General features: G+C 46.9%; 4 protein-coding genes and 1 non-coding gene across 5 annotated transcripts; 3 read left to right on the top strand and 2 right to left on the bottom strand.

Annotated features, from left to right (window-relative positions):
* Nucleotides 1–7,651: 7,651 nt before the first annotated feature.
* On the top strand, nucleotides 7,652–24,224 carry KPNA7 (karyopherin subunit alpha 7). The gene is made up of 10 exons (XM_033167900.1): nucleotides 7,652–7,764; nucleotides 8,272–8,397; nucleotides 10,337–10,422; nucleotides 12,420–12,688; nucleotides 14,492–14,574; nucleotides 17,403–17,666; nucleotides 19,110–19,343; nucleotides 20,472–20,654; nucleotides 21,492–21,641; nucleotides 23,928–24,224. Exons 1-10 carry the CDS (start codon nucleotides 7,699–7,701, stop codon nucleotides 24,012–24,014), a joined length of 1,548 nt encoding a protein of 515 aa, XP_033023791.1. The 5' UTR covers nucleotides 7,652–7,698; the 3' UTR covers nucleotides 24,015–24,224.
* A 7,633-nt stretch (nucleotides 24,225–31,857) lies between these two features.
* On the top strand, nucleotides 31,858–46,188 carry DNASE1L2 (deoxyribonuclease 1 like 2). Its single transcript, XM_033167938.1, has 9 exons — nucleotides 31,858–31,936; nucleotides 38,992–39,140; nucleotides 40,009–40,097; nucleotides 41,584–41,667; nucleotides 42,511–42,611; nucleotides 44,001–44,113; nucleotides 45,120–45,274; nucleotides 45,549–45,645; nucleotides 45,780–46,188. The coding sequence occupies exons 2-9, from the start codon at nucleotides 39,003–39,005 to the stop codon at nucleotides 45,831–45,833; spliced, it is 831 nt and encodes a 276-aa protein (XP_033023829.1). The 5' UTR covers nucleotides 31,858–31,936; nucleotides 38,992–39,002; the 3' UTR covers nucleotides 45,834–46,188.
* A 1,746-nt stretch (nucleotides 46,189–47,934) lies between these two features.
* On the bottom strand, nucleotides 47,935–60,744 carry ECI1 (enoyl-CoA delta isomerase 1). The gene is made up of 7 exons (XM_033167369.1): nucleotides 60,628–60,744; nucleotides 57,801–57,917; nucleotides 54,663–54,790; nucleotides 53,680–53,826; nucleotides 51,822–51,943; nucleotides 49,566–49,744; nucleotides 47,935–48,365 (listed from the first exon to the last, which is right to left on the bottom strand). Exons 1-7 carry the CDS (start codon nucleotides 60,677–60,679, stop codon nucleotides 48,199–48,201), a joined length of 912 nt encoding a protein of 303 aa, XP_033023260.1. The 5' UTR covers nucleotides 60,680–60,744; the 3' UTR covers nucleotides 47,935–48,198.
* A 1,159-nt stretch (nucleotides 60,745–61,903) lies between these two features.
* PARN (poly(A)-specific ribonuclease) lies at nucleotides 61,904–112,026 on the top strand. Its single transcript, XM_033166891.1, has 24 exons — nucleotides 61,904–62,055; nucleotides 70,602–70,679; nucleotides 71,568–71,647; nucleotides 72,571–72,638; nucleotides 72,736–72,817; nucleotides 73,028–73,088; nucleotides 74,611–74,776; nucleotides 75,965–76,030; nucleotides 76,299–76,337; nucleotides 76,940–76,982; nucleotides 78,403–78,483; nucleotides 78,954–79,010; nucleotides 80,480–80,557; nucleotides 81,482–81,525; nucleotides 82,805–82,847; nucleotides 83,840–83,915; nucleotides 84,516–84,626; nucleotides 84,727–84,796; nucleotides 86,213–86,268; nucleotides 86,696–86,782; nucleotides 89,512–89,586; nucleotides 106,506–106,698; nucleotides 108,905–109,089; nucleotides 111,808–112,026. Exons 1-24 carry the CDS (start codon nucleotides 62,037–62,039, stop codon nucleotides 111,858–111,860), a joined length of 1,911 nt encoding a protein of 636 aa, XP_033022782.1. The 5' UTR covers nucleotides 61,904–62,036; the 3' UTR covers nucleotides 111,861–112,026.
* Nucleotides 112,027–139,548: 27,522 nt separating this feature from the next.
* Nucleotides 139,549–139,620, bottom strand: TRNAT-CGU. Its single transcript has one exon. It is a non-coding gene; the product is annotated as a tRNA-Thr (tRNA).
* Between the last annotated feature and the right edge of the window lie 2,467 nt (nucleotides 139,621–142,087).

Genomic DNA, 142,087 nt, shown 5'->3' on the forward strand with positions numbered 1-142,087 from the left:
CTGGCTCTCAACACTTAAGTGACGGTGTGGTTTATTTATATACCGCTTTGGGGCACAAAGGTCACGGAAGCGGTAAAAGGCATATTGCCAAACAAGAAATAAGACAGTCGAAGTAGGACAAACGCAATCGGTTAATCAAAACAGGAGGCATAAAATAAAATAGCAAAAACCACCAAACACCCCCCCCCCCAGCGTTACTGGATAAGCATAAATAATACTACTTAATACCAGTGTTAAGAATACCAGTTAACCCTAAGGAGAGAGAAATAGAATAAGGCTTCATGTTTTAGTTTCTTGCCTGTACCGCAATCTGGACTGTACCACAATTCCCTCCCGCCTCCTCCCAGGAATGGCCTGGGAGTACCTACCAGAGAGACAAGACACAGAGACGCCCCTGGTTCGCAAGAGACTGGCTGGTCTCTTTTATACCCAAACAGCGAGAGTCTTGAAGATATCACTTTCTCCCTATGAGCACCGGCGGTTTTGCTTAAGGGAAGCTGATTGGCCCATGATCAGATCCCCCAGGAGAGATCAAGTGATGCCTCAGTTTCTTGGGGATTTCTTCTTCCTTCTCTTATTCCTTATAAGGTGTCTTATAAACACAGCCTTGTGGCTCGAGGGACCCGAGGAGAGGCCAAAATAGAAGCCCTGCCTTGCAGATTTCTCTCATTAAAGGCACCGTTTCAGCCAAGGCTCCGTTGCACCAGGTAAAAGGAGAGACTTGGGTCAGCTAGCGGTGAAAAGGAAGCCAGAGTGAAAGCAGATTTGGACAATGGGTGGCTCATGTCAAGTGCCGCGAGGAGAGACCGAAAAGAGAGATCAATGCATAATATGCATATATATTCCAGTGCTTGAAGTCATTTGGTTTATCTTTTTATTTCCTAAAATTTATACACCGCTTGATTGGTTTTCTTATAATTTTTTTTCAAAACAACAGTTAAAGTAAACAACACGAAATAAAGATTAAAAAAAATGAAAATGTAAAAAAAGTTAGAAAGTTATGCTATATCGTTATAAGAATTGTATGTACACATGTATTTATTTCTAACCTAATATATTTTGTATAAATAAATTTGAAGCCCACTTATACAAAATACAGTAGGTTAAATAAATATATATGTGTGTGTATTGAGATGATAATATATTACATCTCTTGATTCTAAAAAAAAACACCAAACACCCTCAAAGCGGTTTACAAAAAGATAAAACACTAAAATCAAGAAAAATGTAAACAATAATTTAATACAAAATAAAATAAAAAATTCCTTCCAGTAGCACCTTAGAGACCAACTAAGTTTGTTCTTGGTATGATCTGAAGAAGTGTACATGCACACGAAAGCTCATACCAAGAACAAACTTAGTTGGTCTCTAAGGCGCTACTGGAAGGAATTTTTTATTTTATTTTGTTTTGACTATGGCAGACCAACACAGCTACCTACCTGTAACTGGAATAATTTAATATGTACAAAAAGCTGAAACACTAGAATAGGTTAAGATTCACATCAACTTTCTAAGCATCTGGATAGACTCATCTAAACAGGAATGATTTTAGCAGGTGCCAAAAGGGGATGATTTTAGTGGTTCAGATATAGCCTGCTACGTTTGAAGTTATTCCATGCATGAAAAGATTCATACAGCAACATTTAATGCCCAGGGAGAGGTTGAGAACTTGTGGCCCTCTGGATGTTGCTGAACTGCATCTCCCAGCATCTCATCAGCACCAGATTTAGGGTGCTGCAGGCAATTCCCCTGAACAGGGTGCCAAGCCACAAAATCGAACAGCTCCATAATTGAGAAGATTCATTTGGGGGCACCAAGTTTTGGCCTCGTCCAAGGCGCCAAATTATGAAAGACTACCAAAGTCCCATCATTGGTCTCATCATTGGTTAAGTGAGCTGGGGCTGATGAGAGTTGCAGTCCAAGAATATCTGGAGGACCACAGGTTCCCCATCCTTGGCCTGGGGGGCTTGTCAGTTATCCTCTGTCTTTGCGTCCATCGCTTAGAAAACACTGGGTAACTTTTATTCCTCCAGCCACGTTTTGAACGGCTAAATGCGCTCTACTGTGTTAGGCTGCAGACGCAGGGTCGCCGAGAAGCTACAACGGTGCTGTTGTATCTGGCTTCTTGCCCTCACTTCCCTGATGTTACTCTGCCAAGTGCCCTGCACCTTGTTGCCGCTATATAAATAATCATTAGGGCTGTCGACAGGCTGAAAGCACCGTCTTCAATCAATCGTGTGAGTTTTAGTTACATGTGCATAAATATGCAAATGAGCAAAAGCAACAATTCTGCACACACACAAGGCAATGGACTGTAACCAGGATGGGGGGAAGCTCCCTTCTGGGCTTATCTACAGCTCCATTTCCCCCAGGAGAAGCTGAAACAGAACAAATGGCAATCGGGTTTTCCATGGATTGTCGTTTGTTCCAATTGAGCACTAAAGAGTGGTTTTTTTCAGGGCAAAGGCAGAACCACTTAGATCTATGCCTAGGAAGCATGGGGCAAACAGAAAACTGCTTCGGATGGGAGAAGCAGAAGGGTGGATTAACTTTCCTTTCATGGAGGCAGCAACTAATTAGTAGCCCAAATTGACAGGAGAAGGCGCTTCTTCCTTTACCAAAAGACCAGGAGGGAAAGTCTGGAAGCGGGTCTCGTGCAGTTCTTTTAAGAGAGAGGGGTGGGGTGTGCCTGTTTAGACTCCGAGATTTTATTAGTCACAACACAAAATGCTGACTCACCCCTTTGGCGGGGCATCTTAATCCCCAGCTGTTGCACGGAACTGGAATACTCCCTTTGGTGCCCTCAGCGTGGCAGCGGCTGGATATTGGTCCAAACAAGGGCAGAACTTTCTCTTGGGCTTCTATTTACAGAAGCAGCCTGGGGTTTCTCCATCAGGGGAAAGGCCTGCAATCCTCCCTCCCTCCCTCTTCAAAGAATCATAGAGAGTTGGTAGAGTTGGAAGGGAACCCGAGGGTCATCTCATCCAACCCCCTGCAATGCAGAAATTCTGCCCACAGTTGTCCCCAGGTGGGCTCGAACCACCAACCTTCTGGTTGACAGCCAGACACACTGACCCATTGCGCCACAGGATGCAGAGTTTCCTGGGGGTCGCCCCTCAAAAGCCCACCCGTTGGCTTAAGACTAAGTCATCAAGCTTCCCCCTGACTGCAGATCCAAAATATTGCCTGCATGCTTGCAGCTTGAGTGTATACCTGGCAATTAGGGATCGGGGGGGGGGGGGATAAATTAGGCTCCATTCAGATTTAAAGGCCACCCTACCAGGTCACAGTATCCAAACAAATTTGAGGACTCTGAAAGTCAACCATCCTTTGAAATCCACACTGCTCCAAATTTTCCAGCATAATGGTCATGTGCCCCGGAATGTATGTCCTGGAGCAAAGTGTGCACAGAAGCACATGTATTGGTGAAAAAAGTGCACAAGATTGCATTATATCAGTGTTTTTCAACCACTGTTCCGTGGCACACTAGTGTGCCGCGAGATGTTGCCTGGTGTGCCGTGGGAAAAATTGAAAAATTCAAGAGAATTACTTTATATATAGTCAATATAGGCACAGAGTTAAATTTTTTAACATTTTCTAATGGTGGTGTGCCTCGTGATTTTTTTCATAAAACAAGTGTGCCTTTGCCCAAATAAGGTTGAAAAACACTGCATTATATTATGGGAAACCGCTTTAGTAAAAATGGGCATGTTAGCTAGAGAAATTCACACTACAATGCAAATGAATTTTCACGAGGATTTTTTTTTTCTTTTAATGCAAGCTGATGTGGAAATATGGAAAAAACAAAACTTAAGGTTGGAAAACTCAGAAACTGAAATTGTCCGATTTGCCCATACCTTTCCCTCTTTTTCACTGCCTGTAGTCTCCCCTTCTCCTAAAATCCAGCTCCTGACCCAACCCTGACTCCATGAAAAATGAATAATTCTAGGGTTGCCAGAGGCTACCTTCAAAGGGCTCCTGCACCTTTAATAGCTGGGTTGAAATGGGGGTCTCAGGAGGTGTAGCAAAAAAAAAGAACAGGGCCGCTGCACCTTTAATAGTAAGGCAGAAGAGGAGATCTCAGCTGGTATAGCCAGCCCACCGAACTGCAGTTGCGGAAGACATGCTACATCTTGCCAAACAAGCTTCCCTGGCCTTCCCTCTGCTGCACAGCTTTATTAAAGGGGCAAAAGCCCCACCTGGGTCAGTGGCGCAGCTGTATGCTCTGGCACCTGGGAGCGGAGAGCAGGCGGGAGCGTGGCTGGCGCATGCCTCTGGGGGCGTAGCGTGCCGCCCGCAGGGGCATGGCATGCGTCCCGGGGGTGTGTGCGCCACCCGCAGGACGTGGCGTTGGTGCAGTGGGGGTGTGTGCGGCACATGTCGGGGGGCCCACGATGGTACCCCCCTCCCCAATGGTGCGTTCCCTCGCCCCTCACCCCCTTTCCTCTGCCAGTGACCTGGGTTTTCCCCCCACCTGGCCACTCAACCAGGGCTGTTTCAAAATAGAAAATTCTTTCCAGTAGCACCTTAGAGACCAACTGAGTTTGTTCTCGGTATGAGCTTTCGTGTGCATGCACACGAAAGCTCATACCAAGAACAAACTCAGTTGGTCTCTAAGGTGCTACTGGAAAGAATTTTCTATTTTGTTTCGACTATGGCAGACCAACACGGCTACCCACCTGTAACAGGGCTGTTTCAAACACTTTTAAAAAACCATTGGTCCGTGGTGGTCTCCCTGGTGCCCCCTTGACTTTGGCCTGCCCTTCCCTTTCAGGTGTCAGCTGGTGACTATTTAAAACCAGGTGGGCCATTAAAGACAGAAGCACCTAACAGACTCCATGGGAACATAGAACGAACGTCTGCTGTGTTCAGAATTGGAGCAAGGTGCAGTCTTGCTAGGAATGGTGCCATCCTCCTTGCCGTTGTGGTTATTACTCTTTCATAGCTGTCAACCCTTCCTGCTGTTTCCCAATGCTATAATAAGGGAATTTCCCGCAAAAAAAGGGGAAAAAGGTTGACAGCTATGCTCTGTATTCATATATACAAGGGGAGAGATTGGCGATTGCTGTCACTGTAAGTCTTCACAGAATGGATGGAAAGGTCTAAGAAATGGGAGTAGGAACCTGATTGACATGGTAAGGTCAGGTGTGCAAGGAAGAGGGTTTGGTAATATATAGGAGGTCCTTCTGCATGAGTTCATAGTACGAATTCCTGACCAGTAGGACTCAGAAGTTTACATTAGTAAGTTTTTTTCTGTATGTGTACAAAGAGAGAGGTGGTTTTCTGTTATATGATTATATATTGTCTTTAACAGATGACAGTCAGTTTTTGTAAGCCTGAGTCAAGTGGAGACACAGGCTTTTGACATTGACACAGGCAAGTGTGATAGTTGGGTATGATTTGAGGGGCAGAGGACCATTTTTGGTTTATGCAACTGGAGAAAATTGGGTGACTTGGCTTTTTTATTCCACTTTCAAAGCAAAATTATTTGTAGTTTAGGCTGAATTAATGCAGAAAGGATGTTGCATAACCAAACAGGCCACTGGAGAAGACACCTAAGCATTTGCCATAATGTTTTGAACATCTTGCGCTGACATTTCAGCATCTAAAACATATGACTGAAGAACTATAGGGACATTTTGCCTGTTGAACACAAGTTTTCTTTTATTCAGATCATTGCACGTCGTGGAGACATTGTTAGGATAGACCATGAGTTTCTGGATTTAACTCTTTCAGTTGTTGTATTGCAGAGACTTCATATTTGGCATTTAGTTTTCTGTATTCTTCTATCTTCCTGTCATTTTTTGTTATAAGGTTCCTTTTTTCCAACCTTTCAGTTCTATTTTTTAAAAAAAAGAGTCCTGAAAATTCACCAGCGTTTTATTTATTATTTATTTCATAAATTGTATTCACCGCTTGATTGGAAAAATGAAAACAAAACCTCAAAGTGGTTTACAAAATCTAAAACAGGAAATTCAAGAAAAAACTTACAATCCTTCTTTAAAACATATGAAAGATAAAATGCTAAAACATATTAAAATTACCTTGACATTCTAAGCATCTGGGTAGGCTTGTGTAAACAGGAATTATTTTAGCAGGCGCCAAAAAGGGTATAGTGAAGACGTCTGCTTGATCTCATGAGGCAGGGAGTTCCAAAGTTTAGGTGCTGCTACATTAAATGATCATGTTCTTACAAATGCCAAATGAGTATTATATAGTGCCTGTAGTAGTGCCCAGTCTGATGATTTTAGCATTATTTTCTCCCAGTGTACACACTTTTGCATGCAATTCTCCCTAATGCAATGCCCAGCGGTCAGGAAAGGAAGGATCTGTCCTCCAGCTAACTTTTGCAGGACCTGAGTTGAGCCACTAAGGCTGTTTGGAAACAAAACAAAAGACATTTTTGGCAAGCGTTCCCAGAGAAATCTAATATTATATTTTTCAAGTTGTTGTAAGGCGTGGAGGGTAGGTAAGGAATATAACGATTGGTAATAATAACAGCACAAAATCTTTTTCATAAGATTTTATGGAAGCGTTTTTCATACTACAGTAAGATAAAAGAAGCTAATCTAAATTAAAAGCAAAAAGAGAGAGAAAGTAGGGTTGCAATATTTCAAAAAAATGAAAACCAGGACACCCCGAAAGTTGTTGTTTTGTCGAGCTTTTTGTAAACAAACCCCAAAATTATTGAGCTTTTATTTTACAAAAAAAAACCCAAACCTGCAATTGTTTAATTGACTTGCTTAAGATCCAGGACAAAGTGCCACCTTCTGGAAATTCTTCCCAGACGCCAATTCCGCCTTTGAAATCCCAGTGATGTAGGACAGCCCGAAAGAAAGAAAATGAATAGTCCTCTCTCAAGGGCAATTCCCTTGTCATGCACAGAAAGTGGTGGAGCTTCCCAGCTCTCACCTGAGAGCTTCCCTTTCTTCTCCCAGTCTCTCCCCCTGGGATGATGATGATGATGATGATGTTATTTATACCCCGTCCACCTGGCTAAGTTTCCCCAGCCACTCTGGGCGGCTCCCAGCAGAATATTAAAAGCACAATAAAACATCAAACATAAAAAACTTCCCTAAACAGGGCTGCCTTCAGATGTCTTCTAAAAGTCAGATAGTTGTTTATTTCCTTGACATCTGACAGGAGGGCGCCACCACCGAAAAGGCCCTCTGCCTGGTTCTCTGTAACCTCGCTTCTTGCAGTGAGGGAACCGCCAGAAGGCCCTCGGTGCTGGACCTCAGTGTCTGGGTTGGAGACGCTCCTTCAGGTATACAGGGCCGAGGCCATTTAGGGCTTTAAAGGTCAGCACCAACACTTTGAATTGTGCTCAGAAACGTACTGGGAGCCAGTGTAGGTCTTTCAAGACCAGTGTTATATGGTCTTGGTGGCCACTCCCAGTCTAGCTGCTGCATTCTGGATTAGTTGTAGTTTCCGGGTCACCTTGAAAGGTAGCTCCACATAGAGCGCATTGCATTAGGTCGTCTGTTCCCTGCCTCTCGCCCTGCCTTCCACCAAAATTTTGTGATGCTAGCACAAAATCAGATTTAATTCTGCCAGCTTGGGTTTGCTGGTGTGTGATTGAACCACACCCCAAAGCAGCAACGGTCTGGAAGCACCCAGAATGAAATCTGCCTCTGGTCCCTTAGGTGCCAGGCAGCCCCGTCGGCCACTGTGTGTCTCCTGAAGACAGTTGTGAAGATGCCACTCACCAGTGAGCAACAGAAGCGGATGGAGAAATTCAAAAACAGAGGCAAAAACCTTCTAGTAAGTATGGGGAATCATACCAGGACTGAGAAGCGAGTCTCTAGCTGGCCGGCTGATGGATTAGGAAGCAGCAGGGCATGTGCAGTAAGCATAGCTGTCAACTTTTCCCTTTTTAAAAAAAGGGAAATTCCCTTATTCCGAATAGGATTCCTCGCAAGAAAAGGGAAAAGTTGACAGCTATGAGTAAGGGGAGCAGAGCAGAAATGCAAACTTGTGCTTTGGACATGGAATTTGCAGACCAGGAATCTCCATATAATTGAGACAGTCGGAACTGCAACAAAATGTTGCAGCATAGTACTCGAGTTGGTGCCAGAATTACTGGCAGGGGCTTGAACCCCCCCCCCCTTCAAAAAAGTTGGAGGCCCCTCCCTAGATTAGACTGCTGAGATGAAGGCCCTACAGTGCCTACACCTGAGACTTGGCCCTGTCATCACAGCCACCCCAAGACTGTAACATTTACTTTTGGTTTGTTTGTTTTTAGCAATACTTGACTGTCTCCCTTTCTAGGAAATGCGAAGGCAAAGAGTGGAAACGGAAGTTGAACTTCGCAAGGCGAGGAAAGACCTGCAGATCTTGAAGCGAAGGAACATCAGTGTCGGCACAGAAGATGACCTCACACCAGAGAAGAATCAGGTATGCACACAGAAAAATGGAATTGTAGAGTTGGAAGGGACCCCAAGGATCATCTAGTCCAACCCCCTGAAATGCAGGGGTCTCAGCTAAAGCGTCCGTGACAGATGGCCATCCAACCTCTGCTTAAAAACCTCCAAGGAAGGAGAGTTTACCATCTCCCGATGGAGTCCGTTCCACTGTCAAACAGCTCTTACTGTCGGAAAGATTTTCTGTATGTTTAGTTGGAATCTTGTTTCTTGTCCCTTGAAGCCACTGGTGCGAGTCCTACCCTCCACAGCAGGAGAAAACAAGCTTGCTCCATCTTCCATGTGACAGCCCTTGAGATATTTGAAGACGGCTATCCTATCTCCTCTTGGCTGAGAGGAAGTATACTTTTGAGAGGAGTGGCTAACTTTCGGCGCTGCAGATATAGTTGGACTCAAACTCCCATCAGCCCCAGCCAGCATGGTCAAGGATGATGGGAGTCGTAGTCCAACACATCTGGACTGGAAGGCCTCTGGTTAGCCTACCTGCTCTATAGCAGCCGCCTTCAGAATTTCCAGGTGTGGCCCCCGACTTCAGTCCAAATAGGTAATTGGAGACCCACTACCATATATTTGTAGGGTGATGGGGCTGCTGCTGCAACCTACATTAATAATAATAATAATAATAATAATAATAATAATAATAATAATAATTTTATTATTTATACCCTGCCCATATGGCTGGTTTTACCCACCCACTTTAGATCAGGATGCAACCCAGTTGTTGTAGTCGTTCCTGGCCAGAGCAACCAAAATGATCAAGGGGGTGGTAAGGTAAAGGTAAAGGACCCCTGGGCAGTTAAGTCCAGTTAAAGGCAACTATGGGGTTGCAGCGCTCATCTTGCTTTCAGGCCATGGGAGCTGGCGTTTGTCCACAGGCAGCTTTCCGGCAAATGTGGCCAGCATGACTAAACCGCTTCTGGTGCAACGGGACACTGTGACAGAAACCAGAGTGCACAGAAACGCCATTTACCTTCCCGCCGGAGTGGTACCTATTTATCTACTTGCACTTTGACGTGCTTTCGAACTGCTAGGGTTGTCAGGAGCTGGGAGCAAACAACAGGAGCTCGCCCCGTTGCGGGGATTCGAACGGCCAACCTTATGATCAGCAAGCCCAAGAGGCTCAGTAGTTTAGACCACAGCACCACCTGCGTCCTGAAAGCAAGATGAGCACCGCAACCCCATAGTCTTTAGAAGTTTATGGAACCCATGCATGGCATGGGGGAAGTTGAATGAGGAGGTTTTTCTCCCCCTCGTAACTTTAGAATTGGTGAGCAATTGGAGGATTAAGAACGGATAAAAGATGGGACTTGTTCATGCAGATCACGGTTGAACTATGGAACTCGCTGCCGTAAAGTAGTGATCCTGTGATCAAGTATTGCTGGGTGGGGACCCCTCAGGCAGGGAGCAACAATTAGACCCCAAAATGGGAGCATGTTAAGGGGGCTGGCTGGTTGCCAGCATTTCCCAGCCCCTATAAATCTCCGAGTTAACAGGCAAGAGAACACGCCGTGTTTTAGACTTGCTGCTCTTCCGGAGGGGGAAGCCCCAGGAGCCGGCGCTCGGTCGCCGGGGAGCAGCAGCGCCGGCTGAGATGAACTACACAGTCCATCCCGCCAGTGCTGCTGTTCCAGCGGCGACCCGCCAAGCGAGTGCCGGCTCCTGGGGCTTCCCCATCCCAATCGCATGGGGCAGCCCCATAGCGGCACCGGCGGGCAGACCCTGGACAGGCCGTGGGGCAGAGCAGCTTTGCTCCGTGGCTTGCTCGGTCCGCCAGCAAGTGTCACCCCCCTCCCCTGGAACCCGGGACGTACCACACCCACTGCCCCCCCCCTCGCGACGCCCGTGGCCATTGGCAGTCTGGTCTTGTGGTCTCTGTCATGCCTGATTCATAATTCCCTTCTTCCCTAACCCAGGCTGCTCAAATTCCTTTGGAGGAAATGGTCGAGGCGCTGAAATCAGACGATCAACATCTTCATCTCAAGGCAACCATGTCCATCAGGTATGTGAAGGCAAAGCTGATTCCTCTAGCGCCGCCTTCCCCATTCCGGTGCCCTTTGGAATATTGTTGGGACTACACCTCCCGGCCAGCAAGGCATGATGGGAGTTGTGGTCCAGCAACATCTGGAGGGCCACAGGTGAGCTGCCTCTGTTTTAAGCTCTTCCCTAGTGCCTCTGCTGGGATGGCTAAGCCTTCTGAAATATCTTGGATGGCAAGGCAGGGCAAAGGTTTCCTTGCCACAGCTGCAGATCACCATCCTTGTACTGGGATCTGTTCTGCTACCCAGCAGAACCAAAGGAAGCTTACAGATGAGCTAAGATGTAATAAGGGAGAAATGGAAGGAAGGAGAAATCGCAAAGGAATGCTTCAAGATGACTTTAGCAGTTTGGAGAACTGGGCCCCAACTAACAAAATGAAAACAAAATAAAATTTTCTTTCCAGTAGCAACTTAGAGACCAACTAAGTTTGTTCTTGGTATGAGCTTTCGTGTGCATGCACACTTCTTCAGATACACTGAAACGGAAGTCACCAGATCCGTAAATATAGTGAGGGAGTGGGGAGGGGTATTACTCAGAAGGGTGGTGGGAATGGGTGATCAGCTGATAGGTGTGGAAAACCTGTTGACGACTCTTAAGGGCTGCAATTAGTCTTGCAGGGAAAGGCAAGGGGTGAGATGGCAAAAGATAATGAGATAAGAATCCAATGTCTTTGTTCAGACCAGGTTTCTCCATGGTTTTAAGTTTGGTGATTAGTTGCAATTCAGCCACTTCTCTTTCCAGTCTATTTCTGAAATTTCTTTGTATTAAGACAGCTACTTTGAGATCTTTTATAGAATGTCCTGGGAGATTGAAGTGTTCTCCTACTAGTTTCTCTGTCTTGTGATTCCTGATATCAGATTTATGCCCATAACAAAATGAATTTTGATAGAGACATCATACTGCTCTATTCTGCCTTGGAGTCCTGTGTCCAGTTCTGGGAGTGACAATTTGGGAAGGATGTTGACAAGCTACAGAGGAGGGTGATCAAGATGATCAAGGGTCTGGAAACCAAGCCTTAGGAGGAACAGCTGAGATAGTTGGGCATGTTTAGCCTAGATAGGAGGAGACTATATTTAAAGGCCCGTCACATGGAAGATGGAGCAAGCTTGTTTTATCCTGCTCTGGTGGGTAGGGCCTGGACCAATAGAATCACTGCATTTGAAGCCACCAATGTATATTGTTTCTGCAACAGCATGTGGCCACAGCTTGAAATCCTGTATATGTAGACTTTGTATTCACTGACCTTTGAATCTGTTGTGGTTCTACTGGCATTGCAAAATCAGGAGCAGTAGAAGTTAACTGGTAGTTCCCTGGTAGCTCTCTGGGCGAGCAACGAAGGTTTCTGACTCTGAGTGGTTTACCAATAGCTACAACTGAAAATAGCTACAACAGTACTTTGGCCACCTCATGAGAAGGGAAGACTCCCTGGAAAAGACTCTGATGTTGGGAAAGATGGAGGGCACAAGGAGAAGGGGACGACAGAGGATGAGATGGTTGGACAGTGTTCTCGAAGCTACTAACATGAGTTTGGCCAAACTGCGAGAGGCAGTGAAGGATAGGCGTGCCTGGCGTGCTCTGGTCCATGGGGTCACGAAGAGTCGGACACGACTGAACGACTGAACAACAACAACAACAACTGAAAAGCTTTCCTGTCTCTCCCTCCCGCCCCCCATTAAATTGCTATAAAAACAATGAAAGGGAAAACCAGAAATGGAATTTAGTGTGGAAGGATTGGTGGACTTCCTTTTGGTGCTGATTACAAATTACTGGGCTGAGCTTGTGTTGGCCTTTCAGAGGCACTCTTTTCAGCCAGCTACTATTTTGCTCACGGTTCTGGTTGCTGGATATTGGGACTTCAGGTTTGTTTGTTTTTTAAAAAAAGTGTGTCCTGCAAGGCTGAAGTCAGCCGACCTGTGCTAAATAGTTGATTAAGGCTGTCATCCATCTCCCCATCCACAGGAAACTACTCTCTCAACAGAAGAACCCTCCCATTGACCAAGTAGTTAAAGCTGGGGTCATTCCTAAACTCGTGGACTTTTTGTATCATCACGATGCTCCAAGTTTGCAACTGGAGGCTGCTTGGGCGCTCACTAACATCGCTTCTGGGACATCCGACCAGACCAAAGCCGTCGTGGAGGCCAATGCCGTGCAAGGCTTGATAGTCATCTTGTCTTCTCCAAAGATGCATATCTGTGAGCAGGCTGTGTGGGCCTTGGGGAACATAGCAGGTAAGTGGCGGTGCTTTTGGATTTCCAAGATGGCAGCCAATGAACCGCTGGGTCTTAGTCAGTGTGAGACAAACCATCAACATTTGGGGGAGCCAACAAGTAGCAGACCATCAACATGCCAGGCTAGTTCATTCATAAAAGCAGGCAATCCCAGTTCAAGGGGCACTTGCCCATGCTGGAACCCAGTTCACTTGTGACCCTCATATAACTGGTTCCCAATGCAGGGTGCCCAGAAGATTCTAGGATCCACACTCAATTTCACGTGGAGAATTCTTGGTCCATCCTGCCTGGTCAGCAGAAAACCTTACGGCTTTCCCAGGTGCACAGTGAAGTGAACTAGGGGAGGGTTGCGATTATTAATATTTATTCGATTTGTATACCGCAGGTTGCAGGGTGGTGGTTCACACCATAAAAATGCAAAATCAGAACACAAAATAAATAACACAATAAAAACAAACTAATAATGCCCCTTCCACAAACACATTTAAAAGGCCATAGAACGTCCCATATGGGAAAAAATTGTGTTGGAGCCTTATTTGCCCCTACGGGTTCCTACGGTTGCGTCTGGTAAGAAAACATGGAAGCAGAAAAGACACCTGAGGCTGCTGGCTTCAGAGAGAGAAAGATTTATTTTATCTGCATGCAGAGGCACTTGCGGAGTTCAGACATCCAAGCAAGTACAAAACTAGTCAATTTTCAGACAGTTCTTATAGACAGTTCTCTGGCTCTCCCCACCCCAGGAATCTTCCTCTTGTCCATATACGGAACATTTCCTGTTGTACATTTCCTGTTGTACATATAAGGCAAAAGGACATTTAGCCCTGAGTTGGTTCATGCGCACTCCAGCAAGGCCATCCTATCTGTGACCTACACAGTCAGTTCCTCTCTGTGCAAGGTCGACCTTCTACTGTTATCTCCAGACTCTTAGTCATAGCTTGCCAGAAAGAAGTGCAATGCAGATCAAAGTTCACAGCTTTACAGAGAGGTTTCATAAAGAAAAGCTTAAAGAGTTCTTTTATACTTCTGGACTAACAATACATTCAGGTAAATATATACAGGTTAGCTAATTAACCCCTTCAGTGTTTATTTAAAAACACTGGTAGCATTATGGTAAATAGGTTTTGATGGATGTAATAAGTTGGTAAAGGTAAAGGACCCCTGGATGGTTAAGTCCAGTCAAAGGGGACTATGGGGTTGCGGCGCTCATCTCACTTTCAGGCCAAGGGAGCCAGTGTTTCTGTCATGGGGATTTGAACCGCCAGCCTTCCGATCAAGCCCAGGAGGTCTCAGTGGTTTGGACCACAGTGCCACCCGCATCCCCCATGTGATAATGGATTGCTGAATGGTATAGTTCATGTGAAAAATGCAGGGATGTATGGTATGCAAATTGAACCACGGAAAGAAAAGAAGGGAAGTCATTGGTTTAAAGTTGTATAAATGAATATTTTGAAATGTCATTTAGAAAATTTAACTTTATATTATATTATATTATATTATATTATATTATATTATATTAATTAGAATGTCAATCCACCAAAGGCCTGGTTATAGAGAAATGTTTTCACCCTAAAGGTTTGCAGTGAAGGTGCCAGGTGAGCCTCCCTGGGGAGAACATTTGATGAAGCGGGGAGCCACCACGGAAAAGATGCATTGACTCTGGCACCACCTGCTGTTCCTCCTCTCTGTCCCATCAGCGCCAATGGAAACCAGCTGCCACGGATGGTTCAGGGAGAGATGACTGTGTTTTGCTGTTTTCACCCATCCGGAGAGTAACTACCATTCCCAATGCTTTATCCTATGTAGGTGATGGCCCCCTGTATAGAGATGTGCTGATCAACTTCAATGCAATCCCTCCGCTCCTGTCCTTGGTGACACCTTGCACTCCGGTATGTTTCTGCTTCCTCTTGGTTAGATAGATAGCTATGGCTCTCTGGAGAAGACCGGTTAATCCTTGGGTAGGCAAACTAAGGCCCGGGGGGCTGGATCCGGCCCAATCGCCTTCTCATTCCGGCCCACGGATGGTCCAGGAACCAGCGTGTTTTTACATGAGTAGAATGCGTGCTTTTATTTAAAATGCATCTCTGGGTTATTTGTGGGGCATAGGAATTCATTCATTTCCCCCCAAAAATATAGTCTGGCCCCCCACAAGGTCTGAGGGACAGTGGACCCGGCCCCCTGCTGAAAGTTTGCTGATCCCTGGTTAACACTTTTTTCCTCCTAAAAAGTAAGGGGAAATATCTGTGCGTCTTATGGAGCGAATGGTGGTCCCTGGAGCCGAATTGCCCAGGGGCCAAAAGAGGATTGTGCTTTTTATTTTACAAAGAGAAAAGGGGGTGTTGAAAGGACCCAGCTCAGCAGCTGATCAGCAAGAGATCGGGAGAGAGATAAGAGTCCCGGCTCCCTTTCAGCCCCGCCCTCTTGCCCAGGCCTCCATTGTTGAATGTGCTGCAGAGGGAGGTTGCTTGTTTCCCCAGTGACATGTGACTGGCTGATTAGATTATCAGTCTGGAAACTGTAGAAAAGGCTCCCTTTCCTTTAGAAGCTGCAGAAATGTGAGTTGAACCCCATAAAAACAGGGCTTTCCCTCTTTGCTTTTCCCCCTTTGCAAAAGGAGCTTTGCTTTTCCCCCTTTGCAAAAAAAAAAAGCTGCAAAACTTTTAGCTGATCCTCAAAAAACAAAAACAAAACCAAACCAGGGCCTTTCCCTTTGCAAAAAAGCTGCAAAACTTTTAGCTGATCCTCAAAAAACCAGGGTTTTTCCCTTTGCAAAAAAGCTGCAAAACTTTTAGTTGATCCTCAAAAAAGGGGCTTTTCCCTTTGCAAAAAAGGTGCAAAACTTTTAGTTGATCCTCAAAAAAGGGGCTTTTCCCTTTGCAAAAAAGGTGCAAAACTTTTAGCTGATCCTCAAAAAAACAGGGCTTTTCCCTTTGCAAAAAAGCTGCAAAACTTTTAGCTGATCCTCAAAAAAACAGGGCTTTTAGAGGAGGAAAACCAGATAAACATTTTTTTTCTTGTTTCCTCCTCTAAAAATGAGGTGCGCCCTATGGTCCGGTGCGCCCTATGGAGTGGGGAAAAATACAATAATCCCTTGACCTATGCAGCTGATGAATAGAAGAGGATAGGCTTGAATTAGTGGGAGAGACCTGATTGAAATCAACACACCGCACCCTTGACTTTGCAAATCATGCTCTCCCTCTTGAACGGAGAGGGGGAAATGCAGAAGAAAGGAGGGTCCTCTGCTAACTCTGTAATTCAAGAACTGGCTGGATACAGCCATTGGTAGCTAATGGGAATACAAGAGCTCAACATCTGGGTGCAAGACATTACAGTTTCTAGAACTATTGCCAGTAGGCCAGGGATGGGAAGCCTGTAATCCTCCAGATCCTGCTGGATTCCCACTTCTAGCAGCCCTAGCTATCTTGGCCAGCAGTCAGGGATGATGTGATCTGTAGTCCAACAACCTCTGGAACACCAGAGTTGAACTAATCCTTGTTCTAAGGCTTGTTCTATTCCTTGAGATCCAACGGGCACTCGCTGCCTGTACTTCTTGAAAAAAAACAAATGAGGACATTGTTTACAATCTCTTTTCCAGAGTGATGAGAAGGTTCTCATCTGTCGTGGATGCTTTCGTTGAGAGCGCTAGATTGCAGGGGGTTGGGCTAGATGACCCTTGGGGTCCCTTCCGACTCTACAATTCTACGATTCTATTATATAATTCTAATTATTCCAGATTTTAGTATTTGAGGTTGTATTGTATTGTTGGGAGCTGCCCAGAGTGGCTGGGGCAACCAAGTCAGATGGACGGCATAGAAATTTATTATTACTACAGTCGTACCTTGGCTCCCAAACGCCTCGGGAATCGACCGTTCCAGCTCCAGAACGATCGAAAACCAGAAGCGAGTGTTCCGGTTTTCGAACTTTTTCTGAAGCAAAAAGTCTGGAGCAGCTTCCGCGACTGTTTCTGGCGCACCTACGAAACCGGAAACCAATCGGAAGCCATGCCTTGGTTTCCGAACGTTTTGGAAGTCGAACTGACTTCTGGAATGGATTCCATTCGACTTCCAAAGTATGACCTTATTATTATTTGTGTGTTTAAATGGATATTTAGTACAAAATAAAATTAAAAATTCCTTCCAGTAGCACCTTAGAGACCAACTAAGTTTGTTCTTGGTATGAGCTTTCGTGTGCATGCACACTTCTTCAGAATATTTAGTAGTGTTTTTTTTTTTAATTAGCCTTTTGAAGCATATTTCTGTAAAGTTGGGCTGATCAAGATGAACAGGTGACAGCAAAGGCTGCCAAGGTTTTTAGCTGGGACAATCAGAATAAGATCCACTATTTGACTATTGATTCAAAACCCTAAAATGTATTTTATATAATTGACTTTTTATTTCTATTCTTTGTATATCGTATTGTTGTTTTATTGCTATGGCCGGTGGATGATGCAAATAAAGATTCATTCATTCATTCATTCATTCATTCATTCATTCATTCATATGTCTGTAAATTGCCTTGGGATGTACATGTGGAAGGCTATCTGTGAATGTAATAATTTTCCCGCCTCTACTCCAAAATTTAGGGGCTGGCTGTTCTCTGGAAGTGATGGATCTCTCAATAAGCATAGCTTAACCATTTCCCTAGAGTCTTTGGAAGTTCTGTTTCCACACTCTGGTTTCAGCCAATGGTTTCCTTGGACATGATTCTGGTTTTCCAGGTTGGGTTCCTGCGCAACATCACATGGACGCTGTCCAACCTCTGCAGAGGCAAGAACCCGTATCCTCCCATGGCAGCTGTGCAGCAGATTCTCCCCATGCTCATGAACCTTCTGCAGTATGACGACGAGGGCATCCTTGCGGACGTCAGCTGGGCTTTCTCTTACCTGACGGATGGCTCCAATGACCGCATCCATGTGGTGGTGGAAGCTGGGGTGCTGCCGCGGCTGGTGCAGCTCCTGGCCTACGCAGACCTGCCAATCCTGGTAAGTAAAGGTTAAAAAAAAAAGGTATGGTAAAGGACCCCTGGTTGGTTAAGTACGGTCAAAGGCGACGACGGGGTTGCGGCGCTCATCTCGCTTTCAGGCCAAAGGAGCCGGCCAGGGCCGGCGCGTCCATTAAGGCGAACTAGGCAATTGTCTAGGGTGCCAAAATGGAGGGGGCACTGGCCAGGCTTGGGGGGGCAGGGGGGCTAGCAGCAGCTTCTCCGCTGTAGCGGAGAGGTGCTGTTTGCCCCCTACACCACCACCCCACCTCCCGCTAAAGCAGGCTTTGGCGGGGGGCAGGCGGCGGGACGGGCGAGCAGCAGCTTCTCCGCTACAGTGGAGAAACTGCTGCTTGCCTCTCCACCACCCCCACCTCCCGCTAAAGCAGGCGGGGGGCGCCAGAAGGTGGTCTCGCCTAGGGCGCAAGAAAGCCTAGCACCGGTTCTGGAGCTGGTGTTTGTCCACAGACAGCTTTTCGGATCATGTGGCCAGCATGACTAAACCACTTCTGGCACAACGAGACACCGTGACGGAAACCAGAGCGCATGGGAACGCCGTTTACCTTCCCGCCACAGTGGTACTTATTTATCTACTTGCACTGGTATGCTTTCGAACTGCTAGGTTGGCAGAAGCTGGGACAGAGAAACAGGAGCTCACTCCGTCACAGGGATTCAAACCGCCGACCTTCCAATCAGCAAGCACAAGATGCTCAGTGGTTTAGACCACAGTGCCACCCGCATAAGAGGTGTTTAGGAAAAGCAGTGCCACATAGTCTTGCATGCTACTGCTAAATATATTTCTCCCTTTCCCTCGATGGCACAGGTCATCTGTTGGGATGGGCCAGAAATTCAGTTCAGTTCACATCCCAACAACACGGGAACAGAAACACAGCCTTGCTTCGGAACCTGCACTTAACAGAATTTTACAGTGCAGGTCTCTGGCCAAATAACGAGTGCAATAATGTAAATATTGGGGTATTAAGATGCAAATATTTCTGACAATAATGCATTGCAGTGTTTCTCAAGCCTGGGTCGCCAGCTGTTGCTGGGCTACAACTCCCATCATCCCTAGCTAGCAGGACCCAGTGGTCAGGGATGATGGGAGTTGTAGTCCAACAACAGCTGGTGACACAAGTTTGAGAAACGCTGCATTGTTTTGTATGCGTAACACACAAGATGTATTACATTGGGGGAAATGGCCTGCCAAAAGTATGTCAATCGGGAGAAATTAGCACTAAGATGTGGGTGAATTCTCTTTAAAAGAATTCACAAACCAGTGTGGAGAACCAGACTTCAAAGATTGGAAAATTGAGAGCCTGAGAGGAACTTGCATGCACAAATCCACCCATCATCCCCATATTTGTTGAGTTACGCTCAGAATACCGGCGGCGTCTCCAGCACCCCTGCTTAGTCTATACTTTTTCTGGATTTTGTTTTTTTAAAGACTCCAGCTCTCCGCACTCTGGGCAACGTAGTCACCGGCACAGACGCGCAGACACAGATGGCCATCGACGCCGGTGTGCTGTCTGTCTTGCCACACCTCCTGCACCACCCTAAGCCTTCCATACAGAAGGAGGCAGCCTGGGCTTTGAGCAACATTGCAGCAGGGCCCAGCAGTCAGATACAGCAGCTCATCACTTGTGGCCTCCTGCCTCCCCTGGTGGAACTGCTGGAGAAGGTAAAGTTTTGTCCTGGGTTCCCTGGCTCAGGCTGGGGAATGCTGCCAGTAATTGCTAAATGTTGGTGGAAGGGTGTGGTAAAGCAAGAGGCAAGACACAGCGATAACAGCAAGAACCTTTATTGAACTACATAACTGGGAAACAGGGGCAAAACAACTGCTTATACAGTGGTGCCCCGCTAGACGAATGCCTCGCTAGACGAAAAACTCGCTAGACGAACAGCATTCGTCTAGCGGAAGCTGCCCCACAAGACGAAAAAGTCAATGGGGCTGCTTCGCAAGACAAAAAAAATTTGTCTTTTTTTTTCGTTTAGCGAAAGCGCGGCTGTCATTGCCGCTTCGCTAGACGAAAAACCCGCTAGACGAAAATTTTCGCAGGACGAATTATTTTCGTCTAGCGGGGCACCACTGTACAGTGGTACCTCGGGTTACAAACACTTCAGGTTACAAACTCTGCTAACCCAGAAGTAGTTCAGGTAGGTAGCCGTGTTGGTCTGCCATAGTCAAAACAAAATAAAAAATTTAAAAAATCCTTCCAGTAGCACCTTAGAGACCAACTAAGTTTGTTCTTGGTATGAGCTTTCGTGTGCATGCACACTTCTTTAGATACCTGAAGATACTTCTGATCTAGAGGGCCAAAGTTTTCCAAATCTGATTAGGCAGTATATAAGTCTTGCTAAAGAAAAATAAATGCAAGTTTCGTATAAAGCAGAGCCAGTGTGGTGTAGTGGTTAAGAGCGGTAGACTCGTAATCTGGTGAACCGGGTTCGCGTCTCCACTCCTCCACATGCAGCTGCTGGGTGACCTTGGGCTAGTCACACTTCTCTGAAGTCTCTCAGCCCCACTCACCTCACAGAGTGTTTGTTGTGGGGGGAGGAAGGGAAAGGAGAATGTTAGCCGCTCTGAGACTCCTTCGGGTAGTGAAAAGCGGGATATCAAATCCAAACTCTTCTTCTTCTTCTATAGTGCCGTAAGTTGTTTTGCTTTCATTGGGGTGGGATAGGTGAGAGACCTGCTATCAGCTGTTGCATGCTGAGCACTGTTCACTGTTAAATTACTAGAACCGGCCGATCTGCAGCCGTCTTGTACTCACTTGCCTGCCCATCCTTCCCCACCTTCAACAAACAGGGAGACATCAAAGCTCAAAGGGAAGCTGTGTGGGCGGTTTCCAACTTCACCACTGGAGGGACGGTGCAGCAAGTGGAGGAGATGGTCCAGGCGGGGGTCCTTAAACCTCTGCTGAACTTGTTGGCTATCAAAGATTCCAAAATTATCCTCGTCGTCTTGGACAGCATCTCCAGTTTCTTCCTGGTAAGTGTGTGTGTTTTCTCGCTGCTTCTCTGGTAGGCTTCCTGGGAGAACTGATACTGGGGGGGCGGGGTGGGGGGGAGACGGACGGATGTCTGGAGCAGGTCAGCAATAACTCACAGGGTGTCCGTGAAGTTAACTCTTTATTCAAAGAAACAAAACAGCTCGGGCCTAGTGAGCACAGCAACTCTTCCCAGTAGTACCTCTCGCCCCAGTGAGGCAAGGTCTCCATGTTCCCACACCTCTCTAAATCTACTTCTCTGGTTTCCCCTCAAGCAATCTGTTGCTTCTTCATCTTGCCTGTCTCTGCTTAGCTTTCATCTTACCTCTTCAGGTTCTAGGAGACCGGGGGGCGGGGGGAGTCCTCAACCTGACTCATCTCTTTCTCTCAGCCTCCCTCCTCTCCTGCTTCTGCCTCTCATTCTGGACTGCTCTCTGCCACAGACTCTCCCTGCTCACCAAGCCCTGTTACCTCTTCAGCTTCCAACACCTCCTCTTCCCAGGCTTCTCCCTCTGACCACACCTCATTGTCCCACCTCGCCTCCTCTGGCTCTGAGCCTCCTTCCCTTGAGGGTTCACCAGTTGGTTCCTCCGCATCCAACCGGTCCAGAACAACTGAGCAGCGTTCTAACCTGGAACCGATGCTGTTGCAGGAAAGACACTTTTCCCTCTTTGGCGCAGGGTTGCAGGCAGCTCAGAAGTAGAGAATCTGCCCTGCCTCCAAGTTCATCCCCTCGCATCTCCTGGCAGGGCTTTCCACCTGGAAAAATAGGGGGTCTGCTGCCAATCGGTGTAGACGATACTGAACTAGATGGACCCTGCATTGTATCCCAAAATTAGGCTGCTGAGAAGCTGGGTGCAACGCAGAAGCTGTGCCTTTTGGTGGAAGAGCTTGGGGGCCTGGAGAAGATCGAAGCCCTCCAGACTCACGAGAACACCTTTGTCTACCGAGCTGCCCTGGGCCTCATAGAGAAATATTTTCCCGACAATGTAAGTAGCTGCTGGCGTTGGTCTCCCTGCACATTTTGGAAGGTCTAGCATCTGAGCAGAGAGAGTTAAGGGCACTGCAACTGGGTAATTCCTACCTCCGCCCTAAATATTTTATTTACATAGCAAAGCCCCCCAAAAACATTACAGTGAACACTCGGGTTGCGAATGTGCGGCTGCATCTGCACACACGTGTGATGCAATTCGGCTCTTCTGCGCATGCGCAAAGCGCAACTTAGCACTTCTGCGCATGCACGAGCGGCGAAACACGGAAGTAACCCGCTCACTTACTTCCGGGTTCGGCGTAGTGTGCAACCCGAGATTGTGCAACCTGAAGCGGCCGTAACCCGTGGTATGACTGTACAGTGGTACCTCTGGATGCGAACGGGATCCGTTCCGGAGCCCCGTTTGCATCATGAGCAGTCCGCATTGCGACGCAATTCGGCGCTTCTGTGCATGCGCGTGACGTCATTTGATGCGTCTGCGCATGCATGAACCACTTAACCCGGAAGTAATCCGTTCCGGTACTTCCGGGTTTGGCGGGTTTGTAACCCATGTCAAACACAACCTGCAGCGTCTGTAACACGAGGTACGACTGTATACAAAAGGAAAGGGAGAAATTAGCGAAAACTAGAGATATCAGAATTCCATAATCTTACTCCCTTCCATCCTAGGCATGTCATAATGGAGTGAATCGGGAACAGTTGGGCAGTTTTTTAATGCTGCTTTTCCCCAATAAAATGCAGTAATAGTAATAGTAATAGTAATAGTAATAGTAATAATAATAATAATAATAATAATAATAATAATAATAATAATAATATTTTATTTGTACCCCGGCTGGAGCCAGGCTCAGGACAACTAACATCATAAAGCCTTGTCTTTACATGCCAATATGGCTGGGGTAGTGCAAGAGGTTGCCAGTGCAGAGGAAAAAGTGAGCCTTGCTTTTCACAATGGAACTGTGACATTTTTCTCTCCCTCCTTTTGTTAGAGCCTGTCACCAAGAACTTGGCACAAAACAGGCTTGCAGCTCCATAGCAGAACTCGGTTACAGAACTTCTTTTTGTTCTAAATGCAAACTTGCATACGTTTTCCTGTAGGCTCTATTAAAAAGTCCCTCAGTTAACGGGACAGCAGGATTTCAAGGAGCCCCCTTGAAGCTGACGTTTCTAAGTTTGAAGAATAGTCCCCACCCACGAGAGAAGGCGTTGGCCTCTTCACAGTCCTGCCTTGACAAAATACAGATATCCGCAAACCAAAGTCCACCTCTTGCTTCAAAACGATTGTTTAAATGCGTGCACTAGAGACAGCCAGCCATTGACAACCGGCACAATTCACTGGCTAAGATTTCTTCAGTTGGGTGACGTCAGGGGAAGGGGTTGCAGGGCAACAGGAGAGCATCTGCTTGGCCTGCAGAAGGTTTTTCTGGGTTCAATCCCAAATGGCATCTCCAGGTAGGACTAGGAAAGATTCCTCGCCGGCAATCTTGGATAAATGCTGCCAGCCAGTGTTGACAGAACTAAAGTACCGGCAGATGGATCAGAGTTTTGACTATCTGGGGCAGCGTAAGACAGCATTCCTGCAAACTACAGAATAGTTCTCTCTAGACTGGTGACTGGGAGTGGCCGTCGGGACCACATAACACCGGTCCTGATAGACCTACATTGGCTCCCAGTACGTTTCCGAGCACAATTCAAAGTGTTGGTGCTGACCTTTAAAGCCCTAAACGGCCTCAGTCCAGTATACCTGAAGGAGCGTCTCCACCCCCATCATTCAGCCCGGACACTGAGATCCAGTGCCGAGGGCCTTCTGTCGGTTCCCTCACCGTGAGAAGCAAAGCTACAGGGAACCAGGCAGAGGGCCTTCTCGGTAGTGGCGCCCGCCCTGTGGAACGCCCTCCCATCAGAAGTCAAGGGAATAAACAACTACCTGACATTCAGAAAATACCTGAAGGCAGCCCTGTTTAGGGAAGTTTTTAAACTGTGATATTTTAAATGTATTTTAATGTTTGGTGGAAGCCGCCCAGAGTGGCTGGGGAGACCCAGCCAGATGGGCGGGGTACAAATAAATTATTATTATTATTATTATTATTATTCCCCCAGATTCCTGGGTAGTGTATTTCTGTGACGACTGCTAGAGAATTACTAGGTAGCATAAGAAACTGGGATTCTTGGAATGGGGGACTTGGCAGTTGCAGAATCTATTGCAGGTTTGAAGAGGCCACGCAGTTCAATGATTGTCCCCTCTTCTCTTTCTCCTCCACCTCCACCTCTTCTTCATCATCAGCAAAGTGAAAACTCGGTTTCGGAAACAGGAGAAGGAACAGCACCTTCACCTTTCTTGACTGATATGCAAGACTGCTTTAAATTCTGACTGGGAGGCCAGCCCACAACGCACTTTCTTGACTTGCTGAAAGGCACCACGTTTCACTCGGCTATTTAAAAGCACTACCAGGGGAAAGGGGTTCATTTGTAATGAATAAATATTGCTTTTGTAATGAATGAATAATGTAAAAATAAATCCTGCATTTGTACAAATCTGCATCTCAGGCCAGCTCTTTCAGGGAGAGTAGTCTCAGATTTGTCTGCTGCATTTTTAATTGCAAAAAATAAAATGAAAATCAATACGGAAACCAGAATTGTTGTACCAGGTCGGCAGAGCACTCTAGTTCACTTTAACTGTGCAAAACTAAATTTCTGGTCTGCACTTGAAACTCTTGTGCAGAATACTGACATTCTCCAGGTTGCATGTCTTTCCCCTGCGCAACAAGCAGAAAACAGATCTCCGCAACCCATCTCTCAACCTCTTCCTCAAAGCTTGTTTGTTTCCTGCAAAACACCTGCTTACGCAAGGGACGAGTGGCCAAACCACTTGTGAAAGATGTGGCACTTGTTCAACAATTCTCATCTCTGCTGTAGCAAGAATCCCAAAACAAGTAGCAGGCTTCTGTCGAATGTTTGCTCCACACGCCCAATATGGTTTAACAATATTCAGTATACAGGAAAAAGGGGGGGGGGGGACAATGCACAGTGAGATCACAACACAGAGCAGCAAAATACAGGACAGTCATTATCTTATCATTGTAGCCTGATATTCTGAGGGAACTGGGTGATTGTTGTGGTTTATCCACAGAAGAAATAGGAACATACCAAATTGCCAAATATATATATATATTTATTGTGTGCTTGCTTTGTCTTCTGGCTCCCTTTATGTGAATGTGTTTCTAACAGGGCTGCTTGCAAAACCTTTGCATACCAGAATTCTGTTATTAATAGCAATAATTGTTAGCTCTTTTATTTTGCAAACAAAATAATAATAATAAGGGTGCTTAAATGAAATGTATTCCAAAATTTCGCAACCTTCTTTTAAAAGTAACTTCAATGAACCGGTTAGCCGACCCACTGAATGAAATGTGTGCTTTAAAAAAAGAGGCAAGCTCAAAGGAGCATCGGCTTGCAGATATAGATTCCCAGCTCACCCTGGTGTTTACTACCATTAGCAACAAACCGGACCTTGAGGGGAATAGCTGAGTTTCGCTTTACAACATCACGGGACAGGCTGCTCTTTGAGGGTGTTTCCCAGGCCTCAGGTTGCTACTGAAGCTACCTGTGGCCGTCTTACCAGTGTCCTGGCCATCCCTCATAGAATCATAGAATCATAGAGTTGGAAGAGACCCCAAGGGCCATCCAGTCCAACCCCCTGCCAAGCAGGAAACACCATCAAAGCATTCCTGACAGATGGCTGTCAAGCCTCTGCTTAAAGACCTCCAAAGAAGGAGACTCCACCACACTCCTTGGTAGCAAATTCCACTGCCGAACAGCTCTCACTGTCAGGAAGTTCTTCCTAATGTTTAGGTGGAATCTTCTTTCTTGTAGTTTGAATCCATTGCCCCGTGCCCGCTTCTCTGGAGCAGCAGAAAACAACCTTTCTCCCTCCTCTATATGACATCCTTTGATATATTTGAACATGACTATCATATCACCCCTTAACCTTCTCTTCTCCAGGCTAAACATACCCAACTCCCTAAGCCGTTCCTCATAAGGCATCATTTCCAGGCCTTTGACCATTTTGGTTGCCCTCCTCTGGACACGTTCCAGCTTGTCAGTATCCTTCTTGAACTGTGGTGCCCAGAACTGGACACAGTATTCGAGGTGAGGTCTGACCAGAGCAGAATATAGTGGTACTGTTACCTCCCTTGATCTAGACGCTATACTCCTATTGATGCAGCCCAGAATTGCATTGGCTTTTTTAGCTGCTGCTAAAGAAGTATTTGTGGCTGGTCTCTGGGGAAGACCAGTGCTGCGATCATGTATTGTTTGTTTGTAGGCTTCCCGTAATGGGAATCTGGCTGATGTCTCTGAGAACAGTATTATAATAGTAGTTGTAGTTCCGTCGTTCAGTCGTGTCCGACTAGTAGTAATAATAATTGTTATTTATATCCCACCCTCCCCGGCCAGAACTGGGCTCAGGGCGGCTAACATCAAAATATATAATAGAGTGGAACCCCGGGTTACGCACGCAATCCGTTCCGGGTCGCCGTGCGTAACGCGGGCATGCGTAACTCGAACGCACGTAAAAAATAAAAAACCCAAAAAACCGGAAGCCGCGCGATTTGAGCGCTTCTGTGCATGCGCGAAGTGCGCAGAAGCGTTCTGCACATCCGGCGGTCCCGGCGCGCTCCGGAAAACACTTCCGGGATGCAGGAGTGCATATCCTGAACGTACGCAACACGGAGCGTACGCAACACGAGGTATGACTGTACATTAAGACATAAAATTCAGCAATCGACTGAAATACAGCTTAAAATCGGATTAAAATCAAAATAAGATCAGATGGCTACCTGCAAATTATAACTATAGGGGTTGGGAACCTTAAGTACTCACCAGGATAGTGGACTAGATAGGTCATTGGCCTGATCTAGCAGGCCTTGTCTTATACAGTGGTATCTCAGGTTACATACGCTTCAGGTTACAGATGCTTCAGGTTGCAGACTCCGCTAACCCAGAAATAACGCTTCAGGTTAAGAACTTTGCTTCAGGATAAGAACAGAAATTGTGCTCTGGCGGCGCAATGGCAGCGGGAGGCCCCATCAGCTAAAGTGGTGCTTCAGGTTAAGAACAGTTTCAGTTTAAGAATGGACCTCCAGAACGAATTAAGTTCTTAACCCGAGGTACTACTGCATTCTTATTGGCCTCTTTCCAAAACAATATATGAACCGAAACGCAACTACCCTTCGAAATCTGGACTTACCCAAAGGTTGCGATGCAATTCCCCGGCCAAACGATGTGTGCACTAGTATGTGTGCGTTAGAGGAAAATGTGCGTGTAAATGCATATATTAGCGAACGTTACATACAAAATTACATTACATTAGGGTTATGCTGTACAAAAGCATGCCTCTTAGACAAAATTGCATACCCAAAAAAATGTGTATACTGTATTAGGGTAAATTCACTCTAAAACGCTGGCAAATGTTCAAGAGCACTTTTTCAAAAATTGCAATCTGGTATGGAAATTTGCAGAACTGAATTTACGATTGAAAAAAATGAGAAACGGAGATTGACAGGCTGGCTCATCCCTTGTCATCCTGACCATATTCCTGGTTCCGGGTTTACTATTCCAACTCATAGCTAACAGCCAAGTAGGGTGAAGGGAGCCAGTGGGGAAAATTAGCTGAGTGTGGCAAGCAGGCTTCTTCCCAGACCAGATGATGTGTAACGCCTCTCCTTTGTGAAATGGGAAGTCTTGCAATTGTGGTCGACACACGGAAACCTGAATTCTCACCTCCTGTGCAAAGAAGAACTTGCAAAGACTCCACTCCTAGTCCTTTTTGCAAGACTGCATCGTGAAATCATTTAGCCACTTTAGGGTCGCAGCCAAATCATGCGTTTTAAGCATTCTCATACCATGGGAACAGTCATGGCTCCCCCCCTCAAAAAAAATCCTGGGAATTATAGGTTGTTCGGGGTGCTGGGAATTGTAGCTCTACGAAGGAGTCTCAGCACCCTACACTAGGATTCGCAGGACTCTTCGGAGGAACTCATTATTGTTGAATGATTTAAGAGGGCTTCACATGTGTGGTGTGGATGTCACTGTGGGGCAGGGGCAGGGGAGAAATTCCATTCAGTTTGCATTTGAAGGCAAACCCACCAAATCTGCACCACCTGAAATGCAAAAATTGAAACACAGCGATCCTTCAAAATTCACCCTAATGTGAATTTTGCAAAGCCGTTTTCCAGCCAATAAGTATGTACAGAAATGCATATGTATAGAAATGCATTTGCTGCCAAGGAGTGTGGTGGAGTCTCCTTCTTTGGAGGTCTTTAAGCAGAGGCTTGACAGCCATCTGTCAGGAATGCTTTGATGGTGTTTCCTGCTTGGCAGGGGGTTGGACTGGATGGCCCTTGTGGTCCTTTCCAACTCTATGATTCTATGTGCTAGAGCATGGGTAGGCAAACTAAGACCTGGGGGGCTGGATCCAGCCCATTTGCCCTCTAAATCCGGCCTGCAGACAGTCTGGGAATCAGCGTGTTTTTACATGAGTAGAATGTGTCCTTTTATTTCAAATGCATCTCTGGGATATTTGTGGGGCATAAGAATTCGTTCATTTCCCCCCAAAAAATATAGTCCTGCCCCCTACAAGGTCTGAGGGACAGTGGACCAGCCCCCTGCTGAAAAAGTTTGCTGACCCCTGTGCTAGAGGAATGCATGGACATAGGTTCATATACAAGTAAAAGTAACATACAAAAGTATGTTGTGTTAGTGGGAATCGATTTGGAAAAATGTGTGTATCAGGCAAAATTCAAGGTGTTGGTGCTGACCATTAAAGCCCTAAATGGCCTCGGTCCAGTATACCTGAAGGAGCGTCTCCACCCCAATCATTCTGCCCAGACGCTGAGATCCAGCGCTGAGGGCTTTCTGGCGGTTCCCTCACTGCGAGAAGCCAAGTTACAGGGAACCAGGCAGAGGGCCTTCTCGGTAGTGGCGCCCGCCCTGTGGAACGCCCTCCCACCAGATGTCAAAGAGAAAACAAACTACCGTATTTTTTGCTCCATAAGACGCACTTTTTTCCTCCTGAAAAGTAAGGGGAAATGTCTGTGCGTCTTATGGAGCGAATGCATGGTCCCTGGAGCCAAATTGCCCAGGGAGGAAAGGCAGATCCTGCTTTTTCTGTTTTAGAAAGAGCTAAAGGCTAACAAGAGGGAAAGAGAGTGTTGAAAAGAACCCGCTCAACAGCTGATTGCAGGAGATCGGGAGGGAGATAAGGGAGATAGCTCCCTTCCTGCCCCACCCAGGCCCCTTGCACAGTAGGATCCTGGGAAATTGAGGATCCTGGGAAATTGAGTTTTTCAGCCATTTGGGGCTGTTACTTTTCCTCTTGCTTTCTATTACTTGCTGATGCTTACTGGTTTGCTTTCTTCTTGCTTCCTATTACCTACTGGTGCTTACTGGTTTGTACTGGTTTGCTTTCCTCTTGCTTTGTATTACTTGCTGGTGCTTACTGGTCTGTACTGGTTTGTACTGGTGCTTACTGGTTTGTACTGGTTTGTGTTCCTCTTGCTTCCTATTGCTTGCTGGTGCGTACTGGTTTGTACTGGTGCTTACTGGTCTGTACTGGTTTGTACTGGTGCTTACTGGTTTATACTGGTTTGTGTTCCTCTTGCTTCCTATTGCTTGCTGGTGCGTACTGGTTTCTACTGGTGCTTACTGGTCTGTACTGGTTTGTACTGGTGCTTACTGGTTTGTACTGGTTTGTGTTCCTCTTGCTTCCTATTGCTTGCTGGTGCGTACTGGTTTCTACTGGTGCTTACTGGTCTGTACTGGTTTGTACTGGTGCTTACTGGTTTATACTGGTTCCTGTTCCTCTTGCTTCCTATTGCTTGCTGGTGCGTACTGGTTTGTACTGGTGCTTACTGGTTTGTACTGGTTTGCTTTCCTCTTGCTTCCTATTACTTGCTGGTGCGTACTGGCTTCTACTGGTGCTTACTGGTCTGTAGTGGTGCTTACTGTTTTGTAAGCAATGCTTTTCCCCCTTTGCAAAAGCTGCACAAATCTGAACTGATCCTTTGCAAAAAAAAAAGCTGTAAAACTTTGAGCTGATTCTCAAAAAAAAAAAACCATGGGTTTTAGAGGAGGAAAACCAGAAAAATATTTTTTCCCTTGTTTCCTCCTCTAAAAATGAGGTGTGCCCAATGGTCCGAAGCGTCCTATGGAGCGAAAAATACGGTACCAGATTTTTAGGAGACATCTGAAAGCAGCCCTTTTTAGGGAAGCTTTTAATGTTTAATAGATTATTGTATTTTAACATTCTGTTGGAAGCTGCCCAGAGTGGCCGGGGAAACCCAGCCAGATGGGCGGGGTATAAATAAATAAATAAATAAATATTAAATTGCGTACAAAGATGTGTCCATTAGCAGAAGTTTGCACTGAAATGCTGGTGAATTTTCACGAGGACCTTAAAAATAAACAAAATTGCAAACTGATGTGGAAATACGGAGAACTAAAGTTAAGACTGGGAAAATGAGAAACTGAGAGAACCTGAGATTGGCGTGTTCTCTTCTCCCATTCATGGCTCCCCATCCATGGTTTATAGGTGGGGCAAAGCACAGTGGCAGTGAGGGGTCATATCCTCTGCCTGCCTAAATTAGCCCAAATGATGCACCGCAGAGCTAAAGCCACCTCTGAACCATCACAACCACCCCTCAAAGCTGCTTTTCAGGTTATGCCGAGATTCCTCCCTGCCTTCCACTCATTTTCTTGTCATCTCACTGGCTAATTATATTTTAATCACCTTGTTCCCCCCAAAAAAACACCTGGAGGGCATTTTACTCCAACGTAGTCACCATGAGGAACTGCACACGAGTTTGCCAGGTCCAAATTTCCCAACTGGGTTGCAGAACGCCATAAATATTGTTGGCGCAATCCTTGGACCAGCCATCCCTGGTGGGATGTTTTGGACTCCGGCTCCCATCAACCCTGTCCATTGGGCATGCTAGCAGAGGCTGATGGGAGTTGGAGTCTACAACATTGGGAAGGCACAAGGCTGGGTAGAGCTGCCTTTATGGATGTGATGGTGCGTGTGTTTGTGGGTGGGGGAGAGGCTGGAGTCCAGGAGTTATGTCTGCTCACAGTGCATTTGTGAGGTAGCTAAAAGCCCCTGTCTGAGCTCTTGTGCAAGCAATAATTAAACAGGTGAAGCTGTCAGCCTTGATCCATCCTCGGAAAGGCTTCAGATGGAACAGTGGGAATGTATGTGGACTAAAGGGTTAAAATTTACATTGTGTTATGACAGAGGTAGGCAACCTAAGGCCCGGGGGCCGGATGTGGCCCAATCGCCTTCTCAATCCGGCCCGTGGACGGTCCGGGAATCATGAGTAGAATGTTTCCTTTTATTTAAAATGCATCTCTGGGTTATTTGTGGGGCAATTCGTTCATTTTTTATTTTATTTTTCAAAATATAGTCTTGCCCACCACATGGTCAGAGGGACGGTGGACCGGCCCACGGCTGAAAAAGGTTGCTGACCCCTGTGTTATGATCTAATTTTCTCCTCTTTTTTGTCCCCCCCCCCTTTCCTCTTTTCTTTCCTCCAGTTTCTTTTTTAGGTTAGATTTTAAAAGCATTTTAAAATGCTGGGAAACCCAGCCTGATGGACGGGGTATAAATAAAAATTGTTGTTGTTGTTGTTGTTGATGATGATGATGATGATAACAATAATATTCTGGTCTATCTATTATAAAAAGAGACTTGGTATTGGGTATAAACTTTTCCATATCTTTTGATAGGTATAAATAAAAAATTAAATGTCTCGTCCTCAGAAAGGCTTCACCTGTTGGATTTCTAACTGCAGTTGTTTGACACGGAGGGCTGGGGGAGGCAGCTATCATAAATGCAATCTCTGTGGTTTTGGCAAGCGGTCGGATCCCACCCTGACAGTTTGGTTTTTTTTGTTTGTTTTTTTGCTGTCCTAGGTTATGCAATAAACCAGCTTCTCCCAAGGTGGAGTCTGTAAGGCTTGCGTTTTTTATAAAATGTAGGCTCAGAAAATGCTTATTAATGTGTCTCCGCCCCGCCCAGCCCAGAGATGGGAACTTGCTGCATTCCATGTAAAGAAACTGCAGCGAGGTGCCGGATATTGCACCAGTGTGATGGGTGGGGACTCTCTTTCATATCCATAAAACTTGGTGAGGAACCAAAAGTTGTGGAAGATTTGGCATCAAGACCGTACGGTGCGTCAGTGACTAGAGAGGCTCTGGAAACACCTCCAAACCATCTCTCCACTGCCTGTGGAACGCACGGTAGGGGCTGGTTCATTTTATTTTTTTAAAAAAACTCTTTGACTTTATTGTGGTTTTTTTTGGGGGGGGGGGCTTGGACCTTTTTTTGGAGGGGCTTTTTCTTCCTCTATCATAATATTAGAACTTGGGATCACCCAGTGAGAAAGATTTCAGGGGCAGATCAGAACAAGTCCTTCTGGGCACAGGGCGTGAAAAACTGATGGAACTCCCTGCCACAAGATAGGTGGTGCTTAGGGATGGAGGAGAAATCCAATTTAGTTAGGGTTTTAACGTGCGCCTACCCAATTTGCTCTTTCCCAAACAATGCAGGAGCCCCAAAACACAGCTCGTACCTCAAAATTTTTATATTTTGATTTTATGTTGTAACCGCCCTGAGATCTGTGGGTGGTATGCAAATTTAACAAAGAAAAACAAAATCCCCAAAATTTTGCAGTGCAGTTCCCCAACCAAAGGATGTTTACAAAATTGCATACATTAGGGAGAAGTGTGCGTAAAAAGGAATATATTAGTGGAACAACAACAACAAAAAGATGGATTATATTTGGAGAACTTGCTTGGGGGGAAAACAACCCATGTAAATTAGTCAAAACTGCAAACAAGAATGTGTTTATTAGGAGAAGTTCTCCCTGAAATGCTGTTGAATTTTCATTTAGGATTTTTTGATAAATAACAATAGTCATAATTTGCTATGGAAATGTGGAGAAGAGGTTTTAAGACTGGGAAAACGAGAAATGGTGAAGGCCAAAATGGACAGATTCTTTCATCCCCTACCTACCCTCACAACCTCACAACCACCCTGCAGGTTAAAACACAGAGCCTAGGGCTTACCAATCAGATGGTCGCCGGTTCGAATCCCTGCGACGGGGTGAGCTCCCGTTGATCGGTCCCAGCTCCTGCCAACCTAGCAGTTCGAAAGCACAAAGTGCAAGTAGATAAATAGGTACTGCTCCGGCGGGAAGGTAAACGGCGTTTCCATGCGCTGCTCTGGTTTGCCAGAAGCGGCTTAGTCATGCTGGCCACAAGACCCAGAAGCTGGATGCCGGCTCCCTCGGCCAATAAAGTGAGAATAGCGCCACAACCCCAGAGTCGTCTGTGACTGGACCTAACAGTCAGGGGTCCCTTTACCTTTACCTTTTTACCTCTAAATACCAGCTGCTGGGGGGGGGAAACAGGTGGAGAGGGCTAGAGCCCTCCTGCCTTGTTTTCAGGCTTCCTCGAGGCATCTGACTGATCCCTGTAAGTAAGCAGGATGTTGGAGTAGATAGGTTTTTTTGGTCTGCTCCAGCAGCAATCTTCTTGGGATCTTTATAATCCCCAAGGTAGTCCAGTGGATTTTTAAAAGTTTGATAGTCTATTGCTCCTTTCTGGGAATGAAGGAGTAAAGTGCCACAGTACCTGGCTGGACCAAAATAAACTTGCAATCTCCACCCACATGGTGTTGTTGTTTTTTCTACTAAACAAACATTTGGCAGGAGAATCTCCTGCCAGCAGAGCGATGCCAGGATGATCTTGCTGAACCACTGCCTGCAATGCACCTGCCAGGTGGGAAGAGGCAACCACCTTCCTCCGACACAGAGAACAGAGCAAGACGGAGCCTGCAAGGCTTCAGAGCAGCAGGGACAGGAGTTGGCAACAGGATTCAGAGTCAAGCATTGGTCCATCTAGCTCAGTATTGTCTACACTGACCGGCAACACATCTCCAGGCTGCCAGGCTGGGATGCACTGTCCATGAGCTGCAGCTCTTCTTAATGGAGTACCCTTTTTGGCGAGGGGCAGCCCTTGGTTTGTGGAAGAGAGAGATGGGAGCGCAGCTCTAATCGTTCCCCCTTTGAAGAAGCGTAATTCCACCTTGCAAGGTGGAAGATTTAGCAGCGCTCGCTGCAAGAGACACCAAGCCACTCCTGGAGGGTGCCAATCATCTCAGCGCACTGAGCGACGGCGATGATGAGAAAGTGAGCAACCGCAGCCCGGGGCCTGGGTGTCGGCCTTGGGAGTCTGGCTGAGAGCTTCTCCCTCCAGAGACCTTGGGGGAAGGAAACTCCTGCCAAGCTCTCAGCCTGGGAAGATACTGCGACTGGGAGAGATTCCAGAGCCCCACAACCTCGAGAAGCGGAGGGAACATCTCTGCTGACGTGGCAACACCTGCCATAGCCAGCGGCCTGGATGTCGAGACCAAGACGCAGCTGCGAGTCACTGGCTCAGAGCTCATCCAAGCCACTGGGGTCCTGCCGAGATCCCCTTCGTGGCTTCTCCCTCCTGCCTGGTGGACTTGATTAGTCTCCAACTCACTCCCCTCAGTGGCCGGCTGGCCAACTTTTTCAGACCCCAAACTGGGACACATGTCTTCCAGGGTGCACTCCCGGAGGAATTGCTAGTGAATGGTGGTCCTCTGAATGCCGTAACTGCAAAGGTTGGGTTCATACACATACCCACTGCAGGCTAGCACATGGGGCAGTGCCCATCCGCTTCACCCACTCCACATCTGCCTGCCTCCTTACTCACAACAACCAGGTCAGGGGGTTACCCTGCCCTGCCAACTTCCAACTCTTCCCTTGGGATTAAAAGGTAAAGGGACCCCGACCATTAGGTCCAGTCGTGGACGACTCTGAGGTTGCGGCACTCATCTCGCGTTACTGGCCGAGGGAGCTGGCGTACAGCTTCAGGGTCATGTGGCCAGCAGGACTAAGCCCCTTCTGGCGAACCAGAGCAGCGCACGGAAACGCCATTTACCTTCCCGCCGGAGTGGTACCTATTTATCTACTTATCTAATCGCCCATGCTTTCAAACTGCTAGGTTGGCAGGAGCAGGGACTGAACAACAGGAGCTCACCCCATCGCGGGGATTCGAACTGCCGACCTTCTGATCGGCAAGCCCTAGGCTCTGTGGTTTAACCCACAGCGCCACCTGCGTCCCTTGGGATTGCAGAACATCAATGATAAAAACGTAATAAGAAGCATAGTGACGGACAGCCTAATAACAACAGAGACGCAGTCGCTCACCAGACAATGAGAACCACCCTTCCCTCCCTTCCTTGAGGGCAAATAGATGACATCCTTATCACTCATGAAGCCTAAGGAGTGAACGAAAGTTGTGCAGACAGGAAGCATGAAAGGGTCATCAAGCCAGGCCACCTTCCTGGAAGGTGGAGCATCCAGGAGGGTGGTGTTGCTCAGGTGTGAAGCTGCACGCTTTCCTGACCCGCTGAATTTCCTCCTGGGCGAGCGAAGACGGATTCAAACACACAGACGCCACTCACCTCTCAGCAGTCAGCGGGCCCTGCAAACTGCGCTCATTGTATCGGCTAAGAGGTGATGCCAGCGCTCTTCCTGAGGTTGTCAGGTTCCTTATGCCTTTGAAGACCAGTTGCCCAGGGCTTCCCTCTGGCACCTGGTCGGCCACTGCGAGAAGAGGATGCAGGACTAGATGGGCCATTGGCCTGATCCAGCACCCTCTTCTTATGCTATCATAGGGTTGGCATATTTCAAGAGGTCAAAATCCGGACACAAAAAGTTGTTGAGTTTTTTTGGGGTGGGGCAATCACCCAATAGCCCCTCTGCCGTGCTAGAGCCAGAGCCCAAATCACCCGAGCTTGAACCAGAACCACGAGCACACTTAAAAAACAAAACAAAACAACCACCAAAAATCCAGGACATTTGCTTTAAAATGTAAAATCCCCCCCCCCCCGCCCTGGGATGGGCATATAGGACTCCCAAGAGAGGACATGTCTGGGAATTCCCAGGCCTATGGCAACCCTATCAGCCATCATTTAGAGCTGGAAGCGGCGGCTGATGTCTATAGAGACTTGTGGGGCAGAATGCAGGGAGCCCAAACCAGAGGTAGAGACAAGAGCCCATGATAGGCAGAGACAACTATTTCTAGTTTCGCCTCCATCCTCCTCCCTGCTGAGCTCAACAAGGACAACATCGAGACTGAAGATATGGAATATCCATATTGTTATGCTGCCGTCTCCCTGCATTTAGGCTTGTTTATATGGAAACATTTGGAATGATTAAAGATGGATTTTTGCAATTTTGCATTAACCTGCTTTTGATTTTTTTTGCTTTGGTTGTTTCCTTCTTGCATTATCAACAAGTTCTTGTGCGCTGGATATTCTTGGCACTTCCAGATGTTCCAGTGTTTCTTTTGCAGTCCCCATTGTTTATCAGCTGCAGATCCGCAGTGAGTATTTCACTCACCCACCCATTTAATCCGGATTTACCTTCCCATGGGAAATCTAATAAGTGTGGTTCCATCTGAGAGCTTTCATTTATTGTAGTTTTCCTGGAAAAGACAAACCTGGGTTAAGTGGATGGCAGATACGGGGCAGCATTCGAAGATGATAATCTGTGGATGGCAGGGAGGGACAAATCTGTCAATTACAGACCCTCATTTTTCCAAACTTAATTCAGTTCTCCCGCTTTCTGCATTAGTTTGCAATTATTATTATTATTATTATTATTATTATTATTATTATTATTATTATTATTATTTCTCATGCAAGTGTCAGGATGCATTTCTCCTTAGAAGTATATGTAATTTTGCCCTACACACACATTTTTGCAAGCAACTTTGCTTCTGAAATAATGTATTTTTGCATGATTTTTCACTGATGATTTTTCATTTTCAATGCACTCATATTTCCACTAATATGCACACATTTGTATATCTCGTCTGGTTGGAGATGTGCATCGCAGCACGTGGAGATGTGTAAATTTCAAAGAATATCTTTCGTTTTGATCCACATATTGCATTGGGAAGTGCAAATTAGGTGGGTTTGTGAGAAGATGCAAAGGGAGCCACAGTTATCCCCTTGTCCCTAGAGGACCCTACAAAAACCCCGCATGGGGAGCGCCCATCCCACAATATAAACACCTGTATGAAAGCACACAACTTTAAACAAAAACTTGTGGCCAACACCCCGTTTGCATTACCTGAACGACCTGTTTGTCATATTAAACCCTTGTATGGATATACTCGGAGTCAAGTGTGAATTTCATGCTCTTTATTCAGCTCATAGTAGTGAGGAATGCAGTTCCCCCAAAACGTCTGCTTTATATACACTATTTACAGAATGGGCCCCACGTGATTGGCTAATTCCGGGATACTCCTGTATGCCAATCGGGTTGCGGATTCACTTCCACCTGGAGCTGGATTGGGTGGCTCCTGCGGACCAATCACACTGCTGCAATCTCAATCCTATTGTTCTAGGACCAATCAGGCTGCTGCAATCTCAATCCTATTGTTCTAGGACCAATCAGGCTGCTGCATTTTTGGATCCTATTCAACTCAGTATCTGCGTTGCAAGTCTAGTGACTGAAATGTTATTTACATGTTGTTGACACTGTGGTCTTTTAACAAGCGGTTTTGAACCAATTTTGTCATGACGAAAGCACATACAAACCTCCAGTCCAGTCAAATCATGGTGCCACTCAGTTGGGGCTAGTCAATCAGGACTTGTGGGCACAGTGCCCCCCAAACACACATTTTTGGTGTCATGAGAGCACAGCCCCAAAAATAGCACCTCTTTTGGGCTCCATGATCTTGCGTGGGTCTTGTGACTCACATGGAAGCACAGACGGGAAGAAGCTTGTCCCAGTTTTGGGACTCAACATGTTGGCGGGTATGCATTTTAAGCAGTATCACCCCACTGTCGACAGCCTTGGCTTCCCCCAAGGAATCCTGGGAACTGTGGCTTGTTAAGGGCGCTGACAGATGTTAGGAGACCCCTATTCCCCCCACGGAGCTACAGTTCCCAGAGTAGTTTAACAACTAGTCCGTCTTCCCAGGAAACTTTGGGAATTGCTGCTCTCGTGAAGGGAACAGGGGTCTCACAAGAACTTTCGGCGCCCTTAACAAATAACACTTCTCAGGATTTCTTGTGGGAAGCCAGGGGTATTTTAACTGGTGCGATGCTGCTTTAAATACATAGTGCAGACGAGTCCTTTGTGTTGCCCTTGTAGAACTCAGCAGGAAGGAGACGGCTAACAGATTGAGGTTGAATCCTGACAAGACAGAAGTACTGTTTTTGGGGGACAGGAGGAGGGCAGGTGTGGAGGATTCCCTGGTCCTGAATGGGGTAACTGTGCCCCTGAAGGACCAGGTGCGCAGCCTGGGAGTCATTTTGGACTCACAGCTGTCCATGGAGGCACAGGTTAATTCTGTGTCCAGGGCAGCTGTCTACCAGCTCCATCTGGTACGCAGGCTGAGACCCTACCTGCCCGCGGACTGTCTCACCAGAGTGGTGCATGCTCTGGTTATCTCCCGCTTGGACTACTGCAATGCACTCTACGTGGGGCTACCTTTGAAGGTGACCCGGAAACTGCAATTAATCCAGAATGCGGCAGCTAGACTGGTGACTGGGAGTGGCCGCCGGGACCACATAACACCGGTCCTGAGAGATCTACATTGGCTCCCAGTGCGTTTCTGAGCACAATTCAAAGTGTTGGTGCTGACCTTTAAAGCCCTAAACGGCCTCGGTCCTGTATACCTGAAGGAGCATCTCCACCCCCATCATTCAGCCCGGACACTGAGATCTAGCGCCGAGGGCCTTCTGGCGGTTCCCTCACTGCGAGAAGCAAAGCTACAGGGAACCAGGCAGAGGGCCTTCTCGGTAGTGGCGCCCGCCCTGTGGAACACCCTCCCATCACAGGTCAAGGAAATAAACAACTACCTGACATTCAGAAAATACCTGAAGGCAGCCCTTTTTAGGGAAGTTTTTAATGTGTGATATTTTTGTATTTGATTTCTGTTGGAAGCCGCCCAGAGTGGCTGGGGAAATCCAGCCAGATGGGCGGGGTACAAATAATAATAATAATAATAATAATAATAATAATAATAATAATAATAATAATAATTATGGAGACAAAGCTAGAAAGGGTTGCCCTGCCTGCCATGCACTCTAGCGCCATCTGCTGGTGGGCTCCTTGCAATCTGCCCTACCAGTCTCAGTGGGCATTAGCTACAACTGGTGCCACCCCAATGGGCCCTCTCTTGACCCAGTAGCTGATGCTTATAGCCCACAACTAAAATATTCTCCTCGCGTCTCTCCCATTTAGGGGAAAGTACCATGAAGCTGCTGGTGGGCATTTCTGCCCTGGCTTTCCTGATGCAGGCAGCCACCCCTCTGAAGATCTGCGCCTTCAACATCCAGAGCTTTGGAGACAGCAAACTGTCTAATGAGGGGATCTCGGAAATTATTGTGAAGGTGAGAACGGGGCTTTGCAAGGACGGAATCCCCAGCATGAGAGACCCAACACCAGCCCGACTGCATGCAGCAGACAGGTTTGGGAAGAAGGGAAATCTGGATCTTCTGGTAGAGCTCTGAGTGATGGGTAGTTAAGATTGGCAGGGATTCCTGACTCTCACTTGTGCAAGAATAGCAGCAGCAAGATGGCTTCTTCCCCATCCTCCAAAAACAGACTGCTGAAATGAAGGATTTTCCTGCAGAAGGACCCTGAGCTCAGCTCAGTTACTCAAAAGATTGTATCAAATTGTAGAATCATAGAGTTGGAAGGGACCCCAAGGGTCATCCAGTCTAACCCCCTGCAATGCAGGAATCTCCATGATGGATGGCCATCCAACTTCTGCTTAAAAACCTCCACAACCTCCCTAGGGAGTCCGTTCCACTGTCCAGCAGCTCTAATGTTTGCCATACTCAGAGTAGAATCACTGAAATCAATGAACACAAGCTGAGGACACCCCTGGCCAACATATTTATTGCTCGTTCCCCTGATCCAGCAGAGCTTTTCTAATGAAATTCTTCTTTACACAACTGATCTGGGGAACTTGCTGCCACAAGAAGTGGTGGGGATTGCTGTCTCATGTGGCTTTAAAAGGAGTCCCAGAAGAGAAAGATGAGAAGAGGCCAGTCACTGGGTATTAGTCGTGACATCAGCGGGGCTTCCATGTTCAGAGGCAGTCTACCTCCGAACAGCAGTTGGTGGGGAGCAGCAGCGGCAGAAGGGATGGGTTGTGTTGACCACCGAGGGAAGCCAGAAGTTGGACAAGATGGACCTTCCGTCAGATCCAATGGGGGCCCTTCTGGTCTTCTTACACATTCATGCTTCTTCCAGATCCTGTCACGGTACGACATTGCCTTGGTGCAAGAGGTGCGGGATGCCGACCTGAGCGCTGTTAGTGAATTGCTGGAGCGGCTCAACAGGTAACGCCTCAGTCTTTGCAGGCAAGTCGGCAGAGCATGGAGGCTCTTAATCTCAGGGTCGTGGGTTCGAGTCCCACCTTGGGCAAAAGATTCCCGCATTGCAGGGGGTTGGAGTAGTACCTTCCAGCTTTATGATTCCATGAAGTCTTTGGTTTTTTTTTAAATAATATTTATTAAGAGTTTTTCCAATTAGATTCAAATTACAATACATGATTAAATTTTTCCAAACTCCCCTTTCTCTCACTAAGGGGAGCATACAAAACAACCCCCCCCCCTCTCACTGGGGTGATCAACAATTATTTCCCAATTTAACCACTTACTTTGCACATATCATCTTTACCTTTTCCGACTTCCCCGATTCCCCCCCCCCCGTTGATTTCCAGATTAACCCTAATTCACAGTTATTGCCAATTAACCCCCATATTACTTTTCCTCCTTCTCACATTTTTCTTATTTAATTCTTTTACTAAATAGTTATTCATCTTACACATCTTATTTATCATTATAACCTATCCTCTGCATTCACTATATTCCTGAACCTCCATTGCCTAATTCCAAATTTCTTTACATCCATTTTGTAATTATTTTCCTTTTAATTCTCCCCCCCTTCCTCCTATACTCCCTACAATTATATTTCTTATTCATTAACCATTATCCATTACCAAACCATATGTCAATACCATAACATAAAGAGAATTTCCATTAAAACATTCCATGAAGTCTTTGGGCAGGGTGGGATAGAGAGAAGGCGGCGATGGATTGTTTCTCAACGGGAGAAGACAAAGCGAATTAGGGAGAGTGAGCTCGGGGACCAGTTTCCTTTCTCGGAAAATATAGGCAGAACAGCCAAGCCGTGCAATGTCGGTGCCATTAGGCTTCACAAAAATAAGCAGCAGGCTCTAGGGTCAGATGTAGAGTGCCACTGAAAGTCAGTGTCTGGAGAACAGCAGGAGAGCGCTGCAGCCTCCTTGCCTTCTGATGGGCTTCCTGGAGGTGCTTGGTTGGCCACTGCGGGAGTCATCTAGTCCAGCCCCCTTTGATGCAGGAATCTCAATTAAAGCATCCATGACTGGTGGCCACTCAAGCTCTGCGTAAGAAGGAAGGAGAGTCCACCACCTCCCTAGGGAGCCCGTTCCACTGTCAAACAGCTCTTACACAAAGTTCTTCCGGGTGTTTAGTCGGGAACAGGAGGTTGGGTGAGGTGGGCCCGATCCAGGAGGTGCTTTTGCTATGAGATCCATGCAGTGTGCAGGTCTAGCTATTCTTCAAGAGGCCTACAGGTGTTCCCACCTGGGCTTCCATTGCTTAGGATGCGACAGCTGGATGGGAAAGGGTTTGGCAGGTGATGTGGGGGTTGGGGTGGGGGGGTCTGCCTTGTTTTAGAAGCCAACTCTGCTTAACTAATTCAGAGTACTTAAACTGCTGCTCTGCACACGTCCTTCTCTGGCTTGCCTTGATTTCTCCTCTCCCTCTTCTTGCTCCGCAGTGCCTCTAAGCACAACTACGCCTACGAAATCAGCGAGTCGCTGGGACGGGAGAACTACCGGGAAATGTACCTCTTCCTCTACAGGTGCTGGATCAAATCAAATCAGTGCTTTGTGAACAAGTACATTCCTAGGTTCCAAATTGTACTCTCCCACTCACATTTTCTCATGCGGGTACACCCATCTTCAGAACTGCAAAAAGCACTATTATTATTATTATTATTATTATTATTATTATTATTATTATTATTATTATACTGCCCTATACCCAGAGGTCTCAGGGCAGTTCACAGAATGAAATCAAAATATAAAACCACAAAATGCATACAGTAATGAAAACAATAACCCAATAGCCTTCCCGCCCCCCCAAAAAAAACACATTTTAAAAGGGCATAGGATGTAAATCAGATCAACCAAAGGCCCAGTTAAAAAAGAACGTTTTTGCCTGTAGCGTAAAGGTGCATAATGAAGGCGCCAGGTGAACTTCCCTGGGGAGAGCATTCCACAGACAGGGAGCCACTGCAGAGAAGGCCCCGTTCTCGTGTTGCCACCCTCCGGACCTCTCGAGGAGGAGGCACACAAAGGAGGGCTTCAGAAGGAGATCTCAGGGTCTGGGTAGGTTTATATGGGACGAGACAGTCCTTGAGGTATGGAGGTCCTGAGCCGTTTAAGCACTCAGAGCATAAAGAAACAGCAGTTACAAACACAAGCATTGGGTAGACAATCCCTGGATAATCTCCTCCTCCATACACCAGGGATACAGAGGACCACAGTTCCACTTGCAGATTGTGTTCGCTGGATAGGGTTCACAATAGGGGGCTTAATCAACAATGGGATGCAGTTCCTTTCCCAGTTTACCTGGTAATTCGGACCGGGGTGTGCCTGCCTCGTTCCTTTGCTGACTGTGTCTCCCTCTGCTTTCTATAAAGGACGAAGAGCGTCTCTGTTGTGGACAAGTACCAGTACTCAGACAAAAGCAATGCCTTCAGCAGACCGCCTTTCATTGTCAAGTTCTCACCTCTCAACTCCAGTGAGTAAAACAGAAGGGATCCCCCCCCCCCACACACACACATACACACACCCATTTACTTCATAGCCCCATAGCCCAAACTCCATGTGAGGCCAAGGCTGGGCATTTGTTGCTTGGGAGCTCAAGGGGCTAGAGCAAGGGTCAGCAAACTTTTTCAGCAGGGGGCCGGTCCACTGTCCCTCAGACCTTGTAGGGGGCCGGACTATATATTTTTTGGGGGGGGAATGAACAAATTCCTATGCCCCACAAATACCCCCGAGATGAGTTTTAAATAAAAGCACACATTCTACTCATTCCCACCACCCTCCTGAGTAATACCCCTCCCCACTCCCTCACTATATTTAAGGATCTGGTGACTTCTGTTTCACTGTATCTGAAGAAGTGTGCATGCACACGAAAGCTCATACCAAGAACAAACTCAGTTGGTCTCTAAGGTGCTACTGGAAAGAATTTTTTATTTTGATTCTACTCATGTAAAAACAAGCTGACTCCCGGACCGTCTGCAGGCCGGATTTAGAAGGTTATTGGGCCACATCCGGCCCCCGGGCCTCAGTTTGGGGACTCCTGGGCTAGAGGTTGGCTTACAACTCAGGTGGGCAAACGGGATCGAGAACAGGAGGTCCGAATGGATGCGCCGGGCAGGCAGAATGGGAAAGAAGCAAAGTGAGGTTCATCACCAGAAGTACAAAAAAAGAGTACCATCTCCACCCCGATCGTTCAGACCAGACCCTGAGGTCCAGCTCCGAGGGTCTTCTGGTGGTTCCCTCACTGTGAGGTTACAGGAAGCCAGGCAAAGGGCCTTCTCGGTGGTGGCGCCCGCCCTGTGGAATGCCCTCCCACCAGATGTCAAGGAAATAAACATCTGCCTGACTTTTAGAAAACACCTGAAGTCAGCCCTGTGCAGGGAGCTTTTTAAGGTTTGCGGTTTTATTGTTTTTTTAAATTATTTTGTTGGAAGCTGCCCAGAGCAGCTGCGGCAACTCAGTCAGACGAGAAGCATGCAAATAATAAATGACGATGATGGGATGGCAAAGTGTTCCAGATTGGCAAATCCCGCCCCTCTAGAAAAGCCTTGAAGTCAGTAGTCTTGCCTATGTGCCTTTGGAGCAGTGGCATACAGTGATTTCCCCCCCAGGGGAACAGTGTGAGGGCGATGGGGGGGGCTACACCCCACACATGACATCACGAGTCGCACATGCGAGCATCACGCCTCTCTCCCTAAGCTGGGCAGAAGCTTCCTGGGCTTTGGGAAGAGGGCGCCAAGGAAAGATTTAGGGGACCAGCCTAGTTCCCCATATCCACTGACTACTGTTCTGGAGAACATTCCTGGCACCTGAGTCCTGCAAGGGAATGAAAGGGCTCCCTGTGCTAACCCTGGTTCTTTTGCAGAAGACGACGAGCTGGTACTGATTCCCCTCCACACAGCTCCAAATGACGCTGTGGCAGAGATCGATGCCCTCTACGACGTCTACTTGAAGATCATTGACAAGTGGGGGACGGATGTATGTGCTTTTGTTAACAGTTAATATTCTTTTCGTTGAATGTTGTCCAAAAAAAAGGAGTTGCATGCGGCCCTCAGGCCACAGGTTGAACCACCCTGGACTGGGGTTTCCAATGGGATACATTCCCAGCCCTGTTTTGGAGATGCCAGGGATATAATAATAATAATAATAATAATAATAATAATAATAATAATAATTTATACATACATACATACATACATACATACCCTGCCCATCTGGCTGGGTCTCCCCGGCCACTCTGGGCAGCCTCCAACAAATACTAAAATACAATACAAAGTCACAAATTAAAAACTTCTCTAAACAGGGCTGCCTTCAGGTATTTTCTAAATGACAGGTAGTTGTTTATCTCTCTGACCCCTGATGGGAGGGCGTTCCACAGGGCGGGCGCCACTACCGAGAAGGCCCTCTGTCTGGTTCCCTGTAGCTTTGCTTCTCGCAGTGAGGGAACCGACAGAAGGCCCTCGGCGCTGGATCTCAGTGTCCGGGCTGAATGATGGGGGTGGAGACGCTCCTTCAGGTATACAGGACCGAGGCCGTTTAGGGCTTTAAAGGTCAACACCAACACTTTGAATTGTGCTCGGAAACGTACTGGGAGCCAATGCAGATCTCTCAGGACCAGTGTTATGTGGTCTCGGCGGCCACTCCCAGTCACCAGTCTAGCTGCCGCATTCTGGATTATTTGCAGTTTCCGGGTCAAGGACCTCTGCAAAGCAGATGCTCTACCCCTGAGCCAAGCCCCTTGAACAGGATGTTCTGTTCCACCCATCCCACACCTTGCTGACCACTGTTGGAGACAGGACATTAGACCCACCTTCAGGATATAAGAAGACCCCTGCTGGATCAGGCCAATGGCCCACCTAGCCAGAGCTCTGTTCCCACAGCGGCCCACCAGAAGCTTGTGGGGAAGCCTACAGTCAGGATCCGGGCGCAGCTGTGCTCTCTCCCCGCCTACGATTCCCAGCAGTGAATCTTCTTCCCTTTGTAGAACATGATGTTCCTGGGAGACTTCAACGCTGACTGCAGTTACGTGGGAATGAACGCCTGGTCTTCCATCCGCCTGCGCACCAGCGAGGTTTTCAAGTGGCTCATCCCAGACTCTGTAGACACCACAGTGGGCAACTCCAATTGCGCCTATGACAGGTGAGGTTGGCCGAGCCCCCAAGTGGTGATAGATCTTTAGACCCCAGTAGGGCTCTTGACCAAGAGCCACAACTGGCCCACTGAGGCTTCCCAGCTGCCACAACAAGCCACATCTCCTCTTTCTGCTTCTTCTCCTCCTCCTCCTCTTCCCACTCTTGGAAGGACACTCAGCATCAAAAGGCGGCAGATGATCCCAGAGCAAGGGATCCTGGGCAGCCTCAGCTGCCCCCAAAATGGGAGAGGACCACTCCATTTCTTTCCTTTTATGTCCTAGGATTGTCGTGAGCGGTTCAAAGCTGAGAAAGTGGATTGATCCCAATTCGGCCCAAGTGTTTGACTTCCAGAGGACCTTCAAGCTGAGCCAAGAGGAGGTAAGTCACATTCACAGTTTAAGCCATTGGTCCAAACAGAGTTTCCTGGGGCTCGCAGTGCATGGTGGGAAAACACTGTGTTTTGGTGACAAGAGATGCTCTGAGCTTCCCTGTTGTTCTCTCCTCCCATGTAGGCTCTGGCCATCAGCGACCATTTCCCGGTGGAGGTGACGCTGAAATCTCGCTGAAGCTCCGTGCGACCTCGCAGCCCGGCTTTGACACCCCCACGTGCCGGAAAAGGGGTGTGTGGAGCCACCCCTGGGTCTTCTCACCCCACAGCTACATGTTCACTTGCTGACGTACAAATCTGCCTTGATGGACCTGTGGTCTATCCAGACCAGTATTGTCTCTTCCGTTGGGTAGTGTCAGGCAGCAGGGGAAACAACCCCCACAACAGGTTGCCAGGAACGGGTCAGACAAGGAAAAGTGCTTACCATCTGCTTTCATTCAATTTTTACAGAACGCAGCCTCTCGGAATAATGGCGTCGTCCTGAGTGACTCTCCACCCCCTTTTTCTCCCACTTCCTCATTCATCATCTCTTCTACAGGTGGTGCTGAGGGCCCTTTGCTTCTGAGACCTTTGCTCTCCTACTTTCAAGGCTTGCTGGGTTCTGGAATGCTTTCTTAAGACACTGTGTCCGTCAGCTATTGCCCTCCTAGTGGTTTCTCTTCCTCCTCTCCCATTATTTCCCAGCTTTCCCCCTCATCTGCCTCTGAGCTGTGACCTTCCTCAAACCCCTGTAGTAATTGTGAATGGTCTTCTTCTTCTCTGGAAGGGTCAGGCTGGGGAGGCAGACTCCACCATTCCTCCTCTGTCCAGTCCCTGACAGGTAGCTGCTTCCGGAGCTTTTAGGCAAAGGAGAGCCTCTTCCCTTGAGATCTTTGTGGCTTACAGATGGGAGAAGCTGTGGCTCTCCTGATGTTGCACCAGCTCTTAGCCAGCAGAGGCAGTGGAGGAGGAGGATGATAACTGGAGTCCAACATTTTCTGAAGGTCCTCCAGATCCTGTTTTTGCTAGAGATGTTGCTGCCAGGGATTGAACCTAGAACCTTCTGTTCTTCTGCTGACCTACTGACTTACATGACATTGTCCACCCATGTTGTATTCCACCTGGGCTGAGTTGGAGGGCACCAAAAGGCCTTTGAGAGATTCACTGGGGCACGCGGTGCAAGAGAGAGGAAACCTGTGGGTCTCCAGAAGTTGCTTAGGGAGATAGGGCTGTAGCTCGGTGTCAGAGCATCTGCTTTGCATACAGAAGGTCTCAGGTTCGATCTCTGGCATCTCCAGGTTGGGCTGCGAGAACCTTCTTAGCTAAAATCACAGAGAACTCCTACCAGTTGATGCAGACCATTCTGAGACCTAGAGAAGTACCTGCCTTAGTAGAAGCCAAACTATCGGTCTATGTCCCTTGCTGGACTACAGCTCCCCGTCACTTCTGACCACTGGCTAAGCAACAGGCTACTCCCACTTAGCACACTGGATTGGTGAGGCCATTAAGCTCTGGATGACTTCGGCACTAACCTACCTCATGTGCTGGTTGTGATTAAAAGGGAGGTGGGATCCATAAATACACAAGGAGAGTCTGCTGGATCAAGCCAATGGCCCTTCTCATCCAGCATCTTCTTCTCACCTTGGCTAACCAGATGCCCCAATGGGAAGCCCACAAGCACGACCTGAGCACAAGAGCCCTCTACCTTCCTGTGGTTTCCAGCAACTGGTATTCAGAAGTACTGCTGCCTCCAGTTGTGAAGGCAGAGAATATTCATCATGGCTACTAGCCACTGATCATCTCCTCCTCCATTAATTTGTCCAATCCTCTTTTAAAGCTGCCCAAGTTGGTGTCCATCACTGCCTACTGTGGGAGAGAGTTCCATAGTTTAACTATGTGCTATGTGAAGAAGTACTTTCTTTTAACTGCCCTGACCATGGACGTATGATAATAAATAAATGATGCCCAGTCTCCTGTTTTTAAGGCATAATCACCACTTTGACTCCACAGACCCTGTTAAGTAAGTTTAAAATAGTTTACTTACTAAATCCAAAGGTCTGGTACATGTGTTGTTCCATGCAGTGGCAAGGGTGTTGCACAAGCGTGTTGCACAAACCAGGGCTGGGGGAACCTTTTAGCCTTCCAGCTGCTTCTGGACTACAACTCCCATCATCCCCATCCAGAATGGCCAACGGGATGGTTTGATGGAATTTGTAGTTCAGCGGCACCTGCAGGGCCAAAGGTCACTCAGCAACTGGCCCTAAGCCTATGGCTGCAGTTAGGAAGAGACCAACCACAGCCTCTCTTTTAGCTGATTTATTGACCGTTCACATTTTGCAAAGTTGGTTCTTCCCAAGTGCCCGAAAAGCAAGCCTGTGGCTAACGTGCCCCCTGCAGAACGGGCCTCAGCCCCACTTGCCCGCAAGCTGAGATCCAGCATCCAAAGGAATATAAACCTCAAGAGCAAAACTCTGTGCAAAAGGCACAAGCTGGGAAACAAAGGCGCTTGAGATAAACAGTGATGAGGTCAAGGGACCAGGAATCAAGGCTGCCCCGCTCTCAGGTCAGGCTTTCCTCTGCTTCAGCATCTGCATGTACATCTGGAGGGATTTCTGGATAGAGTCCCTGGAGATGAAGCGCACGAAGTACTGGATGTCGGCTTCACGGTGCGCCAGGAGGTGGTCCACTGTGGGCTTCCGCATCGAAGATTTGGAGAGTTGGCGGGCATGGTCTGTGCAGTAAGAAGAGAAAGAGAGAGAGCGCATGTCGAATTGCGGCCCAGTGTCATGCATGCATAGGAGCAGCGGGAGCAGGGACGTCTTCACCCAAGGGTGCAAGGGGTATGGGGCACCCAGGCGCCAAATTCTGGGGGGGGGGGGTTGCCCGGTGCCCGCCGCTGAAACCGCCTAAGCTCTTAACTATCTACCTATTATGAAATAATAAATAATTTTGATCAAGCTAGAAAAACAAAACACATATAGTTATTACCGAAATGTATACCTACTGTTTCACTAAAGGACTTCCAACTTTGTGCGCTCATTTACCAAACACGCACACGCCAAGCCAGCGCTTGTCATTCACAACGGCGGCGCTGTTCAGACTTGGGGGCGCTGGGCGGATCTTTGCACCCTGACGGCGCATATGCTAAAGTGGGGGTGGGGCAACAGCTGGGGAACCCCCAAAAGGAACCCATAAGGGAAGAAGACTTAGAGCCTGGGCAGTGCTGGTGGGATGACGGTGAGGGGGGGGGGGAAGACTGGAAGGAGGAAGTGTCAGAAGCTGAAGAGGTAACAGGGTTTAGTGAGCAGGAAGAGGCTGCGGCAGAGAGAAGCCCAGAAGCAGAGGTGGAAGCAGAGGCCAGAGAGCAGCGGGGCCAAGAGGCAGAGATCAGGCTGGCTGTTGAAGATGCCAGCGGGGTCTTCCCCTCCTGCTGCGACTAGTTCCCCTCCCCCTGGTCTCCCAGAACCTGAAGAGGTATGAAGAGAGAGGAGCAGAGACAGACAAGGTGTTTGAGCCTCAGATTGCTTGGGAAGGAAGAGACATGGAGTGCGGGGGACTTTCAGTTCCCACAACTGCCCGCTTGGGGAAAGCCCTACTGGAAAGAGGTGTTGTGCTCACTAGGCCTGTTTTCTTCATTTGAATAAAGAACTTAGCTTACGGATATCTTGCAAGTTACTGCTGACCTCCTGACCCATGTGATCAGAAGCCTTTTTTCCTGGAGCCAACCCCCCCCCCACCTTGCTGCCAATTCCCTCAATTATTGCCAACACACCTTTCTTTCACCACTAGGGTATGAAGCAGTGTGGTGTAGTAGTTAAAGCAGGGTTGGCCTGGTACCAAGGAAACCTTCCCAGCTATAGGACGTTATTTGTTTTAGAATGCGTATTTATGGTGCAGGATTCTGGGGGCGGGTGTGTGTGGGCTGCCTCACCTGGAACGGCCAGCCACTGGGCCATCACCTCTGCAGCCACCTTCTGGATATTCTCTTCGGGCGCCAACTCATCCACGATGCCAACTTTGAGGGCATCAGCGGCAGGGTACAGGAGTCCCAGCTGGATGGACCGGTCCGTGGCTCTGTGGCCAATGGTATTGATCATTGTGTCTTTAAACCTGGCAATGAAAGAGAGAGAGAGAGAGAGAGAGAGAACTGAGACCTATAAGCACATGTGGTGGAGCTGCCCCAAGAGAAAAGTGTTCTTGGACAAAAGTAGTTTCTGAGATCTCATTGATAATTATTTTTATTAAAATTTATATACCACCCTTCATCTGATCCCAGCGTAGCACTTAACAACAATAACCTGCTGCCGAAATACACATTTAAAAGGCCATAGATTTTTTAATCAGCAAAAGGCCTTGATATAGAGGAACGTTTTCACGTGGCACCTAAAGATATGTAGTAAAGGCGCCAGAAGAGTTTGGATTTGATATCCCGCTTTATCACTACCCGAAGGAGTCTCAAAGCGGCTAACATTTTTCTTTCCCTTCCTCCCTCACAACAAACCCTCTGTGAGGTGAGTGGGGCTGAGAGACTTCAGAGAACTGTGACTAGCCCAAGGTCACCCAGCAGCTGCATGTGGAGGAGTGGAGACGCGAACCCGGTTCACCAGATTACGAGTCTACCGCTCTTAACCACTACGCCACACTGGCTCCCCCAGAGGCATGGGAGAAGAGGAATATTTATGCAAGGCGCCTCAAAAATGTATAATGAAGGTGCCAGGCAAGCCTTCCTGGGAAGAGCATTCCACAAACGGGGAACCAGTACAGAAAAGGCCCTTTTTTGTGTTGCCACCCTCCAAATCTCTCATGGAGGGAGCACACAAAGAAGGGATTCAGATGATTATCTCACGGGCTGGGTTGGTTCATATGAGGAGAGGCCATCCTTGAGGTGTAACAGGACAAATGAGCCACCCCTCTCTTTGCCAGATTATTTAGAATTTGTTTGTAGATTTGGACTGAGATCTGAATAGCAAGGAACTCATCTCGTGTTTTTTGACAGCAGCCTCGGCCACCGTCACCTTTGATCTGAATAATCTCTACTATTGGTATTCCAAGACTTGGCAAATCGCCAGTCTGGAGGAAAAAACAACCCTCGCATGTACTGAAAGTGTCCAAAGGCCAAAGTACTTATTCATCAGGAGACTAAGTCCCACAGCTCTATGTGAGTTTTTGGATTTAGTACAGCTCAAGGTTAATTTTTATCTTCTTTTTCTTCTGGGGGGAAAAATGGCAATTTAGATCATTGGACTCTTTCAGTAATTATAGATTACACACCCTTTTCTTCTTGGTAGGTTTTGTTATTGACTCAGTGCCTGTATCCTCCATATTTTACTGGCAATTGTGACAACAATCTTTTTCTCCACTCATTTTTTCCTCTCTACCTGCCTGTCACTATCATCGTTATTATTAATTAAATTTGCATACTGCCCTTCATCTGTAGATCTCAGGGCGGTCCATAACATAAAATACAGTATATATATAAAAACACACACAAAATGCACAATAAAAATAAGAGCAAAAACAAGCGAATAATTCTCCCAATCATGATTAAAGTGCAGTAAAAGGCAGGGAGGCAGGAGAGACATTCAAGCAGGAAGGAACGAATGACAGGCTAGGTAGTGCAGCCAGGAATTTAAGCTGTGCTGAACATAATAATAATAATAATAATAATAATAATAATAATAATGGTGCTAATACCCTGCCCATCTGGCCGGATATCCCCAGCCACTCTGGGCGGCTCCCAACAGAATTACCGTATTTTCCGGCGTATAAGACGACTGGGCGTATAAGACGACCCCCAACTTTTCCAGTTAAAATATAGAGTTTGAGATATACTTGACCGCAGATTCTCCACCCGGCGTATAAGACGACCCGCGACTTTTGAGAAAATTTTCCTGAATTAAAAAGTAGTCTTATACGCCAGAATATACAGTAATGATAATAATAATAAAAGATAAAACATTAGACATTAAAAACTTCCCTAAACAGGGCTGCCTTCAGATGTCTTCTAAAAGTCAGATAGTCGTTTATTTCCTTGACATCTAATGGGAGGGCGTTCCACAGGGTGGGTGCCACTACCAAGAAGGCCCTCTGCCATGTGGTTGGCTGTGCCAGGGTTCAGAGAAACCTTGAGAAGTCGCAGTGAATTGTGTCCCACACCCCTATTCTTCTTCCTCCTCCACCACCTCACCAGAAAGGGGCAACAATTCCCAGCTTCGTCTCGTTCAGCCCAATGCTGTACTTGGGATTATCGGCCATGATCCTGTAGTCACAAGACATTGCCATCAGGCAGCCGCCTGCGGGACTGGAACCCTGGGAGAAAGCAGAGAACAGGAAATCTAGCTGAACGGTGGGGAGCCTTGGGCCTGGGAGCAAAGGTGGCCCTCTGGGTCTCTCTATATGGCCCTTGGAACTCTCCCCAAGTCGCACCCCTCAATGGCTCTGCGTCACACCCAGAGTGTTTCTGCTCAGCTGGAATGTGCCCTTGAACGATCGCTTGTCTGGATGATGAGAGGGGTATGCAAATAAGGTGTAACATATGAAACCATTGCTCCACCCCTTTCTGACTCTGGCCCCGCCCACCGCTGGCATGTGGGGCTGGAGTTTGCCTATGCCCGATTATGATGATCCCGAGCTACAACCACCACGTGTGCCTTTAAATAGCTAAGGCAGGCTTCCTCAACCTCGGCCCTCCAGATGTTTTTGGCCTACAACTCCCATGATCCCTATCTAGCAGGACCAGTGGTCAGGGATGATGGGAATTGTAGTCTCAAAACATCTGAAGGGCCGAGGTTGAGGAAGCCTGAGCTAGGGTATTTAAATTGTTTGGATACTTAGATCAGGCATAGGCAAACTCTGGCCCCTCCAGATGTTTGGGACTACAATTCCCATCATCCCTGACCACTGGTCCTGTTAGCTAGGGGTGATGGGAATTGTAGTCCCAAACATCTGGAGGGCTGGAGTTTGCCTATGCCTGACTTAGATCGTTAAAACCGGGGAAACAACCAGGTCTTTCTTGAACTCATCATTTCCTCGTTTTATTCCTGGGTAAACCTGCCTGGTGAAATAACCATTCGTAGCTGATGTTTTCAGTGTGTATTTTTGCCATTTAAAACAGGGCATTATTTAGATGGTGTTGGGGCAGTACCTGAATTTATGCAGACCGCTGTATGGGAAATGCATCCGGAAGACCAAATGTATCGAGGAGCTAGTGATCTGACACGGTTACCCTTCCTGCCTTTGTTCCTTCCCCGCTCTTGTTAAGTTTCTTAATGGTGTGAGAATCGTCTTTAATATCCTGAAAACATTGGGAGGAGGTGAAGCCCCCCCCCCCCACAGCTGCCTTAATCAGTTGTGCAGGATAGTGCTGGGTACCTTCTTGGATGTTGGACATTGTTTTGAGAAAGTGAGGCATTGGGAGGGGGTGGCTAATGGATGTAGCCAGTCTTGGAAGCCACACAGGCTAGCTATAAAATCGGACCGGTTTGGGCAAAATTTCTGAGAAGCTCGTGCACGGACTGACCGGCCGCAGAGCCGTTCAAACTGAAGCTACCTCTGGGAGTCACTTCGCCGCTTCTTGACGGCTTCCAAGTGGCAGATTGAAGTGCTTCCTTGGTATGTAAACCTTGCTTGCTGTTTTAGAATAAAACCTTTAATCTCTCACTCACTTTGTATATTTTGTATTGCTTCTGAATCTCATTTTAAAAGACCCACCTTGCCTTTGGCAAGACAACCGCTGCTTGAACTGCACTCATTCCTAAACCCGCCCCAGGTCCAAGCCTGCAGCGTTACGATAGCTATACATGCATGTCTGAACTGCACTGGGGTGTGCTTGGAATAGCCCTCTGAGCAAAGAGCTAAAAACAGTAGCGGCTTGTCCCTTAGGGCAAATGGGGCACTGCCCCACCAGCCGCACTCTGCTCTTCTTGCTTACCGCCAGTGGCTGGCTGGCTCTGGCGCCACCTACTGTCAGCCTCCCTGCCTTCCACCCTACCAGCCACCAGCGGCCACCGGCTTAAGGTGATAGGGAGTAAATAAATGGAACTTGCATTGATAGCTGCAATGGTCACCAGGCTGGAATTGTACAGAGTAATCCACATCTCCTGCACGGCTTTCCAGAACTCGGCGTAGTGCTCCTCGCTCTTCCCACACATCTCGGTGATGTCCAGGCCCCCGGAGAAGATTTTGGGGACAACCTGGGGAAAGGAAACGCATCTGTTATAGCTGGCAACGTGCATCCCTGCTTCACTCTGAAAAGTCCTACGGGCCGTTTTCGCCCGGCTCCCAGAAAGAGGAGAGGTCTTGTATCCAGGGTTGGCTGGTGCTAAGGGTTGGCAGGGTTAGGCATCTGCCAATCATCATCATCATCATCCTTGCCTGTGCAATGGAAGCTCCCACCCAGCATAGCTTGCCCCCCACCAGCCAGCAAAGATGGACCGAGAACCAAACGGACGGTTGTTGTTTTTTCCCCTAGATGTCACCTGTACCTGTGGCAGTGGCCCCAAGGGCCATAATGAATGTGACAATGTGAACCCCTATAAATCCTTGAATATGCTTCTATAGAAGAGTTATGGTAACCTGTTGCTTTAAGAAACTGGTGATTTGGCAAGAGGCCATCCCCACTGGGATAGAAGAACAAGCATTAAGTTAATCACAAAGACGCAGCTCATAAGTTGATACATGTACAAAGAGCTAACACAGGTTCCCATACATGCAGACTTAACAAAATGTAACAGATCTCTGAGAATCAAGGTTTAGTTAGCAATGCTTATTGTGCATGCGTATTAAACTAGGATGAGATTCTACATGCGTACTAAACTAAAATGAGGTAATGAAGAACTTGATTGGTTAATTTGAAATCCTTTGTTTGCAATGTTATAAATGTCCCTGCCTGGACCTTTGGACGGGGTTGCAGGTTTGCGAAAAGATCCCACTGCTTTGCAATAAGTAATAATGGACTCCTAGCTCCTCTAGTCTCTGAGTTTTATTGGCGTAGCTCAGAAGAGAGGCCATTTTGGCCATTACAACATACCGAGGTCAGGATGACACCGCGGCACGCTTTGTTGTTCTCCAGCTTTTCCAGGCTTATGGAAAACTCCGTCAGAAACTCCAGGCTAAAGCTGTTAACCGGTGGGCTCTTCATCTTCATCACTGCTACCCCTGAACGGGAAACACAAGGGAAACAAGAGTCGCTGCCAGAGATTAGGAAGTCCACCAACCTCAGTGTTGTCTACACTGACCGGCAGCCGCTCTCCAGGGTTTCTGGCAGGGGTCTCTCCCAGCCCTACCAGGAGATGGCGTTGGGGACTGAACCTGAGTGCTGAACCTGCAAGACGGATGCTCTGCCATGGAGCTATGGGCATTCCCAACGATCAAGACCTAAGCACGCTGCAAACAACTTTGAGGAAACATATGAAGGCAGCCCAGTACAATACAATACAACACCTTTATTGGCATAAATAAAACAATAAGCATAAAACCATCTATATATACTGAAATTCTAAAACATACAATGTATAAGAAGGAAAGAAAGGAGGGAGGGATCTTCGGCAACCGCTATTGTGCAGACCAGAACACCCCAGATTTTACTTCAGAAATCCTGGTCAAAAATCGGGCCATAGCTCTAGTGACTTCAGGAGAATCATCGCTCAGCAAAAAATGAACTATGAGTTGTTTATTAGAGGGGACCCTGGGCTATAGAGAGGACATCAAAGGATCTTCACGAAAGGTATTTAAAAGAGGGCAGTCCAGAACGATGTGGTCTATAGAATCAGGTACATTCTGACCACAGATGCAGAGTCTGTTCTGGAAGGGGGTACCTCTAAACCTTCCAGATAGCACAGCGGACGGAAAGGCATTCAAACATGCAATGGAGTAACCAAATCATAAAAGTAGTTAGGCATCCTTCCGTAATGGGGTTGCAGTCCCAGATAGGCAGGGGAGCACACAGAAGGGGAAGCCCAGTATTGGGAAGTTTTCAATGTTTGACATTTTGTTATGTTTTTATATGTGCCGGAAGCTGCTCGGAGTGGCTGTGGAAACCCAGCCAGATGGATGGGCTATTAATAATTGTGGGATATAAAGCTGTCAGTCAAGTCCAATATTCCAAGAGAATTAACTGCCTCTATGTGGCAGGCAGTTTTGTCAGTTGGTCGGTTGCTGCAAGGAGTGTTAAGTGGTAACTGCTGGGATGCAGTCTTCTCATGACTCACGAATCTAGCATATAGTTTATCTGTTATGTAACCTAAGCCTGCCTTCAGGAACAACGCTGCAAACCTGAATGAATCTGATAGTAAAGTAAAGGTAAAGGGACCCCTGACCGTTAGGTCCAGTTGCGGACGACTCTGGAGCTGTGGTGCTCATCTCGATTTACTGGCCGAGGGAGTCGGCATACAGCTTCCGGGTCATGTGGCCAGCATGACTAAACCGCTTCTGGCAAACCAGAGAAGCGCACAGAAACGTCGTTTACCTTCCCGCCGGAGCGGTACCTATTTATCTACTTTGTGCTTTCGAACTGCTAGGTGGGCAGGAGCTGGGACCGAGCAACGGGAGCTCACCCTGTCACGGGGATTCGAACCGCCAACCTTCTTATCGGCAAGCCCTAGGCTCTGTGGTTTAACCCACAGCGCCCCCCCCCCCGCGTCCCTTGATAGTAAACAGTAGTTTATGTTAATATGATTCAGATTCATGTGTGTTTTCTTTAAGAGGGACAGAAAGGGATTTGAACCAGGAAGGTATAATTATTGCTAGGACTCAAAAGAGTTAGCAACCCGCTTGTCGCTGCACAAACTCAAACAGGGGATCGTTTAAACTCTGCTAAATTATATAAACGTTTCAATTATAATAATAATTAATCTGCATGGCTCTTGCATCAGGCAATTTATATTTCCATCTATGTATTGGAGAGCAGCCCTGGATTGAGGCCTACAAAAACAGCAACCAGCAGAGGGAGAAACAGCTGAATAATACAGATTGTGCATTGTCTACTCTGAAGTATTATTGCATAGGTAACTGACAGAGGGGTAACTGGGGGTCCCTTTTACCTATTTTCCTTTTCTCCTACGTTTTTTTCCAGTTCATTATTATTGCCTTTTTATTATTCTCTCTTACTGTGTTTCGTTAGAGAGGGTGTGAGAAGAGAGGAAGGATCCCAGGCGAGAGCTAGGAGGGGGGCCACCTCTTTATGGAATAAAAGTTAAGATACAGCGGTAAGAGACGATATAGTTCTCTCTTCTACCTTTTCAGTTTCTTTTTTAATTATTATTTCCTGTAGCTTAGTTTGCTTTGCTTTTATTGTATCGTGAATATCTCAGTAAAACTTTATAGCAATTTTTGTTTCCAGCAGACAGGTGCAATATAAATACAAATAAATTATTATTATTATTATTATTATTATTATTATTATTATTATTATTATTTAAACGTTGGACCAATTCACAAAGAATGGATCCATTAATGCTTCCCAGCCGTGACAGCTAAAGAAAACCTGCACGTGCAGAAGCAGTAGACCTATGAAATGATGTGTGCTGGGAGCCAACACAACCTCTCCCAAAGAATCCTGGGAACTGTAGTTTGCGAAGGGTGCTGGGGCTTGTGGCTCCATGAGGGGTAAAACTGCAGTTCCCAGGATTCTTTGCGGGAAGCAAAGAATGTGGTGTGTGGTGTGTATGTGTAAATGTGTGGTGTGTATGCCGCCACTGCTTCAAAGAACCACACAAAAGGATGTGGATAGCTCAGTTGGTTAGTGCTGATAACGCCACGGTTGCAGGTTCGATCCCCATAAGGGAAAGCTGCATATTCCTGCCTTGCAGGGGGTTGGACTAGATCAGAGGCGGCCAGCTCCCAAGAGACTGTGATCTACTTACAGAGTTAAAAACTGGCAGTGATCTACCCCCTTTTTTGCAGTTCAGGTCGAAGTTGTTGGGCTTTTTTTAGGGAGAAGGAAAGCCGTTTTGGGGGGATGCAGGGCAACAAAAAAATTGAGCTTTTTTTTAGGGGAGCCAAAGTTGGTGAGCCAGTGACCTACCAGTGATCTACCACAGGTGTCCAGTGATCTACCGGTAGATCACGATCTACCTGTTGGATGTGCCTGGACTAGATGATCCTCAGGGCCCCTTCCAACTCTACATTTCTATGATTTCTATGAAATGCAAGCCTGAGGGGGATTTACCTGTGCCCTCATCCAGTTCCACCAGGATCTTGTTGTTGCTGAACGACCTCCTCTGGGCAGCAGGGCACCTGAGTCTCTGGGCGGCAGTTCGGCCATGTTGAAACTGAAGTAAAGAACCTGGGGAGGAAATCCAAATTATTACCAGCTTGTCATTGCCAGGAGACTGGCAGCTCAGCTGCTGAGAGCCCACTGCCTTGGGGTGACAAGAATCAACATTTTAGGAAATGATGAATCCTTGCCTTTTTTTATTCTTTCTGTTTCTCCTCCTCTCATAAGCAGCTTTTCAAACTTCCTTTCAGAAGTGGCTTTCTACATAGTTCAGGCTGCTGCTGAAGAAACGAAGGCACGCTTTAATTTTAAAGCACATCCGAATAACTTTCCTTCCCTCAAAGAATTCTGGGCACTGTAGTTTACGCCTCAGAGTTCCAACTCCCAGAAACCCTTAACAAGCCACAGCAGCCAGAATTCTCCGAAAGGAGGAATTGTGTTTCAAATGTGCTTTAAATGTATATTGTGTGCCCTGTCTTTTGCTTTGTACAGTATTTATGGCCTCTAGATGGGTTTTCCTTTTGTAATATTGAATTTATTCTGTATTGTTTATTTTTTTGTTATTCAGAATTTACTGACACGTTCTGTATTTTGTAGGCGCGCAGATCACAATTTCCAACAACAATGCGTTGACAGGAAGTTGTTTTTATTAAACAAGTGTTGTCACACAATGAACGGACAATTTCCATGGATTCCTGCAGGAAAATTTCTAATGCATTGCTGAACACAAAATTTTGAACCCAACATGGCAAAAGAAACCCGGAAAACCCTCTGAAACAATGAAAAATGCAAACAGGGAAAGGGGGAAGAAATGCCCTCCTCTTTATTCAATCTCTCCCTCTCCCTTCTTCCAACCATGGTTTCTGGTGAACCGGCTGCTGCAGACCAGCAAAACACAGACAGCAAGGCTTGTTTAAGGCTGCTTATTTTTTACAGAACTACCGTATTTTTCCGTGTATAAGACTAGTTTCCCCCCCTAAAAAAATAATGTCAAAAATGGGGGGGTCTTATACTCAGGGCCATCTCTTCCCCCCCCCTTTCTTAAATCTGAGTCCCCCAAAATAGTCTTATACATCGGGGCGTCTTATAGACGGAAAAATACGGTACATGCAAGTCTGGATATTAGGGGTCTCTGAACAACTCTAAACACCTTTAACAAACTACAGTTCCCAGGATTCTTTGAGGGAAGCTGTGGCTCTTCAAAGTGTTAGGATAACTGCTTGATATGTACATGGGAGGGGTAGTACCTCTGGTGGGGGACACATCATGCTCCTTCTGGGGTAGTTTGTCCATCTTTGGTCCCCACCCTGCACTCAGCTCTCACCTGTGGCTCCTAGAAGCTGTCAGCATGAGACAGCGGCCACAACCCCAGGAACGGCTTTGGCTGACTGGCTAAACCAGGGGAGGTGAGCCCAAACCCTCGGTGAGTTAAGTCACTTCCCCTGCATGTGAAGACAAACTCCAGCAGTTTGAGAAGACCAAGAGTGGGTCCAACAGTCAAGGAGGCCGTTCCTGCACATGCCGTAGAGCAGGGGTCGGCAACCTGCGGCCCATGGGCTGGATGCGGCCCACAAAGACTGTTTTACCAGCCCACGAGCCGCCCGCAAACCGAGCCGCCCGCTCGGCAAGTCTTCCGCGCACTGCGCTAAACCAGCACAGCGCAACGCGGGGACTCGCCGAGTGGTGCCGGAAATGGCACCTGCGCATGTCCAGACGCCGAAAATTGGGGCTCATCCACCTGGAAAACTCTAGAAGGAAACCTCTGATCCTAAACCTCCGCTGCCTTGTGGGATATCTTGGGGGGGGGGGGGAGAAAAAGGCTAAGGAGTAAACCCTACACAAATCTGGAATGGAGTCCCTATGGTGGTTGCATGCCTCCTTCCTTCCAGCTTATTCCTTCAGCCAAGCTGGTGTCAAATGTCTTGCTCTGCTTTCCTTTGGACAACATCAGCGATGCTGAGAGGGGGGGGTCTTGTCATCTGGCCAGCCCAGGACCCCCCCATACACACTGCCCAGGCGTGCACACCCCCTCCCAGTCACACTCCATTGTCTCTAGAGACAGGCAGGTGCCAAAATCAAAGCACAGTACAGGTGGGGCCTGATTTCCAAGTGAGAAGACAGGGAGGGGCTGTGTCTCGGATCTGGTGTCCGGGGACCCCATGCAAAATGCCCCTTCCCTTAAAATCCTCTTTCTCGGATGCTGATGCTGCTTTGCACGGGTTCTGAAAAAAAAAACTTTTAATGGGGTTGTCCTGCTGATTTTAGAGCAGATTTTGATGCTAACCACCTCGAAGCCTTTAGGAAGGAAACGGGGAAAATACGTTGCAATCCTTTGAGACGCCCCCCCCCCAAGTTTCGCTGAACTAAGGGGCACTTGCTTCCGAGTAGACGAGGCTAAGGCATCTGAAGGCGGCCCTGTTTAGGGAAGCTTTTAATATTTGATTGATTATTGTATTTTAATGTTTTGTTGGAAGCCGCCCAGAGTGGCTGGGGTATAAATACTGTAAATAAATTGTTGTTATTATTATTGTTGTTGTTGTTATTAAGGGCGAGGCTGCCTGCTGGTCTTCCGAGGAGGCCTGAGGCCCAGCAATGATCTCAAAGTCACCCTTGCAAAGGTGGGCTGGAAGGGGAGCAGAGCGGGGAACCCCCCCCCTCAACCCGCCCACTTCACGCCCCTCGACGCAGCAGATGCAGTTGCAAAGCCGGCGCTTTGCACTTCCCCGGAGCGCTTCTTGCAACGCCCCGACGGAGCGGACCGAAGCGCGCCGGATCGTACCTGAGTAGCGGAGCTGCTGCCAAGCCCGGGACACCGTCGCTGCAGCCGCCATGTTGCACGGGAGGCAGGAGCAAGAGGAGGAGGGAGGAGGAGGGTTGACCCTGGCGGGCGAGGCCGAGATCCGCCCCGATCGCACCCTTTCGACGACGGCTTCTCCGCCTGCCCACCCGGGAGAGCGAGCAGAATCCCTCCACGAGGACTAGCCTCTGGCCCGGGACACAAAGCTTAAAACAAGAAACGGAGACCGCAGGTTCTGCGCGGTATCCTTGGTTGCGCGTTTACTCGCGAGTAAAGCCGCGCCGAGTCGCACCCGAGGATGGGGCGCAGGGGAGGCCCGTCGCCTGACCGTACTCGTCGTCGGGCTGCTAGATTGCCCGCGTGGCAGGGAGTTCCGTAGATAGAAGTGCCTTTTGGGGATGCAAGAATGGCACCCGCCTGTCCTTGCCTTGTTGCCCCACGCTTGTGGCAGCCCAGGAAGGAACTGGCCGCGGGGTGCCCGGACCTAGTCATTTTACTTATTTTACCATTTAGTATTTATTTCAAGCACGCGCCTAAAATCATACCCCGCTTTTCGCCTGTGTCTCAACGTAGCTTACAAAAGTTATAAAACATCCAATGCACAGAATTTAAAACGTCGGGAAACCAAGAAGGTTCGTGGTATGTTTTTAATTACATTTTTGAAACCTCTCTTGCAAACTTTGTGGTATTTTACACAAGGGGAGGTCTATAGACTTATAGATCTTAGATGAGCACTCGTGGTGCAAAGACCTCCTGAAATAAAACTTGTTTTGACCTCGACGCCGGGAACTTTGCAAATGACGGTGCCATGCCTGTTCTCTCCCCATAGGATTGGGGCCCCTTTACACTGAAGGCGCCTTGACCCACGAGTCCTTCTAATCCACTAACACTGGAGAATCGGGGGATTTTTTTATTTTATTTTTTAACCCTGAATCTGTTCATGCACACGCGCGGAGCGCCTATATTAACTTTCCCGTGCGCACGTGTCGGACCAGGCGGTACACAAAAATCTGGGGCGCCTTTGCAGCCGTATCTCTCTCGGGATGCCAAAGATTCTCTTGCTTGCAACCCATCAAGTCTGGGCAAAAAGGGAAGGGCGGCGGAGAGGCTTCAGGGGACTCCGCTGGGCATGCGCGAGGCGATTTTGCGCACGCGCCTGGGGAAGCAGCCTTCGAACGGTCTTCGCTTCTCCCCGGGAGGGGGTGTGTGGTCACGTGGGCCGCGTCACGCTCTCGGGCCAGAGGGGAGGGAGGAGGGGGGTCGCCGGAGTGGGGTTTGTTTCCGGAAGTGCCCGCGCTTCTGCTGGGCCTGAGCCGAGGCCTGACCCGGCCCGCGGCTCTCGCTGCTGCTACTGCTGCTGTCGCTGAAGCCGGAGCCAGCCAGCCGCAGGGATGGAGATAACCAGGAACAGTGAGTCCGGCTGGGCTGGGGTCGGGGAGAGGGTCAGCAACGAGAGCGCCTCTGAGCATATGCAGAGTGGCCTCCCCCCGCCCCTCCTCTTGGCCGCCCCTCAAGGCGGGCTGAATCTCCTCCCTTTGGGGTGGGGATGGGGGAGGCCAAGGAGGAAACCTGCCCCCCCCGAACAGGTGGGGTGGGCAGAGGCCCAGATCCTGACCCTTCCTCCTGCTGCTCAGGCTGCCCCTGATTCCTCCAGGCTGATATTTCCCCCCTCCCCACACATCCTTTATAAAGTCCCCACCTCCACCACAAAAAACCCACAACACCCTCCCCATTCATAACCAAAGGCTCTCCCTGTGTCCATTGCTCTCCCACATTGCCCCCATTTAATAGTGCACTTAATGTATTATATTGTGTTTTAGGTTGTCTGTTTTCTTGATTCTTTCTCTACTGGTTATTGGATCGAGATATAGATAGATAGCACCCCACCCCCCATTTTATTTTATTTTATTTTATAAAAAACACGACTGGCTAGAATACAAGAGGAAATTGAGAGAACTGTGACGCTGAGCACCGTGTGCAAAAAGCCTCTGCTGGGTGTGTTGGACGGGATGGAAAGACCCCTCTGTTGTTTTCATCAGCTTAAAAAAAAGATTATGCTGGAATGAGCTTGTTTTGCGTGGTGGCCATCCACGTGCACAGTACTGGCTTTCGGTCTGTCGCTGCAGTTATACGTTGTAGTATGCCGGCTAGGATATGATTTATAAGAAGCAGAGGAAAACAGGGAGATGGAAGCAGGAGATCAGTTTCGTTTTCTGTCTAATGTGCTGCTTGCAGTCTTCTCCAAAGCAACGGGTTGGCTACTGTGAAAACAGGATGCAGGACTAGATGGGCCTTTGGCCTGTTCCACAAGGGGTCTTTTTCTGTGTGTAGGTTTAGTTGTACAGTTGGAGTGGAAAAAATTCTTACTATTGCTCTTACTATTGCTGTCTCAACACACACACAAACCCCAATTTTGGAAGCATGCTGCTTGGAGCTTTCTCCTCTGTCCACACATGTTGCAGGCCATAGCATTGACAGAAAAAATACTGAACTACTGAAATGCACTGGTGGTGTTGTTTTTAAAATCAGTCATCTGTCATGCAAGAAGCTGGATTTACAACTTGCAAGCTTGGTTTTTGATGACACCCATTGACAGTTAAACTGTGGTCAGTGACTGAACTAAAACCATTCATTATTTTTTTTTTTCTTATAAGATTTTATTATTTTCCAATAAGACAAAGAAAAAACAAAATACAACATCAACACAAAACATAATAAACAATATACATAATGAACATAAAAACAATAACAACAATAAAGGCATAAAAAGAACATATACAAACCTTAACCTCTATCTATCTGTATACATTTCTTGTTTCTAACTTCTCTATTTGGGGACTTCCCCCGTTCCCTCCCCTGTCTTCAAAAAACGAATACTTCTTCAAGGTAGCTTTATATATTATTCAATTAACATTTACCCAAATTTTAATATACTTAGCTTTTACTTAGTCAAATATCTTAATAGCTATGTATCTTATCTTAACGACCTATCTTCACATATTTTGACACATACGTCTTTCACATAACAGAAATTCCTCTTACCATTTATATCTAACACATATCTACCAAAGCCGATATTCTGTCTAATTCTGCTCAAATATTCAGTTTAACTGATTTAACTAAATAGTCTTTGAATTTTTTCCACTCCTGTGACACCTTCCCCTCCCTCTGGTCCCGGACTCTGGCGGTCAGTTCTGCGAGTTCCATATATTCCATCATCTTCATCTGCCATTCCTCCACCGTTGGTATCTCTTCTCCTTTCCAAGTTCTTGCCAATAGAATTCTAGCTGCTGTTGTGGCATACATGAAAAACACTCTATCCTGACTGGGTATCTCTTCATTGGTTATGCTCAGAAGAAATGCCTCTGGTTTCTTACAAAAGGTAACTTTCATTACCTTCTTGAGCTCATTATAAATCTTATCCCAGAAAGCACTTACCGCTGGGCACAACCACCACATATGAAAAAAGGTACCTTTCGCATGTTTACATTTCCAACATACATCTGACATTTTGGTATTCATCTTGGCAATCTTAACTGGTGTCAAATACCATCTATAAACCATTTTCATTATGTTTTCTCTTAAACCATGACAAGCAGTAAATTTGATACCTTTCTGCCACAATCTCTCCCAGTCATCCATCATAATATTGTGTCCTACATCTTTTGCCCAGTCTATCATTGACGATTTAACCAATTCATCTTTTGTATGCCACTCTAGCAAAAGATTGTACATTTTGGAAAGGTTTTTAAAGTTTGATTCTATCAGTTCTGTTTCCAGTTTTGATTTTTCTACTTGAAAACCAACTTTTTTGTCCATTTTGAATATTTCATGAACCTGGTGATAATGCAGCCAGTCGGGGACCTGACTTTTTACTTGGTCATAGCTTTTTAGCTTAAAAGAGTCCCCTTCCTGCTGCAATATGTCCATATATCTTAACCAGTTTGCAGACATATTCGGTCTCTTATATGCCTTGGCCTCCACTGGAGAGATCCATCTAGGAGTCTTTCTCTCAAGCAGGTCTTTGTATCTAGTCCAAACCTGATATAGGGATTTTCTAACTATATGAGACTTAAAAGTTCTGTGGATTTTAACCTTGTCATACCAAAGGTATGCATGCCAACCAAACATGTTGTCATGTCCCTCCAAGTCCAACACATCAACGTTCTCTAATTTAAACCAATCCTTTAACCAGCAAAAGGCCGCAGCTTCAAAATAAAGCCTTAAGTCCGGCAGGGCAAAGCCTCCTCTCTCTTTAGAGTCTGTTAAAATCTTAAATTTTATTCTTGGCTTTTTGCCCTGCCATATAAATTTCGATAGGTCCTTTTGCCATTTCTTAAAACAGTCTAGTTTGTCCAAAATTGGTATGGCTTGGAATAAAAACAGCATCCTTGGTAGGACATTCATTTTAACCACTGCTATTCTTCCCATTAGCGACAGTTTAAGTCTTGTCCAAATCTCCATATCTTTTTTTATCTCCATCCACAATTTTTCGTAGTTATCCTTATACAGGTTCAGATTCTTGTTTGTGAGATTGATACCTAGATATTTTACGGATTTAACAAAATTGAGGCCTGTGGCTTCTTGTATTCTTTGGATCTGTTCTGCACTCAAATTTTTACCTAAAACCTTGGTTTTCTGCTTATTTAATTTAAAGCCAGCTACAAGTCCAAATTGTTCAATTAATTCCAAGGCTCTGGGGACACTGCTTTCTGGTTCTTGCAGGGATAACATCAAATCGTCTGCGAAGGCGCGTAATTTGTATTCCTTCTCTCCCACTTTAATTCCTTTTGTCTGTTTATCTTTCCGAATCATATTTAGAAGGACTTCCAGGACCGTAATAAAAAGTAAGGGGGAGATAGGGCACCCTTGTCTTGTTCCTTTCTCTACTTCGATCTCCTCCGATATCACACTGTTTACAATGACTTTTGCTCTTTGTTCTGTATAAATGGCCTTAATGCCATTTAAAAAATTTTTCTCCAACTCCCATCTTTTCCAAATTCTTTTTCATAAATGTCCAGGATACTTTATCAAAAGCTTTCTCTGCATCGACAAACAATAGTGCCGCATCTGTATTTATGTCTCTCTCCAGTTTTTCTAAAATGTCCACAATAATTCTCGTATTATTGCTTATTTGTCTTCCTGGCAAGAAACCTGCTTGGTCTCTATGTATATAGTCTTTCAACACTCTTTTCAACCTTGTAGCCAAAACATTTGCAAAAATTTTATAATCCACATTCAAAAGGGAAATTGGACGATAATTTTTCATTAGAGTCTTATCTGTATCTGGTTTTGGAATCAGTGTGATAAAGGCTTCTTTCCACGTCTCTGGTGCCCTATCTCCTTCTAGTATTCTATTGCAAACTTCTCTTAACGGCTGCGATAGCCAATCTTTCAGTGTCTTATAATATTTTGCTGTTAGTCCATCCGGTCCTGGAGCCTTCCCCAATTGCATATTGTTTATTGCATCTTCTATTTCTTGCGTCGATATTGGGTGGTTGAGAGTTATTAATTTTTCCTCTGGGACCTTTTGCAATCCATTCTTTTCCAGAAATCGGTCTATCTCTACTTCTTCTATCTTCTCCTCCTTGTACAGTTGCTTGTAAAATCTCTGAAAACACCATCTGATTTCCTCCGGTTTCTCTACGTTTTTTCCATTTACTACCAATTTGCTGATGACATTTGCCTTTTGTCTTTTCTTTAATTGCCAAGCTAGTAGTTTTCCACATTTATTAGCAGATTCAAATGTTCTTTGTTTCATCATTTTCACTTTCCATTCAATATCTTGGTTCATAATATTCGCATATTGGGATTGCAAGTATTTGATTTCTTTTTGGATTTTGACACATCTGGGGTGTCCTCTTAGTTCCTTTTCCTTTTCTTTGATTGATTTTAACAATCTCTCCATTTCTGCACTTTGTTGTTTCTTCTTTTTTGCCTTTTCACTAATGAGGAATCCTCTCATTACCGCTTTACTTGCATCCCAGGCAATCCTTTTCTCCACTTCTGAAGTCCAATTAATCTGAAAATATTCTTTCATCTTTTTCGCCGCTCTTTCTACTAGCTTGGTATCTCTCATCAATGCGTCATCCATTCTCCATCTAAAAGAGTCCTTGGAAATCATTTTTAGGTTTACCTGTACCGGATTATGGTCTGAAAGCGTTTTAGGGCCGATTTCTGCCTTTTGTAATTTTGGAGCCAATTCATTCGAGATCCAGATGTAGTCTATCCTCGACCATGACTTCTGAGATTCACCGAAATACGTTGCCTCTGTTTCTGTGGGATTTTTTAATCTCCATGAGTCCACCAAATTCAAATTGTCCACCATTTCAAAGAAAGTCTTTGGGAGTTTCCCATCATTTGTTAATTTTGTTCTTTGAGATCTGTCCATTAATGTGGAAACTGCCCCATTAAAATCTCCAAGGCAAACTACCTTATAGTCCAAATAATCCAGCAGCAAGTCATGTATTTTTTTGTAGAAAATCGACTTTCCATCATTTGGTGCATAAAGTCCCAGAATCAAAAATTTTTCGCCTTGTACGTTGATTTCAATTGCGATGTATCTCCCTTCTTCATCTTTAAATAGCTGTCTTGGGCTATATTTCTCCTTTGCATAAATCACTACTCCTCTCTTCTTGACCTTGTCCGATGATATGAACTCTTGGCCTAATTTTTTGTTCTGTAGTAGTCTTCTGTGACGCCGGACTATGTGGGTTTCCTGTAAACATATTATGTCCAAATTCTTCTTTTCTATGCTATAAAATACTCTGCGTCTCTTTGGTCTCTGATTCAATCCCCGAACATTCCAAGTCATTAACTTGAGCACCATTTCTTTGTTTATTCCTCTCCTCCAGTTGCCTGTCCTTTCTTATCTTATTCTGGATCTTGGCTTGGTCCTGGTAATCCCGGCGGTGGTGGGAATACTTCTGGAAACTTGTAGAGCTGTGCTGGGTCCAATGGAGTTCCTTTAAAGAATTCCAGATGCTTGTCCAAAAACTTTTGCTTTTCCGCCAAGGACCTTATTCTTATCTTTTTCCCTTCAAACGTAAATGCCAGGCCTTCTGGGAATTCCCAACTGAAGGAGATTTTTCTTCTTCTTAGCTCCGTCACCAGGTCGTTATAAGGAGCTCTTTTATCTAAAAAGAATCTGGGGATATCCTTATAAAAAATTACTTTGTTCTGCTGTACCACCAGGTTGTTTCTGTAGTGTAAATCCAGGAAATAGTCTCTGTCGTGTCTATCATGCAGCACAATCAAACAGTCGCTGACTGTTTTAGTGCTTTTCTTTCCTCTGGAGCCTCTTGGTCCAAATCTGAAGGCCTTCACTATGCGTGCTGAGACGTTTACCTCTTCTAACTCCCAAAAAGTTGAAAATAGTTCCACGATATAGGCTTTTAGGTCTTCCCCCTCCAATTCTGGAAGACCCCTTAGACGGATGTTTCCTTCTCTCTGATGTAGTTGCAGAAAAGCAAGAGACTCTTCCACAGTTCTCTGTCGTGTTCCAATATTTTCTATCTGCTCCAAATCTAAATTGTCCAATTTTTCCTCCACCTTTTTTATTTTTTCTCTGACCACTTTAATTTCCTCAGAGTCCTTTTTTAACGTAGTCACCTCCTGCCCAATTTTATTAATTTCTTCTCTGTTCTTTCTTACATTTTCCTCAATTTGGCCAATTGATTTTTCTAAAGTCTGGGTGGAGGTTTTAATATCAGCCTTAATATCCACTTGGAGTTTTTCTATTGCAGAGTTAACTGTAGTATTCACTGATGCACCAATAGTGTTCACCGATTCTTGTGTTTGCTTCAACCCTTCGGTGACACTTTTCAAACCTGCTGCAATTTCTGCCACACTTGCAACCAATTTCTCCATTTGTTCCTGTAGAGTTAAGGAAACAGAGCCTTTCCTTTTTTCAGAGCCAGTTCCTTTAGATCTAGTTTCCATTCCCTGTGGGCTCTGCAGCTGTAATCTCAAGGTCACTCCAGTTGCTGTAGTAACTATCTCAGACATTCACAGCAGAAGACCAACAGTCCCAAAAGTAAACACCAGGTGGCCTGCAGCTAGCTTCTGAGAACAAAGAGGCTGCTGAGCCAGGAATCCACAACAGTCCAGTAATCCAACTTTTAGGCAAGAGTTCGGATTTTTCAAAAGTTATAAGTTCCTTAAAGCCAAGAAGAGTCTATTTTAAATAGCCCAAGTCAGTATCTGTTTCTCACTTGCAATGTAACCACCAAGTCTATAAAATAGCTTGTATCTGGCTGCAAAAGAGTCAAAGTATCTCCACTGGTAAACAGTCACTGTAACACTGGAACACCAACAAAGAAAAAATGGCAACAATATATTGCAGCCCGCTACTGACCCGGAATCCTAGTCCAGAGGGGGAGCGGTGTCTTCTTTTGCCATATCAGCTACTTTTAAGTCTTTAAACAACCTTTAAACAACTTTTAAGTAACTTTTAAAAAGTTTGGCAGAGTTCGCAAAACTTTCCCGTTAGCCGCGGCTTTGATCTTTTAGCGCTACCAAGCTCGCGCAAACAGTTCAAAGGGAACAGGCTTCCTTTTGAAGTTTCCTCTGCAAGCAGTGCTCTTTAAACTTGTAAAATAATCCAGTATTTTGACTTACAGAGTTTCTTTGGAAGTTTCTATGTAGGAAGTGCCGGGTGCTCAAGTCTGGCGGGATCGCTGCTTTGATCCTCCGCAGGCAGTCGCTTCTTCAGTCCCGTGCTGGGGCTCCGCTCGCCCGATTTTCCCCCTTACGAGGGTAAATCAGGAGCGGAGACAGCACGTCTGGGACCCACGAAGCCGTCGGTCCACGGGACGCTCTTCCCGTGGCTTTAAGGGACCCGTGGCGCAGGCACGGAGCTCCCTATCGCCTAACGGAGGACGGAGCCGTCGGACTCCCGTCCGCCATTGACTCGGCACCTAACCGGAAGTCCGAAATAAAACCATTCATTAACAGATACATTTCTAGTCTTCCAACGACCATTTTTGCCATACAGTTCTAATTGTATTCTAATTTAAAAAATGAAGAATAAATTCTCCTTCCTATATAGAAGCATCTTGCACACAGGGACAGAAGCCTTGGGTATGTGTGGCGTTCCCATTTACTTCATAATCTCTGGTAAAATTTACATGGTTCATAGGGCAGTCGTCTCAGCTTCACCCATGTGTCTCCTCCCCCTTCAAAAGGGCATAGACGTAGAGCACAGGTGCACTTTGTAATTCTTAATTAAAGCAAACAAATGGAGGTGGCATTGGTAAATGGAACATGTTTCTACCTACCACCCCCAGACCTGCTCCGTCAGAGTCCTGCAGGGAGTGTTTGGGCTGTGTGAATATAAAAATGCAAGAAGAGGCTATGAATCAGGCAAGTGGCCCATCTAGTCCAGCATCCTTGCTTCGTCTGATGGTAGAGATAGAACATAGCCATCAGGATTAGTAGCCACTGAATTGCAAGGGATTTATTTTCATCCTATCGGCATCACCCAGATACATTTCTTTGTGAAATGGAAAAGGTTTTGTCATTTTCACTATGGAGTAGAAGTGTCTTTTTTAAAAATATGTGTGTGGAGGAAATGATGATGGGGCAGATAAGAAGCTAATTCAGGAGGTGTGGCATTGCGCGCTGTCAAATTGTCCCCAGTCATATCACGATGGACTCTGGTCCTGGAACATCTGGTGTAGGCAAAGATGGTCCCTGCACTGTCTGCTCCACAGTGGAATGGGAGTGCTGATATTTAAAGCGGCTAGAACATAATTCGACAATGGTGGTAATACATATTAACTGCAACCCAGGAAAATGCCTAGGTGATCCTTAATGTGCTTGGTTAATGTGTTATTTCGATTACAGAGCTGTGGATGATTCTTCAGAGGTAGAGGGGCAACCATGTGGGTTTTGCCCACTTTTGCTTCTTGACATGGTCTGTTTCTCTCTTCCCCCCCCCTCTCTCTGGCCTACAGATTTTAAGGACAACCTCAGCAAAGTTTATGAAGCTATTGAAGATGCAGACTTCTTGGCTATCGATGGAGAGTTTTCAGGTACGGTGTATTTCATGGAATTCTCTCTTATAATGTAAAGATCTGAATTTGCAGCTCCTTGCGGATCGCTGTTCTGGTATATTGTCGCTTATTGATTATGGGGAGGCTGAAGGGATATTGGTAAAAGCTGATCATGGGATGCTCCCACACTTCCTGTGTTCTGTCTCTTGGGTGTAACAGAGAAATAATACAATGTGGTACATTTTTAGAGAGGGTGGGAAAGGAATGAGGGACATGGGAATTTCTTTTTTTTTTTTTAAAAAAAAGAAGTGTTTATTGATTTATAGGCATTTGTAGCCCACCCTTCACCATATGGTCTCAGAGTGGGTTATATGTTTCAATTGTTGGAAGCTGTATGCTTCTGAATACCAATAACTGGAAATCACAGTAGGGGAGAGTGCTGTTGCGCTCAGCTACTGCTTGCATGCTTCCCATAGGCATCTGGTTGGCCACTATGAGAACAGGATGCTGGACTAGTTGGACCATTGGCCTGATCCAGCAGGCTCTTCATATGTTCTTGCATCTTCCAACCCCCAAAGGCCTCTGCAGAAAGGCCTGACATCAAAACGTATACAGTGATGAGGCCAAATGTACTTGTGGGTGGGCATCCTATAATCCGGGGCCACCACAAAAAAGGTCCTGTCATGTAGTGCTGCCCCGTGAGCTTCACAGGACAGCAAAACTCCCAGTAGCATCTTCCCTGCAAATCTCAAAACTTGGGTGGGTCTATATGGTATGTGGTACTCCTTGAGATACTTGGGGCCCAAATAATAATTTAGGGTGTGATTTAAGCATGCGCTGCAATCATTACAGATTAAATTTGTAATCCCATAGCTGCTCTAATGCATCCCTAAGAGGCTTGTTCAAACAACTTTTTATACTTGTTAGGAATTAGTGATGGACCATCTGTTAGCGCATTAACGAATGGCTTCGACACACCTGAAGAAAGGTATCAAAAACTTAAAAAGGTAAAAATCTTAAATCATTCCATTACAGTGCTTTGTCGATGAAATATTTTGGACACGGGATTGTCACATCTGTGTGCCAGACAGATTTCTGTTGCTAAGTACAGCGCTGCGAGGAAACATTTTCAATAAATAAAAATTCGATGTTGCAAACCAGGCATAAAATGGAAGACTTTCTTCTGTGAATAATAGTCCTTTTTGGGCCGCAAGCTTTTACTGGGTCAGGTAGAAGGGTTGGTCTTGCTACAATCCTGTGCACGTTTACTTGGGAGTAAGCTCCCTTGAACACAGTGGGACTTGCACAGAAGTGAGTAAATGTGTAAACTTGTGAGGGGGTCCCCCCCCTCAGATATTTTATTGGAGGGCCCAAAGGAACGTGGGCCCCTAGGTGTTGGCCCCTGTGGTAGTGCTGTTGCAATCAGGTCCTGCTTGCAGGCTTCTGATTGATCACTGAGAACAGCAGGCTCTTTCTGCATTCTAATGTGTGCATTTAGTAGGTTCTCCCATGGTTTCTTTAATTAGAAAATAAATGTCCTAAATTACTGTACTCTTTCCCTTCCTCCACATCTTTCAAGAGTTTGAGATATTTCTGCTGTGCATTGTTTATATTCTGCTTAGAAACATCCTGGGGTTTTGTTTTTTCTAGGGACCCACAATATGGTCCTCCAGGTTTTGTTGGTCAGCATCTCTGACCAGTGGCCTTGTTGGCTGAGACTCAAGGGAGCCAACAGCATCTGGAGGGCGTTGCATTGAATACTCTGGAGAAATTCGTGATTACTTCACGTGTTCATGTACAAAGTGCCCGAATTCGGTGGGAAATGTAGTTTAGTGACCCTTTTAAGTTTCTCTCTGCTCTGGGATTCCTGCGGCTCCTCTGAATGAATGACCTGGCTGTTTAGATCTTATTTTTGTCTTGTCACCTCCAGCATTCCATGGATTTCTTGCTGTTCCAGTTTGGCCTTTGCACTTTTAAATACGATCTCACAGAATCTAAGTACGTCGCTTTCTTGACTTGTTGATACTTTTAAAGCTTAGCCTGTTGATAGAGACAGCCCCATCGACTGACCTCCCAAATCCTTTACCTTTCCTAGGTACGTTATAAAATCGTTTAATTTCTACATCTTCCCCAAACCTTTCAATAGAACGTCGCCAGATGTGAAGTTTGTCTGTCAGGTTAGTGAAAAGATCGCTTCATACGTTTTTCCGTTTCCCCCTTCCTTCTGATGCTGTAATGCTGCCTCTCTGGGGTTGGGTGAAATTCAAAGCAAAACTTTGCTCTGGAGGCCCATGTTTTGCGTTCTTTGCCACTTAACAAAAAAGTGAACTTTCACTGGATTCAAGTAATGCGTTCGCCTGAAAGCTTTTTCTTGTTTTCTCTTCCAGAGTTCAAGTATAGACTTTTTAGCAAACCAGGGATTTGATTTTAATAAAGTTTTTCGCAATGGTAAGTTTCGTTTTGCAACCTGCCATAAAGTGTATAGTCTCATAATCCGGATGTTTCCATAGCTATAACTTCTACTTCCATCTCCCCATTAATGCATCATCTCAATTGCTGTGAGTTTCTTCAGGATATTTGCCCAGCAAATGAACTGCTTCTAAAGCACCTGTAGAATTGCTGCTTCCACCTTCTTTATGCATCTGTAACAATGGCTGTATACTGAAACAATGATTGGGCTTGTGTGTTAACGCAAAGCCATTGTTTACAGTGCTATATGCATGAATAGGAAGGATCCTGAACAAAGCTTCCTCACTCCCACATGGCCAGGGAGACTTTGCTAGTGTTTACTTCATTTCCCCTAATCAGAGTTTGTTGTTAGAATCATAGATTTTGGTTTAGAACTAGGTAAAGGTAAAGGGACCCCTGACCATTAGTCCAGTCGCAGACGACTGGGGTTGTGGCACTCATCTCGCTTTACTGTCTGAGGGAGCCGGCGTTTGTCCACAGACAGTTTTTCCGGGTCATGTGGCCAGCATGGCAATGCCGCTTCTGGCGAACCAGAGCAGCGTACAGAAATGCCGTTTACCTTCCCGCCGGAGCGGTACCTATTTATCTACTTGCGCTTTGACGTGCTTTCGAACTGCTAGGTGGACAGGAGCTGGGACCAAGCAACGGGAGCTCACCCCGTCTCAGGGATTCGAACCGCCGACCTTCCGATCAGCAAGCCCAAGAGGCTCGGTGGTTTAACCTACAGCGCCACCTGCGTCCCTCGGTTTAGAACTACCTCTGGTCAATTTCTCACCAAGCCAGCTTTAAACCATGAAGCCGGCTTGTTGAGAGACTGACCTGATTTATTTATTTTCCACCCAGTCTCTGGTTCCTATAAAATGACACAAACCAGGGTTAGGAGAAACTGGAAGTAAGTTGTTCTCACCATGTGGAAAGAAGTTGGGGAGGGGGGGAGTGTGTATATAAGCCCAAGTTTTCATTCAGGATCTTTCCTGCTTGTGTGTGTAACACTAAACAATGGTTTAGCATTGCCTTTCCCAAGCTGATGCCCTCCAGATGTTTGCTTGTTTAATATTACATATATACTCCCACCTTTCCTCCGTAGAGCTCCCAAGTGGCACAAATGGCTCCCCTCCTCTCCGTTTTATCCTGAGAACGACCCTGTAAGGTAGACCAGGTTGGGAGATGCTGGCTTGCCCAAGGTCACCTGGTGGGGATTTAAACCTTGGTCTCCCAGGTCTAAAGTCCAACCACTACATAATATAATAACAATAAACTTTTATTTATATCCCGCCCTCCCCGGCCAAAGTCAGGCTCAGGGCGGCTGACATCAAATATATAACATTAGTATAAAATCAAACAATAATCTGGAAGGTGTCAGGTTGGGAAAGGTTTACCGGTCTTGTCCGTTCCCAAGTTCCCAAGGTCCGTTCACCCGATTTCTCTCTCTTCCTCTCTCTCTCGCTCTCACACACGCTTTGGGCCACAAAAAGCATCACCATTTCTCTCTCTTTTTAAGGAATCCCTTATTTAAATCAAGAGGAGGAAAGGCAGCTACGGGAGCAATATGACGAAAGGCGGTCCCAAGCCAACGGAGTGGGGGCCTTGTCGTACGTGTCCCCCAATGCCTCCAAGTGCCCTGTGACCATTCCAGAGGACCAGAAGAAGTTCATTGAGAAAGTGGTGTAAGTGGAAAAAGCGATGCTCAAAAGCAGGCATAGGCAAACTCGGCCCTCCAGATGTTTTTGGCCTACAACTCCCATGATCCCTAGCTAGCAGGACCAGTGGTCAGGATGATGCGAATTGTAGTCCCAAAACATCTGGAGGGCCGAGTTTGCCTATGCCTGCTCAGAAGTTTTGATGTCCTCAGTAACTTCTCTATTTTGAAAATGATTTAGAGCAGTGATTTTCTGAACTAAGCTGTGTTTCTTTTTAGGGGCTGAATTAATTTATACCAGGATATATATATGTTGGTGGTGTGGTGTGGTGTGGTGTGGTGTGTGTGTGTGTGTGTGTTTTTGCATGTATTCCCTCCCTCCCTCTGTCTCTCTCCACTTTCAAGTCAAGTTTTACTGACTAGTTCTCTGATGTTCTGAAACATAGAGCTGTGGTTCCCAACGTGGGGCACACGCCCCACAGGGGTACAATTTGATTTTTATGGGGAGGCAATTCAAGAATGAGTTAGACCAAGTTAATGGCCTCCACATGAATAGGAGTTCACTTCTTGAATAAGAAGAAATAATTATATGTCACGGGGGGAGCATCAGGATTTTAGAGATGCTTAGGTGGGGCATGGCCAAAAAAAGGCTGGGAACCACTGCTGCAGAGAGAGGAGCCAAGCTTTGCATGCTGGAGGTCCCCAGCTCAGTCCTCAGTCTCTCCACTTAAATGGGTTTGGGGTTGCATCATTGGACAATCTTCACTTGAGATCTTGGAGGGCCATTGCTAGAGTTGACTAGTGAGCTGCACTGATCAAACTTGGGACAGAGCGGCTAACTGAATACTTTCAAACAAGACTAATGCTTCCACCAGGTGGCTTGGGACCTGGGTACCTCTCACTGCTGGACTGAAAACTCCCATCGTCCTCAGCCATCATGGCCAGTTGTCAGGGACAGTGGCTGAGGAAGAGGACTTCGGGGGAGCGCGATCCCGGTGGGGTGCCATCGCGGCTGCCCCCCCGCCTGCGCTGGGTGTCACACCCCCTCAAGCGGTGTGCCACGCCCCAGGACATGCGCCAGCCCTGCCCCCGCAAGCTCTCTGCCCCCTGGTGCCAGAGCATGAAACTCCACCACTGGTCGGGGATGATGGGAGCCAGAGTCAACCGTCATCTGGTGAACGCAAATGAACCTTGCATATTTCTCTCCCCTTTTCAGAGAGAGGATAGAAGACCTCCTACAGAAGGAAGAGAGCACAAATTTGGAGCTGGAACCATGCACAGGGTCAGTTCCTCTAAAAACACAGTTGGGGTGTTGGACAGAGTTTATGGCAGGGGTGAGGAACATCTTCCCCTCAAGACTTTGCCAGGCTGTAGCCCCCAGCATCCCCAGCTGTTGGCCACGTTGGCTGAGTTTGGTGAGAGGAGTTGTACAACATTACTTGGAGTTCCCCGCCCCTGGTGCAAGGTGGGTGGTTGGAAAGAAGATAAAATAGGGAGCCAATCCTTCCTCTGGAAAGCTTAATCTCTCTTATCTCTCTTTCTCTCTCTAGATTCCAGAGGAAACTAATTTATCAGACGCTGAACTGGAAGTAGGTTTTGTGTTGCATTGCTGCTAACTGTGGCAAAAAGAGAAGGGGTTAGGACAGTGGGGAGGAACCAGATTGAATAAAAAACTGTACAGTTGTACCTTGGTTTTCAAATTTAATCAGTTGCAGGAGTCCGTTTGACTCCTGGAACAGTTCGAAAACCAAGGCGCGGCTTCTGATCGGCTGCAGGAGCGTCTGGAAGCTGATCGGAAGCTGCGTCTGACGTTCGGCTTCCGACAATCATTTGAAAACCAGAACAACCACTTCCGGGTTTCGATTGTTCAGGAGCCAAAATGTTTGAGTTCAAAGGCGTTAGGCTTCCGAGGTGTCACTATATTTGCCACCACTTTTGCAGGGTGGCACAAAGTGGTCATTTTGCGTTCGATAATCAGTAAACTCAGGAGGACTAGCACTCTGCGCAGTTCAAATGTTAAGCCCTGGTGGCCTTTGCTTTCCCACCAGGCTGTCTTTATATAGCCCTTGCCTTCGCAGGGACTCCTGATCCGGCACATTGCCTGAATTCTATCAGCTTATGCAAACCCGAACCCCCTTCCCCCCCCCAAAAAAAATATTACTCGGTCGTTAACTCTTGTCTTTCACTGTAGGTTTCCGAAAGGCATCCATGTCGAAACTCAGGAAACGGAGAAGGTGGGTAGGAACGCATTTTGAAAGCTCTCTGTTTAACGCAAACTTTGATTTGGTGAGATTTCAGTGGCGCCTGGTGCTCAGTGAGACTGACAGGTCGGAAGGCAGGGAGAGACAGCAGGATAAGACCCCATCTGCCCTGGGGGGGAGAAAGGCGAGGGCAAGGGGGGCAGGCGCAGGCAATGTCAGGGTCCGCTCCAGTTGGACTCTCCCCTCCCTCCCTCCCTCCTCCATTGCCCACCATTTTGCATGTTCTATCATTTGCCCCAGTCCTTCGAAACTGAAAGCCGCCTTGGCAGAAAGGCAGTGTGCAGTGCAATAAATAATTGGGCCTAGCCAACCGTCAGCATCCTTTTCCCTGCTGAGTTCCACAAGGGTAACATGGACACCGAGGAGGAGGAAACTGACCGACAGGGCCACCTCTAGGGTAGTTGTAGGTAAGAAGGCAGGTGTGTGTGTGTGGCGGCGGGGGGGACCAACAACAGATGGAGGCAAAGCTGAAGGAAATCATATTAGCTGTTTCTCCTGAAGAATTTGTGAGGATAGAGCAGGGGTGATCAGCATGGCACCTGGGGGTGCGACGACACCTTTGAGATCTTCACTTGGTGCTCACAAAGCCTCTGATCCCCAAACTCAAAGAATCATAGTATTGTAGTGCTGCAAGGACACCAAGGGTCATCTAGTCCCACCCCCTGCAGTGCAGGAAACTCAACTCAAGCATCCATGACAGATGGCCATCCAACCTCTGCTTAAACACCTCCAAGGAAGGAGAGTCCACCACCTCCCAAGGGAGACCGTTCCCCTGTCAGACAGCTCCTACTGTCAGAAAGTTCTTCCAGGTGTTGAGTCGGAATCTCCTTCCTTGTAACTTGAAGCCGTTGGTTCGAGTCCTACCCTCCGGAGCAGGAGAAAACTAGCTTGCCCCATCTTCCATGTGACAGCCCTTTAGATATTTGAAGATGGCTGTCATATCTCCTCCCAGTCTCCTCTTTTCCAGGCTAAACATACCCAGCTCCTTCAACCGTTCCTCATCAGGCTTGGTTTCCAGACCCTCGTAGCCTCCTTGGTTCTGAGGTGGGGAGGGTAGTTACCTCCCCCACCTTGACATGTGCATAGAGGTGAAGGAGGAAGTCAGAAAAGTGGCGTTCTTTCCCACTTCCTCTTTCACCTCTATGTGCTTTTCAAGGCTCAGATTAATTCCGCTGGATCTGAGTTTTATCTGGGCGCTTTGGAAGAGCAAAGCGTGTACATGTGCGCACTCTGTCTGTGTGGGGAACTGAGTGACCAGAGAAGTTGGCAGCCATGGCACTCGCTCACGTGTGCCCGCCAATGCCTCAAAGGTGACTGATAGCCCTAAAGCCTGTGTAGGTTTTCTGCTCCACCTTGCATCTTCCTGCAGTAATGCCCTCTTCTCCCCAACTAGAAGGAAAGATACATTATCATTAGCAAAGTGGATGAAGAGGAGCGAAAAAGGAGAGAGCAGCAGAAGCGAGTGAAGGAGCAGGTTTGTGGCTGCATCTCCTTTTCTTTTCAAACGGGATGGGGGATCTGGGTGGTTGTGGGTGCTGCTGTAGGAGAATCGCGAGGCCAAACCACTTTGGAGTGCCTAGAACTCGAAAAATTAAAATATCGTGGAAAGGTTCATTTCTTTCAGTAATTCAACTTAAAAGGTGAAACTAATATGAGATAGACTCATGACATGCAAAGCGAGGTATGTCAAGCCCAAATTAACAATTTCAGCTTTGGGGTTTTCATCAGCTGGACGCCACAATCATCACAATGATAACAAATAAAGGCTTGACATATCTCGCTTTGCATGTCATGAGTCTATCTCATATATTAAACTCCAGTAGCTAATGAAAACAATTGCTTACATAAATGGACTTTTCCACGATATTCTGATTTTTCGAGTTTCACCTGTAGCCTTGCGGCTCATTGCCCTTTTTTGCTCACGCTGGGATTTCTTGCTTGCAGGAAGAACTCAAAGACGCGGTGGGGTTTTCCCGAGTCGTTCACGCTCTTGCAAATTCCGTGAGTTTTGCTGCCTTCTCGTTTTTTGCCTCGGTGGTTGGGGTGGGGTGCAATTTCCCAACTAGCAGGTGAGAACTTTTGCTCTTGAGGATCAATTTCCCTTCTCTAGGTAGCATGTCCATCGGAGGTGAGATTTGTTGCAACAAGGCAAGGCAACACTCCTGCTATAGCTGGGGGGACCTCAAGGGCCACATTCCATTACAGGCAAACTTTGGGGGGCCACATGCCAGCGGCAGGTCCAGGTGCAGAAGTGGGCTGAGAAAATGATGCAACTCTTACTGTTGGCTACTTTCCAGCCACACAAAAAATTTACAAACACACACAAACACATCTCATTTCCTTCATAGCACGTAAGATAAATGAATGATCAAGGACCCTTTCCATCTAGGCAAAAATTACTTGAGGGTGGCTACTGAAGGATGTGGCCTGGGAAGATGAAGCAATGCCTATTTAGAGTCCCAAGGGCCAAACAGAGAGGCCTGGGGGTCCCTGGGCCTGAGATCCCTCACCTCTGAGCTGTGGAAAGTGCTTCTTAGGAAGATATGCCTAGCAGACTCCCTTTGTCTTTTAGGCATGGGACGCGGGTGGTGCTGTGGTCTAAACCACTGAGCCTCTTGGGCTTGCCGATCAGAAGGTCGGCGGTTTGAATCCCTGCGACAGGGTGAACTCCTGTTGCTCTGTCCCAGCTCCTGCAAACCTAGCAGTTTGAAAGCACGCCAGTGCAGGAAGATAAATAGGGTGGGAAGGTAAACTGCGTTTCCGTGTGCTCTGGTACTCGTCACGGTGTCCTGTTGAGCCAGAAGCAGTTTAGACCTGCTGGCCACATGACCCGGAAAGCTGTCTGTGGACAAACGCCGGCTCCCTTGGCCTGAAAGCGAGATGAGTGCCACAGCCCCATAGTTGCCTTTGACGGGACTTAACCGTCCAGGGGTCCTTTACCTTTACCTTTTTACCTTTGTCTTTTAGGCACCAGTTATATATATTTTTATTCACCTGTAAATATTTTATATTTTATTTTTATCTGCAGTATTAGGTTCATTTTTGGTTTTTTTTTTTTGCTTGTAATGTTTTTATTTTAGCAAACCACCTTGGAATCATTGATAAAAAGGGGTGGATAGAAACATTTTTAACAATTGAAATAAAGCCTCTGTTGTTTCTTAAAAGTCCTGCTGTAGTACAGTACAGTGGTACCTCGGGTTACAGACGCTTCAGGTTACAGACTCCGCTAACCCAGAAATAGTACCTCGGGTTAAGAACTTTGCTTCAGGATGAGAACAGCGGCAGCGGGAGGCCCCATTAGCTAAAGTGGTACCTCAGGTTAAGAACAGTTTCAGGTTAAGAACGGACCTCCAGAACGAATTAAGTTCTTAACCCGAGGTACTGTAGTGGTATCTTTCTCAGAGTGTCTGTGTGACCATGTGGGTGGTCTCTTAACTCATGCCTTTGGGCTTGTGAATGGTTCTCTACAGGGCAAGCTTGTGGTTGGACACAACATGTTGCTGGACGTCATGCACACCATCCACCAGTTCTACTGCCCGCTACCTGAGGTGAGTGGTCCTTGCAGTGTGGCCAACATTTCAGAAGCTGTTCTTCACTTGAACTTGTGCTGCTGTCCTTGCAAGAGAAGCCAAAGGTCTTCTTTCAGGAGTAGCCGATGTGGCCCCTTCAAGATGTTCCTGGACTACAACTCCCATCAGCCCTAGTCATGCATGGCCAGTGGCCAGAGATTATGGGAGTTGTAGTCCGAGAACACCTGGAGGAGACCACGCTGGCTTTCCCTTCTCTGTTTAGTCTAGCATCCTGCCCTCCACCGTGGGCAGCCAGAAAGCCCATCAGCAGTGAACTAAGACTACAGCCTCCTTAACTTTTGCTCCAAGTTCACTGATATTCAAAAAGTGGACTGCTTCTGAATTTAGTTTCCCGTTTTACTATCATTGATAGATCTATCCTCCCCAGGAGCTTGTCTAATGCTCTGTTAAAGCCATCTGAGCTAGGAGCCATCGCTACATCTTGTGGCAGAAGGTCCCACAAATTAACGGCATGTTGTATGAAAAAGTTATTTTTGAATCAGAGTTTTAGCTTTATGAGGAAAGGAGGAAAACGTCTCTCCCCACTTTTGGCACACCATGTTGTAACTCTCCACCTCAATTAAGTCACAATTTTCCCCCTTCTTCAAAACTAAAAGGCCCCAAATCTTGTAAATTTTCCTCACATGTGAGTTGCTCCACCTCCATTATCACTTTCGTTGTCTTTTTCTGACTTTTCCCAACCTCTGCTGTATCTTTTTTTGGAATACAGTGACCAGAACTGTACCCAAGTGTTGTTGTACACAGGTTTGTACATAGACATGATATAATATGGGCATGTTTATTTTTGATAAGCCTCTTGCGTGGAATTCACCATAAATAAGCATTGACGCATTTGTACGTCCCTCACTTTATTCCTTGTTCCTTGCTCTGTTTAAATTTTAGGATCTCAACGAGTTTAAAGAACTGGCAACATGTGTCTTTCCAAGGTAGGCTTGTTTTGCCCTGAATTAATAAGATCATTCCTAGAGGGAAACCTTTGCAAGCTATTGCCTTTGCAAAAATTTGACCCAGGGTAATATTTTCTTCCCAACAAAATGAGGCTTTATAGCAGGGATCAGCAAACTTTTTCAGCAGGAGCTGGTCCACTGTCCCTCAGACCTTGTGGGGGGCCGGACTATATTTTGAAAAAAATAATAATGAACGAATTCCTATGCCCCACAAATAACCCAGAGATGCATTTTAAATAAAAACACATATTCTACTCATGTGAAAACACCAGACAGGCCCCACAAATAACCCAGAGATGCATTTTAAATAAAAGGACACATTCTACTCATGTGAAAACACACTGATTTCTGGACCGTCCGCGGGCCGGATTGAGAAGGCGATTGGGCCGCATCCGGCCCCCGGGCCTTAGTTTGGGGACCCCTGCTTTATAGTCTAGCTTCCTGGTTTCAGGAGGGTCAGCTTACACTCTTTGGGCATTCACACCCATGCATACATCAAGATGAACTGAATTTTGTGATCGGGGACAGTGGGGTGGAATTGAGTCGCGATGATGCATGGCTCGTTCTGCTTTTGCTGCTTGGGAGCCAGGTTGGGGAACTGAAGAGTTCTCCTGGGTATGTAAGCTCAGTCCAGTGGCCAGTGGGAGTCCTGCTCTGCCCAACCTCTGGCTTCTCGGCTGTTACCCTTGATTTCCAAGACTTGGAACTTTGCAATAAAAATAAGCTATGGGTTCTGACTTCAGCTCCCAGAACCAAAAACTCATGCCTGTGTGACATAATCACAGATCCAAAGTTCTGGCAGTTGTTGGTAAGGGACGCAGGCGGCGCTGTGGTCTAAACCACTGAGCCTCTTGGGTTTGCGGAACAGAAGGTCAGCTGCTCGAATCTGTGCAACGGGGGTGAGCTCCCATTTCTCTGTCCCAGCTCTTGCCAACCTAGCAATTTGAAAGCATGCCAGTTTAAGTAGATAAAGAGGTACCGCTGTGGCAGGAAGGTAAACGGCGTTTCCGTGTACTCTGGTTTCCATCATAGTGTTCGGTTGCTCCAGAAGCGGTTTAGTCCTGCTGGCCGCATGACCCGGAAAGCTGTCTGCAGACAAATGCCAGCTCCCTCTGCCTGAAAGCGAGATGAGGGCCGCAAGCCCATAGTCGCCTTTGACTGGACTTAACTGTCCAGGGGTCCTCTGCCTTTTTAAAAAAAATTGTTGGTAATTATGGTGAAGACTTATCCTTGCTGTTTCATTTCATTTCATTTCTAGGTTACTGGACACTAAGTTGATGGCCAGCACTCAGCCATTCAAGGTAACCAGCACCTGCAATAACTAATGGGACTTTTAAAATTAAATATAGCTTTAGTTCAGCCTTCCCCAAGTTGCTTCCTCCTGGATGATTTGGGCTTCCAGTTCTGTATTACTGTGATGAAGCAAACTGTTAAAGCAATACAGCTGTACCTCATGTTGCGTTCGCTGCGGGTTGCAAACGGCGCGGGTTACGAATGCGGCAAGCCCGGAAGTGTTGCGGACTTTTCAGGGTGCGAACAGCACCCCGGAACGGATCGTGTCCGCAACCCGAGATACCACTGTGTACTGCTTTCACAGCAAAATCACCACTAGGATGTTTCTTACTCAGCATTGGCTGGGGGGGGGGGGGCAGTATCTGCTAGGCTGTGCTTACCGCTAACAATCCCCAAGAAAAAATGTAGCTATACATGCAAAATACCGGGTAGCTTCTTTTCACCAGTAAATCAGGTGAAGGATGTGGATACATTTGTGTGTCATTATTCCTCTTCCCAAGGATACAGTACTCAATTAAGTCAATGGGATTGAAAAAGACTAATAAATTAGAACAGGATTTCAACCACTCTTCCATCTAATATATATTGCACTTTTTTTTTTGCTTAATTGCATAATTGTAAAAAAAAAAATTGTATATACTTTCTTGGAGTATGATACAGTGCTGTTTTCATATTTTGGTTGTCTTGTGGTTTAGGCACCTCCTCAAAACTAGGGTTGATGTGTGTGGAAATGTTATTTATGCCTGTTTCAGTTTAGGAGCTTGCAACTACCTTTTGCCTGGTCCCATGGAATTAACTGCTGCCGTCCAGATGTTTTGGACCACAGCTTCCATCAGCCTCAGCCAGCATGGCCGCCCGAAACATCGGGTGTGTGTGTGTGTGCGCGCGCCAGGTTGGGGAAAGGCTAAAATGTTGAGTGCTTGCTCTGAACTCACTTGGATCGTGCCTGTGGGCCGAGGGAATCAACAACCGGTGGCTCACATTGATCTTTGCTTTTCAGGAAATCATTAACAACACATCCCTTGCAGAGCTGGAGAAGCGTGTAAAGGAGACTCCCTTCAGCCCTCCAAAAGTGGGTAAGGCGACAGAGGGCGTTTTGCACAGCCAGTTCTGGACTACAAGTGGAAACAGATTGATTAAAATCTAAGGAGTCCCTTCTGTGCTGGAAAACTTTCAGGGAGGAATTTAAACTATACAGAACTGGAGATCTTACTGGTCCAATATCTGTGGGCAAAAGACTCTGCAAATTTGTCTCCAGTTGCACCGGGTGCAATGATTTTTGTAGCTCTGTTGGGTCTACATTTATGTCTCTGTTGTTCTGGAACCAGGAAAATGATGAGGCTTTTTGAATGGAGACGTGTTGCTCTTTCGAACAGGGCTCCACATCCCAGTGTGGCTAAAATACCCCTCCTCCCGCTAGGATAACCTGCAGCGAGAGCCAGGTTCAAGGTTCTCGTGTAAATTTACAAGCTCCTTAACAACTTGTGTCCAGAATAACTCAAGGGCCGCCTAACCTATCCTCTTCCATCCTTGCCCGGGCACTCAGGTCTTCCATCGTATCGATACTTGCCTTTTCTGTATTGCGTTTCTTGCCTGCCACTTAAGAGGCGACTGTAGTCGAGTCCTTCATGAATGGTTTAAAGAAAGTAAAAGCAAACCATTTTTCCTTTTCCCAGAAAGCGCAGAAGGATTCCCGAGTTACGACACAGCTTCAGAGCAGCTTCACGAAGCAGGTTATGACGCTTACATCACAGGCCTGTGCTTCATCTCCATGGCCAACTTCCTAGGTACTTTTTGTCATTTTCTCCATCTTGCGCAGTCTGTTCATCCCTGCCTTTTACCAGCTGTGTCTGATTCTTGGGGGGGGGGGCATCTTCTCTTCGCTAGGTTCCTTTCTAAGCCCCCCGAAAAGTCACGTGTCTGCCAAATCAAAGCTCATCGAACCTTTTTTCAACAAGTGAGTAACCACTTTAAATTTTTCTAAAACCACGCAAAGGAGAACCCCAGCTTCTGCGTTGAACTTTAACCTATTGTTCTTTAATGCTCCCCTGGTTAAAACAATAACAATAACAACCAGAATCTGAAGAATAACATTCTGAAGAAGTGTGCATGCACACGAAAGCTCATACCAAGAACAAACTCAGTTGGTCTCTAAGGTGCTACTGGAAAGAATTTTTTATTTTGTTTTAATCAGAAAATTGGAAAATGTTTTTTTAATATAGCAGGGGTCAGCAACCTTTTTCAGCCGTGGGCCGGTCCACCGTCCCTCAGACCATGTGGTGGGCCGGACTATATTTTGAAAAAAATAATGAACGAATTCCTATGCCCCACAAATAACCCAGAGATGCATTTTAAATAAAAGGACATATTCTACTCATGTAAAAACATGCAGATTCCTGGACCGCCCGTGGGCCCGATTGAGAAGGCGATTGGGCCGCATCCGGCCCATGGGCCTTAGGTTGCCTACCCCTGGAATATAGGGAGGAAAATTGGGTTTATTTGAAAACGTCAGCAGCATCAAGATAAATTCAACAGTGTAAATAAGTTTTGATGGGTGTAATAAAGGAATACTGAATGGTTTAGTTTATATAAAATATGTGGGAATTTATGTTTTGCAAAATGAACCATGGAAAGAGAAGAAGGGAAGTCATTGATATTTTAAGTTTGTTTGAATGAATATTCTAAAATGTGGAAAAAAAATTGGGGGGGGGACCAAAACCAATAACAATTTATCATTTATATGCCACTCATCTGATGGGTTGCCCCAGCAACTCTGAGTGGCTCCCCCCCAATAAAAGTAAAAACACAATACAGCATCACACATTAAAAACTTCCCTGTACAGGGCTGGCTTCAGATGTCTTCTAAAAGTCAGATAGTTCTTTATCTCCTTGACATCTGATGGGAGGGTGTTCCACAGGGCAGGCGCCACCACCAAGAAGGCCCTCTGCCTGGTTCCCTGTAACCTCACTTCTCACAGGAAGGGAACCACCAGAAGGCCCTCGGAGCTGGACCTCAGTGTCTGGGCTGGACGATGGGGGTGGAGACACTCCTTCAGGTATACTGGGCCGAGGCCGTTTAGGGCTTTAAAGGTCAGCACCAACACTTGTAAACGTGTTGCACTTGTAAACGTGCTAGGAGCCAATGCAGTTCTTTTAGGACTGCCCTGGTCTTGTTTTGCCCCTTGGACGAAGCACACACAGAAGGGCCTCAAATGGTTATCTCAGGGTCCAGGTCAGTTCATATGGGGAGAGGCGGTCCTTGAAGTATTGGAGTCCTGAGCAGCTTTATAGGTCAAAACCAGGACTTTGAGTTGAGCTTGGAAACTGGATCGTGCAAGTGACACTCTCTCTCTCTCTCTCTTTCTCTCTTCAGACTGTTTCTGATGCGGGTGATGGACATCCCATATCTCAACTTGGAAGGACCAGACCGTAAGTGCTCTTTTCACCTTTCACGTTCCCTCTTCAGAGAATCGAACCGGTGCAGAATTTCGTCTTGCCCAGTAGTAGGCTGAGGCAGAATTTATTCCAGTGGTGGGAACCTCCAGTCTGCAGGCCTGTAGCCAAGGCCATGTTCAACAAGACATGCCCCCCTTTCCACCCCAAATGCCATATATAATGTCCAGTGTGAGAAAGTCCAAGCCCTGGCTGCTGCAGGGGAAAGATTGTGAGGGTAGTCCGAGCCCACTCCCAATTCTTCCTTTGCAAGCACAATTTGTCACTTTCTGAATTTGGTGTCTTTTTCTGTCACCCTGTGACAAAAATTGAGAACTCCGTTTTCTGCTGGAGAATCAGTAGGTTGTATTAAAAAAATGAATAAATCGCAAGCTGAAAACCTCTCCCCCCCCTTCACTTTCAGTGCAGCCAAAACGCGACCACGTTCTTTACGTTACATTTCCCAAAGAGTGGAAGACGAGTGACCTTTACCAGCTTTTCAGTGCTTTTGGTAAGTAACGTTCCCAGGCACAATTCATAGTGTTGGTGCTGATCTTTAAAGCCCTAAACTGCCTCAGACCAGTATGCCTGAAGGAGCGTCTCCACTAAGGTTACCAGATTATTTTCAATGAATCCAGGGACACTTCAACTTCCTACTAAATACAGGTGAAACTCAAAAAATTAGAATATCGTGGAAAAGTCCATTCATGTAAGCAATTGTTTTCATTAGCTACTGGAGTTTAATATATGAGATAGACTCATGACATGTAAAGCGAGATATGTCAAGCCTTTGGTTGTGACGATTATGGCGTACAGCTGATGAAAATCCCAAAGTTGAAATTGTTAAGTTGGGGTTCTCATCAGCTGTACGCCATAATCATCACAATTATAACAAATAAAGGCTTGACATATCTCACTTTGCATGTCATGAGTCTATCTCATATATTAGTTTCACCTTTTAAGTTGAATTACTGAAAGAAATTAATCTTTCCACGATACTCTAATTTTTCGGGTTTCACCTGTAGATTGATTTTGTCAGGGGACTGATTTGTAAATCCGGGGACTGTCACTGGGAAACGTGGTCTGTTCCCGGGAAACAGGGACATCTGGTAACCTTAGTCTCCACCCCCATCATTCATCCCGGACACTGAGGTCCAGCTCCAAAGGCCTTCTGGTGGTTCCCTCACTGTGAGAAGCAAAGTTACGGGGAACCAGGCAGAGGGCCTTCTCGGTAATGGTGCCCGCCCTGTGGAATGCCCTCCCACCAGATGTCAAAGAAATAAACAACTATCTGACTTTTAGAAGACATCTGAAGGCAGCCCTGTACAGGGAAGTTTTTAATATTTGATGAATAACTGTGTTTCAATATTTTTCTGGAAGCCCCCCAGTGTGGCTGGGGAAACCCAGCCAGATGGGCGGGGTATAAATAAGAAATTATTATAACAAATGAGAAGGTAGGGATGCGACTCCACTGGGGGTAGGGTGTACTTCAGGGTTTCCCAAACTTGGGTCTCCAGCTGTTGTTGGGACTACAACTCCCATCATCCCTAGCTAGCAGGACCAGTGGTCAGGGATGATGGGAATTGTAGCCCGAAAACAGCTGAAGACCCTGGTCTATGTGCAACAGGGTGTAAGATCCCTGCGGCAGGGATGGTGTCCTTCCGGTGTTCTGTACTGTGCTTGGCCCTGATGGAACCAGGTATTCAGTGATAGGTTTGGTGGCTGCCGGACTAGACATGGGAGAGAGGGCAACAGGCAAAGAACAGGCATACAGGTGAAACTCGAAAAATTAGAATATCATGGAAAGGTTCATTTCTTTCAGTAATTTAACTTAAAAGGTGAAACTAATACAGTGGTGCCTCGCTAGACGAAAATAATTCATTCTGCGAGTATTTTCGTCTAGCGATTTTTTCGTCTAGCGAAGCAGCAATGCAAACGGTGGTTTTCGCTAGACAAAAAATAATAATTTTCCGTCTTGCGAGGCAGCCCCATTGACAAATTCGTCTTGCGGGGCAGCCTTCCGCTAGACAAATGCCTTCGTCTAGCGAGTTTTTCATCTAGCGAGGCATTCGTCTAGCGGGGCACCACTGTATATGAGATAGACTCATGACATGCAAAGTGAGATATGTCAAGCCTTTATTAACAATTGCAATTTTGGGGTTTTCATCAGCTGTACGCCATAATCATCACAATGATAACAAAGGCTTGACGTATCTCGCTTTGCATGTCATGAGTCTATCTCATATATTACACTCCAGTAGCTAATGAAAACAATTGCTTACATAAATGGACTTTTCCACGATATTCTAATTTTTTGAGTTTCACCTGTACAGAGGTACCTCAGGTTACATATGCTTCAGGTTAGAGACTCCGCTAACCCAGAAATAACGCTTCAGGTTAAGAACTTTGCTTCAGGATAAGAACAGAAATTGTGCTCTGGCAGCGCAGCGGCAGGCCCCATTAGTTAAAGTGGTGCTTCAGGTTAAGAACAGTTTCAGGTTAAGAACGGACCTCCGGAAAGAAATAAGTTCTTAACCCGAGGTACCACTATATAGCTGAAGGCTAGCTTTTAGTCCTCCATATGATGCTAGACTCCCAACTCCCATCACCCCTGACTTTTGGCTGTGCTGTCTGGGGCTGATGGATGTTAGAGCCCAAAGACCCTTGGAGGGCCACAGGTTAGCCAGCCCTGATAAAGGCAAGATTATACCCTCGGCTATCAGCAGTGGCTCCATCCATTGTGCCAGGTAGGCTAAAGACACGGAGTGCAATCTTGACAGATGGGACATTTTTGGGAGGGATTTGCATACACCGAGCAGCAGAGAAGGGGCCACGCCACCTGTTTCTGTGGAAAAGGAGCCAGCTTTTCTTGACCACGTTTGCCCCATGATTGCGTCTCGTTGCTCCTCCCATCTGCCAGGTGTCAAGACACACCTGCTCTGATTTCGGAAGCGAAGGCTTTCTCCCAACACCATCAGACCTCAGGCCCTCCTGTCTCGGCCTGCCTTTTCCCATAGTGCGCTGCTTCATAGCACTCTTGACAGTCTTGATGATGGCTGAATGTAAGATGGTCTATACTAGTGTTTCTCAAACTTTAACCCCCCCTCTGTTGTTGGACTACAACTCCCATCATTCCTGACCCCTGGTCCTGCTACCTAGGGATGGTGGGAGTTGTAGTCCCAACAACAGCTGGCAACCCTGGTCTATACCCTTCCACTTCACAAACACTTTTCTTTGCAGGCAACATTCAGGTTTCCTGGATTGATGATACGTCAGCCTTTGTGTCGCTTAGCCAGCCTGAACAAGTACAGATCGGTAAGTTACACGGAGCCTCTCTGCCGAGCCAACACACAGAGGCCGGCGTTACTTCTGCAGAATCATAACCGATAGAAGGTTACATGAGGGGGGGTTCTTGTATCTATAGCCCCTTTTAGACCAGTTTTCGCCGGCCGATTGCCGCCTGCTGTTGAGTTCTTTGTGACCTCGGTTGGTTTTCTTGTTTCCTGCCAGTTGTTCTGAGGGATTGATCTCTGAGACTTGTATAGCGAGGAGGGGGGAACTGTGAGCCCCCAGATGTGGTTGGGCAACATCAGCCTTCGCCATTGCTGCCCCGTGAGTTGGAGTCGTAACACCTGGGAGGCTGCAGTTTCTCCATGCCTGTTGTATAGTTGCCTAAAGATTGTGGGTGGTTAAATGGACACATAACCAGAGGAAGGGCTCCCTGCTCACTTCTTGTTAATATTTATTTTCCTACTTGCAAAAATATTGGTGGTATTATTATTATTATTATTATTATTATTACCCTGCCTTTTTCCCTGACAGGATTCAAGCCAGCTTACAGATAAAAATAAGAACAGCTAAAAACAACTAAACATTGATAAAGTGATAACTATATACATATCTAAAAATCCATTAAAACCATGCCAGTAATCGCAATAAAAACAGCACAGCAGCAGCTCTTTCATTGAATAGCATCCCGCTCCCAAAAAAAGCCTTTTGGAACAGGAATCTGCACCGCCTTTTATTGCGGGGAAAAAATATCAGCATAAAATCCAACAGTAAAATTACATTTATAAAAACGAATGCAAAAGGCGTCGCAAATCGGTAGATCAGCTTAATTTGCTAACACAGCTGGCTCATCGGGTAACATCTGGGAGAACAGATGGTGTTTAAGCAGACATATAAATGCTAATAACACCTGGAAACGCATTCCAAGGGGCAGGAGCCGCCATGGTAAAGGCCCTGGTTTTTGTGGACTTAAGAGCTTGGGACTACTGTCTCCCCTGAGGTTTAAAGTGACTGGGAAGAAGCATAAAAGTCCAGGTGTTCCCAGAGGTAACCTGGTCCCAAGCTGTTCATAATTTTATGAAGCTCATAGCAAGACCTTAAAACAGGGCCCGGTAGCATAAAAGCAGCCAGTGATTAGCCCTGATTAAAGATGACAAGTGAACTGCTTAATATTACCGTTCTGGTTAATAAGCAAGCGTGTCTGGTTTTCTTAGTCGCTGGTAGGTGTATAAGTGCCAGGTTGCAGCAGTTGCCAGATGGTGGCTGAGGGAGAGAGGAGAGGCTGGTGACTTTGGGAAGAAGCACCAGCTGAGTGGAAGGGGAAAAAAAGGAGTTGAATTGTGATGGAGAAGGCTGCTATTCTCTGCCTGGGTGGTCCTACTGTCCCGGATCATTGTGTGTGCTGGCTGGGACTGATGGGAGTCCCTCTTGGGAGGGAGGGGGGCACCAGGTTGGGTAAGACTTTGGACTAAGAGTAGGGTCACATGGGAGATGGAGCAAGCTTGTTTTCTGCTGCTCCAAATTAAAAGGAGTTTCTGACTAAACATTGGGAAGAACTTCCTGAGAGCTAGAGCCATTTGACAGTGGAGCGGACTCTCTCAGAAGGCAGTGGAGGTTTTTAAAGCAGAGGTTGGATGGCTATCTGTCACAGATTCTTTAGTTGTGATTCCTGTATTGGACTAGATCACCCTTAGCAACGTACCTCTACGATTCTATGATTTTATGGGTTCACTCAGTCGTGAAGCTGCCTCCCTCTCAGCTGTTGTGAGAATAAAGTTACGTTGCATGATAGTGGTAGGGGTGGAGTCATGTGTGCTGCCCTGAGCTCCCCTAGAGGATGGGCAGGAGAAAAAGGCAATCGACAAGCACACGTGGAACTGCATCTGGAATCGTAAGGCTTGAGGTGTTGTCTGCAAAGGCCCGCAGCTCAGTGACAGAGCATCTGCCTTGCATGCTTCAGAAGGACCCAGGTTCAACCCCTGCAGGGAAAAGCCCTGCCTGAACCCCTGGAGAGCCACTGAGAGTCAGGAGTCGACAATACTGAGCTGAGCTGGATGAGCTGGTGTGACTCAAGTGTAAGCCAGCTGCCTCTGTGCTGTTGATACCCAGCTCTCTTCTGTATGGGTGCCTAGGGGGCAGTGGTGGACAAGCTAGAGATGGACGAAGGGAAGTTCAATCCAGACAACACAGCAGAGTTATTATTATTATTATTACTACTACCACTACTACTATTGAAAACATTTCAGTTGGAACAAAATGAAATAAAGATTAAGAGTGCGTGGAAAGAAAAAGAAAAGAAAGGTATAATATACGCAAACCATTACAATTTCATATGTGCTTGTCTAGTATATGGGTATTTAAGTGTTGTTGTTGTCCAAATACATATGTGGTTATTTATGGCATAGAGAAGTTGAAGGTGGGAGGGCTGCTCAACCTGGACTTGGTGGTCTCCCTGTTCTGGATGGGGCCATATTTCCTTTCTGACAGTTCAGAGGGCATAGCTTGTGGGTAATGTTGGGCCAGGCGCTGCTTTGCTGGTGAAGAGTGCCTTGCGCATGCTCGTTTCTACAGGGCCTGCACAATACAAATGTCCAGTCCATTGCTCCCTGCCTTAGTGGCACCATAGAATCCACTGCCTTTGGGGTGGCTGGGTGCCTCTCTGGGTGCCCACGTTCTTTTCTCTAGCCCCATCTGCACTGTACATGTAAAGCAGGATCATACCACTTTAAAAGTTTTCCTCCAAAGGATCCTGAGAAGTGTAGTTGGTTTAGGACACAGAGAGTTGTTAGGAGACCCTTATTCTTCTCGCAGAGCTACAATTCCCAGAGTTCCCTGGGATTCACTATTAAACCCCCTCCAGTTTTGATGAGGGTGAGCTTTTTAGCTGAGAAGGAGCCAGCAGGGTGTGTATTATGGCAGGTTGACCAATGGGGGGGGGATACAAAATATAAAATGCAGAATCGCAACCCCTGTCCAGCCCATTATTCTTTAAAAACAAACAACTAAGGTCTAGCAATCGTAGCAGGACTCAGGGACACAATGGCATTCAGGTATTCCCCCACTTGCTCAGTAAAAAAACGAAACAAAATAGAAAATTCTTTCCAGTAGCACCTTAGAGACCAACTGAGTTTGTTCTTGGTATGAGCTTTCGTGTGCATGCACACTTCTTCAGATACATGCAGTATCTGAAGAAGTGTGCATGCACACGAAAGCTCATCCCAAGAACAAACTCAGTTGGTCTCTAAGGTGCTACTGGAAAGAATTTTCTATTTTGTTTCGACTATGGCAGACCAACACGGCTACCCACCTGTAAGTAAAAAAACGATTTAGTCTCCTCAATGAGGCCACTCAGAAGGGCCTCTGAAGATCAACCAGGAAATGATCTCATAGAAGTTATAGTATGCATTCTTGTAACCCCCTGATGAAAACTACAGTGAAAAGATCGCGTGAACGGACACTTCAATCTCTGAGTGGTTGAACTGACAGCATTTAAATTTAGAAGGAATTCTAGTAAATCTGCTGTCTGAAATATTTGAAGGTGTAAACGCTATACAGTGCTACCTTGGTTTTAGAACAGCTTAGTTTATGAACAACTTGGAAATAGAACACTGCAAACCCGGACGTAGGTGTTCCGGTTTGTGAACTTTGCCTTGGAAGCAGAACATGTTCCGCTTCCTGTTGAGTATGTTCCATTTGTAAATTGTGTCCCGAGCACCCACACAACACAAAGGTGATATTTGAAGCTTTTGTTTTTGCTAAAAAAATAAAATTGTTTGTGGCTTTTTCATTTTTTGGACGGTGACTTGTTCTTCGTTTTATGGGACTGACTTGTGACTGTGGCTTGTGACTTCATTTTTGTGAGTTGTTTTTGTGACTGTGTGGGACTCAGTTCAGCTACTGATTGATTGATTGTGTGACTGCAGAAATGGATAAAAGCCCCCCCCCCCATCCAAACAATGATCAGCGCACATAAGAAAAAAATTAATTTTAATTTTTACCATCTGCAATACTGTCTTTTATTTATTTATAGTACAGTACAAAGATTATTTCTTTCATTTTATGGATCAATGGTCTTGTTAGATAGTAAAATTCATGTTAAATTGCTGTTTGAGGGGTTGCTTTTAAAAGTCTGGAACGGATTAATCCATTTTGCATTACTTTCTATGGGAAAGTACACCTTGGTTTTAGAACGCTTTGGTTTTGGAACAGACTTCCGGAACGGATTAAGTTTGGGAACCAAGGTACCACTGTACAGTCGTACCTTGGAAGCTGAACGCCTTGGCACTTGTACGTTTTGGCTCCTGAACGCTGCAAACCCAGAAGTGAGTGCTCCGGTTTGCAAACGTTCTTTTGGAACCCGGACGTCCAGCGCAGCTTCCGATTGGCTGCAGGAGCTTCCAGAACGGATTCCGTTCGACTTCCAAGGTACAGCTGTAATGGGTTGATATACTAGCAGGCTAGAAGTCTGGTGATAGCTGGGTGTAGCCAATTTCCCCCAATTCCATCTCATCAGAAGCAACTGGGTGATGGACCCTCCCACCCACGGGCCCCGTGTGCTCAAGTGCAGACTATCACATTCCGTCAGAAGCTTGTTACAAGATAATCGCCGCAGACCAGTCAGACAAGTGCAGCGACGAACATGGAATGGAGTCAACTCTCCCACCTCTCTCGGTAGATTCCATTCATTTTTTTTGTAGCAGTGCTTTCTAGTCTACTTCCAGTAAAGGGGGTGGGGTGGGGGAATCTGTTAAAAGATGATTATCAAGGTAATTATCCGCCATATAAAGTGCTCTTCCAGGTAATTCCCATGAGTTATGAGAGGAGGGTTGCAGTGACTCTGTTGCCAGCTGATCTTCATATCATGGCGAAATAAATAGCTCCATAATCGACACTTTCCCTGCGAGGCTCCGAGCAGCAGGAACCCGCTTTGAAGTGCTCCTTCATAATTCGTGTTGGGGCACGAGAGGCTAGGTAGAGAAATCTTCCTTGTTGGAAAGCCGGCGTCTGTTGCTTCAGCGGGTGGCCGTGCCAAAAGTCTGAGGGTGGCTGGTTTCGTAAAGAGCTGGTGCAGATGCCTAGAGAGTTGCCAGTTTCGCTCCTCGTGGGGCAGCGTCCCTATCTCCCCTTTGACGCCACCCTGGTCCCCTCCCAGATGATCTGGACACCAAGTCCCATCAGCACAGAAAGGAGGAAGCGGTGCTTGAAAGCAAGAATCGAAGGGAGGGGCGGCATGGAGCAGAGGCCTAGAGCATGTGCTTTGCCTCTGGAAGGTCTCATTCCATCGGTATTTCCAGTTAAAAAAGAAAATGAAGGATAGGTTGTTAGGAAAGGTCATAGAATCATAGAGTTGGAAGAGATCACAAGGGCCATCCAGTCCAACCCCCTGCCAAGCAAGAAACACCATCAAAGCATTCCTGACAGATGGCTGTCAAGCCTCTGCTTAAAGACCTCCAAAGAAGGAGACTCCACCACACTCCTTGGTAGCAAATTCCACTGCCGAACAGCTCTCACTGTCAGGAAGTTCTTCCTAATGTTTAGGTGGAATCTTCTTTCTTATAGTTTGAATCCATTGCCCCGTGTCCACTTCTCTGGAGCAGCAGAAAACCTTTCACCCTCCTCTATATGACATCCTTTTTTATATTTGAACATGGCTATCATATCACCCCTTAACCTTCTCTTCTCCTGGCTAAACATACCCAGCTCCCTAAGCCGTTCCTCATAAGGCATTGTTTCCAGGCCTTTGACCATTTTGGTTGCCCTCCTCTGGACACGTTCCAGCTTGTCAGTATCCTTCTTGAACTGTGGTGTACAGAACTGGACACAGTATTCCAGGTGAGGTCTGACCAGAGCGAAATACAGTGGTACTATTACTTCCCTTGATCTAGATGCTATACTCCTATTGATGCAGCCCAGAATTGCATTGGCTTTTTTAGCTGCTGCATCACACTGTTGACTCATGTCAAGTTTGTGGTCTACCAAGTCTCCTAGATCTTTTTCACATGTACTGCTCTCAAGCCAGGTGTCACCCATCCTGTATTTGTGCCTTTCATTTCCTCTCTGCTTGGAATTCTGGCAAAGTATTCAGTAAACAGTACAGGACTCGGTGGGTAAATAGTCTGATTTTGTGTAAGGCAGGGTGTATGGGGAGGGGTAGTACCTCTGGCGGGGGACACATCATGCTCCTTCTGGTTTGTCCACCTTTGGCCCCCACCCGGCTCTCAGCTCTCACCTGTGGCTCCTAGAAGCTGCCAGCGTGAGACAGCGGCTACACTCAGGGAAATGGCTTCGACCGGCTGGCCAAGCCAGGTGAGGGGAGCCGATGGGTCTCGAACCCTCAGTGTGTTAGGGACTTCCCCTGCAAGCAAAGACAGGCTCCAGCAGATTGAGCGGACAAGATCCATAGTGGGTCCAATGGTCAAGGAAGCAGTTTCTGAATGCCTGGGAGTTTTCGTCAGTTGGGAAAACACCGTGGGAAACTTGACGATAAGCAGAGCTTTGCAATGGACAGAGTAGTTCTTTGAAAAGTGCTAAACGCTATGCAAGAGAGATGCATGATCTCTCTCTCTCTCTCTCTCTCTCTCACACACACACACACACACACACCACAAATGGGAGGCCAAATGTTGCTGGTTTTCTGTTGTTTGCAGTGTAATGGGTGGAAAAGAGCTGGTCTTTCGTGTTGGACAACCATTGCAATGCAAGCCGTTTCGCAGAATACCCGGAATCAATCTTTTAGGCTTGCCTTGCCTTGACAAGACACCATCCCAAATCTCTGCCACATTGCACTACTGGCAAGCCCTGAATGTGTGTGTGTGTGTGTGTGTGTGTGTGTGTGTGTGTGTGTGTGTGTTTTAAGTGGTTCCATGTGCTACTGTCATGATACACGATACCCTGCCAAATGGGCTGCATTGCAGGCCTGTTCCTCTCTAGGGATGCAGATCCTGGAAGGCCGGCGTGCTTGCAGAGAGCGCCTCGGGGGCAGGAGCAGGTGCAGCGTATCGAGTTATGGTTTATTTTTTGCAAGGAGCGCTCGCTCACTTCTGCTAATCCTCCCCGTCAGCTTACAGAGCAACAGGAGAGGGAAAGGGATCAGAGCGCTTTAACTGGGCATTAAGGCCGTATCATCTTGTTAATGGGCTTGAATGGTGCTGATTACTGCCATTTGAACACCGCCCAATTAATTGAATCCCCCTCCCCGGGACAAGCCTTCCAGGAAGTTCTCCTGCGCAGGCCCCAATTGAAATGAACGGAAGCTGGCAAGGGGCAAGGCTTGCTCGCATGGTGGCCAGGTTCTGTCGCAGCCAGTGTGCCTCTGAGTGTCCGTTACTGGGAGTCATGGGTGAGCAAAGGGCTGGTTCGCTCATGTCCCATCTTTTGGGCATCCCACAGGTATCTAGTCAGCCGCTGTGAGAACAGGATGCTGGACTAGAGGGGCCCTTGGCCTGATCCAGCATTCTTACGCTCTTACTGGCGGGACATAAACCGACCCAGGCTCCGCGTTTATCATCGGAGGCCCTTCTTTGTGTGCTTCCTCCACACGAAATTAATACAGTTGTACCTTGGAAGTTGAACGGAATCCGTCCCGGAAGTCCGTTCAACTTCCAAAACATTTGTAAGCCAAAGCGCAGCTTCTGCAGCCAATCAGAGGCCCCAGTGGACATTCGGCTTCCGGAAAAGGTTCACAAACCGGAACGCTCACTTCCAGGTTTGCGGCGTTGGAGAGCCAAAACGTTTGAGAACTAAGCTGTTCGAAAACCAATGTACGACCTTGATCCTGGCCTCATAGCCTGAGAGACCCAGGCCCCATCTGCGCAACACCTTTAAAGCAGTGTCACACCGCTTTGAACAGTCCCCCCAAAACGATCCTGGGAGCTGTAGTCTGTTAAGGGTGCTGAGAATTCTTAGGAGAGCCCTCTTCATCTCCCAGAGCTACGTTTTCCATGGTGGTTTTCACAGATCAGCCCTTCTTCCCAGGGAACTCTGGGAACCGTAGCTCTCCTAACAACTCTTAGCACCTTAAAACTTAGCACCCAGGATTCTCTGGTGGGAAATCATGGTGGTTTGAAGTGGTATGATGCTGTTTTAAGTATGTAAAGGTAAAGGACCCCTGGATGGTTAAATCCAGTCAAAGGCGACTATGGAGTTGCGGCACTCATCTCACTTTGTCCGCTGACAGCTTTCCAGGTCAGTGGCCAGCAGGACTAAACCGCTTCTGCCACAACGGAACACCGTGACGGAAACCAGAGCACACGGAAACACCGTTTACCCCCCGTCACAGTGGTACCTATTTATCTACTTGCACTGGTGTGCTTTTGAACTGCTAGGTTGTCAGGAGCTGGGACAGAGCAACGGGAACTCACCCCGTCATGGGGATTCGAACTGCCAACCTTCCAAACTGCAAGCCCAAGAGGCTCAGTGGTTTAGACCACAGCGCCACCCACATCCCCTTTGCGCAAGTAGTGCAGGTGGCGCGCTGCTATGGAGCCTGCCCCTTTTTGCGCTGCACAATTTCTTATAGAGGCAAATGTGGAATAGAGCTGTGTTATTCCCCCCCTCCCTTACGTGGTTCTTTCAGCATAGCCCGTCAGATTTCCTTCGCAGCATGGTCCCTGTTCGGGCTCCCATTCCGAGCCTGCTTCACAGTAGCTCGGTTTACCAAGTGCTGAATTAAACCTTCGTAGGATTCGGCTGCAAAAGAAATGAGCCCTTGAGCACATTTCTCTGTCCAGCTGGCTCAAGCTATCTGTTTCACTGCAGGGGTTTCTCCTCCCCACCGCAAAATGCACCAAGCTTCTATTTCCATCGCTAACAGCGTACAAAGGTCGTGCTCTGAATTCTTCTGCGACAGGCTGGAGAAACCTTCAAGAATATAAAACCCCAGGCAGGCAGGGTGCCCTTCCAGTTCTTGTCTAGATGGCCACGCATGAATCCTTTGTGCTGTGATATTTGATATGTGCTCCCCACTCCCACCCACTTCCAATACACAGCCTCAAGTGGTGTTAGATGGGGTTAAATGCCACCTGAATAATCTTTAAGAGTATTAGTCTTCCACATCATCCCAACGACGCCGTAAGATTTCAGATGCAGGGATTCAATTTTCCAGACTCTACAATTTCCCCTTGCCTTCTGGTGGTGGAATAACATAAAAACTAAAAATGCTGCCCTATACGGAATCCATCTAGGTCAGTACTGCCTACTCTGACAGGCAGCCACTCCCTAGGATTTCAGAGAGGGAATCTGTCCCAGCCAAGCCTAGAAATGCTGAGGATTAAACCTGCGACCTTCTGCATGCAAAGCTGGTAGATATAGGGAACCTTTGGCTCTTCAGGTGCTGCTGAACTATGACTCCCATAAACCCTGGCCTTTGGGCATGCTTGGTGGGGCTGATGGGAGTTGTAGTTTAGCAACATCTGGTATATAATGTGGGATATACCGTATTGGCCTGAATATAAGCTGCACTTTCCCCCCAAATTCCAGCCGTGAAAAGTTAAAGTGCGGCTTAAATTCGCGACCTTACAAAAATTGGCTTTTACAATATCGCTGCTGAAGCAGACATATGGTAAAACGGAACAAAAAAACGTTTTGTTGCCGCTTTGCGAGCTTGAGACTGTTCATTTGCCATTTGCTGGTGTGAGCGCCTGCGGAATTGTAGCAATTGAATGCGATTTTAGTGATTGTACGGTAACTTTTGCGGGCTTACAAGAACAAAGTCTTAAATAAACCGCAGCGATTTTCAGCCTGTAATCCAATTTTAAGGGAACGGCTTATATTTGGGTATTGTCTCTCCCCCCCCCCTGAATTTTAAAGGTGCACCTTATATTAGGGCCAATACGGTATAATGTTAGGTTATTTGTTCGGGATACTGACATACCACTTTTCAGGTGAACCTCACAAAGGTTTTTTTTTTAAAAAAAATACATTGAAATGGTAAGGATCGACCAAAACTATGTAATAAAACAATAGGATCTAGCTACCAAAATGGTTGGACGATGAGATGGTTGGACAGTGTTCTCGAAGCGACTAGCATGAGTTTGGCCAAACTGCGGGAGGCAGTGGAGGATAGGGGTGCCTGGCGTGCTCTGGTCCATGGGGTCACGGAGAGTCGGACACGACTGAACGACTGAACAACAACAAACCAAAACAGCAGCTTTTTGAAAGTTTAGATCTCTCATCCCCTCAGGACAAAGATGGACTTTAGATAGACCTGTGGCAAAAGCTAATGAAGGGAGAAGATAACCTCAGCTAGAGGCCATAATTTAGTTGTGAGTCATTTGATGTCCAACCTGGGAACACCATAAAGTTATACAGTGTTGTCGGGATATGGTTAACAATACAGATTTTATCTATATTTTGATCATTTTATTTGCTGGTTTTAAGGTTGGTAGTTATTGCTATTTTAATGAATGTTTTATATCATTGCATGTAAGCCACTTAGAGGTGTGTTGTTTTTTAATTAAGTGGCATATAAATTTTGCTAGCTAAATAAATAAATAAGGAGGTATAGGCAAGAATAAGTTGTGCTCCAAGCTGCAGTAGTAGTAGAAGAAGAGTTTGGATTTGATATCCCGCTTTATCACTACCCGAAGGAGTCTCAAAGTGGCTCACAATCTCCTTTCCCTTCCTCCCCCACAACAAACACTCTGTGAGGTGAGTGGGGCTGAGAGACTTCAGAGGAGTGTGACTAGCCCAAGGTCACCCAGCAGCTGCATGTGGAGGAGCGGGGACGCGAACCCGATTCACCAGATTACGAGTCTGCCGCTCTTAACCACTACACCACACTGGCTCTCTACGGTTGTCCATAGAGAATCACAGCTGACGAGGACAGCCTGTTTTAACCACCTGCCTGACTTTTGCCCACTCCAGCCAGCCCAACATTGGAATGCAAAGCTTGCCGGGTGGCTGAAAATGGCAACTTTTCGTTATGACATCTGTGGCTTAGCTGCTGTCTTTTAAGGAAGTTCTAGAATGCCCTCTGCAGTGATTTAATGTATCCCGTGGGATACTGCAGAGTCTAAAGGCAAAGCCGAGATAGCGTGAAGAGGAATAGCTTTTGGTGGGAGCGAAATCCTTCGAGCAGGCTGTGAAAAGGGAGAAAACATTAATTCATGTGGTTTGAGGAAGGGAGGGGAACGGCCTTTTGGCTTGTGTAGTTCCCAAATACCCTGCACTGAGACTCTCGCTAGTGATGGTGCTCATCTGGTGTTTTCCTGTGCTCCGGTTATCTGTCTGCATCTTGGCTTTTGATGTGTTTCGGTTAATAATTCAGAGCGGTTTGTTTTTATTTTTGTTAGTCCCACGGGCACCGTAGGGAACGAGGTGCATTTTCTGCCGCCGCTGTAGCTTGGAAGTGATGCACAACGTATCATAAAAGCTAATCTCCAAAGTGTCGTCTGGAAAAACAGAACGGCTAAAAGGCCTGTTTGAGGGCGTCAGCCGTGAATGTCGTCCTCTTGTCAGCTGGCTTAGATTTTTGCCTTGTCCCATCTCCAGAGCATCACCGGGAGGCAGGTGGGGGGAGGCGTAACTTAAAAAGCAATGATAGTATTTTAAAACATGCAGTGCACTTCAAAACAGGGGTAGGGCACCCTTCTCAGCCTGAGGATCGCAGCATTTGGGGGGGGCAGCATTATTCTACTACTACTTCTTATATGCCTGTTGTCTTTGTCCATGGAGTTTTCTTGGCAGGGATACTGGAGTGGCTTGCCAGTTCCTCCTCCAGTTGGATCACGTTTGGTCCAAACTCTCCACTATGACCTGTCCATCTTGACCTGTCCATAGCTTCCCTGAGTAATTCAAGCCCCTTCGCCACGACAAGGCAGCTTTTGAATTATGGTGCTGGAGGAGACTCTTGAGAGTCCCATGGACTGCAAGAAGATCAAACCTATCCATCCTTAAAGAAATCAGCCCTGAGTGCTCACTAGAAGGACAGATCCTAAAGCTGAGGCTCCAGTACTTTGGCCACCTCATGAGAAGAGAAGACTCCCTGGAAAAGACCCTGATGTTGGGAAAGATGGAGGGCACAAGGAGAAGGGGACGACAGAGGATGAGATGGTTGGACAGTGTTCTCGAAGCAACTAGCATGAGTTTGGCCAAACTGCAGGAGGCAGTGGAGGATAGGGGTGCCTGGCGTGCTCTGGTCCATGGGGTCATGAAGAGTCGGACACGACTGAACGACTGAACAACAACACTTCTTATATGTATACCTGTTATGTTCTTATATGTGTAGGAAGCCGCCTCTTCTTCTTCTTCTTCTTCGTGTTGCGGTGAAAGCAGGCCTTTGTGTTTTCGCGTCCCTTTGGGATCCCTCTGCTTGGCTGATCATCCTTTGCTAGGAGAGCCCTGCCGGGGACTTTAAATGGCTTTTGTGACACTGTCCTTGTGTTTTGTCCTTTGATCTGCTGCCCGAGGAATTCCTTGCCGCCTGCCTTGAACTGGAAGGGGTCCAAACGGTGGCAATTGGCTACCGAGAGGCCACTTTCCTGAGCAGGATTTGACAGCTCTGCTCATGTGATCAGTGGACAGTGTATTGCGGAAGGGCCGTAGCTCAGCAAGTGGAGCATGTATTTCACAGGCAAAAGGTCTCCTGAGCACTTCCAGGCAGGGCTGGGAGAGACCCCTGTCTGAAAACCTAGATCAGGGTGGTCCAACTCATGGTCTAAGGCCCTTTTTGGTGGCCCTTGGCAACATTTGATGTCCCCATCCTTGCACTGCTTTCTAAAAGACAGGTAAACAAGGTGCTGGGCTTGGGGAAGGAGGCTTGAGGTCACCCTCTTCTGCACTTGTTCCAGCTTGTCAATATCCTTCTTACAATTTTATCGCCCAGAACTAGATACAGTACTCCAGGTGTGGTCAGACCCAAGGCAGAATAGAACGGCATCATTATTATTTCCCTTGATCTGAAACACCGGTCCTGAACGACCTACATTGGCTCCCAGTACGTTTCCGAGCACAATTCAAAGTGTTGGTGCTGACCTTTAAAGCCCTAAATGGCCTCGGCCCAGTATACCTGAAGGAGCGTCTGTACCTCCATTGTTAAACCTGGACACTGAGGTCCAGCGCCAAGGGCCTTCTGACGGTTCCCTCACTGCAAGAAGTTAGGTTACAGGGAAACAGGCAGAGGGACTTCTTGGTAGTGGCGCCCTCCCTGTGGAAGACCCTCCCATCCGATGTCAAGGAAATGAACAACTATATGACTTTTAGAAGACATCTGAAGGCAGCCCTGTTTAGCAAAGTTTTTAAATGTTTAATGTTTTATCACTTTTTTATTCTTATTATCATTATTAATATCTGTTGGGAGCCACCCAGAGTGGCTGGGGAATCCCAGCCAGATGGGTGGGGTATTATTATTATTATTATTATTATTATTATTATTATTATTATTCTGCCGATGCAGCCTAGACTAGCATTCACTTTTTCCTTTTCTTTTTTGGCTACTGCATCACACGGTTGGTTCACATTAAGCTTGTGGTCCACCAAGGTGGTTTTCCTTGCCTGAGTGTAAAACCTTACATTTGTCCCTGTTAAAATTCAGTTTGGTGGTTGCTCCTTTTGAACGATGGAGAGTGCCGGTTGTTTCCAACGCTGTTGAAATTTATGGATAGGAAGACCGTCAGGCCCATTCATTTCAGTGGGCCTGCTCTTGAGCAGGCCTAGCGTTGGATACAGCTCTGAAGCGTTGGCTGCATGGAGCCGAACATCTTGGCGCGTAGAAGTGACTCTCCAGCAACAGCTCATCCGCCTACAACACTTTTTTTGGTGGGGGGGACGGCCGTGCAACACTTTCCTCTGAGCAGTTGGGCTGGAAACAGCCAAGGGACATCAGCTGGCAGCCGAGGAGTTTTGCTGACTCAAGAGGCGGCTGGCATCGTGCCTGAGCTTGGCAGGGAGATGAAAGGAAGCCAGTTTGCAAAGCTGCTGGGACTTGAAGGGAAGCTGCAGGATCGCGAGGGCGAAACCTCCGTGCGTGCATGCGTGAAAGAGGGAACAGACACGGAAAGGTTTTCTTCTTCTTCGGGATGTTGCGAGAAACCAGCAAGGCAAAAGAAGGAACCGCCACATTTCGGGAGCCGACAGTCTGTAAGGACACACACACAAAAAACAGAAGCAAAACATGGAAGAGTTGTGTTTTTCCTGTCTTGTTTTGCCAAGAGCTTTGGAAAATGCGCCCAACTTGTCTCGTCAGACCTCCTGCTAACCTAGGGAGGGAGGAAGCCGCTAGCCAAAACGTTACTAGAATTTTAAAAATTTGGACACGCACACACACAGATCGGATCAGGAGTGGGGAATGGAGCCCCAGTCGGCACGGCCAGTCCTGAGAATATTAGGGTTGCATCCGCCAGGGCCGGCCCACCCATGAGGCTAGGCGAGATGACCACTTCAGACGCCGCCCCTAGTGTCACCCCAGCAGGGCGGTACCCGGGGCGGCACGCCCCCTTGCTCCGCCCCTGCTGCGCCCACTCAGCATGATTCAGAGCAAGCCTTACATTCCCACTTCAACCATTGGGTAAGGTTGATCTGATCCTACCCACACACCCCACCTTGTTCCCTGTGTTGATCTTCACTCTCCCCCCCCTTCCCTTCTAGGGGGCGCCATTTTGTGGCTCGCCTCAGGTGCCGAAATGTTTTGGGCCAGCCCCAACATCCACATCACACGTGAGGGATAGCTCAGTCGGTTAGAGCACGAGACTCTTAATCTCAGGGCCGTGGGTTCGAGCCCCGTGTTGGATGAAAGATTCCTGCACTGCATTGGGTGGACTGGATGATCCCCGGGGTCCCTCCCAACTCTACAATTCAATGATTCTAAAGCACTCGGATTCCACTTTAAAGAGTCACAGCTCCCCCTCCCCAAAGATTTATGGGGGTTTTAAATGGGGGGGTATTGGTTTTGTTTGTTACTACCGTGTTTCTCCTAAAATAAGACACCGTCTTATATTTTTTTCCCCTCAACAAAACACAGTATGGCTTATTTTCAGGGGATGTCTTATTTTAACTGCATCGCATCAGTACGCTGCATAGCCACGCCTCTCCAGGCTGTTTTAATGGGAGGTGCCGCATCACTATGGCTTATTTTCGGGGTATGGCTTATTTTCGGGGAACGGCTTATATTTCGCAAATGCATAGAAATCCTGCTATGGCTTATTTTATGGCCATGTCTTATTTTAGGAGAAACAGGGTATGTTACATATTTTTGTTTCTCTATCGTAAGCCACCCTGTGGTCCTCAGATGAAAGGTGATATAACAAGAAAAACAACAATATATAGTAATAGATGGCAGTTCCCAGGATTCTTGGCTGGGGGAGAAGAAGAAGCCATGAATCTTCAAAGTGGAATAAATGTGCCTTAATCATACAGTGTGGGATGTGGTATAAGTCTTAAGACATTAGCACAGCTGTTAAGAAATCATAATTTATTGTGGAAAACTGCGTGCAAGAACATTGTTGGCAAGCTGAAAATGTGTCGTCATTAGCCAAAGATTCAAAACGCAGGAATAGACGAGGGCAACTCTTTTTCCAGGTAATACACTGGGTTGCACAAGACCTGGAGGAAAATCAAGGAAAAGGTTGGCTACAAAGAAATATTTTTAAAGGGTGTGGGTTCAGAGGGTGTTTCTCACAAACGCTCCCTGCAGATTGAGAAAAAGACTCATTGTCCGTAGGCTACAGGGCTGGGGTTTGTTCCGTCTGAGCAGAACTGAATAAAGCAGAGCTTTCCAAACTTTTCATGTTGGTGACGCACTTTTCAGACACACATCATTTCGCGACATAGTAATTTTCAGTTCTGCATCATTTCGTGACACAGTGATTCAGTTTTACTAGCAAACCGGAGATTAAACTAACCCCTTTCCAGATCCGGGAGGAGCGCGGGGAGCATTCACACAACACAACTACAGTTTTGAGTCCAGGATCCGTTCCGGAGCTCCTGACGCTCGATGAAAGGGATGCTCAACAGAGCGTCACTTTGTGCACGTGCGTGGAGCGGTTTTGCATTTCTGCGTGAAGCGGCAAACCCAGAAGTAACCCGTTCCGCTACTTCCAGGTTTGCCGCAGATGTTCCACGGAACGGACGGCCGACAGGGCGGACTTCAAATGAGGTACCACTGTACACACTTTAGCTGAAACACTAACATGTCACGACACACAGTTTGGAAAGCTCTGCAGGAGACGACACAGCACAATTTGCATTACTTCTTTGTAGTTCATCATTAAGGAAAAGTGAATTCGCTTAAATAAGACCTTTCAGCCTGGCGGACCTCAGTGCTAGAAACAGCAATGAGCGATCTAGGGTTGGTTATGGAGTGCTGGGGTTTGTTAGGAGACACCCTCGCTGAGCTACAGTTCCCAGCACCCTGGAGGGATGCATTTGACCCCAGATTGCTTCTTTGAATGTAGGATTCATTTATTATTTGATGCACTTTTTTAGTGTCCTGTTTTGACCTTGGCTTTCTTCTTTTGGTGCTTTTATTTGGGAGAAGATTCCTCTGTAGTCAGATATTCTGCAGTGTTGCCTTTCTAATGATTCAAGAGGTGCTGTAAACGTCTTATAAGGTTTCCTCCTCTGCCTACCCTCCCCCCCAAAAAACCCTGTAAAATGGTATAGAAACAATCTAAATACAGTCGTACCTTGGTTGTTGAATGCCCTGAAATTCGGACATTTAGGCTCCCGAATGCCACAAACCCGGAAGTGATTGTTCCGGTTTGCAAACGTTCTTTTGGACCCCGAATCTCCGACGGGGCTTCCGCAGCTTCTGATTGGCTGCTGGAGCTTCCTGCAGCCCATCCGAAGCCGCGATTTGGTTTTCGAATGTTTTGGAAGTCGAACAGACTTCCGGAACGGATTCCGTTCGACTTCCAAGGTACGACTGTAAATAGAATGTGGCTGGCGAATAGAGATTTCTCCTGGCTCCAGTTTGCCTCACTGTCAACTAGCTGTCCCGTTGCATCCTGCAGCCGTAAACACCAGCAAGTACGCCGAAAGCTACAGAATCCAGACCTACGCAGAATACGTGGAGAAGAAGCAAGAGGAGAAGAGGCAGGGCAAGAGGAAATGGACGGAAGATGGTTGGAAGGAAATGGAGGGAAAGCGGCTGAAAACACAGGCCACTCCATATGTGCTTCAAAACCGGTACTACAACCCTAACAGGTGAGAGGCACTTTTTTCAGGGTCTGCGCGTTTAAAAGACAGGTGAGAGGGAATCACATTTTGAAGATGCCCAGGTGTTCCCATTTGTAAGATTTCACACCCGCCCTTCGGCGCGGAGGGTAGGACTCGAACCCGTGGCTTTCAAGTTACAAGAAAGGAGATTCCGACTAAGCAGCAGGGAGAGCCTCTTGGCATTAAGAGCTGTTTGATTCCCTCTGGTGGTGGCGAGCTCTCCTCCTTCCTTGGAGGTTTTTGAGGAGAGGTTGGGTGGCCATCTGTCATGGGCTCTTTGGTTGAGATTCTCCTGCGGTTGAACTTAGATGATCCTCTGTGATAAGGTCCCAGGGCAGATTATAACAGTGTTATAAAAACAAACACAGCCGTTGCAGTTATAAAACCGGTAAAACGGTTTCACGTGGAACAAGAGAGGCAGGTTCCCCGAAGCAAAATGCCTAAGCTGAGGTCCTCCTCCAAGGGCCTTCTGGCGGTTCCCTCACTGCGAGAAATGAGGTTACGGGAAACCAGGCAGAGGGCCTTCTCGGTGGTGGCGCCCACCCTGTGGAATGCCCTCCCTTCAGATGTCAAGGAAATAAACAACTATACAGCATTTAGAAGACATCTGAAGGCAGCCCTGTTTAGGGAAGTTTTTAATGTTTAATGTTTTATTCTGTTTTTAATATTCTGTTGGAAGCCACCCAGAGTGACTGGGAAAACCCAGCCAGATGAGCAGGGTAGAAATAAATTATTATTATTATTATTATTATTATTATTATTATTATTATTATTACTATCAGGATAAAGGGGTGTGTCTTCAGCACTCAGTGGAAACTGTCCAATGAAGAGGCTCGACACACCTCTGCAGGGGTGGGGTTTCTCCAGATTAGGGGTTCCCACAAGGGAATGCCCTATCCTGAGCTGCCACCTCCCAAAATTCCAGGGGTGTCGGAACTACCAAGAGGTCCCCCTCTGCCAGTCTTGATACCTGAGACGGTCAGTAGGGAAGGATATCTGAGCCATTTAAGGCTTTAAACCAGTCTTCCTCAAACTCGGCCCTCCAGATGTTTTGAGACTACAATTCCCATCATCCCTGACTACTGGTCCTGCTAGCTAGGGATCATGGGAGTTGTAGGCCAAAAACATCTGGAGGGCCGAGGTTGAGGCAGCCTGCTTTAAACACTTAATGTGAGCACCTTGAACTAAGCCTCTGAATGAACCAGCAACCAGGATGGCTGCTTTGGAACAAAGGTAACGCGAACATTTTACAAAGCTTGACTGTAGGGAGGGAAAAAAACTCAAAGCCAGCGCACTGAATTCATCCCATCTTGTTCAATTGGTAATTCTGTGCAAAAACCGCTTATTTTATTTTAAACATTTTCATCCCATTCTTCAGCTGGAAGGGCTCCCAGAATGGCTTACAAAATATGTCCTTACATGACACATAAGGAAAAGGGATTTAGGGAGAAATCTAAAATCTGCTGGAAAGGAAAACGGCTATCTCCTGTCAAGGCTATTACACCTAAGAGAGTTAATATGGATAGACAGTGGGCACCTAAAAGGGAATTGCTGTACTTTACGGGGGGGGGGGGACCCAAACTGAAATCAATGGAAAATATAAGGAGCCATGTTCCGGATTTAAACATACGTTTAAAGAAGACTGGAAAACGTTTATTGAATATATGGGAAATAATTGTGTACAGCTGAAAACGCTGGCAGCATTAAGATGAATTCAACAGTGTAAATAACTTTTGAAATAATGGAATACTGAATAGTATAGTTTTTGTAAAATATGCGGGGATTTATGATATGTAAAATGCACCATGGAAAGAGAAGAAGGGAAGTAAGTCATTGATACTTTCAGGATGTAAATTTTAAATTGTAAAACAGAAAATTTAATTTAAAAAATTATATATATAAAAGATGGAGGGCACAAGGAGAAGGGGACGACAGAGGATGAGATGGTTGGACAGTGTTCTCGAAGCTACTAACATGAGTTTGGCCAAACTGCGAGAGGCAGTGAAGGATAGGCATGCCTGGCGTGCTCTGGTCCATGGGGTCACGAAGAGTCGGACACGACTGAACGACTGAACAACAACAACAATATATAAAAACGAAACAGAAGGAAAAGGGATTTGGGGGATGAGGCGGAAGAAACAAACTTCTGCATGAGAACCTGAGAATGTCTTCTTTTCTCTCTTTCCCTCCCCAGTTTTTCAGCTACCAGCACCGTGGGGAAGAGAAGCATGAGCCCCATTCAAGAGGAGAGTGGCTGTGACGATGTGGAAGAGAGCGAAATGCAGGAGGATTCCCCAGACTCCTTTGCGGAGCCCTTGGAAGAGGGGAAGAAAAAAGCCAAGAAGTTCAAGAAAGCCAAAAGGGAACATGCCTCAGCAGGTAGGTAGAATATGTAGGTGGTGTGCTGATAAATCACCACGTCTGCTGCCGCAGAGAGCTTGATTGAGCTCTGTGTGGATTTGGGTTTAGTGGGTGGTGCTTGTGGGGTGAGCTTGGCTCTGCCGGTTTGGTAGGGCTGGATGGGTGGGGGGGAGAAAAACACACTGATGCTAGAGCTGCTTCTTAGTCTGCCGCAGCATTTGACAGCTCTGCATTTGTCGCCGGCCTTTACAATAAGCCAGCAGCAGCAATTTCACTTTAGCAAAAGCACAAGTTACCTTTACTTAATTCTGGTGTCAGACTAGGCCAGTGTTAGTTTACACAAAACAGGGTTAAGATACGGCAGGGTTCGATTTGGCAAGGGTTTGATTTGTGGCAGCCGGGTAGCTCAGTTGGTAGAGCACCAGACTCTTAATACCAGGGTCATGGGTTCGAGCCCCATGTTGGGCGAAAGATTCCTGCATTGCAGGGAAATAAAAAAATTCCTTCCAGTAGCACCTTAGAGACCAACTAAATTTGTACTTGGTATGAGCTTTCGTGTGCATGCACACGTATCTGCACACGGAAAGCTCATACCAAGAACGAACTTAGTTGGTCTGTAAGGTGCTACTGGAAGGATTTTTTAAAAAATTATTATTTTTCTTTTTTTTTGCAAACTCTTTTTATTTTCATCAAAAAGAAAATAAAATAAACACTCACAAGTCATCATACAAATGTTTGGAAGTCCAAAAAACTCGGCGGAGTTTATGTAATATTGTAAAAAATTATTATTTTTCGACTACGGCAGACCAACACGGCTACCTACCTGTAACTGCATTGCAGGGAGTTCGACTAAATGACCCTCATGGTCCCTTCCAGCTCTCCGATTCTATGATTTTTTGAACAGTGATGTCGGTATCCTGTTCAGCCCTCCAGCACTTCTGCTCAGAACTCAGTGCTGCCCAGAGCTGCTGGCGCTTCTCATAATGCACAAGCGAACTGCAACTAAATGGGAGGATAATTCAACCTGTCCGCATGTGACTGAATAGCAGGCCTCTTTGTCCCAAAGGGCTTGTAAACGTCTCAATGATTGCACTGTGCTCCACGTGAGGCTACCGTTGCACCACATCCGGAAGCTCCAGCTGGTGCAAAATGCTGGAGCTAGACTATTGATGGGGACAGGAGATTGCCAGCACATAACCCAGGAGCTTACAAGCTTGCCTTGAGTGTCCAGATGTTGCCAGGCCAGGTTCGGGTTCTTGTATTTAGTGACAAGGCCCTTGGCAAGTTGGGAGTCAGCTGATCCCGTATATCCCTGCCTGATCACTAAGATATTGGGACAGTCTCTGACGGTCGTCCCCCATGGCTCAGATGTGTAGCTCATATTGACTAGAAACCATAGTGACCCTTGCCTGACCGAGATTAGACAGGCTCTGAACTTCAGGCACATGACAATTACTTCCTTACTCCAGGTAGTGTTTGGAACTACCGTTTTATGATTAGTTTTTATGGCTTCATTCTCCATGTGGTTTATTTTTATGTACATGGTAATGACCAAGTGGTTGTATTAGTGCTTGAAACTGCAGCCCCTCAGTTATTTGAGCAGTCATCCCCACATACTAAGTTCTTGAATGCCGTCGCAGGCGGAGAAGCAGTTCCGACACCGGTGTGTTTTCCTTCCCTCCAGGCCTGTCAAACTGGCAAAGCCAAGCCTGCCTTCTTACTACTTGCAACCAGTCCAGAGGCCTGGACTGTCAGCTGTCAGCCCTGCCTGTCAGGCTCCCCCCTCCTACTTAGTCTCAGCGTTGCCTCCTGTAGGGAGGACGATGGAGACAAAACTAGGATTTGGTGGTTCTGCCTATTGTTGGCTCTAGCGCCACCTGCTGTTGGCCTCCCTGTCTTCTGCTCTACCAGTCTCACTCAGCCTGCTGCTGGGATTTGTAGCCCAAAACATCAGGAGGGCAGCAGGTTTGGAAAGGCTGCTTTTAGTTATGGAAGCTCTGCATAGCGGCCATGACAGCCAAAGCCAACCTTCGCCCGTAACGTCACGTTACAGTTTATTTCTGTGCCACTTTTTGGCTAAATGAGGCCCCGACCTCCTTCTAAATTATGTTGTTTGAGACTCCTCTTTATTTACGTATTAGATCTATATACCACCTGCTCGCCAAGGCCCCCAAAGCAGTTTGCAATGTAAGCACTAAAACAAATACAGTGGTACCTCGGTTTTCAAACATCTCCGTTGACAAACATTTCGGAACCCGAACGCTGTGAACCCGGAAATAAATGCTTCCGTTTTCAAATGGCTTCCGCCAAGTTTTTCTCAATTAAATTTGCAAACCGCCCTTTGCACCTTGGTTTTCAAACGTTTCGGAAGTCGAACGGTCTCCCGGAACGAATAACGTTCGAAAACCGAGGTGCCACTTATTATTTTATAACATGAAGACTTGACAAAGTCCTCTGACGGTCCATGAGCTCCCTGGCCTTGGTTCTTACTCGTGATCCCTACACACGCGTGAGCAGAGTCTGCTCTTTCGCTTTGACACACGAGACCGTAGACTTGTTGTTGGAAGGGACCACCAGAATGATCTAGTCCAACTCCCTGCAATACAGAAATCTTTTGCCCAACTCAGGACTCGAACTTGACAACCATGAGATTAAGAATCTCGTGCTCTTCCCAGCTGAGCTATCCCAGCTGTTAGGATGCTCTCCATAACCACTGTGTCATGTGCTTTTCTCCAGAAGACCTCCAGGCCCCGCCCACCCGGCTTTTCGACGTTCCAGACACGTGGTAGCATCCGGCTACGACACCAGCGCAAAGCAGAGTCCCGGTTCAGATGAATCTGCGGCCCCTCGCCCCTCAGTTGGGCTGCCCTTTATTTTAAAACAAAGCCGGGGGGGGGGCATTTATATAATATACACAAATAAAAAGCAGGATGTCTCTCAGCAATCAGTTTAATTTTTTTTAAAAACAAAAACCAAAACCCTACGGAACAATCATCGTTGCCGCCACATGTGTGCGTGTAACACGCCGGTTTTGTTGCTTAACCTGAAATCTTACTTTTTGCTTGTCGTAAATGTTAGAAGACTGAGTGTTTGGTATTGATCACCTTTAAACGGCATGTACCCTGTGAAATTCGCAAAAAGAAGACCCCGTGTGTTTGTAACTTTGCTCCGCTGCTCCATCAAGGGGGGGGGGCCAGGCGGAGGGAGACGGTTTATACGCAAGTTGTCTTTAGTCCAGATTTCCATCTGTTGTTGCTACTTGGCCAGTAACAAAATGCTTTCAGCCACTTGACTCCCTTTCATTCCTCTCTTGCTAGGATCTGCACCCCACACCCACTTTTCCTCCCCCAGCCCCTTAAATTAACATCCTTTGTCTTTTCTTTTTTTTGGGGGGGGGGACTACTTTCTTCAACCTCACCTTTTGTTCGGGAAGTATTTGAGTGGTATATAGAGGTGGGAGGGGGGTTATCCTTTTCCTGCTCTCTTTCCCTTAACTTTGTGGGTTGTACTGTGTGTGTGTGTGTATACGCACGCACGCACACATACACACATATATATTAAAGACAAATGGAAACCTGTGACATTAACCAACCTTAGTTTAAAATACAAAACAAAAGATCTGCTTTGGTAGATTTCATAAACTTGATTTGATATTTAACATTTTTGTATCATGGAAATGAGAATGGGGGGGCGTATTTCCATAAAGTGAAAATTAAAGTTTTTTTTTCTTAGGACTTGGGTCTCTCTGTGTGTGCTTTTTAAACGCAATTTTGAATCAGAATCAGGAAGAATCTTTTATTTGCATCAGCCACTAGCCATAGCAATAAAATAAAAATATAATGTACTGAAGATAGAAGTAAAAACATAACTATACAAAATACATTCTGGAGGTTTACAAAAAAACAATGTTGTTTTCCCCCCACCTTGCAAAAAAAAAAAACAACAACCATTTTAGGGTTAATAATGATTGCAGCACAAGCTGTGGAGGAGGGAACAGGTTTTCCCAGCCAGATTTTTTTTAAAAAGTTCCCGTTGCTTGTTGATCAAGGAGAGCAACCTCGGATGAAGACGGTGCTGAATCTTTTCTATCATCCATTCGCCTTGTTCAAATCATGGGTTCGAGAAAGAGCCCTGCGAGGTAGGCTCACACTATTCATGGCCACTTGGGAGGGTCTGAGCCGGCTGAAGTGACTTAGAAGAAGGCTGGGGAACCCTGAGCTTCCAGAGGTTGTGGGACTCCCAATTCCCATCAGCCCCAACCAACCTGGCCAATGGGATGGTGGGAAATCATAGCCAATGAAGGGCCAAATGTCCCCAGCCCTGAACTTACGCTGCTCCAGTCTCTGCAACATGGAGCCCACCAACTGTTACTGGACTCCATGGTGATTTGCTGGGAGCTGGAATCCAGCAGCATCCGGAGAGGCATTAGGTGGGATCCCCCCGCTCTTCCAAGACGTGCTGCCATCGAGCTTCTTGGGCTTGCAGATCGGAAGGTTGGCAGTTCGAATCCCCATGATGGGGTAAGCTCCCATTGCTCTGTCCCAGCTCCTGCCAACCTAGCAGTTTGAAAGCACGCCAGTGCAAGTAGATAAATAGGTACCGCTGCGCCGGGAAGTAAACCATGTTTCCGTGCGTTCTGGTTTCCATCACGGTGTTCCGTTGTGCCAGAAGCGGTTTAGTCCTGCTGGCCACTGACCTGGAAAGCTGTCTGTGGACAAAGTGAGATGAGTGCCGCAACCCCATAGTCGCCTTTGACTGGATTTAACCATCCAGTGGTCCTTTACCTTTACATGCTTAAAACACCATCATACCACTTCAAACCACCATGATTTCCCACCAGAGAATCCTGGGCACTGCAGTTTTAAGGTGCTAAGAGTTGTTAGGAGAGCTATGGTTCCCAGTTTGCTGGGAAGAAGGGCTGACTTGTTAAAACCACCATGGAAAACGTAGCTCTGGGAGATGAAGAGAAGAAGAAGAAGAGGAGGAGGAGGAGGAGGAGGAGGAGTTTGGATTTGATATCCCGCTTTTCACTACCCAAAGGAGTTTCCAAGCGGCTAACATTCTCCTTTCCCTTCCTCCCCCACAACAAACACTCTGTGAGGTGAGTGGGGCTGAGAGACGTCAAAGAAGTGTGACTAGCCCAGCAGCTGCATGTGGAGGAGCGGAGACGCGAACCCGGTTCCCCAGATTACAAGTCTGCCGCTCTTGACCACTACACCACACTGGCTCTCCTAAGACCTTTCAGCACTCTTAACAGACTACAGCTCCCAGGATAGTTTTGGGGGGACTGTTCAAAGCGATGTGACACTGCTTCAAAGGTGTCACGTAGACAGCGCCTGGGTCTCTCAATAGCAACCCCATAATTGCCTTTGCCTGGACTTACGGGGTCCTTTACCTTTTTTTTTTTTTTTACTTTTGCTGCCATATAATGACCAGATCTATTTTGCAAACCTTTAGTACCCAGCAAGCTGGGAAAGGGGCAAAGTTCAGCAGCAGAGGTTCCAGGTTCAATCTGTCTCCAGGTAGGATTGAGAGACTCCTTCCTGAACCCCTGGACAGCTGCTACTTGTCATAGAATTGTAGAGTTGGAAGGGGGGGTCCCCCAGGGTCATCCGTTTATTAAAAATATTTTATTACGAGGATTGCATTTTTAAAAAGAGCGGGGGGGGGGGAAGTGAGTGAGAATTAAAAAAGAAAGAATACTGTTCTATTACCCTACATTATACAGATGTGTGTATTCTTATCCTAATACACGATTGTCAATAACCTAATATAGTCTGTGGAGACTCATTCCAAATACCATTGCACTTATCCAAAGAAAGTCTGGGACTATAAGAAGTCGGTTCATATGTTACCAATGGTAGCTTACAGGTCGAATTTTATTCCATTCCATTTGAAGGTATCGTAATCTGTTGAAGGTCTTCCTAATGATTCGGCGGGATCTCTTTCCTCAGTGTATCGTCAATGCAGACACAACTGGAAGGACTAACAGACTTAACTCTGCAATAATAAGACAAACAGTGGGTCATTGCTTGTGGCCTTTGTCGTGGTTTTCAGGAAATCCTTGCTTACCGTTGCCAAATGCTGCACTCTCTTCAGGAGCCGCAACAAAGGAAAATTGCTCGGCTCCCCTGCTCTCCCCGCTCCTGGGCAGCTAAGAGAATAAATATGGAATTTGCTTGCATATTCATTCTACGAAGCTTTTGGCCTCGGCGAGCTCTCGACGTCTGCCAGATGAGCAGATGTTTTGGCTGTAGAGGATCCCACCGCAAACTCTGCGGCTCCTTGCTGCAAAGGCGGTTTTGTTTAAGTGAAGACAGAAGTGTCCTTGTGTAGGCTGACTGCTCTGGCTCCAGGTTAGAATCGGTGATATTCCGTTCCACAGACACACACACACACCCAAAAAACAGAAGCATTGCTCTTCAGCTGCAACGCTGGCCCATGCACTCGGGTACCTGGGACGCAATTTCCCACACCCTAAAGGAAGTAAGAGAGCTGGACCATCAAGAAGGCTGATCGCCGAAGAATTGATGCTTTTGAATTATGGTGCTGGAGGAGACTCTTGAGAGTCCCATGGACTGCAAAAAGATCAAACCTATCCATTCTCAAAGAAATCAGCCCTGAGTGCTCACTAGAAGGACAGATCCTGAAGTTGAGGCTCCAGTACTTTGGCCACCTCATGAGAAGAGAAGACTCCCTAGAAAAGACCCTGATGTTAGGAAAGATGGAGGGCACAAGGAGAAGGGGACGACAGAGGATGAGATGGTTGGACAGTGTTCTCGAAGCTACTAACATGAGTTTGGCCAAACTGCGAGAGGCAGTGAAGGATAGGCGTGCCTGGCGTGCTCTGGTCCATGAGGTCACGAAGAGTCGGACACGACTGAACGACTGAACAACAACAACAAAGGAAGTAAGAGTCTGGCTGCACAGCCCAAAAGGAGTTAGGGGGCTTTTGGAGCCCACCAGAACAGCTAGACATCAAGTATGTCATGGCAGTGCTGGGAATCTCTTTCCAGGCCAGGGGCTGGCATGGACTGGTTGGATGCAGAGGAATGGTGGGAGAAACCAGCCGGGGAACCCCTAAGGGAAGAAGGCTCAGAGCCCGAGGATTGGGAGTGGGATGACAGTGAATGGTCAGAGGGAGAACCCTGGGAAGAGCGAGGTGTCAGAAGTTGAAGAGGTAACAGGGCTTAGTGAGCGGGGAGAGCCTGTGGCAGAGAGCAGTCCAGAATCCGAGGCACAAGCAGAGGCTGGAAAGAAGCAGGACCAAGAGGCAGAGATTAGGCAGGCTGCTAAAGAAGTCAATGGGTCTCCCCCTTCTGTGGCAACCGGCTTCCCTCCCTGCTAGTCTTCCAGAACCAGAAGAGGTATAAAGAAAGGAAGCAAATACAGTCAAGGCCGGGGGGTGGAGCCTGAGGACACCGCTGGCATCCATCTCTCGACAAAGTCAAACTGCTGCCAATACTTCTCTTTTAGGTACTGCATGTGCACAGATCCAGCCCATGCTTAAGGCAGCCATTTTGCACGCGGCAAGAACGGTTTATTGAGCAGTGGCCCAAATTGGAAGCGTTTCTCTGCCACCGCCCGCTGTCCACAGAACGGAGGAGCTAATTTACATTAGTAATTACGATTGCTGGACAGGACAGGGCAGGGCAGTTAATTAGAAGATGATCAGGCGATGCTGAAGCCAGGCAAGATGCAAAATAAGCTGAAGCAGATGGCATTTTTAAATTTTATTTTTGGAAGAACGTGAAAAGAGCCTGCTGGATCAGGCCAAATGGAGGGCCCTCATCCTGTTCTTAACAGTGGCCAACAAGATGCCCCCTAGGGAAGCCCACAAGCAGGGACTGAGTCCAAGTGGATTCAGAACAGGCATAGACTCCAGATGTTCTGGGACTGCAACTCCCATGATCCCTAGCTAACAGGACCAGTGGTCAGGGATGATGGGAATTGTAGTCCCAAAACATCTGGAGGGCCGAGTTTGCCTATGCCTGATTCAAAAACGTGCTCCCTCTGACTGTGGAGGCAGCACAAGGCTATCACTAGTTTTATTCTTCATGATATGGCCTAATTCTCTTTTAAATCCCTCTTCTGTAGCTTAAACTCTGGAAGATTCAGGGCAGAGAAAAAGAAATCCTTCATGCACAATCCTCATGAAGCCAAGGCCTGGATAGGCCTGGAGTGTTCATAGGATCACAGAATCGTAGTGTTGGAAGGGACCCCCAAGGGTCCTCTAGTCCAACCCCCCTGCAATGCAGAAATCTCAACCCAAGCATCCATGACAGATGGCCATTCAACTCTGCCTAAATGATCATTTTAGGTTGTATTTTAGTGACTAAATTTTAATTTATATATTTTTTAACTGTTGCTATATCTGTATTGTCCCTGTTATACCTAATTGCAAATTCAAATGTATCCCAATCGTGTTTTATGACTTCCTTGATATTATATGTGAGCTGGAACTGGTCTGTGACCGAAATAATAAACTCATTCATACGGTATGTACTACAAAGAAAGTCACAGCTTGTTCAATGGCGTTTATTCCCAGGCTGGTATGCCTTCAGATTCGGAGCAAAACGCATCATGTGTTTTGGCTCGCAGTCAACTCAGCTCGATCTCTGGCAGCTCTTGGATTTGGCAAGGCTCCCAGACCGCTTGGGCTGTTGTTCTGTGTTTGCTTCCTAACAGGTTTCAAAGATCAAGAGCGCTTGGAGCGTTTGCTCACCATCTAGCTGCTCCCCCCCCACCCCCCACCCCAGGGTGTCATCATCCAGAAACTCCCAGAGCAGGGCATTCCTGAATGCGCCAAACGGCAGCAAAGATGAATGCACCAGGCATTTAGACAATGCCTACATTCCACAGGACCCTCCCCGAGCATTTGGCATTTCAAAATATGCTTAGTTTCCTTCGTGGCTGGGTCACAGCACACGCCGCTATGGGAAACGGCGCACGCGGCTGCCGTTTTTGTGAAGCAAGCTCTCCCTCAAATGCTATTACGTTTGTATTGTGCTAATGCACAACTGCACCTTAGGCTCCCAGGAGCATCAGAAGAGCTGGCTGGATTAGAACAGTAAAGGTAAAGGGACCCCTGACGGTTAGGTCCAGTCGCGGACGACTCTGGGGTTGCGGCACTCATCTCGCTCTATAGGCTGAGGGAGCCGGCAATTGTCTACAGACAGCTTCCGGGTCATGTGGCCAGCATGACTAAGCCGATTCTGGTGAACCAGAGCAGCGCACGTAAATGCCGTTTACCTTCCCGCCAGAGTGGTACCTATTTATCTACTTGCACTTTGACGTGTTTTCGGACTGCTAGGTTGGCAGCAGCAGGCACCGAGCTCACAAAAAGTCTTCCTCCCTCTCTCATAACACATCCAGTGCTATGCTGAATGTTGGAAGATTGGGGAGAGATAATAGGAAGTATTTCTTCACACACTGCATAGTTAAATTATGGAACTCGCCCCCACAGGGGGCACTGATGGCGACCAACTTGGGTGTGTTATAAGAATTTAAGGTCTCAAATATATAAATCAAATGTCCATAAATTCACAAGGCAAACACATACATAAGTATATAAACCACATGTCTGAAATAGTGCAGGAGAGCAATCCTGAAACCATTTTGACTCTCCCAAATTGACCTCAAATGTTTCTCTGCAAAGAGAAAGGAAACAGGAAAGCCTGTCCATTGTCTTTTGCTTACCTGTCTTTAGGGCATCTTTGTGTATGAATAGGGTGAGCCTGTGACCTGGATTCAGGAATTAAAAGTATTTACCATCACAGAGCATTGGGCTTGCTGATCAGAAGGTCGGCGGTTTGAATCCCCGCGACGCGACGACGGGGTGAGCTCCCGTTGCTCGGTCCCTGCTCCTGCCAACCTAGCAGTTCGAAAGCAAGTCAAAATGCAAATAGATAAATAGGTACCGCTCCAGCAGGAAGGTAAACGGCGTTTCCGTGCGCTGCTCTGGTTCACCAGACGCGGCTTAGTCATTCTGGTCCCATGACCCAAAAGCTGTATGCCGGCTCCCTCGGCCAGTAAAGCGAGATGAGCACCACAACCCCAGAGTCTGCGACTGGACCTAACGGTCAGAGGATCCCTTTACCTTTACCATCACAAAAGAATGGCCGGGCTGCCCAAGTAAAGCAATCACTGGCCATTGTCAGGTATCCTGGCAGACAGGATTTCTGTTGTAGACTGCCTCCTTCTGTGATGTATGTATGATATGATGCTCTTCTGGCTTGTCAACATCCTTCTTAAATTGTGGTACTCCACGGTTGGAGCCAGTATTGATTCCATACACCAGTTTCTGGAAATTGCAGGAGGGGAGATGGCTCCTGTGTTCAGATCCTGCTTGCGGGTTTCTCACAGGCAGAATCTGGTTGGACACTGAGAGAACAGGAAGCTGAACTAGATGGACCCTGGCCTGATCCAGCAGGACTCTTCTGATGTCTCAATGCGTTCTCTTGGCAACCAGCAGATACAGCATATTGTTGATTTAAGCACTGATCACAGCAAAAGGAGCCACCACCAGCAACTGGTTGCTCTGGCAAGCGGTCAGAATCCTGCTCAGATTCTAACGTAAGCCTGCAATGTTCAGGGTATTTATTCCAAAGAGATGAATCACTGACCTGCGAGAAAGAAGATGAAAACGCAAGCCGTTGGCGCTTTCATCTAGATTTTTTTTAAAAAGAAAAAGAAAGAACACATTTTGTATTTATTTTTTTAGAAGTTCTTTTTAGCTCTTCGCTGGATATTCAGGAAATTGTTGCACCTTCCAGAGTATTAATCACACACGGATGGGGTGCCAAAGATGTGAGGCAGGAATGCTGAGCAAACCAACCCGAGCTGAGGAATCTCAAATTCTGGAACGGGTTTGTAGGGGAAAGGGAAGAGGAAGGTCTGGGAGGATTAAACTCTCCTGTTCCTTCCAGCTGGGATAAGTTCCCGTCTCCAGAGAGAACCAACCCATGAAAGATGCATCTTTTTGAATATTTAGATGTAATGTTTAATTCATGGACGTAACCCGAACAATTCGTCGAAAACCCCCGCAAAAAACGCTCTGCGCATGCACAAATCGTGCGCACGTCAGGTTGCACTTCTGGGTTAGCAGAGTTTGTAACCCGGAGCGTACATAACCTGAGGTACAACTGTATTTATACATCGTTCTTAAAGGCACCACCAGCAGAAGCAAGAATGAAAGTCAGAGGAAAACAATATTAAAATGCAAGGAACAGAAACAGCACCATAGCCTAACCTGGACAATCCCGACCCGAGATTGTCCAGTAGTTTTGGACTACATCTCCCATCAGCCCCCTACCATCACGGCCATGTTGCCTGAGGCTGATGGGAGTTGTAGTCCAAAGCATCTGTAGGGCCTCAGTTAAAGGAGTTTGGCTCGAGCAAAAAAAAAGGCCTGTGCCTTTGAGTTGAAATGGTAACCAGAGTTGGCACCAGGCAATCTTCCCTGGGAAAAGCATTCCCGTCAGGGTGCTACAACAGATAAGGCCCTGTCACAAGTAGGGATGGGGGGGGGATAAATTCAATTCAGTTCACATTTAAAGGCAAACTTACCAAACACACATTTTTCCAAAACAAGTAGCAAACGAAAGCACCGCCGTCCTTCAAAATTGGCACTTCTCCAAATTTCGCAATTCAGTTCTCCAGCCAAGTAAGTAACGTGTGTTTAAAAAGCCTTGGCTAGAGTAAAGCCTGAATATTAATGCATATACTAATGAAAACAGCATACAAAAATTACATGTGGTGGGAAAATAGGTACATTAGGCAAAACTACGTACAAAAATGTGTACAATGGAGGAATTTGCATTAAAATGCTGATGCAGAAAAAAAAAACCGATGCAGAAATGTGTAGAACTGAGCTTGAGATTGAAAAAATAAGAAAGTGAAACCAAATTTGTGTAGATTTACTCATCCGTAAACCACACGCCATCCCTCATCCCAAACTATTGCGGGTGGGGGGGGGGGGCTGCAGAAAGGTCTTGAAGTCAGGTCTCTACCTGAAGGATTGATGTACCCTACAGGTCAGGTCCATCTGTTCCCAACTCTTTAATGTTCCTTAATGGTGCCCCAAATTCACCACCTTGGGGGTCTGCCTCACCTTACCTCATGGTAGAAAGCATGCAGTTATCAAAAGAGTCATAACCATGCAGTGATCTTCCATCACGGCTGAAAAATGGCTCCATAAATAACACGGTCAAATATTTTAACAGCCCTTCACTAGATTAATGTACTATTGCCTTGGAATGACAACTTGAGTTTAAAATAATAGAGTGTGTTGGCGGGAGGGAGGGGGGGGGAACGCAGCTTACTTTGGCCAAGTCAAATACCATCTGGCTCAACAACTCCCTAAATATTTGAAGCCACACCCCGGACTAGAAAAATGGGGTGGAGGGTAGGAGGAGGAGGAGAGCAAAAGCTGGTTTTCAGCCACAGTATACAGAGCTCCTGATTAAATTCTGAGTCACGGAGGAACCTTGGAATCCTGGTCTCCTTCTTTCTGTTGAAACACAATCCTCTACGAGGGCCTTCTCAGTAGTGGCACCTGCCCTGTGGAACGCCCTCCCATCAGATGTCAAGGAAATAAACAACTATCTGACTTTTAGAAGACATCTGAAGGCAGCCCTGTTTAGGGAAGTTTTGTGATGTTTGATGTTTTATTCTGTTTTTAGTTCCAATTACAGGTGGGTAGCCATGTTGGTCTGCCATAGTCAAAACAAAATAAAATAAAAAATTCTTTCCAGTAGCACCTTAGAGACCAACTAAGTTTGTTCTTGGTATGAGCTTTCGTGTGCATGCACACTTCTGAAGAAGAAGTGTGTATCTGAAGAAGTGTGCATGCACACGAAAGCTCATACCAAGAACAAACTTAGTTGGTCTCTAAGGTGCTACTGGAAGGAATTTTTTATTTTATTTTGTTCTGTTTTTAGTGTTCTGTTGGGAGCCGCCCAGAGTGACTGGGGAAACCCAGCCAGATGGGCAGGGTATAAATAAATATATTATTATTATTATTATTATTATTATTACCTTACTACACCCGAGAGATCACAGAAGGGATAGAAAGAGCCACCGGCCATCACAGAAGGGACCCTGAGGATCTTCTAGTCCAAACTCCTGCAATGCAGGATTATGCAGCTGTCCCCATACAGGGATCGAACCTTCAACCTTGGCATTATGAGCACCACGCTCTAACCAACTGAGCTATGCCAGAGCCAGGCCTAAGGGCTTCCGCATTCCCAGTGGGATTTTGGATTTAGAAGACCTCGCCCAAGAACACCTGAGGACTAAACTAAAAAGTTGCTCCTTAGCTCTTGAAAGGTGGGGTCGGGAGGGAGGGAGGAGGAAAGGCAGGCAAAACTAAATTTTTTCTTCACCTGGCAACTAATCGAACTATGGAACTCACTTCCACAGGAGGCAGTGATGGGCACCAACTAGGATGGCTTTAGAACTGGAGGAGAAAGGCTATGAATGAATGACTTCTAGACACGGTGCCTATGCTCAGGGCCAGATTTAGGTTTGATGAGGCCCTAAGCTACTGAAGGTAATGGGGTCCTTTATATGTCCAGCTGTCCTTTCTTATGAGCCATTTGCACATAACAGTCCATGCAGAATGTAGGCACCCTACAGGTGTAACTTGAAAAATTGGAATATCGTGGAAAAGTCCGTTTATGTAAGCAATTGTTTTCATTAGCTGCTGGAGTTTAATATATGAGATAGACTCATGACATGCAAAGCGAGATATGTCAAGCCTTTGCTTGTTATAATTGTGATGATTATTGCGTGCAGCTGATGAAAACCCCAAAGTTGAAATTGTTAATTTGGGGATCTCATCAGCTATACACCATAATCATCACAATTATAACAAATAAAGGCTTGACATATCTCGCTTTGCATGTCATGAGTCTATCTCATAGATTAGTTTCACCTTTTAAGTTGAATTACTGGAAGAAATGAACCTTTCCACGATATTCTAAATTTTTTGAGTTTCACCTGTATATATAGAAATGAGCAAACCAGTGATATTTCAGGGAGCAGACGGGGGCCATTACTTACATCATAGGAGCCTACACAACACAAAACACTCTTGCTGTATGTAAAAACACATTTTAAAAGGGCCTGGTTGAAAAGGAACGTTTTTGCCTTGCGCCTGAAGGTGTATAATGAAGGCGTCGGGCGAACTTCCCTAGGATTCTGGATGAGCCATTGGCCTGATCCAGGAAGCCTCTTCTAATGTTCCTGTTGACAGCAAGGACCCCTGCCTTGGAAGATACAATCTCAGGTCTCTGTCTCCATCCTGCCACCCACAGCCCCAAAAACAACCAGGTCCAAATTCCCTGCCGTATCTGTTTTTGTTTTTTTCCAAAGTCACCAATCAGCCCAAGATGGAGAATGGTTATCAGGCTCCTCCTTGTCGACTTAGCACACCAAAATATTTATCTGCTCACTGCAGTCAAAGCACGAGGCGTTGGGGAACGAGATCCTGGCAACTTGCCCACAACGTTGCTTTTAATTACGCTTTTCTTTCTGGGGAAGGAAACCTTGCCAGCAGGTATCAACGCTTCCTAAGCTCATGAAGGGGCTAACCGCCCAGTAACTCCCAGCAAAAGCCCCAGAGAATACAATTGAAGTAACTTTGGCTGTTTCGCCAAAGAAACAAATACTATGGATAAAGCCCTTGTCAAACTGGGAAGGGCCATGGCCTAGTGGTCATAGAATCATAGGATGGTAGAATTAGGAGGGACCCTGAGGATCATTCAAGTCCAATCCCCTGCAAGGCAGGAATATGCAGCTGTCCCATGCGGGGATCGAACATGCAACCTTGGCGTTATCAGCACCATGCTCTAACCGACTGAGCTATCCAGGCAGAGCATCCGTCTTGCGCATAGCTGTCAACCCTCCCTGCTGTTTCCCAATGCTATAATAAGGGAATTTCCTGCAAAAAAAGGAAAAGGTTGACAGCTATGCTTGCAGGCAGAAGGTCCCAGGTTCAATCCCCAAAGGCACTTCCAGGTTGGTATGGGGGGGGGGGGAGAGAGCTGTGTCTGAAACCCTGGAGAGCAGCTGCCAGTCAGTGTAGACAAAATGGAGCTAAATGGACCAATGGTGTGACTCAGAAGAGCTTCCTGGTGCAGCAGGCCTCAAACACAGCCTCAGATCGACAGCATTACCACGTTGCAGCATTAGACCCTTTGCCTCACCTATCATGGTTGCTTCCGTTTAGATTCCTGCCCTGCAGAGGGTTGGACTAGATGACACTCGGGGTCCCTTCCAACTCTACAATTTACGATACATCCCAAGGAGTCCTCCAGAGGGGCTGCAACGGAGTGTGCATTCAACCGCCTAAGGCATGGAGGCATGGGTAGGCAAACTAAGGCCTGGGGGGCCGAATCCGGCCCAATTGCCTAACCCGCAGCACCGCGTCTGCACACACACGGGTTGCAATTCGCCACTTCTGCACAAGCGCGAAGCGCAATTTAGCGGTTCTGCGCATGCCCCGGAAGTAACCCGTTCCGGTACTTCCGGGTCCGGCGCGTTTGTATCCTGTGATGAACGCAACCCGCAGCAAACGCAACCCGAGGTATGACTGTATTATTGTAAAACTAATAAAAATGATACAGGGGGGAAAGAAAACCCAACTTTGATTAGCTCTTTGCGAACAGCTGAAAGCCTGCAAAAAAAATTATTTTTTTATTTTCACATTTTATTAAGGTAACACTATTTATACAAATCAACTCATGCTAGAAAAAACACAAATGATATGTAAACAATTGTTTACAGAATAGTTTTTCTTTGTAAAGGTGCAACTGTTCAAAATGTAAACACAAGCCTGCAAATTTTGATAATAAACTGTATCCGAGTTTCCAGCACTGCTTGCAGGGCTGTATTGAATGGCCCTCTGGTGTGTGAGAGGCGACCCAAACAGCCCTGGATGAGGCAGGTGACTCAGGTATGCTGAGACATGTAGGGGCACCACGACTGCGCCCTCGGATTCACTCCGAGACCCGTCCAACGAGAAGCACACGTTCCCAAGGCTCTCCTGCTCCCGTCTCTGGCGAAACCCCATCCCCACCAAGCCGCTCCCAGGAGGCACCCAGAAGCACTCGAGACGTCTTCCCGGGATTTACGACTGACTAAACATGTTGATCAACAGTTTTGCCACGGAGGCTCCTTCTCGGCGGGGTTTAGGCAGGGCTAAAAACAAGGCAAAGGTAAACGCAGCTCCGTAGGCCCACAGGTGTTTTCCGCCACACCAAGCCGTCGGTGGAGAAAAGTCGGCCGCCCGAGTCCGGCCGCCCGGAAGGATACTGCAAGAGCAATAAGGATTTTTAGGGGCATTATGGTGGTGCAAAAGAAACACATCTGCCCCAAAAAGTCCCTCATTTTCCCTGCGTTGAAGAGCAATGGTGGCGCTGGATAAGTAAGTTTATGTTCCACACACCTACAAAGAGCTCCAAGTGCCAGGCGAGGTTCTCTGGCCTCCCACCTTTTCTCTGCACAACCACCTTGTGAGGTAGGCTGAGAGAGAGAGAGAGAAACGGGCCTACGATGACACAATGAGATTCATGGCTGGGGGGGGCCTGAGCCTCCCAAGCTCTCGTCCGACATCCTGACCGACCGCTACACCACAAAGTGAATCTTGGCAGTTCACACTAACCATGTATATATTCTTAGGTTGTGGGTTTTCGGCAAGGTCCCTAATAAATAAAAGCGTTGAGATCCAGTGTTAGCCCTACTCAGAGAAGACCCCTTTTTAATTCATGGACATGACTAACTAAGGCTGTGAACAAGCCAGATGTTTAAAGCACATCCCCTTCTTAAAAAAGAATCCCAAAAACTGTAGCTTAAGGGTGCTGGGAGTTGTAGCACAGTGAGGGGGGGTAAACTACAGTTCCCAAAAATTGGGCGGGGGGTCATGGTAAACAGGCTTAGGTCCATTCATTTCACTGCATCTAACTGAGTGGGGATATACAATCCTACAATACACAGAGGGAAGTCAAGCAGCACACGACAATTTGAACATAACAGGCGAGCACTGAGCAAGAGTCCATTCACATTTTGCTCAGCGATAAACCCGGGTTTGCATACCAAGGCAATGTTGGCTCCCATGTTTTTGGGCGGCCTCAGGTGAGAGGGTAAGTGCTTCCCTTACTTCCACCATTGCCAACTGCTGAGGCTCCTCTGCCTCGATACCAGGCAAAGCGAATGCGCAAGCAGGCAATGGCCGTTGCTCCTCTAACTTTCTCGCCGCTGGAATTGGCTCAATTATCCCCTCAGGGCTGGAACGAGGGGCAGGTAAACAAGCAAGCTGCAATGGTGAAAAGGAGGGAAAGGTTCATTGTCTGGGGGGAGGGGGCTAGTGGGGTGCGAGGCCTCGGCACATGCCCGAGCATGCCGACCTATGACCCTGACCCTGTGCACCAAACGGACATTGAACAGAAAGCCGAAGCAAATGCCGATTCTCGGGGCAGGTCTGCTATGACACACAGAATTATCTGGATACAATTCTGTGTGCACCGAGGGTCCCTATTTAACATACACAACCAGCATTAAGAGAGGAGGGGCGGGCAAATTCGCCAGTTTTGGTTTCCCTCCGTTTTTCGTTTTTCCAATCTTCAGTTTCCCACATCGGTTTGTGATTTATTTATTTTTTAAGTCCTCATGAAAATTCGACCGTATCGGAATGCAAATTTCTCCTAACAGACACGTTTGCATGGATTTTGCCTAATATGCTTTTCTCTCCTCCCCCCCCCCCCCGCTTTTTATTGCAAAGTGGTTTCCCCAAATATAATGCATTATTTGCAGGGTATTTTTTACTAACATATGCATATCTATGCACAGTTTACCCTGGTGTATGCATTTCTGTATCCCTTTCTTGGCTGGAGGACTGCATTGCAGAGAACTGTGGATTTTGAAGGGTGGTTCTGTGTTTTTGGTTCTCGCGTTCGATTCAGAAAGTACCAGTTAGGAGAGTCTGCCTCCATATGGGAACTGATTCTAATTTCTCCTACATCCAATATCCCAATATACTTGTAATGTACTTCAAAGAACAAACACGTTTGTACATGAAATTACAAGCAATTTAACACATATAGGTGAGCCTTATTGCTGGTTGTGTACGTACAATTCCTTACTACATTCACACACGTTTTTAGATGTACACGCTGACGGAATCTGGGGTGCGGAGAAGCCCCTCACCCCCTACAGAGTCAGGTTTCATCAGTCCAGCCTCCCACCTTCCCACAGGTCTATTACGGCTCTCTCAAAACATGAATCCTCATCCAAAATCCGTATTGGATCCGTACCTTTGTTAGGCCAATCACACTGGCACAAAACAGCATGCAAGCTTTTGAGTAGGGGAAAGTGGGGCACGTTGAGCCATGGGGCACATTGATCCTTTCCATTTTAAAACCATACGTTAGCTTTTATACAAAGTTTGTGGCAACACAACAACAACAGTGATACTGCATACTGTCATTGTGTTTGGGTTTTCAAAGAAGTTTTTTTAAAAAATCCAGATTTGTTAAATTAGGTAAGCTTTAGTAATTTTTTTAATATGTATTGTGAACCATGTAGCTCTAAAATTTGTAAAGGTAGCTGAAATATGTTTTCATTTATGTGATCATAGTTAACATAGCTGCAGTATGTACTAAAATATTTGTCATGGCTGCCAGCCTGTTTTGCGTAAAATAGATTTATGTCTGAAATGGTGATGTGGGGCACATTGATCCAATTGGGAATGGGGTACATTGAGCATGGATCAATGTACCCCATAGAAAATATCATTCATAGTTTATTAGTTTTTGTGTTATATTCTGTTAGTTTACACTTCTTCAAATGCTTAAATTAATAAATTTATGTGAGACATCAGAAAGTGATGGAGACATTGAAGCAGGAAAGGCTGTGTCAAAAATTATGAAAGAAAAGTTGAATGTGAACCAGCTGCTTGAAAGTGACTCGACTGATTTTGAAACCTTTTCTACTCTGCTTCGGAGGAACTGCTCGTGCTTCTAAGATGGTAACATTTCCATGTTCACTTAATGAGTACAAGTTGAAGTGATGCTGACCCTTAAGAACTTTGAGATATTTTTGAAACTCTTTTGGAAGTTTATACTGTGTAGTAAAAATGCCTTATTTGCTCTTAAATTGGAATGGCTCAATGTGCCCCAAATGAAGGATCAATGTGCCCCACTACTGGGGCACATTGATCCATTATTTTGAAAAACTTAAATGTGATTTTTTGTCATTTTATTCCATCAAATGTGAAACATTAACCCTTTGATTTTGTTTGGAATAGTACCTAATAAATATTAAATGCAAAAGTTTTCTGTTATGTGCATTATTTTGAGGTGTGTAGAGCTTAAAGTAAAAAATGGCTCAATGTGCCCCACTTTCCCCTACCCCAGGACATTTCCTCAGGCTAGATGGTAAAGAATACGAAGAATTCTGGGGAACTCAGATGCCATGGGGACTATTTTTGAAGGGAACTCGGAAACTACAACTAATCCAGAATGTGGCAGCTAGACTGGTGACTGGGAGAGGCTGCCGGGACACCGGCATATAACATGTAACACCGGTCCTAAAAGATCTTCATTGGTTCCCAGTACAGTACGTTTCCGAGCACAATTAAAGTGTTAGTGTTGACCTTTAAAGCCCTAAACAGCCTCAGCCCTGTATACCTGAAGGAGCGTTTCCACCCCCCATCGTTCAGCCCGGACATTAAAATCTAGCTCCGAGGGTATTCTGGCAGTTTCCTCACTACGAGAAGTGAAGCTGTAGGGAACCAGGCACAGGGCCTTCTCAGTAGTGGCACCCGCCCTGTGGAACACCCTCCCACCGGATTTCAAAGGTAAAAACAACTACCAGACTTTTAGAAGACATCTGAAGGCAGGCCTGTTTAGGGAAGCTTTTAATATTTGATGAATTATTATGTTTTAACATTTTGCTGGAAACTGCCCAGAGTGGCTGGGGAAACCCAGCCAGATGGGATGAGTATAAATAATTTATTATTATTATTATTATTATTATTATTATTATTATTATTATTACTACTACTACTACTACTACTACAAGTGAGAAGGTAGGGAACCAGGCCGAGGGCCTTCTCGGTAGTGGCGCCCGCCCTGTGGAACGCCCTCCCATCAGATGTCAAGGAGATTAACAACTACACAACTTTTAGAAGACATCTGAAGGCAGCTCTGTATCAGGACATTTTTAATGTTTGATGCTTTATTTTGTTTTTATATGTGCTGGAAGCCGCCAAGAGTGGCTGAGGAAACCCAGCCAGATGGACGGGGTGTTGTTGTTGTTTTTTGTGATATTCAGGTTTGCCTCAGAAAGGTGAGGCCCCAATACGGATATGGGATTTTCCTTCTTTTTATGAACAAGAGGAACATGAGCTAATTGGGTACTCTGCCCATGGACAGAGGCATAAATAGACAAAGGAACAGGCCCGAGGAAGGGGGCCACATGACCCTTGGCCCCCTCCTACGCCATGCTCTTTGGTTGAAGAGAGAGAAGGAAGGTCTCGCTTGCCAAAACAGACCACAATCCAGCTGTCTGGAGCAACAGCAGGATGATAAAACATCCCCACAGCAGAGCGTTAAACAGATCTGCTGTCACGGCTCGGGAGAGGGGGGAACACGGGGTACATTGTACCAGGGGCGTAGCAAAGGGGGGTGGGGGCGGCCGCCCCGTGTTCCATAATGGAGGGGGTGATAAATTATGAAGCAATTATAAAATTATTAAAAAATGAAGTATTTTGGGGGGAATTTTTTTTTAAATGCCTGCTCCGAAGGTCTTATCTTACTATACTAGGGATTATATAGCTATATATGAAATCCCATGCATATCGGTTAATATCTTGACCCTCCTCCACCAAAATAGCTGTTCACTTGTGTTTTCACTTGTGTCATAAAGGCTGAAATTTCAGTTCAGAGAACACTTTACTGTTCCCAACCCTAACCCTGTGGAAAGCCATCTGATTAGACTTTAATTTGATTTTGAGATGTTTTTAGGAGGTAATTTAATTATTGTTTGATTTTATACCAATGTTATGTATCTGATGTTAGCCACCCTGAGCCCGACTTTGGCCGGGGAGGGTGGGATATAAATAAAAGTTTTTTATTATTATTACATGTTATTATTCCTTTGTAAGAAAATATCAAATAATGTAAAACCATTTTTTTGGGGGGGGAATCAATGGGAGGGTTGACAAGAAATTTTCCGCACCAGGTACCACCTGACCTTCCCATGTCTTGGGGGGGGGTTGACAATTTTTTTTTGCCTCCGGGTACCAATTTACCTTGCTACACCCCTGCATTGCACCCCTGCCTCGGGTAAAAAAAAGGGTCCTCAGAGCCAAAGGAGGGGAGCCAGAAAATTCCTGGGACCTCAGAAAACACTTGCCTTTTATGTGCAAAGACGAGCAATGAAGAAGAAGAGTTTGGATTTGATATCCCGCTTTATCACTACCCGAAGGAGTCTCAAAGCGGCTCACGTTCTCCTTTCCCTTCCTCCCCCACAACAAACACTCTGTGAGGTGAGTAGGGCTGAGAGACTTCAGAGAAGTGTGACTATCCCAAGGTCACCCAGCAGCTGCATGTGGAGGAGCGGGGACGCGAACCCAGTTCACCAGATTACGAGTCCACCGCTCTTAACCACTACACCACACTGGCTCTCAATGACATTTTGAGTAAGCCTAAATAAAACGCCAAGACACTTCTTCTTTTGCCAACGTGCGCGCGCACACACACCCCAGAGAGGTGGCACTGAAGTTCTGGCAAAAGATAGCGCGAGGAGGTAAGGCGAGAATGCAGGTTTGCCTTGCCCCCCTCCCGCAGGAGATGCGCTCTGCCTACTGACGAGACTGCCGTCTGCCATTGAGGCCGAAAAACTGCTAAGAAGGGAAGCTGTCGGGCAGCTCTGGGGGAGAGTCAAAAGGGGAGGACACAAAGAATGGCTGCTCCATGGTCAAAAAGGATGATCCAGAGTTCTGTGGACCCGCCTGTTCATTCTCCATAATTCCTCCCATAAGCCTTACATTCTGTTGAAAGCAGAGGTGTTTCTGCACCCCCACAAAACAGTTCGTCCAACACGCTTTGCACACTTCAGACGACTTGCTTCTAACAGATTCAGCAAATCCACCATTGCACAACCACACAGTTCCTTCACAAACCGTGACATACTTTAGAAGATTATAAATGTCAAAAAGGCACACAGTGGCTGGAAGCGGGGCGTCTACGCAACATTTTGCAATGAGAACGCGTCAATCTTTTGGCAAGATCTACCTAATAAACACCACCAAGGTCAGGGCCGGCCCACCCCACCCGTGAGACAAGGTAAGGCGACCGCAGCAGGCGGCAGGATTCACAGGGGCAGCAGAGCCCGATGTAGATCTTTATTCCCACCCACCTACCCATGTTCCTCATGCAGATATTCACTCACCCCTTCTTCCCTGCTGGGGAGGGGGGTGCCATTTTGTGGTTTGCCTCAGGTGTCAAAATGTCTTGAGCAGACCCTGACCAAGGTAATAACTAGTTGGTGGGCACAAGGGGACGGGGAGTGATAACAAAGCTATGAGACAATGTTTTTAGGTGCCAGGCGAAAACATTTTGATTCACCCAGTCCTTTGGAGTTCAATTCTGAGTGGGGCACGGTTGAATATATTATTCTGTTTTAGGTTGGTTTTATTTTTTGCCTGAATCTGTGTTGCATCTTTTTGTTCGTAATTGGCTCCAAGTTCATTTTCTGCAGAAAAGCAACTAATAAATCTAATTTAAAATAAAAAAGCGTAATGAATTAAATTCCTGTATCGTTAATGGGGAAAGGCCTGCTAGAAGCGTGTTGGATTTTTTAAAAATCTGCTTTTCCTGTCACATGTTAATATCGCAGCTGATTTCCTGTCCGTGAGGACTGCTGGAGTTCTCAAGGAATTTCCCCCGGACAAACGGAGGGACATTTCTCACATCACACGACCAGGCCTGGCCAAAAACATTTTGGCACCTGATGAGGCGAACCACAAAAACGCCACGCTCCCTTCCTGCAAGAGAACAAGGGGTGAGCGATTATCTACATCAGGAATTTAGGTTGATCTGCTTATGGATGATTTGGTGCTTTTGCACAACAAAACTGTTTCCACTCCCCCCCCCCCAAAAAAAAAGAAAAACACTCCTGGATATATATATTTTACAGTAAGGAAATTGGAAGGGAAATGCACTGAAAAAGTATGGGGTAACAGGGACTTGGTGCGACATTGTATAAACTCCCCACAAATAAATCAGAATGAATACCCAATATAAACAGCAGAATGCACAAAGCAGAATTTGCGCAAAGCAACCAAGAGGAGAGAGAGCTCAAGAAACTGGCTGCCTGCAGGTGACCCAAGGCTGATTTGCTACGCCAGTATTTAGTTAAGAGGCATTGTGTTTTGTAGAAACTGCATCCAAACCCTTCCGCTCTCTGAGCCACTGCAAAAACGGGGTTCCTTTGCAGACAAATGTGACCTCCAGAAGAGGGACTTTGTGGGCCAGTTGGATAAAATGTAAGCTCATCTCGCCCCCAAAACCCCGACTCTGGAATCACCGCATCCAAAAGTTCACATTTATTTCACAGAGAGCACCCATGGATTATTTCCCTGCCTAGATTTTTCCCTTAAGAGAGTTTCCCAACCCTCCCGACAAGCCGAGACGAGATGGCAAAAGTTCCTGCACTGTGCAAGAAACACACACCCACCCATCTCCCCACCAACCAAGAGGAGATCTTACTCAGAGTCTGCTGACTCTCATTCACGGCCAGATAGCAAAGTCTTTGAAGGATCAGATTTACGCTTGTTATCAAGGGTGGGGTTAAGCTGGCAGGAATGAGCTGCAAGAGCCACAATCTGATGGGAACTTTGAACATCCAGATCACCCCAGAATTCACTAGACCACAATCCTGTGTCAGTCCATGGAAGCAGCTTCACAGCAGAAGAACCGCCTCTTGAATTCGGCTCTCCTGAAATCCCTCAAGGACCAGAACAACTTGCCTCTTCTTACCCCAAAGGCAATCTGGGCACCATGTGCTTTCCAACAGGCCGCATCCCAACCTCTGCTGTTTTCCTTCCTCTTACCACCACCTCCCCAACACGCTCTGTGCCATGGGTGTAGCCCAGGGAGGGGGCCAGGGAGGGGCAGCTGCCCCCCATCAATAAAAATACAAAGCAAACTGAGGTTCTGCTGCCCCTAACAAAAAGCCTGCCCCCCAAAAAATATCCTGGCTACACCCATGCACTGCACCCGCAACTTTCTCCAAGAGAACACAGATTTGTAAGAAATGCTTCACTGGATCAGATCAAGGACTCATCTAGCTCAGCAGCATTCTCCCTCTGGGGGTATACTGTGTCTATCCATGGAGGTTCTATGCATTACTTTTAATTTACTAAAAATTTCTTTCCAGTAGCACCTTAGAGACCAACTAAGTTTGTTCTTGGTATGAGCTTTCGTGTGCATGCACACTTCTTCAGATACCACACACACGAAATGCACATGAAATGCATGCGCACGAAATGCACATGAAATGCATGCACACGAAAGCTCATACCAAGAACAAACTTAGTTGGTCTCTAAGGTGCTACTGGAAAGAAATTTTTATTTTGTTTTGACTATGGCAGACCAACACGGCTACCCACCTGTAATTTTAATTTACTGCTTTGCAGCGGCCACTGACACCTTAGCTGCCCTGTTTCTGCGCAATATTATTCATCATTATTTCAACCATATATTTTCCCCGTCCTCCCTGCAAAGGGCACAAGGCAGCACCATTTTACAAAAAAATAACAAAAAAACCGACAAAGCATGCAAGCAATTAAAAAAAACAACAACCCTAAAAACCAACGGATTACACCCAGAAGTCAAATCTGACAGCAGGAGACTTGGTGAAAGCCAATGCGGCAGGATCCCTGCACCTGAGATTTCAGTGATGCACCTACCCACCTCAAAGCCTGCAAGGGAGGGGGGAGGTAATTGAGATAGCTCAGTTTGTAGAACATGAGACTCTTAATCTCAGGGTCACGGGTTCAAGTCCCACACTGGGCAAAAGATTCCTGCATTGCAGCGGGTTGGACTGGATGACCCTCGTGGTCCCTTCCAACTCTACAATTCTATGATACTATGGGCTTCTAAAATTATACACCACGTGGAGAAAGCAGAAAGACGTTTTTTCCGCCTCTCTCATAAAACTAGAGCTCAGCATCACCCAGTCCAGCTGATGGGCAGGCAAGAGTACTGGTAAGTTCTTATTTGCCCCAGAGCATTATTAGTATTGATCTTATTTAAGTTGTCGTTATTATTAATGTACAAAACTCATTGACACAAGATGTGACGGTTTTAGGAGGGGTTGAGGCCCATTCATGCATCAACGGCTCCTCTTTGTGCTGGATAAGCGGAACCTCCATACCGAAGTGCAGTCTATCTCTGACTCCCAGGTAGTCAGGCATCCTATGGGGAGAGGGGCTGCATCCGGCCGGCCAGCAAGCGCCCTGGCCTAGGGACACCCCCCCCCCAATCCAATGGGTCTCCTTCCGAGATGTCCTTACGAAGCCCCCAACGCGAACTGTCTGAGCACGTACAAAGCAGGCGATGTCTGGCACCATAGCTGTCCTCCAGGAGGCTGGACGCGCTGTATTTTGCAAAGCAAAGCAGCCACGTGGAGACAGTCAAGCCATTGGGGGTGGGGGAGTCAGGCCAGTAGAGGCTTGGCTACACGTGGGTCTTTTTTGGAGGGGGTGGGGGGGGGCTTGGTTTCTGCATCACAATCCTTTAAAAATAAAATAAAATGCTCTCTTCCCCCCAAACCCGCCAAGCCACCTGCTTCCTGAGTTCCACATCTCGGGCACAGCAAGGAGCCCAGCTCCAGGGGGTGGGACGGGAGCTCCCCCCACCCCACCCCTGTCTCTCTCTCTCCAGCCGAGCAGGCGGGCGCCAGTGTCTGCGGCGCGCTCCCGGGGGAGCCCCGGTGCTCCGCTCTGCCCGACCGTCTGGCTGGCTAGCGGCTTCCGCCTCCCCCCCCCCGTCTGCCCCCCCCATCTGACAAAAGCCCACCGGCCAAGAGAGGAGGGGCTGGGACGGAGGAAAGGGGGCGGGGAGCTGCCAGGGGGTCTCTCGCCCCCCCCCCGCACTTCTGATTGCATAACACCAAGAGACAGGCAGGGAGAAAGGGAAGGAGGGGGTGCCGCCCGCCCCCCTCTTTCTCCCTTGGAGTGACCCCCTCCCCAAATACACCTGCCGGCGTCCGGAGCCCAGGCGAGGATCCCCACGCAGAGGAGAGCGGGGGAGGGACCTGGGGGAATCCCCAGAGGGGCTCCCCCGAGAGGACTCACCCGGCGGCGTTGCACAGGCGGGGGTGTCAGAAGAGACTCCGCCAGCGGCGGCGGGCCACGGGGAATCTCCCGGCTGCCTGCCTGGGGCCGAGGCCGGGGAGGGGGAAGAGGCGACCGGGCGCCTCCTGGCGTGGCCGCCGCCCCTCCCTCCCTCCTTCGCTAGCTGGCTGCTTCTCCTCCCCGGCGAAAGCGTGACTCAGGCGGGTGGAGGTGGGGAGGGGGTGTTTCGGCCGGTCAGGGGACCCCCCCCCAAAAAAAAATCTTACCGCGGCCGACCGCCCAAGAGGGAGTCTCCCCGAGTTGTCTGCCTGTCTGCCTGCCTGCCCCGCGGGGCAGCGACTCCTCTGCCCGCCCCGTCGGCGGAGACAGGGGGGTGTGGCCCGCCAGCCAAGGGAAGGCTGGGCCAGGCAGGGAGAAGAGCTCTAGCCGTGGGGTGGGGTGGTGGCATATAGGAAACTAAAGCCGATTTGGGGGGGGGCTCTTTGGAACTGGGAAACGGGTCTCTGCTCCCCCCTCCCAAAAAAAGCGCACCGGCCCACATCTGGCCAGAGGTGTCTCTGCGCTGCTAGGGTGCCCCGTCTCTCTCCGAAGTTGGAGTGTTAGTGAGCACCCCGCGACCTCGCGCTGCGGTGGCCCTTCCTCGCCTATGCCAAGGCCTGCAGCTCACGCATTAAAGGAAAAAGAACGAGGAGAGGAGAAGAGAAACTGCTGCTCCCCCCTCCAACACTCAGTCTCCACTTTGCAATATTTCCCTGCCGCTTTAAGAACCAACAAGCAACCGCGCGCCCGGAGCGTAGGAACAGGCTCCCAGGCTTCGCCAAGCCGGCGCCCCTTGCAGACGTTGCCGACTGCAACTGAGCTGCCAAGGCTGCGAGAAGCCAAGGGAGGGAAAGTAAAGGCCGGGGGGGGGGTGCTGCTGCGCGCAAAACGCAGGGAGGCGACAGGCAAGCAAGTAAGGTCCCTGCCCCGACCAGCTTGCTTGCAGTCCAACATGCTCCGGAAGGGGATCGGGCGGGGTGTAGTACAGTATAGGCGCTGGAAGAATGAGGAGAGCAGGGGAGACTTCTGCACAGCCAGGACTCTTGCGTTATCAGGCAGCTGCAGCAGGGAAAGAAACAAGCGAGCAGATGCAATTTTGAAATTGCCACCACGCCCACCCGCAGCTACACGGGGCTCCGGAGCTAGCTGGAGGGGAAAGGCCTCGCGGACGGTTCTGTAGGAACAGCAGCTGGAACCAGCGACCGCAGGCACAACTTGGATGTTTCCACACTTTATTCCTGCCTGGGGGAAAGGGCAAAAATGGCTGTTTGCCTCTCCTCCACCACCTCCTGATCTCAAAACATATTACGGGGCCTTCTGAAGGACTGCTGCTGTTACCAGGAGTCGTTCACGCATATCTGCGCCTGTCTTAGGGACTAGATGCTTAACTTTTGAAGTGAACGCCCAGGATGCTGTGTTTTGCATCTAGTTTCTGCACTTGCGTGGTGTGGCTGCAGAATCACTTCATAGGAACACAATCCTGCCTGTCATTGCAGGGGGTTGGACTAGATGACCCTCAGGGTCCCTTCCAACTCTACAATTCTATTATCTCCTTACACACCTGAGTTCAATTACATATTATATTATATTTTGTATTAATTGCATTGCATTGTATCTAACAAAAATACTTCATTTCCGAGTTTAATTACATGTTATGTGTTGTGTATTGTGTTATGTTACAAAAGTACTTCATTTTATTAAAAAAAAAAAAAAAAGGTTCTGCAGCCTCCAGCAGCTTGCTTGGAAGCTGCGTAGCATAGGCTGAAATTCCACCCCTGTTATTATTCGTTATTATGATGATTTATTAAATGTATCATATCCCTACGTTTCTCAGCGACTCACAATAAAATCCTAGACATTTCAGGACTAGGTACGATCACACAGAACAGGCTCACTGTACATGTCCAGAGGTGCTCTCCTCTTTTTAAATATTGCATTGCGTGGCATGACCCTAAGAAAGCCAACACCAGTTCTGAGCCCCAGCGAGCCCTTTGCATAAATTAGGCGCTGCCTCCACGCCCATTGGCTGAAATTCTGTGATGTCACAGTGGCTTCTGCAATGATGCAGGCCATCTGTACAGTCACAGAATGCGCCTGAACATTCCAACATTCTAGGGAGGAAAATCATCAGTGCAAAGGGACAAGGAACATCAGATAATATGCGCTGTTGTGGGTGGAAAATATTAGGAAGCTGCCTTGTACCAACTCAGACCATTGGTCTATCTAGCTCAGTGCTGTCCACACTGACTGGCAGCAGCTCTCCGGTTTTTCAGATGGCACCTCTCCCCTACAATCCCTGGAGATGCGAGGGACCACTGAGTATGATCTTTCCTCTGAAATAAGGCAAGTTGAATATGAAAATAGGGGAAAAAAACCCAACACATTAACTAATACTTTCTACATGGGGGGGGGGGTCCGCAAAGAATTGCAATTTTGTTCTGAATATTCCCCAATTTGCATGTTGAGTTGTTCCCCACACTCCCAACTTTAAACTGTCTCAACATGTTTTAATGTTTTACAAAAGCTAGCATTTAATAACATTTAGGTAAAAAAAAAAAGTAGCATTTAATAACATTTAAACAGCTCATCAGTGGGATATGCTAAAATACACAATTTAAAAACAAAACTTCCCTGAACTTCCCATAAGCACAGTTTCTTACTCTGTTATCTTTTGAGCCAAAGAGTTCCCTTCCCATCAGCATTCAGGTCATTCGAAAGAACCAGTTTAATTCGCAACAACTGCTTGTTTATCATCCGAGGTCACACTCCGAACAATCCCTGGGAATCGAAACCAAGGCGAAAACTTTTCGGTTGCTCGCATTATTGCTGCCGCTCACTTTTAATTTCCTTCGTTGAGTGCGCCCTGGGAATCATTTATTGAGATAAATAAATAAACAAACAGCTGGATGGATTTGCTGCCCTCCAGTGGTCACACGTGAGGTTTGATTTGCAAAAGCAAAAGTTCTGTTGCAAAAGAGGGAGCTGCCTGAATTTCAACAGGGGCGGTTATTGTGGCCTTTGAGCCAGACATGAAGAGTCACCTGTTGAACTTCTGCCTGCTGTGCAGGAGGCTGACCAGAAGAAGAGGAATCAACCTTCACTGTCAGAGAACAATGCAAATCATTATAGCATCTTATGCACTAAGGAACTGGAATTTTGCACCATAGGCTTGCAACCAGTCTGAAACTGGTTGGCTTATTTACATTTGCGCCTTGCTGTTCCGTAATTGTAATCAAGGCAGCTGCCAGTTGCCGCTTTCCCCCACAACGTCTCACTCTTTTTTTGCTCTGCAAATTCGGTTTTCTTTCCGACAACCTGCAACCACAGTTAAGTCTGGTGCTGCAAGAACGCCCTCTAGTGGCTCCGGGTGGTTTTTTTTTCCTGGACGCTGCTGACCACTGTTGTGAATTGCGCCGTGATGAGGACTAGAACCTTATATTTCTATAATGCAAGGCATTTAAGAAGTATCGCGATTCCCAGCCCAGTAAAAGCACTTAAGTGGAGGTGTTGAGCGTGCAATTATTATAATATGCCGGAATAAACAAATAAAAGCAAAGTTCACTGTTAGATTTTTGACTCCTACTTACTCCCAAGAGCAAGTCAGGAGCTTTTTAAAATACCGTGTGTATGCGTGTGCGTGGCAGGTTGCTCTCAAAAGGCGCAGGAGCTAGGAAAAGTCGTCGGCAACCCCAGGAGTGCAAGGCAATACAAGACAGATCGACCTCCCTTTAACGTGGGAAAAACCCCTTAAATAAAAAGCCAGCCTGCCCTCCTTTCCAGCGACTGGTACGATTAAGGGGCAGGACCCTGGTGAGTGAATGCTCTCCCCGTGTTTGCTTTCACGTGGGAAACAAACGGAGTCGAGCTTAGCTCGCTAGATTCCCCTTCGGCGTGGCTTCCTCGTCCCCCCCCCTTCCATTTCCTTCCCTTCCCTTCCCTTTCCTTTCCCCCTTTCTTTAAACTTTCACTTTCGGGTCTTAAATTGCCCTAAAAATGAGCCCCTCCCTCTCATTCTCTCTGGCGCGCCCACCAGGGCAAGGGGAAGAGGCATTCGGCCCGCGCGGGTTTTATCGAGGCACGGACGGGGTTCGAACCCGTGATCTTCGGTTTACGAGACCGACGCCTTACCACTTGGCCACCGCGCCTGCGTTGAAAGCCTCGCCTCACTCCCATCTAGGCTGGCGCCGCTCCCGAGGCGGCGGCGGCGAAGGCGGCGCGCGCCCCCGACGCTCGCCGCGCTGTCCTGATTATTATTTTTTTGTCCGCCGCCAAGCGGCAGCCCTGGGAAGCGCACGCGCGATCGGCCGGCCGCCTTGGAACTCCACACACCCCAGTGCGCATGCGCCTGGGTGTTCTCTAGGGTCTGTTGCAAAAAGACGGTCCGATCCTTTTCTTGCAACTCCGCACCGAGCAAATTCAGAGGATCCCCGGGGAGAGACAGGACACCTGCGGAGAGGCGGGCACATGCCCACCCCAAATCCCGGATTGCGAGCTGCTCTTTTCTTTTCAATTAATTTTTGATCCACTAAAGCAGATCGATGGACAAACCCAGTATTGAAAGTAACCCAAGGCTGTCATTGAAATAATAATAATAATAATTATTATTATTATTATTATTCCAAAACATTGCAAAAAAACCAAAAACACCACCCATTTTTCCATGAACCTATCAAGCTTGTTTTATATGTAATACTATAAGCTAATTAAATTAGATTAAATTAGAGATTGTTAGCTGCTTTGAGACTCCTTAGGGTAGTGATAAAGTGGGATATCAAATCAAAACTCCTCTTTTTCTAATCATTGATTTATGTATAAGCTAAACAAGCTATAGCTTAGGTGTGTGTGTGTCCCCCCCAAAATTCCACTATTAATATACTTCTTCTTAATTGTATTTCAGTGCAACAATTACTTTGATAAAATACATATTTTGTTATGTGCAAATGGCTTTAGATACCAATTAGGTCCATAAATTACCATATAGTATATATTCAACAACAAAAAACAGCCACAATTTGTTGTTGACAAAGGACAGCTGGACATATAAAGGGCCCCTTTACCTTCAGTAACTTAAGGCCTCATCAAACCTAAATCTGGCCCTGAGTTTAGCTACTCTGCCAACAGGGTTGCGCTGAGTAGGGGTGGGCAAATATGCTAATTTCAGTTTCTCTCAGTTTCTTATTCCCCCCATCTTTAAATTCTCCACACATTTCCACACCAGTTTTTTTTAAGTCCTCATGAAACTCCACCAGCATTTTAGTGCAAATGTCTAATGCCGGCAACAACCATTTTGCATGTGTTCAAAGAATGCGCAACCATGCATGCGTGCATTGCCGCAACCCAGATGGGGCCAGAAAGGGGGGGTGGGGTTGTACAAAAGAGGGCTTAACAGCGCAGGGTGGACTTGCATGCAAAACGGCCAATGCCCGTATACATTTTTTGTATGAAACTTTGCCCAATGTAACACATTTTTGCAGCGCATTTCCCTAATGCTCATGTTTCTCCCAATAAAATGAATCTCTAGACGTCATTTTCACTTGTACATGCATCTATTTGCACACTTTACCCCCAGTATATCCTTTTTTTGCGCACGTTACTCGGCAGGAGAGCTGCACTGCAGAATTAAAACGAAATGCAAATTTCAAAGGCTATAAGCTGTGTTTTGGTTTGCACGGTGTTTCAGAAAGTGTGGGCAAACTGAACCAAATTTTTTCCTTCAACAATCCCTAGGGAGGTGAGAATTTCACCCACGACATTAACATGTGCAAACTGTCAAAAAAACAACAAACCAGCACAAGATGGCCAGCAGCTGGGCTTCGCTTTCAGGCAAATAGCTTTAATAGTTTCTTCCTTCCCACCCCAATATTCCTTCTGCTTCTGAAGAAATCCCCTTTTCTCTCTCTCTCTAAGATGGCTGGATTGTCACAGCACGTTTTTTTCTCACTCCTTTTGCTTCCTTTTCTAAGCCGGAAGGAGCAGAGCTAGTTGGAGAAGTTTTGGATTTGCTCTCCAATCGTACCACCTGGGGGACCCGGTTCCCGTTCATTTTCAAAATCCGCTTTGGAAGGACCCAGCAGACAGGTTTGACGGCCGCCCCACTTTTATCCAGGGACATGCAGGCATAACAGAAGGGCCGGCTCGGCTTCGGGTCAGCGGAATGGCTCGGGTGTGCCGATTTCTTTGTTTTCCTTCCTCTTGCCTCTTTGTCAAAGCCAACGTGGACCTGCAGCTCCGCTCCCTGGCGCGGAAGCAGCTGGGCTTCCATTTTCTTCTTCAAGTGCAGATTCAGTTTCTCTTTCACCAAGTCCAGCTCAAGGAAGAGGCTTGCCCTTATAATTGAGGGTTCCTTTTTCCGGATCCTGACCTTCTCCATCTCCGACCTGCTTTCTACCTCCTTTCCACCAGCAGAAGGAGAAGGAAGCAGAGAGCCAGACTCAGTCGCTGGTTCCTTTTGCCCACTCCTTGCTTTCTCAGTTCGGCCAGCCTCTTTCGCCTTCTCCTCAAAGAAAGGCAAGAGAACCCTGCGGCGCTGCTGCTTTGTAGTTCCAGGACTTCCACCAACCTCTGTTCCTTCCTTATCCAGGGAAACCGGGAGAACCTTCTGGGCTGGCTCTC

The sequence above is a fragment of the Lacerta agilis genome, chromosome 13 (genome assembly GCF_009819535.1).
Source record: "Lacerta agilis isolate rLacAgi1 chromosome 13, rLacAgi1.pri, whole genome shotgun sequence".
In the NCBI taxonomy this organism is placed as follows: Eukaryota; Metazoa; Chordata; class Lepidosauria; order Squamata; family Lacertidae; genus Lacerta; species Lacerta agilis.

Coding starts and splice junctions, on each gene's coding strand:
- ECI1 (XM_033167369.1), bottom strand. CDS start 60,679: ATGGCGGCTGCAGCGACGGTGTCCCGGGCTTGGCAGCAGCTCCGCTAC. Junction 57,918..60,627: donor GCAGCAGCTCCGCTACTCAG/GTACGATCCGGC, acceptor TTTCCTCCCCAG/GTTCTTTACTTCAGTTTCAA. Junction 49,745..51,821: donor GGAATTGTTGCCCCTTTCTG/GTGAGGTGGTGG, acceptor TTTCATTGCCAG/GTTTAAAGACACAATGATCA.
- PARN (XM_033166891.1), top strand. Junction 82,848..83,839: donor CCAGCACTCAGCCATTCAAG/GTAACCAGCACC, acceptor TTTGCTTTTCAG/GAAATCATTAACAACACATC. Junction 83,916..84,515: donor CTTCAGCCCTCCAAAAGTGG/GTAAGGCGACAG, acceptor TCCTTTTCCCAG/AAAGCGCAGAAGGATTCCCG.
- DNASE1L2 (XM_033167938.1), top strand. CDS start 39,003: ATGAAGCTGCTGGTGGGCATTTCTGCCCTGGCTTTCCTGATGCAGGCA. Junction 41,668..42,510: donor ATGTACCTCTTCCTCTACAG/GTGCTGGATCAA, acceptor CTTTCTATAAAG/GACGAAGAGCGTCTCTGTTG. Junction 44,114..45,119: donor TTGACAAGTGGGGGACGGAT/GTATGTGCTTTT, acceptor TTCCCTTTGTAG/AACATGATGTTCCTGGGAGA.
- KPNA7 (XM_033167900.1), top strand. CDS start 7,699: ATGCCACTCACCAGTGAGCAACAGAAGCGGATGGAGAAATTCAAAAAC. Junction 7,765..8,271: donor ACAGAGGCAAAAACCTTCTA/GTAAGTATGGGG, acceptor CTCCCTTTCTAG/GAAATGCGAAGGCAAAGAGT. Junction 21,642..23,927: donor AGAAATATTTTCCCGACAAT/GTAAGTAGCTGC, acceptor CTTCATCATCAG/CAAAGTGAAAACTCGGTTTC.